Raw genomic sequence first — 124,846 nt, 5'->3', positions numbered from 1 at the left:
AAAAAAAAACCATTACAACCTTTTCTGAAAGTTACTTACATGAATTGCCAACTATTTCAATATGATCAACTACTTGTTTTTCTATGTAAAAAATTAAAATAGTTGTTCAGATATCATTTTTTTTGGGTATATAATATATAACGTCAATTTCACATATACTATAATGTATATTGTTTAGTTTTTTCTCAGTCAGTTTTGGCATTCTATTAGGTTAATTAAATATCAGTGACCCATTTTGGATTTGTCCACAAGACTTGGTGGTAGAGGTTCCATACTTCCATATTCCGGTGCTCTCAAACTAACGTATATATAAAATAATGATTTTGTCATTTCACTCATTTTATTATAAGTCACTTTCAAATTATGTTCAATAGAAAAATTTATAAAAAATAAAATTATAAAAATGAAAAATAATTTCAAAAATTTGCAAAAGAAGAGTGACATCAATTTTAGGAGTGGGAAAATCACTCCATTAATTATTGACTATCAATAAAGTAAGATGAAAATAATTAACTACTAAACAATTGAAACCAGCCAATTCACCCAATTAGTCTCTCCTACCTTATAGCATCATTTTATTCACACTAATTTAAAATGCTTCATAACAGCAAGCCAACTTGGAAAATTTCATCCCTATAGCACAAAAAGAGAATATATTTGAATAAACTTCAAATTAATTAATTAATTAAGAAAAAGTAGAGGGGCTTGATCAACATGAGAGGCTTATTTGGTGGAAGAAGTCCACCAACAAAAGATATAAATATTAAGTAGACATAGCGGAATAAAACCACCTTTGTAATTGTTTTCTGAAATAATTGTCATAAAAGCAGAAAAGATGGGGTCCAATAACTAGGACAAACGTCCAACACAAAATTCAGATTATTGGTAGTATAATGTTAGTTGATGACTTTAATCACCTTAAATAATTTGCTTTAATTATAAGTATAAAAGATGGAGGTATTGCGTTCTTTAAGAAGATATGAAAAGAATAAATATCCTATGCAAAACATGTATTAGTATATATGCTTACATCATATCATTTCCCACTTCTCTTTATCACCTATTCTTTGATTTTTGTGTTAGAAAAATACTCTCTGAAGTTATATTGAACTTATAGTGTGTGTAATACACGTGATTAAAAAAAAAGTGCTAATATATATTTATATTATTTAAGAAGTGTTATATTTAATTTAACAATAAAATGTGATATTTAGATAAAAATATAATATTATTATCCAATTTATATTTATAAATAACAAATATTTTTTAAAATATGGTCAATATAAAGGAAGACTAAGAATTTACATTTTGCCACTTCCAGAGAAGAAAAAAGAAAAAAAGTTTTTTTTTCCCCTTCTTTTTGGTACATGTATAATGCATAGAGGGATAATATAATTACAAAGAAGCTGCATTTTGTATTACAAAAAGATGTTTCTATGAAAGAGATCATATTTATCTAATAATTAATGTGACAATCTTAGGTAGAGAACAATACGTATGAAGCCATTAAAATATTAAATTATTGGTGGCTGGTGGTCAGAGATAAAATAATCTTGGTATGGTTTTAAACTTTTAATTAATTACGGTTGATGGTTGATAAATTATCTTATATAATATTAAGAATAGCAGCCCCCTTTCCATCTAGATGTTTGCTTGCATTCCTCATAAACAACTATAAACGTGCCTTAGGCATGAATATATCTGATATTTTAATAAAAAATATTATTTGTACATCAAAATTAACTACTAAAATCAGTCACTAATGTATTTATGTATAAATATATATGTAATTTAATTTATTTTCAATATATATTTATATTTTATTATATATTTTATACTAATAACTGACTTTGATGATTAATTTTAATATACTATAGTATAATCCTATTTTAATAAAGGAGAAAATCCAAGTGGTACTGTATCATACCAAGTCTTCTATATTTGAAAAGTTTAAGTTGTAACCGCCACAAAATAACATATTTTATTACAAACATTGCATGAAAGACGGCATTTTTTTACTTGACTTTTCTTTAAACAATTATATTAGGTTATCATTAAAATTAGTCATTAAAATTAATTATTAAAATATAAAATATATATTAAAAATAAATTAAATTATATATAAATATATAATAATTAATTTTAATGATATTTTTATTCTTTAAGTTATTAAATATTCCATTATTATTAGTAGCCTTTTGGGTTTGCCTTGTGCGTGCTTTGCATGCATTATATTATAAAAAGAAAATAATTTCTTAAACATTTATATGATCACAAGTCATTATATATCAACGCCTTTGTTTACTATCTTGATATTTTAATATAATTTTATTTTACACTCAAAGTTTTATATTATATACTTTATTAGTCTTCAATTAACACCCACTTTCAAATATTAAAATAAAAGCATCACTCAAAAGAAAAGAACTTGTTTTCTCAAATAGAAGCAACAGTATTTGTTTACAAGCTTATTATAAAAGGAGGAGAAATCCAAAAACAAATCCTTGCAATTCACCTTCCAAAGAGAGAAAGAGAGAGATATAATATGGAAAAGAAGAATGTCTATGATGCTTCAACATGGGATGATGGTGTTGAAAATAATAATGGGCATTCATCAAAACACAAGAGGCTCAAGTTATTTGGGTTTGAACTAATAAACCCAAAGGATCATTCAGAAGATGAAAGTGTGAATTCTTCAAATTCAGCTTCATTATTATTGGAGGGAGATCATGATGAGAAAAATAATAATAATAAAAAATTAGAGTGTCAATATTGTTACAAGGAATTCGCAAATTCACAAGCACTAGGAGGACACCAAAATGCACACAAAAAAGAGAGAATGAAGAAGAAGAAGTTGCAGCTTCAAAAAACTAATGCTACCACAATCAACCACTACCTTCTACAGCAAGCAAGCTCCAATATCAATAATATTATTGATAATTGGTTATATAATCCTTCTTCCTTTATTAGTAATAATTCTGAATCTCAGATTAGCTTTAATAATAATGATCAAGATGATGATGATGGTCTTATTCATGTTTCAAAGTATTCTCATGATCAACAAGAAAATTATTGTATGTTCAATTTCTCCCATGCTAGTTCGAATCATCATCAGGGACATGTCAAAAGTTTGGATCTTCAGCTAGGCCTCAGCTTGGAGTCAAATACAAGAACTTTTTTATGGAGAACATAGATTTACTTTAGTCTTGTTAATTAAGAATATTATGTAGATAAACTAATTTGTTGTTGGTTTTCTTTTTTTTTTATTATTTTAATCTAGGAATTCATCTCACAGAAGATATGAAGAGAAAGGAAGGAATATTCAGTTATTCATTGTAGTTGGTGTGAATTGTGATCCATTCAAAAACCAGTATTGAATATTTTGACCGGTAACCAAATATGTATGTATAATAAAAAACGTTTGAGAAATAATAGAAAATTAGTCAAAAGCTAAGGAATTTTAGTTATTCATTTTAGTTAGTATGATCCATTCAGAAACCAATTATTGAATATTATGATCTATTCATCTGTGACCATATATGTATAACGTATACATAATTCTTCTGAGTAACTGGGAGTCTGGAACATGATTTTTTGTAGTAATTTTTCGTGATTTTAAAGAAAAAAAAATCCTCTAAAATAAGGAGAGGATGAAATAATAAATATATAAAAAAATAATTATTATTAAATTTGTAATTTCTATTCTGTGAGAGTTTATTAGTTTGATTTAAGAATAATTAAACTTTTATTTTTTTTGTTTTATTAATTTTTTCACTTTACAAAAACTTGATCCATTATATAAAAGTTATGATTATTTTGCTTAGGTGGACGAACAAGATTATTGAGTCATTTCTCATTGTTGTCATCGTATGAGGCCAAGTTAGACTTGTGTCATCAAGTTTTTTGGGCTCAAAACTAGAAAGAAAAAGGGGGTTATTATTATTTTATTTGTTTTATTATTAACTTTTGGTAGAGAGTGATTAATAATTATTGTGTAACTGGGAAGAAAAATCACCTAGGTTAATTTAAGGTTAGGAGGATAAAGTGTGCATTTTATTGTCGGAGAGTATTTACCGAGATGGAGAAGATTGTTATTTTTAGAATGTTGGCGGATATTGGTTTCTTCTGCTTTTGATTAGAGACAAGAGAGTTAATTTAGATGTCGATTAATTAGGTCCAAGTCGAATTGCCAGCTAATGAACCCTTCAATGTTTATATAGGCTATACATATATATGGTTAATTGAGTCTACTCAAAGAACCAATATCCTTCCTTAATGAATATAAAAATACTATAAATGCAAAAACTCATTCATCAAATAAATATTTTGGTAGGATAATTCACTTGACTGTAATTTAAAATTACATAAATATACTAAACAAAAATAGATTATATGTTTATTCTAAATATATCATATAAATTGAATTAGTGTAACTCGGTTTAATTTATACATTTACATGTAAATCGAATCACACTAATTTTATTTAACATGAGAACTAGCAAATTGAAATAGGATAACTCGATTTATTAAAGAAAAATCATGGCAAATTTGGGTCTCTAGTAAATCAAATAAGCCACTTTTAAATTATAATATAATATGCTTCAAGGATAAATTGAATCATTCTTATTTGATTCACCAAAAATGCTTTCTTATATAAATTGAAACAAGCTAATTCGATTTGATGTTGGTTTTTTTATATAAGGATTCAAATTTATTTCATACGATTTACATTCACAATCTCCCACTCTCGTTAGAATCCGCGCCAAAGAGAATTTTGAGAGAACAAAGCAACAAAATTCAAAATCATGGTCATAGAGGACGACCCGAATCCGTATCTACCGATTGAATAAAGTTACTCATATTGCTGATAACATCAACGAAGAGGTGAGTACATGAAATTTCTTTTTTTTTTTCCATGTTAGATAAGAAATGTTCGCAATCCTTAGTAACTTAGAATTATTAGATTATAAATATTAGTTAGAGTATTGATTTAAAAATTTTTATTAGAACTTTTATATTAGAAATGTTCGTATTAGTAGTTATTTAGAATTGTTTTTTATGGTTATCAGTGGCTAAGAGAAGGGGTTGAATCTTAGCCCCTTTTTGTTGAGTAAAATTTGTTGTCCTTTTAAAATGTTTCAGGAGATATTTCTGCCTTTTTGTCTAGTCACTGGTAAAAATGACGATTTTAAAACAAACTGAAACTTTGGGGACCATTTTGTAGCAAAAAAAAGTTAGGGACGATTCCGATTTTCGACCTCTACGTTGGGACTAAAATCGAACTTAACCCAATAATATTCTTTCGAGTCGATCTCTAAGAAAGAACACCAAACTTATTTAAATTTGAAAATTGATCATTATAATGGACATCTAATATGAAATTTTCAAATTGACTATCAAGTATCAAAAGTTGAATAAAAAATTATTGTGGGGTCAAATTTAATAATTTAGTGGGGGCAAATAAATATTATTATTATATACTACTCAATAAAATTTCAAATTGTAGTGGGGCGCTTGCCCCCACACCCACATGAGTGGATCCGTCCCTGACAACAATGATAGAATTTCACTATAATCTTCATGATTATATACACCAATTCTCCCTAGGAACTACCCTTCCTATCCGGGACAAGTCCAGAATCTATCCCCAATCCTGAACTTGACTTGGTCACCTACCAAGCTTTCAACTGCTAAGTGCTAACCCAACTTGCAAGGGGATTTCCACAGAATCATGAAATACAACACAGATGTACAAAGGACCTCTAGAACATCTATGGCTTTTTCTTTTAATTTTCTATACTCTGCCTTTTTACACTCTATGACTTTTTCTTACAAACCTCACTGTTTTCCTTTTTCCATGAGACTCAAGACAGACAAAACTAAACAGAAAAATTACAAAATGAAGAACATTGAAGGAGAAGAACTTCTATTAGCTTGGGTAGCTATGAGAACTCTGTGCTTTCACTCTTTTCTCCTTGCTTCAAGCCCTGGTTGTTCTCCCTTATTTATAGAAGGGGAAGCCTCCAAGGTTGAAACTATTGAACCGAGCCAACTTCTTCTTCTTCATGCAAAAACCGGTTCATCCAGAGAGAGGAGAGAGAAAACTGAATGCTATAACCAAAATGCAATTACCTCTGTGTCTTTCCTTCTCACCAAGCTTTATCAATCCGGGCCTTTCATCTTGACTTGCTCCCCAAGAAGGATTCCTAGCCCTTGATGAGTTCTTGATGCTTGACAGCTCCTCCTACTCTTATCTTCTGCCTCATCCTCCACGTAGTTACAGTAGCTACCTCCTGTGCTGGTTGAGCAAAAGTAGAGACGAGCCATACTTCCAAGGGATATTCTTCCTCTGACCGAAATGGATATCTTCCATTTTTGGGTATGGAAGGCTTGAGACTTCTTCACCACACCTTACCTTTTGTGACAAAGTTCTCAGCCACACCATACTATAGATCTTCTTTTTCTTACCGCCATCATCACAATTGCCTCTTCCTTGCAACTAGCTTCTCTGATAGCTTGCTTCATCCCTTCTTTCCTGCTAGACAAGACCGAAAAAGAGAGGAGAGAGAACAAAAAAATGCTTGCAATATAATTAAAGAAGAAAATGAAAATGAGTTGTGTTTACATTACCCATGCATAGCCTCTGCTTCCTTCTTCTGATTACTTGCTTCTACCATCTTCTTCTCTGACAGTGAGGTGACAGAATGCAAAGAGAGAGAAGAGAGAGAATGTTTTCAAAGAAAATAAAGAAGGAAATAAAATCAATTACACTTAATAAAAACCCACTTCCCTCTTTCATAGTAACGTGTGAAGCAATAATAGCAATCACATTAATTTCAAACTTTCTCTCTCATATTACCAATGTCTGCATTAACTACATTTAATCAAATTTTGAATTCTATTAAATGAAGAGAGTGGAATCCGTTGAAAGCATATAACCATTTCATAAAAAATTAGATTCTATCAAGTTAAATGAGTAGCTTAAACATTGGCCCCAATTCTTTTTTTAATTTCGGACCAACCATCTTGTTGGGCTTAAAAAAATTTTCCTGGCCCAACAAGCATAACAATTAAGCCATAATTCATATAACAATTTTGCACAAGGCTAAATTTTCTTTAATGATCCATTTGGGCTTGTGATTTGGGTCAATTTTGTTTTCTTTTATTTCAAAGTACACTCACTTATATTAATTTTGCACATGGCTTGATTGATAACAAGTGGGGCTCATATTGCCTTTTGACCCAATATGAAATTTGCACACTAATAAACACATTAAACAACCTATTGGAAGCAAATAACAATTTAATAATTTAATAATGTTTGATCATCAAATTAGATATTAGTTTTTCAAACTCAACAATCTCCCCCTTGATGACAAACATTATTAAAGCTGAATTGAAAAGGATTAGGATTAGAAAATTTCTTTGATGATTTGGCCGAATCCTCCCCCTTTCAATTGTTCAAAATGCTCCCCCTTAATGTGTGCCTAATTAACACAATATTCAAGCAAGCAAAAACTGTGTACAAGCTCCAAAGGATTCCCAAAAGATAAAAATTTCAAGAATTTGGATCTTTTAAGACCGAGCCATATTTTCACAAGAAAATGCTTTTCAAACACCTTAATTCACCATAGTCCAGTCAGCACACTTGCATGTGAGCAAATAAATTTATCAATGATAATCAAAGCTCAAGTCAAAATTAATCCACTAATACAAAGTGCTTAAAACAAAGCCAAACCAGAGCATAAAACAGAGCAAAACAGGGCAACAAATCAATGAAACATAACAGTTTCAATTCAGCCCTTTTTCTCTTCTCCCCCTTTTGTCATCAAGGAGGGACCCTGCAAAAAAATAGAAAAAGAGCAATACAGTCCATAATAATTCAAGTATAAAACAAAACAACATCAAAATTAAGTTTGGTACAGTTATCCAAGACAGATGAAATTAGTTCCACTGAGTCAATTACACAGAGAGCAAAATAACAGAGCATTCAGCAACAGCAGCAACAGGGAGCAAATTTGGGTATCAGAATTTTCTTTATTAGATTCCAGAACATCATCTTCTTTCTCGAAAGGAGCCATGTCCTCATCAACTGAATCCAAATGCTTTAAGAGCAAGTTTACCCTTTCATGAAATTTCAGCCAAGCCTTTTCATTTTGCATGCAAGCTTTCTAGCTTCTTTGCTAGATTTTACCATTTGCTTAGACATGGTAGCAAACTCCAAGAGAACTTCTTTACCTTTAGCATGTTGCGGTACACCACCACCTTTGATTGTGGACACTATATTCTCAACAGGCTCATTACTCAAATCAACATTAAAATGCTCAATCAAGCAAGTCAAAAACATACCATATGACAAGTTACTCCTTTTATCACTTTTCACACAGTCCCACATATGATGAATCATAAAGTAAGCTAAAGATATGGGGATGGAGTTCAAAACAACATAAAGAACACGGGTGTCACAAACAGCTACCCTCTGATATGATTTGCTTTTAGGAGTAAAAGAACTGTTATTAATGCTAGGAACAAACCTTCTCTTTTAAAGCAAAATTATTAATGAAAACGGTTTTTAAAATTTAATTTGAATTTTTTAAAACTATGAAAACTGAAAAGACAAGTCATGAGGAATGATAAAATATTAAAACTGTCATGACTTGAAATGGAATGGAGTGATGATATGTTGAAAAATTAATTTCAAAAAATTAAAAGAGTTTTATGATTTAAAAATAATGAGCCTATATCATGTGAACAAAGTTTGTCTTACATAAGCTCAAAAGGTTTACAGCATGCTGGGCAATAGGGCACAGTTCTCCATGTTTAATCCACAAATTTTCTGGGCTTTATACAAGTCTTCCTTTGAAGATTTCATCACTTGCCCAATTTTGTCTCCCTGCTATCTACGAGACAAAAACCAACAGAATCAGAAAAATCACATATTATCAACAGAATTTAATTCTAACATTCCTAAACTGTTTCTTAAAGAGCAGAATCTGTCTTCACACAAGGGTTTAGTAAAAATGTCTGCAAGCTGTTCATCGAATTTTACAAATTGAATATCAATAGTTTTCTTTTGTACATGTTCTCTAATAAAATGATATATCACTTTAATGTGCTTGGTTCTAGAGTGCAGAACAAGATTTTTGGAAATGTTTATTGCACTCGTATTGTCACAAAATAAGGGTATGCTATTGATTTTCAATTTGTAATCCTCCAACTGAGTTTTCAACCAAATTAATTGTGAACAACACGCAGAGGCAGATATATATTCAGCTTCGGCTGTGGATAGAGCAACTGTGGCTTATTTCTTGCTTGACCACATGTTAAGTGAGCTTCCAAGGAAGCAACACATTCCGAAGGTGCTCCTTCTATCCACCCGATCTCCCGCATAATCTGCATCACAAAACTCTACTGCACAAAAGTCATTAGTTCTAGGATACCATAAGCCATAATCACAAGTTCCCTTAATGTATCTAATGATTCTTTTTACGGTTGAAAAATGAGATTCTTTTGGGTGAGATTGAAATCTTGAACATACGCCCACACTTTGAACAATATCCGGTCTAGAGGATGTAAGATACATGAGTGAGCCAATCATTCCTCTATACTGTGTTTCATCCACATCTTTACCGTTCTCATCTTTTTCAAGTTTAGTATTTGGATGCATTGGAGTTCCCATAGGTTTGGAATTTTGTAGGCCAAATTTCTTGATTAATTCTTTAGCATATTTTCCTTGGTGAATAAAAATGCCACTAGGAGTTTGTTTAATTTGGAGATCAAGAAAGAATGTTAGTTCTCCCATTAAGCTCATTTCAAACTCACTAGTCATGAGTTTTCCAAACTCTTCACACAAGGATTCATTGGCCGATCTAAACACTATATCATCCACATAAATTTGAACAAGAAGAATATCATCATTTGATACTTTTATAAATAAAGTTGTATTGGTGGTTCCCCTTTGAAATTGATTTTCTAATAAGAAGGCACTAAGACTTTCATACCAAGCTCTTAGAGCTTGCCTTAGGCCATAAAGAGCCTTTGAAAGCTTAAAAACATGATTTGAAAATTCCTTTCTTTCAAAACCAGGGAGTTGGGCCACAAATACTTCTCTATCTATAAATCCATTAAGGAAAGCACATTTAACATCCATTTGGAACATTTTAAACCCCATGTGGGCAGCATAGGCAAGAAGTGTAAATCATGTTGCTTGTATGCGAAGTTTGTATTCGTAGGTTTTGATGAATGACAAACCAACAAACGACATGAAAGACAAACCAACAAACAACTTGAATGAAAAAGCATGTTGAAAGATCAACCAACATTCAACGTTGAGGAATGAAGAGTTGAAAGCAACACAACAACAACAAGAAACTCAAGTCCACAACATTTGAAGACAAGTATAGTGTCTTAGGACTTAGGTAACTTCTTGTTAAGAACCAATTGCTAAATCTCTCAACACACACTCACAAAATGTTTTGATGCACATCTTGCAATTCGATGCTAGCCAAATGGTTTAAAAACTTGTTTTCAAAGGTACAAAAGCATAGGAATTGACTCCAACAAGTTTGAGATCAATCCTAAGCATTTTGAAGTGATTTTAAGCCATTCTTTAAGGTTTGCATCGATGCACACTCATCTTGCATCGATGCAAAGCATGCGACGACTTGTTGCATCGATGCAAAGATGTTTGCATCGATGCAACCTAGCTGAAAATTCAAATTTCAGCTTCAAAGACACATTTGCATCGATGCAAATGATTCAAAAACATAAAAAACGGCTAGTTTTGACAAAACGACTCCATCCCATTAACTCCCCAACGTTTCTAAGGTTTGGGGAGTCTATAAATAGATGGATTGAAGCCTTATTTCATATATGTGAGTATTTGCAAACTATCTTGTTCATATTCTTTCATTCTACACATTTTTTAAGGTGTTATAATACACAATTTGAGAGAGCAATATCAATTGGTTCAATAGTGCTAAACTTGTAATCATACACTCTTCTAGAGAGTACTCATTTCATCTCAACAATTCTTTGAGAATTGTTTTCTTGTAACACTTTGTAAATTGGAGTGTGATCTCCAAGGTTGAGTCAAGAGTTATAAACACTATAGTCGGTGAGGATACCAAAGAAGTATACTAAGTACTCAAGGCAAATCTTAGAGGAGGTATCTCTAAGTGGAGTGGGTTAGTATACGAGTGGTGATCATATACCGTGAGGTGTTAGAAACTAAGGACTCGGATTGTAAAAGGTTTTGCGCGAGCACCTTGAAGCTTGGCAATAGTGGAACTTCTCAATAGCGATTGAGAAAGAAAGTGGACGTAGGACAAGGATTGTGCCGAACCACTCTAAATAGCGTTTGCATCTCTCCAAACTCATCTCTTCAATATTATTGTCTTTTACCTTTGAGCAAATAAATTGTGATCGAAAAGTAGCTTCGTAAGTACTTAAGGAATAGCTTAAGTCCGATTGGTGAAAAGCTTGATCAATTTATTTGAGTTGGTGTCTATTGGAAAGTAAAAGCTCCTTATAAATGCTTAGCAATTGAGTTAAGCTCTTGGAAAAATACTAGTACAATAACACTTTTGTATATTGTCTTTAACTTTCGCAAAAAGATTCATTGTTGTTGCAATACTCAATTCACCCCCCCTCTTGAGTAATTGTGCATAGGTTCTACAAGAAGCAACCTAATTACTTCCATTCTTGCTACCAGGGCAAAAGACTCATCAAAATCTATACCCTCCTCTTGATCGTAACCTTGGGCCACTAATCTAGCCTTGTTACGAACAACACTACCATCCTCACCCAATTTATTTTTAAAAATCCACTTAGTACCCGTTACCTTCTTACCATTTGGATTAGGTACAAGTGTCCATACCTCATTCTTTTCAAATTGAGCAAGCTCCTCTTCCATGGCTTTGATCCAAGAGGAGTATTCAAGAGCTTGTTTCACATTGTGAGGCTCCATTTGGGACAAGAAAACAACATTGCTTTGCTCGGCTTGCTTCTTGGATGAGGATCTTGTGGTTACTCCTTGGGAAGGATCACCTATGATGAAATCATGAGGATAACCTCTCATAGACTTCCACTCTCTTAGTTTTCGGAGTAAGGTTGAGCTTTGATGAGCTTCGACAGATTGTTCTGTTCCAGATTCTCTTACTGGCTCAGGAGACAAAACAAAAATGTCTCCTCCATCCTGATGAGACAAATTTGGTCGGACAAATTCTTCATTTGGGATAGTAGTTGGGATTTCTTGACTTGATTGATGGTTCATATCAGCTTCACTTCCTGTATCATCATCTAAAAGAGCATTGGGAATTGAATTAGTATCATTAAAAGAAACGTGTATAGATTCCTCTATGGTTCTATGTTCCTTGAGGTAAATTCTAAATGCTTTGCTAGTGGTAGAGTATCTAACAAACATTCCTTCATAGGATTTTGGATCAAATTTGCCCAGATTTTCTTTATTGTTAAGTACAAAGCATTTGCATCCAAAAATGTGGAAATACTTAAGATTTGGTGGGGTTCCCTTCCATAGCTCATAAGGTGTTTTCTTTAAACCCTTTCTAATGATGGTCCTATTCAAAATATAACAGGCTGTATTTACAGCTTCAGCCTACAAAAATTTTGGAACATCATTTTCACAAAGCATAGCCCTAATCATCTCTTGAAGGCTTCTATTCCTTCTTTCAACTACCCCATTTTGTTGAGGGGTTCTAGGACATGAAAAGTTATGTGCAATTCCAAAATCATCACAAAAATTTTCAAAGTCTTGATTTTCAAATTCTTTTCCATGATCACTTCTCAAGTGGGCAATTTTCAAATCTTTTTCATTTTGAATTCTTTTATAAAGGGTTGAAAAAGTATGGAAAGCATCATTCTTATGAGTAATAAAAAGTACCCAACCGAATCTAGAGTAATCATCTACCACTACCAAGCCATAATGTTTACCTCCTAAGCTTTGAGTTCTTGTGGGACCAAAAAGATCAATGTGCAACATTTCTAATGGCCTCTTGGTAGAAATTCCATCTTTTAGTTTAAAAGAGGTTTTTACTTGTTTGCCTAATTGACAAGCATCACAAGTAATATCCTTATCAAATTTAATGTTTGGAATTCCTCTAACCAAGTTTTTCTTAACAAGCTTAGAAATTTGGTACATGCTTGCATGACCCAATTTCTTATGCCATAGCCATTTTCAGATTCAAGTGAGGTAAAACATGTTACTTTTTGATCTTTCAAATCCTCAAGAGTCAATTCATACATATTGTTACACCTTTTAGCTTCAAAAAAAATATTCCCAATTTTTTCACAAATAACTAAACAAACCAATTTTCTAAAAATAACTTCATATCCAAGATCACATAATTGGATAATGCTTAGTAAATTGTGTTTCAGCCCATCAACAAGTAAAACATCATTTATAAAAGGAGAAAAGCTTTTACCAATTTTACCTATTGCCACTATCTTTCTTTTGCCATTATCACCGAAAGTGACAAACACTCCATTATATTCATCAAGCTTAATGAAGAAGGTTGCCTTTCCGGTCATATGCCTAGAGCATCCACTATCCATGTACCACATATTGTCCTTTCTCTTGGATGCTAGGAACACCTACAAAATAAGCTCAAGTGACCTTAGATATCCAAATCTTTTTGGATCCTTTCACGTTAAACCATCTTCTTTGTCCCAATCCATTGTAGTCAAACAAAATTTTACAAACTTTGTTACAAATCATTCTTTCACCAAAGAAGCATTGAATAGGAAAGTGGCCATTCCGGTTGCATAATCTACAAAATCTATGAGAGGCTGTTTTCACAAAGCTTGTTGGGTTTTGAAATCTTACATCATTTGAAGATGATGCTATATTTGCAAAATAAGGTATTTCAACCGATTTTGATGCTTGATGGAAACCCAACCCAGTTTTGTCATAACGAGGTTTTTGACTTGCCAATTTTTTATTTAAATTTTCTGAACTTTGTGTAAACTTGGCTAAGTCTTCTTTAAGCCTTTTTATCTCTTTATGTAGCCACTCATTTTCTTCAAAATAATTCAGATTAGCAGTTACGAAATGGTGATATTCACAGCTTTTGAGTTGAGCTTTTAACTGCTTATTTTCTTCAACAAGTTCAACAGCAGTTTCAGCATCTCTCAACTTATCTTTTAGAAAACCATTTTCTGCTTTAAGAATTTCAATTTGAGACTCAAAATTTTGGTTTTCTAGCAAGAAGCATCTAATTTTTTCAAAAAGATGATCAATCATGAGATAAAGATCTTCAGTGTCAGGGTTATGAAATACTACCTGTTCAACGTGATCTGCCATGAGACATGGTTGAGACTTGGTTTCTGATTCTTCATCATCTTCTAAGTCGTTTTCCAAGTCCTCCCAAGAAGCCATCAGTCCTTTCCTTTTTCCCTTCTTCGGCTTCTCCTCATTCTTCAACTTAGGACAATCTGATTTGAAATTCCCAAACTCTTTGCAGTTGTAACAGATCACTTTGCTGAAATCTTTCTTTTGTTTCCTTGAGCTGCTTCCCTTGCTTCTTTCCTTGAGTTTCACCATTTTCCTAAATTTTTTGGCAAATAAAACAAATTCATTTTCAGAGGAGTTATCACTGGATTCATCATCCAAAGGGTTAGAAACAGATGTGAAAGCTATTCCTTTTCTTTTAGAATCTTTTTTCAAATAAGTGTTTTCAAAAGCAAGTAAATTTCCTCTCAAGTCATCATATGTCATAGAATCAAGACCACTACTCTCAGATATTATCAATGCCTTTGTTTCCCACTCTTTTGTGGACATCTCAAGACTCTTCTCACAAGCACAGATTCAGGATACTTAATCCTCATAGCATCCAAGCCAACAATGATGATGTTGAATCTTTCAAATATTTCATCTATTAATTCTACTTCCTTCATTGAGAATATTTCATATTCTCTATTCAGCATATCTATCCTGGTCTTCTTCACTATAGTGGTTCCTTCATGAGTGACTTGAAGTTTGTCCCATATTTTCTTTGCCGTTATGCATCGTGATACCCATCGGTATTCCTCGAAGCTGATTGCACAGTTGAGCAAGTTGATAGCCTTGGCATTGAGCTCCACCTTCTTTCTGTCTTTTTCGGTCCAACTGGCTTCGGGTTTAAGAGAGACTACTCCTTCAGCACTTGTGGTGGTTGGAAATTGAGGACCCTCCAAGATGATCTTCCAGAGTCTGTAATCTAATGCTTGCACAAAAATCTTCATTCTTTCCTTCCAATAGGTGTAGTTCTTCCCATTGAAAAGAAGAGGTCTGTTACTTGACTATCCTTCTGTCAGATTGTAGGACACCAGATTTGAGCCACTGTTCTCTGCCATCTGGATCTTTTCTCCAAGCTGCAAAGCTTGATCTCTTTGAGACCAAGCTCTGATACCAATTGATGGTTATCAGTGGCTAAGAGAAGGGGGGTTGAATCTTAGCCCATTTTTGCTGAATAAAACTTGTTGCCCTTTTAAAATGCTTCAGGAGATATTTCTGCTTTTTTGTCTTGTCACTGGTCAAGAGACTTTTTTTTGTCTCGTAACCAATAAGGAGATATTTTTCAATTTTGTATCCTTCGAACAGAATCATAATTTGAGTAGAGTAGAGAGATAAAATCACACCCAGAAGTATCCTAGTTCAGCTGCTAAGTGCAGTGCACCCTACATCCAGTCTCCATCACAACAACGATAGAATTTCACTATAATATTCATGATTACATACACCAATTCTCCCCAGGAACTACCCTTCCTATCTGAGACAAGTCTAGAATCTATCCCCAATCCTGAACTTGACTTGGTCACCTACCAAGCTTTCAACTGCTAAGTGTTAACCCAACTTGCAAGGAGATTCCCACAGAATCATGAAACATAACACAGATGTACAAAGGACCTCTAGGACATCTATGGCTTTTTCTTTTAATTTTGTATACTCTACCTTTTTCCGCTCTATGGTTTTTTCTTACAAACCTCACTGTTTACTTTTTTCCATGAGACTCAAGACAGACAAAACTAAACAGAAAAATTACAAAATGAAAAACATTGAAGGAGAAAAATTTCTGTTAGCTTGGGTAGCTATGAGAACTCTATGCTTTCACTCTTTTCTCCTTAATTCAAGCCCTGCCTGTTCTCCCTTATTTATAGAAGGGGAAGCCTCCAAGGTTAAAACTGTTGAACCGAGCTAACTTCTTCTTCTTCATGCAAAAACTGATTTGGCCAGAGAGAGGAGAGAGGAAATCGAATGCTATAACCAACATGCAATTACCTCTGTGTCTTCCCTTCTCACCAAGCTTCATCAATCCGGGCCTTCTATCTTGACTTGCTTCCCAAGAAGGATTCCTAGCCCTTGATGAGTTCTTGATGCTTGACAGCTCCCCCTGCTCTTATCTTCTGCCTCATCCTCTACGTAGCTACAGTAGCTACCTCCTGTGGTGGTTGAGCAAAAGTAGAGACGAGCCATGCTTCCAAGGGATCTTCTTCCTCTGACCGAAATGGATCTCTTTCATTTTTGGGTATGGAAGGCTTGAGACTTCTTCACCACACCTTACCTTTTGTGGCAAATATCTCAGCCACACCATACTGTAGATTTTCTTTTTCTTACCGCCATCATCACAATGGCCTCTTCCTTGCAACTAGCTTCTCTGATAGCTTGCTTCATCCCTCCTTTCCTGCTAGACAAGACCGAAAGAGAGAGGAGAGAGAACAGAGAAAAACTTGCAATGTAATTAAAGAAGAAAATGAAAATGAGTTGTGTTTATATTACCCATGCCTAGCCCCTGCTTCCTTCTTCTGATTACTTGCTTCTACCATTTTCTTCTCTAACAGTGAGGTGACCGAATGCAAAGAAAGAGAAGAGAGAGAATGCTTTCAAAGAAAATAAAGAAGGAAATAAAATCAATTACACTTAATAAAAACCCACTTCCCTCTTTCATAGAAACGTGTGAAGCAATAATAGCAATCACATCAATTTCAAACTTTCTCTCTCATGTTACCAATGTCTGCATTAACTACATTTAATCAAATTTTGAATTCCATTAAATGAAGAGAGTGGAATCCGTTGAAAGCATATAACCATTTCATAAAAAATTGAATTCCATCAAGTTAAATGAGTAACTTAAACATTGGCCCCAATTCCTTTTTTAATTTCGGACCAACCATCTTGTTGGGCTTAAAAAAATTTCCTGACCCAACAAGCATAACAATTTAGCCATAATTCATATAACAATTTTGCATAAGGCTGAATTTTCTTTAATGATCTATTTGGACTTGTGATTTGGGCCAATTTGGTTTTCTTTTATTTTAAAGTACACCCACTTATATTAATTTTGTACATGGCTTGATTAATAACAAGTGGGACTCATATTGCCTTTTGACCTAATATGAAATCTGCACACTAACAAACACATTAAACAACCTATTAGAAGCAAATAACAATTTAATAATTTAATAATATTTGATCATCAAATTAAATATTAGTTTTCCAAACTCAACAGTTTTGAATTAGAATTTTTAAGTAGAAATGTTAGTGATAGGTGAAAGTCGATTTTGTGGGAATTTGATTTCTAGGGATAAGGCTAGAGTAGCATGTATGGTGAAAACGCCAAAGTTAGATTTTGCATATATGATAAAATTGGGCTTTAATATTTTAGGATAAGATTGTCATCACTTTTGATAAGAAGTACTTAATAAATTATAAGATTATGAATTTGACTATTATTTATTTATTTTTCAACGGAAAAGAATAATATAATTTTTTTAGTATAGTTATTTGTTGAATACGTAAAGTTTATTATGAATTTTTAGTAATTTTTTTACTGTTATGTAGCCGACCTGATGTATTACCAATATGAGAAGACAACATGGTATGCTTCTGGACGATCAAATCATACCATACCTGCAGATTGCCAAATTACACCATCTTGCGAAACTCAACGACCATTGGTTTAGACTGGATGAACTGCTAGTTAGCAATTTTGTGAAGAGATAGTGTCTAAGACGCATACGTTTCATATGCTTTTTGGAGAATGCATTATTACGTTACAGGATGTGATGTACCAGTTAGACCTTCCAATTGATGGTGACTATGTGAGTGAATGCCTAACAGGCTTCGAAGAGCTGCTCGGTGTGCTACTTCCTGCGAACTGCATTGACAAGTTCACTGTGAAGTGCATGTGGTTCCAAGAGACATTCAGTGAGCCTCCTTCAGATGCAGATGAGGAATTCGTGAGGAAATATAAAAGGGCGTACATTATAATATTGTTATCGACTCAGTTGTTTGGTAACAAGTCTATGGACATGTCTTCACATTCGGTGATTGCCTTATGTAGCTAGGCTGAATGACTTCATGGTTATATCGATGCATGTGTCGTGTTGTGTTGCCAACAAGAACGTCGTTAAATTGGCTAGTCCATTGTAGCTACTTCAGTCATGGATCTCTTGGCATTTTTCTACTTTCAGAATTGTTGGGTTTGACGCAGCCGAGGTTGTGCAGAGAGTTCATCCTGATATACTAGATCTACGACATATAATGTTGTGAAAGCGATAACTGCATTGATATACTTTGCTGTGATAGAGTGGCATTAGGTGAACAGAGTACTACCACAGATTAGGGGAGTACAACATCGACCTCGTGTAGCACTTAACATAAATTTCTTGATATCAAAAGATGGTAGAGGCGATGATCGTTGGTTTTTCAGTACCAGTCAGTCTTGGCACCTTCATTAGGCCAACAAAGTTCAGCATTTACTCCAATTTGATATCATCATGAATCCAGGCCCATAAAAGGATTTCTTGCAGTGGTGTTATCAGTATGGGTAGAGATTTTTGTCACTAGAATTCTTCCTCATTAATCCTAGGGCAGTTGGAATTCTGGAAGATGTAGCCCTTAGAGATAAAGGACAAGTACCTCCTATGGCACATGTGCACACCTAAAACTGCAACACCTAGAACCATCTTGGCAATTCATTGTATGACTCTTTATAATTTCTATAAATTTGTGCAAGTGTCTTTTACTTAGCCAACTAAATTTTTCTATAACTCGGTCTAAAACTATAATTTGTCTCTGTTGCATTCTGTAGTACCTTAATCGACACACCCACATCAGCTTTGACCATAAAAAAGATGAATGCACACATGACATGATAACCAAGCTTTCTGTGGTCACTAGAAATCTTTGTGGATAGATATGTATGAGGTCAATTATACCTTTTGACCTCCCAAATATCTTTTCGCTAGCAAAGAGTGATCTGAATAATCAACTGCAAACTTTTTCAAATTTTGTACACTTTTTATAGTACTTGATGTGATTTGACTCCAACATTCTATAATCAACTCCACAACGAATACTATAAGTCTTGACACTTAAAACAATTTCTTCTTTACCCTGAAACTGTTGACTAACTTGAAAATCAATTGGAGTTGATGTATCATGTGCATCTCTGCTTCCAAATTCGGATTCTACGTCTGAAAAATCCTGCTAAGTCATGGGTTTTGTGTTTAAAGTCGAAAAATGTGGCGGATATTTCTGAGTTCCAGAATTCGATGGTCCACCCTGACCAACTGGAATACTTCTCCCTAAATCATCATTGCTATCCTCATCTATTATGGCGGGCTCCACATCAACATCTTACAGTATATCTTTCATGGGATCTGGTTCTCCACCCCTCGCTGAAGCTGATATCATCTCAGGAGAAGTAGCCATTGCAATCACAAACTCATCAAAAGAACGATTATCACCAATTTTTCTATCATTTACGTAGTTTATATCAACTGCGGAGGACAGAGATGCCACCAACACGACTTCAAGTGCAATTACATTGACAGATGTAGAGGCTACAACAGGCATTAAACTAGCTAGAGGTTCCTGACATCGCTTTATATTGAAGGTTCTAATACAATCCTCCTGAACTAGCGAATATATTTTTAAACTTGGCCAACAATTCATGAGTTTTCACCTTAAAAAATTGACGACGATAGTGAAACAAAACTTGCAAATCTTCATCGCTCTCTATTACAAAAGAATCGTACTTCAGACCATCTTGCACAACAGAAATCAGAATCCAATAAAATAATTTCTCTACCCGTTTGAGGCCATGGACTCCCAATTTCTAACTATGGTATATTTTGCAGCTGAACAAAATTTGTGGATGATTTGATAAAGACACTCATTGAATTCTTATCAATAAATTTTATTCCTCTCACATTTTTTTTAATCGTCTCTTTGTAGTGTACAAAAATTAAGAAACTATCATTACTAACTATTGTGAATACTACTCCGATCAAGAGCAAACATTCTGATTGTATTTATAGGACATTTTCGTAGCTAAATCGAATTAAATAATTTTAAATTAATTTAAATTAGGTACATAAGTAATTCAAATCATTCAATTTATCTTTAGAGCTATAAAATCCTATAAATCAAACTCACCTATTTTGATTTAGTGTGAATCAAACATTTTCGCGTCACTTCTCTAATAAATCGAACTAGTCTACTTTAATTTTCTAATAACATGCTAAATCAGATTGTCATAATTTGATTTATGTATAAAGAGTTAAGTCGAATTACTGGTAAAAGTATTAAAAGATATACATATAATTTATTTCTATTTAAGATATTTATATAATTTTAGACACTATTCATTTTATTTCGGTGAAATATTCCAAAAAAAAAGTTTGCATTGTGATAATCTGGTAGTTCATATACTTGTGTAGATTACATTTTTTTCTGGATCAGGATCGGAGAAAATAACAAATAATCCATGTGATAGGTAATGATACTAATAATGAATGGCAGGGTGGAGTGGTGGACAACAAAAGATGAAGCATTTATGCACATATAGTGGAGCCCAAAAATCTTTGACAGGATAATTATTTGGGATTTGTATGTATATATTTGGCCTTATGCGTTAGTCCTGTAGCATTATTGTCCACGTTTTTTAAATTCATTTGAATGATCCCTCTATATACTATATATAGTCTATGCCCATTGCTGGACCAATTATGTCCTTTCATTTATTGGAAAAGATTAATACAGAAAAGGAATAACAACAATTAGAAAAGCAAACACACTACAAATTAGGATCAAATTAGATATATTTAGAGATGACAAAAAAAATTCGAACTGCGGCTACTTGTAAAAAAAAAAATTAGATATCCATTAAATATTTACAAAGACGGAAGAATAATTCATTCATGAAAGATCTAGGCTGCGTTTGTTTTTGAGAACAGGATAGGACATGATATTGAGAACAAGACAGGATAAGATACTGATAGACAGAGACACAAAATTTTGTGTTCTTATATTCTGTTTGGTAATAAACTAGAACAAATTATGAAAATTTAATTTATTGTTATTTTTCTTCATTCAAAAAATTTGAGATGAAAAATATAATAATAAAAAATATAATTATAAAAAATTAACAAGAATAATGAAAGAAAAAATGAAAAATAAATTGTGTCGCTTGTTAGTGTCTTTGTGTCTTTCCTGTCAAGATGGACACAAAATACACTAATTCAATATCTCTAGACACATTGTCTCTATCCATGTCTCTCTTGTCAAACACGATTTTGTGTCTCTGTATCCTTGTCTTAGTGTCCTGTCTCTGTAAACAAACGCAACCCTAGAATTCTCAAGACTCGTTGAGTCCACTCTTTTATAATTTATGGGACTAAGTATTTTTAGCAAAATATCAAAAAAAATAATTGATACAAAAATAATCAGCGTTGGTTTAATTACTTGAAATAATCTTGACGAGTGAAGTTGTGATGAGACAATAGGTGTGCTTGAGTCAAATTTCAAACTAGGCAGCTAAACAAATCTTATATAAGTAGTACATAGTATAAATAATTAATAAAAGTTGCACGTGCTTCTTTTATTTTTTGCTGTGTATAGTTGGGTTATTAATAATTAGACATACACATATGAGTTTAGAGTTTGGCCAATGGAACACTCATTGAATAATAAGCTTAGTCATGTTCATATAAAAGACACTCACATACAGCAAACTCCATTTATTTCATGACATTGACACCTTTTTTTTTTTTTTTTATCATATCAAAGAATTTAATTGGAATAGTCAAAGTGCTACCCTAAAGAAGTTTAACTTTATTAATATATAGTATATAGTATATAGTCGTCAGTAATTAAATCGTTTATGTGAATATGTTCTTCCTTATATAATTAATTAACGGCGTGAAATTTGTGCTTTTTTTCTAAAACGTGGATATTTATATTTTTCTGTACAATTACACGTGATTATTACAGCTAGGCTAGGTCCTTATTTTCTTTAAATTCATTCCAAATTTAAAAGTTATAATAATGTCATTATAAAGATGGAAATTGTTACGCGTCATAAAGAAAAAACTAATGGTGCGGAAAAGGTTCCTTGGAAGAAATAAATAATGAAACGTGAATATTACTGTACATTGATTGACGAGTGATTCCGAAATTGAAAAATTATAAATAACAAGTAATTGTTGACTAAAAGTTTGACCAAAATAATCTCCTAACTACTGTATTTATTTTGCAACCTACTTGAAAGAATGTTATTTAAATTAAAATGTGTGACTATGTTTGGCTTTAAAACACAAAAAATTATTGGTTCGTACCATGATAGCTGGAGAAGAACAATGCTTGATAGGCCCACACAAAAAAGTACCTTGTTTATTTATTAGAGACGGTATCCTTACAATAATAATGTAGGATCAGTTATGGCCTTACGGAGAGAGGCTCATTTTTTTTTTATATGCAAATTGTGTGTGTTGTGTATGGGTATGGAAGTAGAGTGGTATTAGACATGAATGTGGGATAATTTTTTTTAAATTATGAAATGAAGAAATCGAACTGTCCGATTTCTTCGTTAAAAAAATTATGAACTCCGATTTGTGTGGGAGAGAAAATCGGAGGGTCCGATTTGTACTTTTAAATTTTTTTATTTTAAAAACAAAAATTGGATGATCCGATTTTATTATTAATTTTTTTTAATTGTTTAAAATATAAATCGGACGGTCCGATTTGTGTAATGCAATTTTTTTAATTTTTTAAACACAAATCGGAGGGTCCGATTTGTTTTTGATACCACAACTGCGTAAAGCACCCATACACTCCATAACTATGTCCTGCATCATTCCTTCTTCCATATCTAAATTAAAAAGTGTACAGTCACCAAAAAAAAAATTAAAAAATGTACGGAGAGATGGATGGTCTCAATTTTTTTTTGTAAAGTATTATTTTTTATTATTTGATATGTTTTTGGTTCCACTTAAAAAATATAAGATAAGAGATTATATTTTATAAAAAAATTAAGAATAAAATTGAGAAGATTTATTGTTGTTATTGATTTTTTGGGTAATAACCTAATTAGCTAGGTTAATTATTGAAGATACACCGTTAATAAATTTGTGTTTTTTTTACTGTGTTTGTTTATTGGTATAAGACATTAAAATAAAGATATTAATTAAGATATAAAATGGTATTTAGTAAATGAGATATGAAGAGAAATAATGGGATATTGAATTAGTATATTTTGTATTTATTATGATAGAAAAGACACAAACATACTAACAAAAAATATAATTTATTTTTTATTTTTTATTATTATTGTTAATTTTTTATAATTATATTTTTATCCAAATTTTTTGAATGAAAAAAATGAAAATAAATTAGACTTTTATAATTTGTTCTAATTTATCACCAAATAAAATATAAAAATACTAATTTTTATTTTTTTATTTTTTATTTTTTATTCTCAATATTTTATCTTATCTTATTATTTTTCAGAACCAAATGCTATATTTAGTTGAGATATTGGACCACTAAAAAAAATTTTGAAATTAAAAAAAAATAAATATAAAGAGACAATCTCATTTGAATTATAGCTCGTTCGTCCCGTTGCACCAAATATATTAATGTTAATAACTCAAATTCACATCACATGCTTATGATACTGATGAATTAAAGTGCAGTAATTTTTCTTAGTTTTATATTGTACGAGATGTCTCTGATACGGTTTGAAGGGTGGATCGGGAACCCGCGGACAGTGCTGGAGCCGGGTCGCTTGATTGGAGCAATGGGGGGGGGGGGTACCTGCAAAGACACTCCGACGCTCAAGTCAGAATGGATCTAAGAGGTAGAAAGTGTGTGGAATGAATGAATACCTGGGGGGACCTGGGTCCTCTTATTTATAGGTGACGGTGAATATCTTATCTTATCTTTATTTGGTTAGGATAAGAGAGATATTAGGGTTAGAGGCTTTGAAGGGCCGGTGTTTGGGCCTCCGTGTCAAAGCGGGTTGTCCTCGGGTAACCGGGTATGCGGGGGTCCGTGGGTCGGATCCGTAACAGTTGCCCCCGCAGCGGGAGAGCGAGCGAGGTCGGTCTGTCGCTGGGAGACGTTTGTTATGGGCTCGATTATTCTCGGGTGCCCGTCTGGTTTCGTTGAGATGAGGTCGGTGCCTCGGTCTCCGTGTTGTGGAAGATTCGTCTGACCGTTTAGGTCTGACGTGACTCTTCCGTATCAGTCGCGTCTGTTGCGTTCTTCGAGGCGTTACCTTTTTTCGAGGGGGTATTTATTGCAGGTTGTGCTTTTTCTTTTTTGCCCTTGTGTTTGCTTTGCTTTCTAAGGGTTTTTTCGTCGTTGTACTTCTTTCAAAAACCGTTTTGGTTTTCCTCCTTTAGTTCCCTCGTTCTGCTTTTACTTCTCTTATTGCTTCTCTTTTCTAGTTGCAGCGTTTCCCATTCTTCATTTTCGCTTTCTTTGGTTTTGGTTGGTCTTCTTCTGCGGCGTCTTTCTTTGGGGTTGTCTTCCTTCGATTTATCAGGTTAGCATTTCTCTTGTTTTTTGCTTTCTTCTGCTTTATTTTCTGCAGCATTTTGTTTTTGTTTTTGCTAAGTGTAGCTGTTTTAGAGTAGTTTTGTGGTGTTTGTATGGTGGTTTAGATAGTTCTGTTGGGTTCCTAGAGTAGGGTTGGGGCGAGTGCCATCGTATAATTGGTGGTGTGCGGTGGCGGTATTTTTGGTTTTTTACCCGCCGCCGTTTTCTGCCGTAAGGTTTGGCTGACGGTGGTGCTCGTCGATATTTTAGGTATGGCTCGCCGACGGATGGAGGGTGTGAGGGCTCCGGTGGCCCCGGCGGGGGGTGTCCCTGACCTTTTTTCCTGGGTCACCAGTGATGTTTGGGGGACGCCGTCGCGGATGACGGAGGCGGACCTCCAACGGCTCCGTGATGAAGGGGCTGTTTGTGGGGGTGGCGATGCCGAACGCCACTACGAGCTTGCCCTCTCTGGGGTTGACGAGAGGGTTTGCTATACCAACCTCGACTCTCCGTCAGTGCCGGATTGGATGTGGGTGTATGAGGCGATGTTCACCCGGCTTGGTGTTCGGCTTCCCTTTTCTCCTTTTGTTCAGCATTTGTTAAATCGGTGCTCCGTGGCGCCGTCCCAGCTACATCCGAACAGCTGGGCGGCAATACGATCTTTTGAGCTCGTTTGTGATTATTTAGAGTTGCCTGCCTCGGTAAACGTTTTTCTTTTCCTTTTCTTGTGCACTCTTCCGACTAAGGAGGGGAAGCATAAAAAGGGGTATGTGTCTTTCCGAGCTCAGCCCCATCGTCGGATCTTCGGTTTGTATGAAGACTCCTTCCACGGTTTTAAGAGTGGTTATTTTAAGGTTCGTCCCGCGGGGGGACATCACCCCTTTTGGTTGACGCTGGAGGGTGAGCGTCGGTTCCCCACTTACTGGAACTTTAAGGCTGGTCCGTCTGTGTTTACTCGTGTTTCGAAGGAGTTCTTGTCTTCGGAGGAGCGGGATATCGCTCTTGTCTTGTGGCAGTTATTTGGGGAGCGTCCTCTTAATCCTCGGGACGTGATGGGCGATCCGGTTGCTTGCCGGTCGTATGTTGGTGTGTGTTGCGTGTGCTTGTTCTTTATTATTTTTTTTTATGTTTTGTTTCCCGTTTTCGTAACTTGGATTTTTTGTCTCTTGTTTCCTTTGCAGTTGAGATGGCTGGTGGTTTGACATCCTTGGCGCGTCTGAAGGCGGCGATGGCCCAGGAAGAGGGGTCGTCGTCCCCGGCTACTCCTGTTTCTAATCCTGCCGTGGAATCTCAGCCAGTTTCTCAGGAGGTGATTTCCTCGGGTGCGCGGGCTGATGCTCAAGTTTCCCCCGGCCCTGCAAACTCTCCTGAAGTCGTCGTGGTGACGGCTGCTGAGGCTTCTCGGAAGAGGAAAAGGCCTGAGGACCCGAGCAGTGAAACTTTTGAGGATGAGGGTCTTGTGCCCAGTGTGATGGATCGACGTTTCGATGCCCCGGGTTTTATTGATCAGCACTTGATGCCTGGAACGGAGCCGTTTTTTGATGGCTGCGACGTTTCGTTCCAGGACAAGTCGGTGTATCGTGCCCTCCTCCGATCTGCCGTTGTTGTTCGGAAGGCTGAGCCTGTGATGGCTCAGGTCGGTTTGCTGGACAAGAAGCTTCGTCATTCTCATGCTGAGGTAGCCAAGTTAAAGGGGGAACTTGAGGCTGCCGAGGCTGCGAGGGAGAGGGCTGTGAAGTCTTCTGAGGAGGCTGGGTCAGAGATCCTTCGACTTGCCGAGGTTGAAACTTCGCTTCTCTCTCAGTTGGCAGAGGAGCGGCAGCGGGCTTCCGATGTAGGTTCTCAGGCCGCCATGCTTCTTGCCGAGTCGGAGGCTCTAAAGGCCGAGGTTGCTGCCTTGAGGAGGGAGAAGACGGAGTTGCTAGCTGATGCGAAGGACGCAATTGCGGCTACCGAGGAAACGATGAGGGCTCAAGCTTCAGTGCTGGCTCCTGGTGTGGATGTGTCCGTGATGGGGGCCTTCAAGACAGTTCGTGATGGCCAGATCGTTGACCTCGAGTAGTTTTTACTTTTTATCTCTTTGGATTTTTTCTTGTGCTTTTGGATATTTTCGGATGGCCGGGGGCCGTGTATTTTGATTTTGGAACACTTTATTCTCGTTTTAGTGGTACTTGTCGGCCGTTCGGGCCTTTTGTATGTTCCGTTTTGTTGTTTTTGGGCCGTCCGGGCCAATTATGCATTCCGTTTTAGACTATTTCGTGTGTATTTCGTTTGTTTTCCCGGACCGTCGTTTGGTCGGGTTCTTTTGTGGATATCCGCGTTTTTGGGCCTGGGGGGTGATCAGTCCCCCAGTTGCGGCCGTGTCTTTGTTCCGTTTTTGGGATACTAAAGAAAATAGAAATAGCCGTTCTAATGGAATTTTTATTGATGGGCCTCGTTAAAACCCTCCGTTGGTGGCGGGAAAGAGTACCCGAGTTTAAAACTTAGATGGGAAATAAAATCTTAGAATTTGTAAACTGGTAGGAGAAGTACGAAAACAGAAATGAGGACGAGGGTGCGTCCTTTGTAGGTTGGTCTAGGCGTAGTATCGTCGCAAGTTGGCGGCGTTCCACGTTCTTGGGACTTCGTCGCCGTTGAGCCGTTCGAGTTTGTACGCTCCTTTTCCGATTACAGCCTTGACTCTATATGGTCCTTCCCAGTTGGGGGTGAGCTTCCCTTCTCCTGGGGTCGGGGGACCGATATCGTTTCGTCGTAAGACGAGGTCGTCGGCCGCGAATTCTCGCCAGATGACTCCGTGGTTGTATCTCAGGCTGATTCTTTGCTTGAGGGCTAGCTCCCTGAGATGAGTTATGCTTCTGGTTTCGTCAATGAGGTCTCGTTCTGCTTCTTCGTCGTTACCTCCTACCGTTTTCCTGGGGCTTGGGTCTCCGATTTCTACCGGGATGACCGCCTCGACGCCGTATGTTAGTCGGAAAGGTGTTTCTCCTGTTGTCGTTTGGGGTGTGGTTCGGTATGACCATAGGACCGATCCGAGTTCGTCGGCCCATAGCCCTTTGGCTTCGTCGAGCCGCTTTTTAAGTCCTTTGACGATTATTTTGTTTGCGGATTCCACCTGTCCGTTTGTCTGGGGATGTTCTACCGAGCTGAAACGGTGGGATACGCGCAGCCCCTCTAAAAATTCTCTGAATTTTTTGTCGGTGAATTGGGTTCCGTTGTCCGAGATGACGATCTCGGGGATCCCTAATCGGGTGACGATCTGACGCCAGAGGAATTTTCGGCATTGGGTTGCCGTTATGGTGGACAGAGGTTCGGCTTCGATCCATTTAGTGTAGTAGTCTACGGCGACGATGAGGTATCTGAGTTGGCCAGGTGCCGTAGGGAAGGGTCCGACGAGGTCGATGCCCCAAGTGCCGAATGGCCGCTCTGCCGATATAGTGCTGAGCTGGTGTGGTGCGGCTTGGTGGATATTGGCGTGTCTTTGGCATTTATCGCAGTTTTTAACTATTTGCATGGAATCTCGGATGACCGTGGGCCAGAAGTAGCCTGCTCTGATGATTTTTTGGGCTAAGGTCTTGCCTCCGACGTGGTGACCGCAGCAGCCTTCGTGGATTTCTCGGAGTATGTACTCCGTGTTCTCGGGTTCGATGCATTTGAGCAGGGGTTGCGAGAATCCGCGTTTGTATAGCTGTCCTGCGACAATGGTATAGTTGGCGGCTTCCCTCTTTATTCGCTTTTCCTCTTTGGGATCTGGTGGTAGTGTTCCATCGAGGAGGTATTGCAGGATCGGGTAGGTCCAAGATCCCTGGTTCGAAATTGTTAGGTGAGCATTGGTTGTTGTTGACACGGAGGGTGTCTTAACGACTTCCTGGATTAACGATTTGTTACCGTGTCCGGGTTTGGTACTGGCCAGTTTGGAGAGTAGATCTGCTCTGGCATTTCGTTCCCTAGGGACGTGCCGTATGGTGACGTGTTCGAATCCTTCTCTTAGTTTGTTTACCCTAGCGAGGTATTGTTGGAGTAGGGGGTCTCGTGTTTGGTAGTCTCCGTTAATCTGGGAACTGACTACTTGTGAATCGGTATTTACTTCTAGGACCTTTGCTCCGACTTCCTGGGCTAAGGATAGGCCTGCCAAGAGGGCCTCGTATTCTGCTTGGTTGTTTGATACTGGAAATTCGTATCGTACTGACTGTTCGATCGTGATTCCGTCTTGATTTTCGAGTATGACTCCGGCGCCTCCGTAGGTGGAGTTTGATGAGCCGTCGACATGTAGTTTCCATGATTCGGGGGTGAGCTTTCCCGGGGTCATCTCGGCGATGAAGTCGGCCATAGCTTGTGCTTTGATCGCATTCCGGGGTTCGAATTTGATCTGGAATTGAGATAGTTCAATGGACCACGCTAGCATTCTTCCAGCTAGGTCGGGTTTCTGTAACACCTGTTTGACCGCTTGGTCGGTTCGAACCGTCACGGGATGAGCTTGGAAGTATTGTCGTAGGCGTCGGGAGGCCGTAAGGAGTGTGAAAGCTAGCTTTTCTAAGCGTGAGTAGCGGGCTTCCGCGTCCTGTAGGACTTTGCTTATGAAGTATATGGGTTTTTGTTCCTTTTTCTCGTTTTCACGGACGAGTGCTGCTGCGAGTGCCTCTTCCGTTATGGAGAGGTATAGGTAAAGTGTTTCCCCCGTCTGGGGTTTGGCGAGGATTGGTGGTTCCGCTAGGACCTTTTTGAAGTGTTGAAATGCTTCTTCACATTCCGTCTCCCACTTGAAGGGGGCTTCTTTTTTCATTAGTTTGAAGAAGGGGGTCGCTTTTTGGGCCGAAGCCCCGAGAAATCGTGACAACGCCGTTAGTCGGCCGGTAAGCCTTTGGATGTCTTTGAGGTTTTTGGGGCTCGTCATCTCGAGGATGGCGCGACATTTTTCTGGGTTTGCTTCAACTCCGCGTTGCGTAATCATGAAGCCGAGAAACTTTCCTGCCTCCATTCCGAAGGCGCATTTTGCCGGGTTGAGTCGCATCTGGTGCTTTCGTAGGGTGTTCATTATGACTTTGAGGTCGTCGGTTAGTTGTTCGCCGGATTCGGTCTTGGCGAGCATGTCGTCTATGTAGACTTCTAATTTGTTACCGGATAAGTCTCGGAATATCTTGTTAACTAGTCTTTGATAGGTTGCTCCAGCGTTTTTTAGGCCGAAGGGCATTACTGTGTAACAGTACGTCCCGTCTGGGGTGATGAACGCTGTTTTCTCTTCGTCTGGTCGGTGCATCGGAATCTGGTTGTATCCGGAGTATGCGTCCATGAAGCTGAGGTATCGGTGACCGGATGCAGCGTCTACCAATCCGTCGATGTTTGGTAGGGGGAAGGCGTCTTTCGGGCAAGCTTTGTTGAGGTCCGTGTAGTCGACGCACATTCGCCACTTCCCATTAGATTTTTTCACCAGTACGACGTTGGCTAGCCAAGTCGTGTAGGGGAGTTCTCGGATAAAGTTGGCCTCGAGTAGGGCTTTAACTTGTTTTTTGACCTCGGTGGCTCGGTCCGGTGACATTTTTCTTCTCCTTTGTGCTATTGGTTTAGCTTTGGGATCCACGGCTAGACGGTGAGACATTAGGTCGGGGCTTATTCCCGGCATGTCGGCCGGTGTGAATGCAAACAGGTCCCTATTTTGTTTCAGGAGTTGAGAGAGCTCCTCTTTGAGGTCGTATGGGAGGTTCCTGTTAATGAAGGTGTACTCATCCTTGGTTGGCCCTATTTGTAATTTTTCCATATCCCCTTCTGGTTCCGGCCTGGGTTGGCCGTCTTGTCGGGCATCCAGATCGGCTAGGAATACACCGGCCGCATCTCGTGATTTCTTCCTTAGGGCTAGGCTGGTGTTGTCGCATTCGGCTGCGACTTCTCGGTCTCCGTGAATGGTGCCGACGGAGCCGTCGTCGGTTCTGAATTTCATAAGGAGGTATTTGGTAAAGATAACTGCGGAGAAGTCGTTGATTGTTTTCCTTCCGAGAATCACGTTATAGGCTGTGGAGTCCTTTAGGACTACGAATTCAGATAGAATTGTCTTCTTTTGGCTGCTCGTTCCTATGGTGATGGGGAGTGTGATTGAGCCGTCTGGTTTGAGGAAGTTGTCTCCGAGTCCCGTGACGCCGTGGCGGTGTGTTTGGAGGTTGTCGTTGCGGAGTCCGAGTTTATCGAAGGCTCCCCGAAAAAGGATGTTTGAGTCTGCCCCGGTGTCTACCAGTATTCTTCGTACAAGTCCTGTTCCGATTCTAGCTGAGATGACGAAAGGAGCGTCCTCGGCTGAGGTGCCGTGTTGGCAGTCCTCTGGTAAGAACGTTATCGTATTGTCGTCCGCGGAGGTTGGGACTTGGTTCCTTACCGCCATTATCTTGAGGTCTTTCTTCATTGTTAGTTTTGACTTGCTTGATATGTCTTTGCCTGTGATGACGTTTACTATGATGGTTGGATCTTCTTCTGGGTTTTCCCTCGGGGGTTGCTTTTGGGTTCTCGGGTTACGTCCTTCCCTCTCCGACGATCTGTCTCTCTCCGTGCGTCTCGGTTCTCTGATGATTTTGGCGAATTCTGGGAGTTTGCCGTCTCGTATGGCTTGTTCAATGGCGTCTTTAAGGTCGAAACAATCTTGTGTTCTGTGACCGTAACCTCGGTGGTATTCGCAGTAAAGGGTCTTGTTGCCTCCTGTCCTTTCTTTGAGTTGCCGTGCTTTCGGAATGATGCCTCGATCTGCTATTTGGTGGTATACCTCGGTAATTGGTGCTGTCAGGGGCGTGTAGTTTGAGAATTTGCCTATTCTCGGTGGTCGGCTGGTCGGCCTGGGGTGGTCCCGTTGATTCTCTTTGAGTGTGGGGTTTTGGTGAGAAGCCGAGTTGCCGCGCTGGGCGTTGCCGTGCTGCCGTTTGTTGGCGGCAACGACCTGACTGACTTCTTCGTCGTTGATGTAATCTTTGGCGACGTTCTGGATCTCATGCATGGTCCATACCGGTCTGGTGGTGAGGTGTTTGCGAAAATCTTCGTTCATTAGCCCATTGGTCAGGCAAAGGCTTGCGACGGAATCTGTGAGTCCGTCGACCGTTAGGCATTCGTCGTTGAAGCGGTCGAGGTATTTCCTTGTGGATTCTTCTTGTTTTTGCGTGACCCCTAGTAAGCTGATGGGGTGTTTGGCTTTGGTGATCCTGGTAGTGAACTGGGCCATGAACTTTCGTGTAATATCGTGGAAGCTGGCTATGGATCCGTACGGGAGGGCGTTGAACCATTTGATCGCTGGCCCGGCGAGGGTTACCGGGAAGGCTCTGCATCGGACCGCGTCGGTCGCTCCCTCTAGGTTCATTCTGGCCTCAAAAGCTGTTAGATGCTCTTGGGGATCTTTAGTTCCGTCGTACTTCATGTCGGTAGGTTTGTCGAAGCCTTTGGGGAGTTTTGCCCTTAGGATTCTTTCCGTGAAGGGTGTAGCTCCCATTATTGTATGGTCGTTTCTTGTGCGTTTAGTATTTCGGTCCCTCCGATCTTCGTCCGAGTAATGTTGATAACTCAGATCTCGAGAAGCGCTACGGGTGTGTTTCTTGTTGTATCGCCGTTCTGGCGATTTCTCGTGTCTGTGGTCGCGTGATGAGCTGCGACCGTCTCTTCGGTCGTGTCGTCGGGTTGGCGACCTACCGCGGTGAGATCTTGATCTGGAGGTTGCATGGCTTCCGTGCTCGTTGTTGTGTTTTCCTTTATTGGTTATCTTGCCTTCAAGTTCTTGGACTCGGAGGCAGAGATCTTGGATGATCTGTGCCGCTTTGTCGCTGGCTTTCTCAGGGTGTCGTTGGTCCGTGATGTCGCGATTGTTCGCGTTTTGGATAGCGCTTGCTATTCTTGCTTGGTTCGGGACTTCACGGTGTTCGGGGGTTGGATTAATCGGTTGAGAATCATCCTGGCTTGAGGGGGTTTCCACTAGGACGTCCCCCATTGGGCCCAGCTTATGCAGATTCCCCACAGACGGCGCCAATGTACGAGATGTCTCTGGTACGGTTTGAAGGGTGGATCGGGAACCCGCGGACAGTGCTGGAGCCGGGTCGCTTGATTGGAGCAATGGGGGGGGGTACCTGCAAAGACACTCCGACGCTCAAGTCAGAATGGATCTAAGAGGTAGAAAGTGTGTGGAATGAATGAATACCTGGGGGGACCTGGGTCCTCTTATTTATAGGTGACGGTGAATATCTTATCTTATCTTTATTTGGTTAGGATAAGAGAGATATTAGGGTTAGAGGCTTTGAAGGGCCGGTGTTTGGGCCTCCGTGTCAAAGCGGGTTGTCCTCGGGTAACCGGGTATGCGGGGGTCCGTGGGTCGGATCCGTAACATATATAAAAATAAAACGAAAATTTAGGTGAGTTGTAAAAGTCACTATATATAAGTAAGAACATATTATTATTATTATTATTATTATTATTATTATTATTATTATTATAAAAGAAGGCATCCAATCCAATGAGATATAGAGACCGACATTTACTAAATATGAATAATTGATCAGAGGAGTAAGCGGTGACATGAAAATGTCAATGTGGAGGTAGAGGTCAGTGTCAATTAATTGAAGCAAAGAGGATATCATCCAGATAACATATTGTATAAAAATGGAAAATAATAATTCCATTCCCATTTTTAATAATTATATTTTTTATATATTTGTATAAATTTATAGAAAAAAAGTTGATATTAATAAAATAGAATAACATTATCATTTTCCTATCCCATACATCCTTAACTATATTTTTTTATATAAGGTAAATTACATTATTGCACTTTATTTAATTTAATGCATATCTTTTTAGGTCTAATTAAGGAAATAATAATTTTTAGGTCTAATAATAATAACTTCTGGCATAGAATCCTAACTTAAAAAAAAAATACTCCTATAAAGATGCATAAAATATTTTTTAAAAAAAATATTTTTTAATAATTAAAATTTAATATATATAATCATTTAAATTGTGTTATTTTTGTCAAAATTAGGTCAGACAAATTAATTTGACCGAAAAATAGTAAATCAAATTTTGAATCGATCTAAATTAATATTATTTTTTATAAAAAATGACTATAATATTCTTATTATATAAAATAACTAAAATACTCTTATTATTATTATTATTATTATTATTATTATTATTATTATTATTATTATTATTATATTAATTTTGAAAATTCTAAATTCTAACTCTTTTCTTCTTTGTCGTTGTAGGATTAGAATTTAAAGTTTTCAATATATATATATATATAATAGGAATATTTTAGTTATGTTTTACAATAGAGACATTGTAATGATTTTTTATAAAAATATTAATTTATATTGGTTTAAAATTTAATTTATTAATTTTTTTGTTAAACTAATTTGTTCGGTCTAATTTTAATAAAAATAATATAATTTAATTAATTATATGTGTTAAATTTTAATTTTTAAAAAATATCTTTAAAAAAAGACATTTTAACATTTTTATCTGGTTCCAAAAAAAAAAAAAAAACCACTTCTGGCATGGAATGCATGCATGCATTGCATTACAGTATTAGAAAGTTCCCTTTTTTTTTTGGTACAGTACAGAGAAAGTTGCTATACTGTTGTTAACAAATAAAAAGTAGTTAATAAGAAAATGCTATAATAAGTTACTTTAGGATAAAGGGTTCGCGCTTAGGTTTCACTTGCTTTTGGTGTGACTGAAATGCATGCTTAATTTAAAAATATAAACAATTGAGTTTGAATAAGATGCCATTTTGATAGGTGTTCTGTCCTTTTCGATTTATTTCGCATCTCTTATTTTTGGAGAAAATCTTTTTTTCTTTTTGGAAGAATATAATCACCTTTGAATATTTGATTTGAGACCCACAAAATTAGAATAAAATCGCAGAAGCCATCGATATATGTAACCCTCTACAAGAACTTCACTAATTTAATATATATTTTTCATTGTTGGAAATGCACATGTCAGACATCAAGTGAGTAACACTGATCTCACACGTTCTATTTTAGATTATAAATTTTCCAAATGATACACTTACGGTTAATTAGGTTAGTTATTCTTTACACAAAACATTACTTGTTTTAAACTTTTTAATACATTTAAAAGATCTACAATTACTCAGTTAAATTTATTCACTACTACTTTAACTAGTTAATGCCCTCGTTTAGTCATGCATCTACCTTAGTTCCTAATTAAAGCATAATTAATTCCATTAATTGTTTTAAATTTAACTTTAATGTAAAAAAAATCCGACATATAATAGAAAATTAATTTAAAAAACTCAAAATTATCTTATTTTATATTTTTATTAATTATTATTTATTAGATGTGTAATAAATATGTAATTATAAATATTATATATAAAATTATGAACATTAAATCAAATAAAATAATTTTTAAAGAGTCCCGCTAGAGTACTAGAGATAATAAACATCTTCTCAAAAGTTTAAACTGATTTTCAGGTTCACCAAAGATCGAACTCTTTACCTTTCGGATCTAGAGTTCTGATACCATGTCATGATACCACTCATCTCAAAAGCTTCAGCCGATAGAAAAAGATAACACTAATGATTATATCTCTAATACTCTCTAAACCTCCATTATACACATTGTACAAATATTCTATTGGCTCATCGTATTTTCCCATTTTTAAATTATTGTGTTTCTACAGTAACCGAATGTGAAAATTGTGAGGCAAAAAATCTCGAATCCTTGACGAAAATAGGAAGACTACAAAAAAAGAGGTGTTTCATGAAATCCAATTTACTATTAGAAGCATGATTTTTGAAGCATAGCATACATACAAATATATCTATCGTTTTTTAACAAATTTCCATATCTACAATTCTACTTGGCCACACATGGACTCTCCAAGACACGTTCTGCTCTTCTTTTTCTTCTTCCTTGTTCCCACATGCTTCTCCAATGAATGTTTGTGTTCGAACCAAACCTCTTCTAATTCTTATTATTATTCATCATCATCATCATCATCATCACTGCAAGATGAGATTGTAGAGCTTGCAAACAGGGCAAGCTTGTTGAAGTGGATGAAGAGAATAAGGAGGGAAATCCATGAACACCCTGAGGTTGCATATGAAGAGTTCAACACAAGTGCTCTCATAAGACATGAGCTTGATCAACTTGGTGTCTCTTACCAGTGGCCTGTGGCCAACACTGGTGTTGTTGCAAAGATTGGTTCTGGGGATCCTCCTTTTGTTGCTCTCCGAGCTGACATGGATGCTTTGCCTATTCAGGTTCCCTGCTTTTAACTATTATTATTGCTTCAAATTCTCTCTTTTACTCCAACTTCAATTTTATTTCTATATGGCCTTTCTTGATGTAAATGCAACTTAGAATTTGAGAACTACATCCTTTGGAAGATATTTGTTGGTGTCATGAAGTTTTAATTAGAATTGTTTTCAGAGAAAAATCATTGAAGTCAATTAGGTACAATCACGCGCACTTGTTCTCCATTTTTTAAATTTCTTTTTCTTTCCCACAATTCCAATTTGAGATCTCCACGGCTCTACCAGAGTTTTCAATTTGCTATATTAACTGAAATGGGTCACATTAACATCAATTTTGAACTTTCCTTTCTATGCTTTGTACAAGTCTTCAATTCAATTAATGTATCACTATCCTCAAACCAACTTGAATTGGTGGAGTGGTCAACTTACTGATCCACTTAAGCAAGTGTGAGTTGGGGATTCTATCACAATCCTCATACTATATTCCATTTTATTCCTTTTTGTTCAGATTTCGTACCTCAGATTTTAATTTTATTGTTTAAGCTAAAATGAGACTAAAAGTTTAGTTTTAAATGGGTAAAGTGAATGGTATATTGAAACAGGAACTGGTTGATTGGGACCATAAGAGCAAAGTTGATGGCAAAATGCATGCTTGCGCGCACGATGCACATGTAGCTATGCTCCTTGGAGCTGCAAAAATATTGCAAGAAATGAAGGAGAAGTTGCTGGTAATGAAAGTAGAAGTTGAAAACGATAAACATTAGGAAATGTGTTATTGACTTTGTAAAACATATGCAGGCCACTGTGATCCTAATATTCCAACCAGCTGAGGAAAGAGGCACAGGAGCAAGGGACATTATCGCCGAAAAGGTGCTGGAAGATGTAGCAGCTGTTTTTGGCCTGCACCTGGTGCCGGAGTATCCCTTAGGAGTTGTGGCGTCGCGGCCGGGAGAGTTCTTGGCCGGTTGCGGAAGCTTCAAAGCTAACATAAACGGAAGAGACGGAGCTTGCCTCGATCCTGTTTTGGCTGCTTCAACATCAGTGATTAGCTTGCAAAACATCGTTTCAAGGGAGACAGATCCTTTAGATTCTCAGGTAGATCTTCAAACACTCAATTATTCAAACCATTCTTTCTTTGATTTGAAAAAATTATTGTCATGGCAGGTGATTTCCGTGGCCATGGTGAATGCAGGATCTTCCCTGGACATAATCCCCGATTCAGCCACCATTGGAGGCACTTACAGAGCATTCAGCAGAAAGAGTTTCTATTGGCTAAAGAAAAGGATCGAAGAGGTAACTACCACATTCTTGTTCATAGAGCTGGAAGTAGAGATCTCAATTTTTTTTTTAATTTTTTGGTAAAGTATTATATCTCACCTTACACTCTTTAAGTGACACTAAAAAAATATGCTGAAAATTCAATTGCAGTCAACTTCACGTGAAATAGATAACAAAGAGCCTTTAAATAAAAATGTAGTCAAATCATTTAACAAAGAGATGACATTTTACAGAATAATTGAGAGAATGCACTCTCGAGTTGGCTGCATGATTAATTTACAAAATTAGCCTTGTTCAGGTAATCATAGCGCAGGCAGAAGTACACAGGTGCAGCGCGGAGGTTATTTTCAACGGCGATGAGCATCCAACAATCCCTCCGACGAGAAACGACGAGAGAATATATGAAGTGGTTAGGGAAGTTTCAGGCATGATTGTAGGAAAGGAGAAGACAGAAGTAGCACCGGTGTTCACCGGAAGTGAAGATTTCGCGTTTTACTTGGAGAAGGTACCTGGAGCTTTCGTTCTAGTTGGAATGAGAAATGATGAGAGTGGATCCATTCACCCTGCTCATAGTCCTTACTATGTCGTCGACGAAGACGCGCTTCCGATTGGTGCTGCATTGCATGCAGCATTTGCTCTCTCCTTCCATTCCTATTCAACAAATTCTTACATTTGATTCCATTCATTCTTACAGTGGCAGGGGAGGACTACTTTTGCTTTTCTATTTGTATAGTATTTTAGTAAAATTCACTCCATTTATCAATGAATTAAATGATAGAAAAGTCTACGGCCAGTAATTTTATTGAATTTTAGCCAGCATATAATCAGTAGATAAATGTGAGTCATTAGATGAAATTTCACATCAATCTCACATCATTAAATCATCATTAATGGTTATTTGATGACTACTAATAACAAAAGTTACTGATCCCCTAACATTACTCTTAAATGATTACTTTCATGTAAATTTGCTTATGAAAGAAATGGAAAAAATGAAAAATCAGATTCAGAGTTAGGTATCATTATTTAAAGTTTTAAAGGAGTATCAGTTATAAAGAATTATTATACATATATTCCATGTATAATAGATTAAAATTAAGATGATTTAGTTCAGCATCTCAAAGTAGCAATATTGACCACATAAAGTTATGGGAAAGTTGTGTACTGTCAGCATACTTTTACTTATTCCAAAAAGAGTCTAGGCATAAAATTAAATCTTTGAAGTTGACTTATAACTAGAATTGATTTGTTCAGTTTCTACATTGAAAATAGAAATGAGTTGGTAAAGTTTTTTGTATTGGCCAATTTGGTGATTTTAGAATTTAATTGTTGTACACAATTCAATAGCCAAAAGTAAAATTCTGATCGTCTTTGCTATTTTTATCACCAGTTATTAACAATATTTACAACAAAACATTTGCTTTCATATAAATCTTTTTTCTCACTTGTTGGGTATATATATATATATATATATATATATATATATATGTTAGTTATATTTATTTTTGAGAGATATTAAAAGGCTAGTTCGTAAAATTTATTTTTTTGACTATTAATTAGTCACTAATATTTAAAAATATATTATTAAATTGCTATACTAAAAAATTAAATTAATAACTAAAAATAATAAATTTTTCTGATCTTTGAGCAATTTTTTTATTCTTATATCCTACATTAAATTAACACATTTTTTTTTATCATGAATTGACTATGCTGCATGTGTGATTTATATGAAATGGATCTTACTTTTTTCATAATAATAAAAAATGTGTGTTAATAATAATCTAGTTAATTAATATATGTGTTAGGTTGCTTAGCCAAAACAATAAAACAAAAATAAAAGTCTTGATGGTGAGTAGTGGGAATCGAGTTAATTATATTTGTGCTTCTATTTAGGGCAATTTACGTTAGTAAATTGTTTGATCTCCAATATTACGCAAATGCATTGTTTCCAAATTCAATACGCAAATGCGTTGTTTCAATATTACGTTAGTAGCGGTTTACAGGTGTGCATAAACCGCTATAACCAGCCGCGGTTTATGTGTGTGAGTGTGTGAGTGTAAACCGCTACTGCCAGCAGCGGTTTACGTGCGTGTGTGTGTGAGTGTAAACCGCTACTGCCAGTAGCGGTTTACGTGTGTGTGTGTGTGTGTGTAAACCACTACTGCCAGTAGCGGTTTATGTGTGTTGCGTTGCCTATATAAACCGTGGTTGTAGCCGCGGATTATGCATTTAGATGGTTTGTGGAGTTTTTTAGAGAGAGAAAATTCTAGAGAGAGGTCAGAGCAAGTTGTGAGCGGGTCCGAGGTATCTCAGCGGCGACTTCTGGCCAGTTATCATGGCAGGCAGGACCCTGTACCGACTGAACGGTGTTGCGCATATTGCCGGTTCTATTGGTGACGAGGTTAGTTAACATTTATTTTTTTCTAGGCTTTGCATATGTTAGTCAGAAAAATGGTAGGTTAGGTAGACGAACTAGAATTTATAGATTATTCCCTCTAGTTTGAAATTAGGCTTCGCATGCTAGGATGTTAGTTCACTGGTTAGGGAAAGGGATAGCTGACGTTAGTGAATTATTTTAGTTTGGTTAGGGTATTTGTATGATATGAAGTTTTAAATTTTAAAGCTTTATAGTATTTTAACATTTCTGGCTGTTATTTATTAAAGTATGGATGTTGTTATTTTTCCTATCGTGACTAGAAAATTTTTTTATTTTTTATTTAGGAGAATCTGTTGATGGTTTAATATATTTGTATCCGGTTAGTTATGGCAAATTTTTTAAGGATAGGAGAATTTAATTGGACTCTGTATATCTTTCTTGTTCTGTGCAGCCCACTAGGTGTATATACAGTGTGAGACGGCAACAGAATATACCCTTGCATGATAGGATCATCCCGTATTTAGAGAGGGCTGGATTGTACCATTTGGCCAGGCTAAACAGCGAATGGTTCTGGTTGGATGAGCCACTGGTTAGTGCGTTCGTTGAGAGGTGGCGTCCTGAGACGCATACGTTCCACCTGCCTTTCGGAGAATGCACAGTGACATTGCAGGACGTGGCATTTCAGCTAGGGCTTCCTGTGGATGGGGAGGCTGTGAGTGGTTGCCTTGGTGAGTTTGAGACATACATGGAGGGTGGCCGACCATCTTGGGAGTGGTTTGAGGACCTATTTGGTGAGCGGCCTCCACCGAATAAGGTCAAGCAGATGACAGTAAACTTTACATGGTTTCGCGATAGGTTTAGGGTGCTACCAGCAGATGCGAGCGAGGAGACTGTCCGCATCTACGCACGGGCCTACATCATGATGTTGTTATCGACTCAGTTATTTGGGGACAAGAGTGCGAACCGGGTACATATACGGTGGTTGCCATTTGTGGCAAACCTTGATGACATGGGGAGGTATAGCTGGGGGTCGGCCGCTCTGGCATGGCTGTACCGATGCATGTGTCGGGTAGCGAACAGAAATGTGACTAATCTTGCGGGCCCGCTCCAGTTGCTACAGAGTTGGATATTCTGGCGGTTTTCGTCTTTGAGGCCGGAAGGGTTTGAGGCTTTCTCTTTCCCGCTGGCATCCAGGTATGTGTTATGTTTTTTTACTGTTAACAAATTTCTTTGGCGTTTTTATGGTAGTTTGTGTCTCATATGACTTAAATTTAGGTGGTCTGCCTACTTACCTCCTAACGATGGAAAGGAGCAGAGAGTCATAAGGTATCGGCTTGCATTGGATCGATTGACCGCTTGTGATGTAAGTTTTATAGTAGTTAGAGTTTTTATTTTTGCTTTGCTATCTAAATGTGACTAGATATATACTTGTTCTTGTAATGTATGATGAGTTTTGAAATTTCAGATTGTATGGGAGCCCTACTCCGCACTTGATGTACTTGCCGTTGTCCATCCAGAGATACTTACAGAGGAGCATAGTCGCCTATGGCGAGCGGTGACCAGTTTGATATACTTTGCGGTCATCGAGTGGCATCAGGTTGACAGGGTTGTTCCACAGCTGGGTGGAGTACAACATATCCCCGAGGACGCTTTGAACGTAGACTGGCTGCATGCTAAGGACGGGAGGGGAGGGGACAGGTGGTTCCCCCATTACTATTAGGTCTGGCATTTGCACTGGGGGAACCGAGTTGATGCAGTCATTTCCATTGATCGAGTGGCAGATCCTGGCCCATCTGCTGATTACCTAGATTGGTGGTTCCGCGAGGCTCAGCGGTTTCTTAGTCTGGGGGCTGCATTCGCGGATCACAGAGGCACCCAGATACCTCCAGAGGCGTTTCAGAGAGGATCCTCCCAGGTCCCACGCAGATCACAGCTACCTGATATGCCGGATAACCGTCGTGTGGAGAGACGCCGTCGTGTTGGTACTAGGGACACTGGGAGAGAGTGGCGATGGTTACATGATGCGGGGAGGGTACTCTTGTGTTGCAGAACCGGAACCTCCATGGGCTGAACGTCCACCTCTTGGAATATCATCATCACTATCCCCACCAATATCGACATGCTCCTCATCTAAATCATCGTCAAACAGTGTATTCTCAACTCGATCCGGTCCGGCATCGCATTCAAAATCAGGAACAACATGACCAATATATGCATGAACAGCCCCAGCACGTTCGGGCTCCGCATTCGGAACGGCCACTGCTACCACAGGCATCGATGTTGATGCACCACCAGCTGGGGTCGACTGAGGATTAGGTGCCGATGCTCCAGAGCTATCCACACCATCTTCCAACTTTGCAAACAGCTCAGTTATCCTCACCTCTAGAAAACTACGCCTGCAGTGAAACAAGACCTGCAAGTCTTCATCCGACCCGATCACGAAGGTCTCATATCTCACACCAGTTGAGATAACGTCAATGGGAATCTTGTTTTTTACCCACTTCGTCCCACACGTACCGAGCTTTCGTAATATGCTTTGCTTAATCTCGGGCCAACGTATTCGACGATCGGATAAAAACACTAAGCGGTTCTCTATCTGTGAATTTTACACCGTGCCTTTTGCTCTTTTGAATTTTTCCAGAGCAGTGAACCAGAGCCACAAAACTATCCTCCCCCTCCATTTGTGAATAACACTCTACCTCTCCACATTTGGCCCCTCTATGGTTTATATAGGCAGCCCCATTCAGCCCATCACACGTAAACTGCTACTGGCAGTAGCGGTTTACACACACACACGTAAACCGCTACTGCCGGTAGCGGTTTACACTCACACACACGCACGTAAACCGCTGCTGGCAGCAGCGGTTTACACTCACACACTCACACACATAAACCGCGGCTGGTTATAGCGGTTTATGCACACCTATAAACCGCTACTGCCAGTAGCGGTTTACATAAAATAGTGAAACAATGCATTTGCATATTGAATTTGAAAACAATGTATTTGCGTAATATTGGGGGTCAAACAATTTAGATGCGTAAATTGCCCTTCTATTTATATATCTGGTCAAGTTATAGTAAAAATCAGAATTTTATGTAAAATTAATAAAACAAATTAAAAACACAAAACCTGAAATTATATTTTTATTTAAATCGCAAAATCTTCTAATTTAATAAATAATTTTAAAATTAAATAACCGTATTCTAAATCGTAATATGAAAATTTCTTAAAATCGATATTCTAGCTACCTGCGTCATATGAAGATCTTATATATATCTCATTTGATTGAGAAAATTGTGTTAAAATATGTTAATGACTAATGAGAAGCAGACATGTGATATTGAAATGATATGATGATAAGAATGGATGCATGGCAGATGAAATAATCAAGGAAAGAGATATCTACAGTACGGTCGGATATTGAAATTCATGATATAGATGTATGTATGTTTGTATGTGAGGTCGGTTCGTGGTCCTAATAGTAATATTGTTGAATTTTTTAATATTTTCATTCATGGAATAAATCGTGGTATGCCTAAATTTGAGCAATATATGGACCCATCGGTGGTACGGTGAACGAAGAGATATATTAGGAATATAATTATTTAATAAATTTTAAAAGTCAAAAAAGTATAAAATAAATACTAAAAAATAAAATGTATGTAAAAATTAAATAAATTTAAAATAAATTTTTGTTTAAATAAATATTAAAAATATAAGTATTTAAAATTTTTTTTATTATCAATATAGATTTTTAGAATGAGAAATTCTCTGCATACAAGCGTTTTTTTATACAAGTCTTTATAAGTTATTTCTATTAACGTACTTCGAACTATTACTGCACATCTTCACTGCACTTTTTTTTTCTTCTTACTACACGTCCTCTTCCTCTTCTTCTTCTTTTCTTTCGTTTCTTACCTTCTCTTTCTCCTTCTTCATTTACGTGTTTTTCTCTCTATTTTCTTTCTTTGTTATTTTCGATTTTCATTGTTTTTTTACATCAAGCTCTGAAATCGTTTTTGAAGAAGAAGAAGTAGCAGAAGATGAGGAGGAGAAAGATAAAGAGTTCTGAATTATGTATAAGGTGTACTTCAACGAATTTTGGGTGTATTTCTTAAATCCTTTGGGTGTAGTTTTGTAATCTTTTGGGTGTATTTCTATAATCCTTTTGGTGTATTTCTATAATTATTTGGGTGAATTCCTGTAATCGTTTGAGTGTATTTCTGTAATCCTTTGGATGTATTTCTATAATTGTTTGAGTGTATTTCTGAGGTTCCATTATCTTCAAATTTGGCAAGAAACTCGTTTTCATGGAGGAAGAAGAAGAAGAGTCGTTCATAATGCATAGTGAGTAGCGTGCTTTAGAAACAGGAAGTGATTGAATAACGTGTATTTATTTACTCTTAAATATAAAAGTGTAATACGTATATTTTATTGGACTTGTACCAATTTATAAAATTTATAAGCCAAAAAAATTTATATGTGTAACAGCCCTCTTTTAGAATAAGTGGTTGGTGACAAAATGTTTCTAAGTTGAATAAATACAAATACTACCTGAATCGGTATTCTTGGCCCTTTCAAAGCATGCGGAGGACTTTTTTGTAGCTTATATATGGACATACATATTGATATTATTATTAGTACATACATAACATTAAATTTGTTTTATTTTCAGGTACATATGTCTTCGTGTGTGTGCCACTAATAATCTACATGCATGCTTACTTGATGCCTTCACAATTCCACCTGTCATTTCCTGCCTGCCTGCGCTAAATAATACTCATCCACATAAATCAATTTTCTAATTAAGAGTATCTTCAGAATTTAATTAATTTTTTAAATTTTTATTGTCTAATATTTTTAAGACACTCATTAGTTGATTCTTAGTAATAATACAAATTTTTACATAATAACAAAAAAGAAAGGGTGTGATTGTAATTGTAACTGTGAGAACTAGCTAGCACTATAAAAACCATATTAGTAGTAGTTAGCTGCAAGACACATTTCAAGTTGCATAAAATTCATAATAATGGAGAAGAAAATGATAGCTTCTCTACAATTTCTTCTTTCTATCATGCTTGTGATGTTGCTCTTCTGCATGGCAAAGGTAAAGAGTATAGTAGTAATCAAGTAGTGCTCTAAAACATTGATGAGTTGAGGAATCCAAATAAATAATCTTTAAGTTGCCCTTTATTTATTTTTTTATTTTAATTTAATTTACATGCATCAGGTGTCATGTGCTGATCCTGAAGCCAAGATCCATGACCATGTCACTGGCTCTGAGGTTTGTATGACATGTCATTCATCTCATGTTTAATTTGTGTTCTAATAAGTTCTAACTTCTAACCAATAAAGTACTTAATTAATTGTTAATTTGTGTTCTAACAAATAATGATTTAATTTTTCAGGTAGTGAAAGGACCCACTAGAAGGCTTTTACCATTTGTGGGTATGATATATATTCTTCTGTACATATTAGCTATGTTTAATTTAAGCAATATAGACCAACTTATTAATCGGATAAACGAATCATATAGAATATTATTGTGATTTAAATAAATTGTTGGTGGTGAATGAATAATGAATGAAAATGAAGATTGTGGAGCAAAGTGTGAGGCTAGGTGCAGTGCACACTCAAGGAAGAAGATATGCACAAGAGCATGTGGAACATGCTGTTCAAGGTGCAAGTGTGTTCCACCAGGGACTTATGGCAACAGAGAAGTGTGTGGAAGGTGTTACACTGACATGGTTACTCATGGCAACAAACCCAAGTGCCCCTAGAATCTAAGCTGTCCAACCCTCTTCTCTTACTATTCTTATTATAATATTGTTATATCTATATATATCTATTTTCCCTCTGGACTTAGTATTTCATAAATTGTAATTATCTATCTACTGTGTTTTATCATATCTATGTATGTTCTGCTATCTGTAGTGCACAATGATAATGCTGGATTGCTGGTATAAATGGTTTCATGAATAAATAAAGAAGTATGGATTTTATTTCCAACCTATAGAGGAAGTTTTAAAGTTTTTTTTTTTAACTTTAAGTCGTTATATTTAGATTTATAACGCTTTAAAATTATTTTAATATTATTTTATTGTTAGTAATTTTAATATTATTTTATTGTTAGTGATCTGTTAATAAAATTGACGATAGAATAGGACAAGATTAAAATAAATTTAAAATGTTAGAAATCTAAATAGAATGAAAATGTAAGAGATAAAAATAATATATTATTCGTAAAAAATTATTTATCAAATAAAATAAAAATAAAATTTAATAGAATAAATTTTATTTTAAATTCAAAATTTTTATTTATGTTTGTAAAATGAATAATAGATAAATTTTTGGAAAGGAGAAAAAAATTTGTATATATATAAAAAATATTAATTATATTTTTTATTTTTAATATATTAAAATTTTTAATATTTAATTTAATTAAACGTTATTTTTAATTCTAAAATAAATTTTATTTTTATTTTTTGATTTTTTTATGATAGATAGATGATTATTTAATTAATTATTTAATTTATTTTTAATTAAAAATAAATTTATTTAGAATAAAAATAATATAATTAAAAATAATTTATTGGGATGTGATTAAAAAATAATTAAATAATTATTTGGGTAATTTACGTAAATAAATTGTTACACCTTTAAAATTATGTAAATGCATTATTTTCAAAATGAAGACGCAATGTTTCATGTATTTATAGAAATCGTTACTGGCAGTAGCGTAGAATCTGCTGCTGTCAGCCACGAATTATGTTGAAATGTGACAGCATGGAAACCGCTGTAGTTTATGTATGAGTTGTATTCTTTGCTGCTGATTTGTATTTGAGGTTCTAGCTAAATGAATTTTTTTTTATTTGTGTAACTTCATTGTCTTATGCCAAAAGCTAATGTAATGACTAAGATTTAAAGATAATTTTTTAACTACATATTAATTGGTAAAATTTTATATTCTTATAAATTATTTTTATAAATTAAAAAAAATAAAATTACTAATACTTATCAGAATAATTATACCTCTCTATTAACATAGATTTAATAAATATATAAAAATTTGTATTTTAAAATTTAAATTACAAAATTAATTTTATTTTAATTTTTTTAAATATTTAAATAAAATATAATTTTAACAAAAGACTTCTACATTTACAAAAAATATATATCTCTTTAAAAAATAATAGAAAAACGGCTGAATAGATTGTGCGACCGTTAATTTCACTCTATTCTTCTCGTGCGAGATATATTAGTTGTAATTTCAAGGTGTGTGTTTTTGTGTTATAATAATCATAATGAATTCGTTTCAATGAATCAACTTTTATTTTACTTGATTTAGTAATTTTTATAAGAATATTGTATCGTTTTTTTGAAATTATCTCAATCCTATTATTCTGTCAATCCTATTAATAGATTACTAATGACAGGATAATATTGAAACAATTTTAAAACGTCAATAACTTAAATAGGATGATTTAATTATTAAAGGATAATTTTAGAACTTAACTCAAATGTTAGAAGACAAAAATATTATTTTACTAAAAAATAACGCGTGTTTTTTATAAATACTTTGTAGACATGAGAATGAATAAAGCGTAATAATATTTGCATAGCTACAAAGTTGTTGGTTGTCTATTTTTTTAGTTTATTTATTATAATTTTCTCAGTTTAAAAAACTGTTAATTAGGGGCAAATATACATTTGTTTTTTAATAAAAATAGATGAAACTTAACTATTTATAAAAATAATTAGCCAGGTCAAAAATAATAAATAGTATAGTCTGAGTGAGAAAAAAGATTAATTATGGTTGAGAAATTTTTATGTATATAATTATTTTCACTACTTAACGAATTTCACCTTAAATATTAATTTCTATTATCCCATTGATTAAGTTTAAGTGAACATTTAATATATTAAAGAATACATATGTTAAATTTAATAATAAAAAAAACACGCCTTGTTTTGGCAAAACTTAAAAAGGTTATATTTAAAACTTTGCAAGAAACTAACATCAAAACGGTCTAAGACTCCATGGCCCAATGGATAAGGCGCTGGTCTACGGAACCAGAGATTCTGGGTTCGATCCCCAGTGGAGTCGTTGTTCTTTTTTAATATTTTTCTAAACAAACAGCTGAAATTCAGAAATTCTGAATTGGATTATGCATCACCTGAAAAGACTAAATAAATAAAAAATAATCAATAGCCGCAAAATTCTGCTGCTTTCTAGTATAAGTTTTACTTTTTACACCACAGTGTTTTCCTTCAATTGGCACCTTATTTGTATCCACAATACTATGTGAGTTACAATCAGTGATTAACAAAAACAAACGCTTCATAATTTACATTATTAAGGAAAGTATAGCAATACATGAAAGACTGCTTCCCACTACTTGCTAAACAGTAAACACAACAAAAATGGCGGAAATATTTGTCATTCCACAAAACTAGAATTGATCAATAGACACTTTTCTTTCCTCATAATGAATGACCAGTTGACCACAATATGGATCCCAATAAAGTCTTGCATTGATTAAACTCGTTGGATGGGAGTTCAAGGTTAACTTTGTAATTCCCAAGAAACTGGTAGGGATTCTTCAATAGGTGCTGCATGCATGTGTGGCATTTACTCTTGAGGCATGCAGCCATATGACACATTAAACTTTAAAGGAACTTCATTGGTGCTTGCTGTTTTAGATATTGAGTATCACATGGCCTTTGCATTATTATCATGCTACGACACTCTCTTTAATAGTTTCTGAATCTCTGACTTTGCTAGCACCTGCTACAAATACAAAAGTGACAATTTGGTCAAGATAGACACACCCCATTAGCAATTTGAATCTCTCTAAGAAGCTTGCATAGTAGCTGATCCATGATTCAAATGCATTTCTATAAAAGCTTTCTGGAGATAAATAAACTTTTACCGCTCTTTTTGAGTTTGTTACGGAAGCTTCTTTTCCTGCTAAATGCCGCCTCCTGCAGTAAAATTGAGAGCTATTACTGCAAATTTTTGGAATCCATCAAATGTCTTGTGCAATTCGAACTTATACACTGAATTATTTATAGTCCATCATTGGTTTTTATTGTCATACATGACCAGCATTAACTGTAGAAGTAATTGAAGATCCAAATTTAGCATTTGAAAATTATTATGTTTTTCTAAAAAGAAATCACATCTATGTGCGCTTGTCAAGGATTATGGTTTCAAAATTTACCACAGGTTGAGCAAGTTCTCCAGCTCGACGAACGGCACGAACAAGCTCCTTGTTGGATTCAGTATACATGCTAGTAACGAGTCCGAATTGACCAGCTCTAGCTGTACGACCAACCCTGTGCAGAAAGTCCACGGCAGAAGTAGCAAAATCTGCCTGAAATGAATGCACAACAACAAGAGTGAACACCAACATACAATAAATCATAACACCAACGAAAAATTAACATTAAAACAGAAAAAGACAATAAAAGCATGCAAGCCTCATAATAAAGCAAGGTTGTGAACATTTGATATTGGTTTTTAAATTTTTTTAATAGCTTGACTTGAATGATTTCTCCATTCCCATATTGTATCAGTCCCTTCTCACTCAAGGTCTTAAAAGCTCAAGTAAGTTTCCATTTCACTCGATCTTCTGTATTATTACTGTTATAGCACTATTATTTTTTGGGGTTCCTAAAGGAGTTTGGCCTCAAGCACAAAATAGATCTATTAACTCTGTTCACGTCTACAGTGGTTACTTACCTTTATTCACTTCTTTGACATACTTCACTCTATTCCATCACAAAAATGCTCCTTTTCATTACAAACTTACCACTTGCATTGAACAAAACCATTGCATAAAAACCATGAATTCAAAATGCAATTTTCCTTGCACCTTGTTTGTCATGCATAATCTAATCTCAAAATATGGACTATGAAAGGAAAGGATATCGATTGGTGTTTCATGAAGCAACTAACGAGTTGTCTTCATGAAAAAGGTTGTGAGGTTGCTTGGATGGAAAGCTTTATTTCCATCATATTAATATTATACGCGTTATATTGATTTTGTGCATATACCTCAATGCTTCCATTTGGTCATCCTACTGGAACTGATCTTGAATTCTCCTTATTTTGTATTGAAACCTAAGGCTAGAACTAACATAGTTTTCTGGCAATCCACAAATTAGAAAATAACTGAACATGAAACTTTAAACTATAGTAAAAGAAAAAGGTACCTGAATAACATGTAATACATTAGGAATATCCACACCACGAGCAGCTGCATCGGTGCATACAAGAACACCACCTTTCTCTTCAAATTCAACCAAGGCCTGCGCTCGCTCCTCCAATGTGCAATTCTTATGATAGCGTAAACACTCAATCCCACATCGGAGCAATATCTTTGCCACAGCTTCAACAGCCTCAACAGTGTTGGCAAACACCATTGTTCTCTGGATGCCACCAGCATTATCCAGATCTGTTGGCTTGAAGGGATGACGCACAGCCTTTATGAGTTGATCAACCTGCGACTCGACCGTAACTTCAACCCATCTTTGCTCCAACCTAAAATTTGAAAAGCCACAATAACGAATCTAAATAGAAATGCAAAAACAGGAACAATATTTAGCAGCAGGCCATGACAGCTTACATATTCCAAAATATCTCTAAATATACATCATATGATTCTCAACAGAGAAAGCATGACATTATAACACTTTGTGCCTTGATTGTGAAGCCAAAATTTTCTTTTCAAAAGAAGAAAAGTGATGACTTGATCATCTTATCTTAAATGCTAACTATAATGGTGTTAGTTAACAAACTTTACTATCCTGAGTACTTTGATGTACATGACATTATTTCAGCTGAGTAACAAAGAGGGGGCAAAAAAAAAATGTAATCACTAGAAATTTGAGGGGAAATTGAAGCACCTTGGATTGTGACAATGAAGATAGTTTCCGCTAACCCACGTAGCATCAGGAAACATATGTTTCAACATTGCTCCAGCTGTTTTCTTTCCATTAACAGGAAGTGTAGCTGCAACAAAAATATACTGTTTACTGCGCTTATAAGTTTTCCTGACCCTCCTCCAGTCTTTTTGTTTAACAGATTTAGCTTCATTATTAGTATCAACAATATCCTCATGAGTATCATCATCCTCTTCTGACATGGCCTCAGGAGGATGTTCCTCTTCATCTTCCAAAGCATCATCTGCTGACAAGGAAGATTCTGGTTTCTCTGGTAAATCTCCTTTTGATTCTTTTGCACGAGACAAGAGCTTTTCATCAAAGCGAAGCAAGTTTAGCAGGCGGATCACTTTATTCTGGAAGCTCCCACAAAGAAGCATATCAGCTTCATCGAAGACCTGCCAGTTAGAAATAGAAAACATACAGTTATAATTAAATTCAACTCATAGTTTACTAGAACAGAATAGGTATATAAAATCATAAAACAAGAAAGATACCACATATTTAACACCACGCATAAATTCCATGCGGCGGCTTCTATCAGTGTCTACATAATTCAGAAGGGCAGCAGGTGTTGTCACAATTATATCAGGCTCACGAATTGGCCATCCCTGCATCAAAAAGAGAAAATTTTCTCCGTATAATAAATCAGACTATTAAAACGTGTGTATAGAAACAACCAAGCATGTAGTGTATCAGAACACAAATTCCATATAACTACAACTTCATAAATTTATAACCTGAAATACAATCAAGCCATGTTCCACCAAATAGGATCAGCTAGATAGATCACAGACAACGCATAGTGTCTTATTGTGTACAATGTTAACACTCAAGTCATTAAAACTCTGAAGATTTAAAACTCAAGTCATTAATACAGCTTGACCTAAAACCCTAAAGGAACTACAACCTGAAATACAATATATTTAAAATTAACAAGCTAATGCATCACTACCTGTCTGCCACAAATTGCTGCCACGCTAACAATTGGTTCACCATTGTCTCCACATAGACTATTAGCCATCCTGACTACCTGCTCGCAAAGCTGTACATTTGGACAAAGAATGAGGAAAACATTCTTTTGGGGCAGAGGAACTTCTTGATCAGATACATTGTGTTGAGAATGTTCATGGGTGTCCCTTAGCTTATCAAATAGAGGAACTAGATAACTGTATGTTTTACCACTTCCGGTCTCTGCTGCAATAATCACATCCTTTCCAGAAAGAACAGATGGTATTGAAGAAGCCTGAACCCACAGAATTATTTATCAACAAAGCACACATCATAAGCAATAGCATGTAATGCAGATAAAACTAAATTGAAGCCCTAAAACTAGTTATCAGCTTGCAATACAGGCAGCATCCTAATTCACAGTTTGGTTTAAGACAGCATGAAGAGAGTAGGTGTAGATATAGGTTAGTTGGCATAGTTTCCTTATTGGTTTTCACTTTTCATTCTGTTATTTTCTGTTACTAATGACAGCAACTGTTATGTGTCTTTCCTCATTACTCTTCATAAAGCAAACCTTATATTGTATTATTAGACATAAAACTGATTAGTAATATGACTAATATCAGAGGAGTTTCAATTTATGCTCTCTCTCTTTTCTTGCACTACACAATTACACACTACTCTTCACTCTGCTGCCACGCCTAAGACAGAATATTGACATTGCAACTGAGTTTGGATTTCATTTTGTCATTAGCATTTTCACAAACACCTTAAGGACAAAAACAACAAAAAAAAAAGAGGCTTTTTTTCTAAATATATATACATAATGGGTCATTCAATCTCCTAGAAAATCACATAGGGCACCATAATTCGAAAAAGGGGCATCGTGATAAGTGTTAAAACTAGAAAAGGGACCTGAACGAGAGAGGGTCTACTGAGGCCAATGTTAGAGAGAGCACGAGAAAGGGTATCAGAGAGACCAAGTGAGCTCCACGAAACGTTATCCTCAGCAAAGAAAGTGTCTCTACCCTCTGAACTTTGCGCAGATAATGACGCTGCTGTTGCTGCTACAGAGGTTGAAGAAAAGAAGCGAGCTTTGAGGAGAGAAGTGGTGGTGGTGCGGAGAAGAAAAGTGGAAGCACGGTGGTTGAAGAATTGGAAGGGAGTTTGGGGATTGTGGAGATGGAGCATCAAATTCAAAGCGGAACGCGTTAGAATCATTGTGGTTCTCTCTTGCTCGCGGCAAAATGGAAGCTTTGTTTCGCTGCACTTCCAATTTCATAGGCATAGCTTCTCGTCTTCATGGTTTCGTTATTATGGTCATGTCTTTCATACCGTTGATTTGCATTGAAGTTTGATCTAACGGTTGAAAATAATTTCTGTTAAAAATTACAGCTATTAGACTATTATCCCACCTATGTTTTTTTTTTAATTCTTATCTATTATTTTTTTTTTTTTTTTTTTTTGGAATCAAAGGGAGCTCAACACACAGAGTGGAGCAATTAAAAGAGCTACATGAAAACAAATCCAATAAACCAACACCTAGTCATATTCGGTATGGCCATCAACAACCAAAGGGGTCATCACCACTCCATTCCTCAGAGTACCTAAACGACCTATTTATGATGTCTTCCACGCTGGAAGTATTATCATCTCTGAAAATCCTACCATTCCTTTCTAGTCAGGTTGTCCAGATAACCGCAAAGAACCTAATAAACCACCTCTTTCTGTCTACCTTCCTTACAGATAAATTCGTCCAGCTTTCAAAGTGATCCTTTAGTGTACCTGGAAAGCTCCACCTTCGTCCCAAGGCCAGCAGCCAAGCACACCACACCTGCCATGTGATCTCGCACTCGAGGAACAAATGAAAAGCAGTTTCCTCAGCCTTACCGCATAGCATACACCTATTGTCCTACTGAGTACTGAGCAATAACCCGGAATCTACATAGGCGATCCTTAGTATTCACCCTTCCAACCAAGACAAACCAAGTAAGCAGCTCAACCCTCGGAGGGACAATACCTTTCCAAATAGCACGAGTGAAACTATAGCTTGTGATTTCCTCCGGTAGAACTTCCGCCTGCAAAACTTGCCCAAATAACGCGGTTGAATAAACTCATGTTTTGTCAAATTTCCATACCACGCCATCCTCTTTTCCAATGGTGGGCTTGACCGACTGTAACAGCTCATGAAGCTGGTGTACTAAATCCAACTCCCATTGGAACAACTCTCTCCTCCACTGAAAGCTCCAGATCCACTCTAGCTCATCCCAAAACCCACAATCCCCTATAACAGCTTCATGAAGGGCCGAAACTGAGAAGAGTCTAGGAAACATATCTTTCAACACCCCAGGTGGCAACCAGCCATCCTCCCAGAACCGGATTTTTCTGCTATTACCGAGTTCCATAGCCAACCCGCTGATCATCTTTTCTCTCAGCTGCGGCTCACTAATTTGTAGCTGGAAAATATCCCGCCAAGGACCCCCTCTTATGGGAACTGGCTGGCCTCGCAGCATCACAGTGGGATTCATGTTGTTGCACGAGCAAACAACTTGCTTCCATAAAGGACAGTCTTTTTTTGAGAACCTCCACCACCACTTGAACAGCAAAGCTGTATTTCGAATCACCGCATCCCCAACTCCCAAACCACCTGCCTTTTTAGGAGCCATAACTATTTCCCACTTCACAAGCGGTAACCCGTTCCTCCCATCCTCTTTACTCCACAAGAATCGTCGCTGTAGGGAGATCAACTTTTCCGCCACTGCCTTCGGCATCTTATATAAGCTGAGGTAGTAAATAGGCAAGCTATTAAGAACCGACTTAATTAGGACCAGCTTACCCGCTTTGTTGAGCGTCTTTGCTTTCCACAAACCGAGCTTATCTTCAACCTTGTCAATCACCGGTTTCCATGTCTTTACCAGCCTCGGATTTGCTCCCAGGGGAATACCCAGATATCTGACTGGTAGTGATGCCTCCTTACACCCCAATAGCAAACACATCCTACGGACCCACATCCAATCACAATTGACCGGGATAAAGTTGGACTTTTCAAAATTATTGGTCAGCCCAGACATCAGTTCAAAACATCGGAGCAATCGCTGATAATTCCTTATGGTCTCCTCCTCAGGAGGGCAGAAGAGAATTGTGTCATCCGCAAACTGCAAGTGAGATAACTCGATGTGATCCCTCCCAAGTAGTAGTGGATATATACGACCATTCCTTACTGCCTTGCCAATCATTCTATGGAGAACATCCACAACTAAAACAAACAGAAATGGGGACAGCGGGTCTCCTTGTCGCAAGCCCCTTTCCATTTTGAAAGGCTTCGTAGGTGACCCATTAACAAGAACCGACATAGATGCAGAGCATACACACTCCTTAATCCACCCTCGCCATTTCTGACCGAAGCCCATCTTCTGCAGTACAATATCCAGAAAGCTCCACTTAACTCTATCATAAGCCTTTTGGAAATCCAGCTTTATTATCGCGGCACTCTTCTTCCGTGATTTCAGCCAGTGCACCGTTTCGCAGGCAATCAGCGTCCCATCATATATTTTTCTCCCCTTTACGAAGGCGCTCTGAGTCTCTCCTACCAACCCCGGCATCACCTTCCGCACCCTCCGAACCAATACTTTAGAAATTACCTTATAAACACAGCCCACCATACTAATCGGCCGGAGATCCTTAATTTCTCTGGCTCCAGTAAACTTTGGTGCCAGCGTCACCCAAGTTACATTCGAATCGCTAGGTAGCCTAGATGACTGGAAAAATCCTAACACTGCCGCAGTGAACTCCTTCCCTAATTCATCCCAGCACTTCTTGATGAAATTCATATTGTACCCATCACTACCTGGTGCCTTTGTTGACTCACAATCCCAAACAGCCGCCTTGACTTCATCAGGCGTTGGCATCGCCTCTAACTCTGTTGCCTCTTCCTCATTGATTTGCTGAACAAGCCCTTCCCGGAATCCAATCCTCGGAGAAGTCTCCAGGTGGTACAGCTCCTTATAGAAGTCCCGAATAGCAACCTTAATCCTTGCTTGGTTCCTGACCATCCTCCCATTTACCATTAAGGCATAAATCTGATTGGATCTTCGTCGCACTGAGGCTAAATTGTGAAAGTAGCGGGTGTTTTTATCCATGTCCTTTGCATGACGAGATCTTGACATCTGCTTCCAATGCAGCTCCTTTCTGATATACCATTTCTTACAGAAGCTCACTAGCGCCTTCCTCCTTGCTTCAATAGTCCCATCAGCCACTCCATTACTAACCATGTCATATGATTTTTTGATTTCATCCTCAAACTGTGTAATCCGTTGGTCTATGTCCCCAAATTTATCTCTATGCCATTGCCATCTGCTTAGCGGAGTTGTCAGAGCCTTTAACTTGTCCAGAAAATGTTCCTCTCCCAAGCTCCTCCACTCCTCCTTTACCATCCTCAAGAAGCCATCATGCGTAAACCATGATCCAAGCTCCGAAACAGTCTTGGCCCTCCTCTATACCGAGTACTGTCCATAACCATTGGACAATGGTCAGATAACCCTCTCGGCCCCCCTCTCAGCCTTGTTCCCAGAAACTCTTCTAACCACTCCAAACTAACCAGACCCCTATCAATGCGGCTACATGATTGGCCTCTGAACCAGGTGTAGGAGCGATCAGTGACTGCTAGATCCACTAACTCCATATCCTAGATCCAAGATGTAAACTCTATAGCCGATACCGGCAACGAGGTAGCGCCCTTCCTTTCTTCCAGATGAGTTATCTCGTTAAAATCTCCCATATAACAAAAAGGAACTTGACATAACCCAGATAAAAAGCTTAACTCTTCCCACGTGACCATCTTTTCCGCCCTATCATGCGGCCCATAAACTAGGCAAAAAGCATAGGAAAATTATTTTTCAGTATCACACCCTCCACACATAACCACCGAGCTCCTTTATAGCAGTTGTTCATTTGAAACATTGTTCCATCCCATAACAAAAGCAGTCCACCTGAAGCACCAACCGACCCAACAAACTCCCATTTAACCGCACCATCACCCCACAGTTGCCCTATATCAAACTTAGTCACCATTTCTTTCTTCGTCTCTATCAAACCTAGCATATGCACTTTAAACTTCTTTCGAAAACTATTTATCATGCTCAGTTTACCAACTCCGCCAGCCCCCTAATATTCCAGGAACTAAATATCATTGTAAAGCATTTATACACACCTTTTTTCGATTTTTCGGGCGACTCCTTCTTGCCTTTTCCTTCTTCTTTGCCAGCTTTTTCTTCTGAGCTATTGCCTCATTCTGTGCCTGAAGTATTGCCATAATGTCATCTTCTTCATCATACTGCATAGCTCCAGATTCCACTGCAAGCTTCCATGCTTCCCTATTTTCTTCCATTTCAGCTGTCCATCTTCTCTCGGACGATTCCGTGTCGGCTTCGCTTCCTTCATCATAACTAACCTTTCGCAAACTCTCCGAATCTCCCCCCTTACCCCCGGTCCCTACCTCTGCTGCTACATCTATACTCCCCTGAGCATCATGTATAGCCCTGCACCCTGTAGAACCCTCACAACAATCCGTCATGACACATGGCACATCTGACCCACTCCCCTTCCATGTCTGTGCCACAATTTGGGCTCCCTCCCTTGATTCACTCCCTTCCAACCGACAACACGACACAACATTTTGGCTGCCCTCACCAGCCACTAGAGATCCGGAACCCCCATCATGTCGGTTCGCTGCCAACCCATCCGCCACCGCCGGCGCCATCCCCGTACCAGATCCCCCCGTTCTGGTTTCCCGCTCATCTCTGCCCGGTGGCTCTCTTCCCTTCCCCTTCCTCGCATGGGACCTGCCCGATTCACATAGTGGCAGCCCCACGCACCCCAGACTCTCACCACTACCCCCAGCACAAGTCTCCGATCGGATCAGACTCCCTTCGCCAGCAGCGGCCATCTCTCCAGCATCATTCATCGCCGGGGAATACTGCAACCAACATCCAACCACAGCCGGTGGCCTCGCAAAGATCACAGCCTCCGCCTTGCAGTTCATGCTGGCCTCCCTCCCCCTCTTTGCACTCGGCAAATTCGCGCTGCCCTGCTCCACTACGCCAGCTTCACAGCACCGACATGGAGGAGCGCACTTCCTAGCCCTATCCAACAGCACATCCCCATCCATGTTTCCTCCAACCCGCCCGCTACTAGGTCCAAGGGAGATCTCCGTTCCTGACCCGGAATGAGGCATAGCGTGTGGGCCTCGAATGTTGGAGCCCAAACCTTCACCGTGTGGCTTGGTTAATTCATTATAGGTCATGGACCTTTGACCCAATTCACTTTGTTCCATAGCACACAAGCCCAAACGCACCTTACTTGTAATATCACCTATAGCAACCACCTGATCCTTCTCATAAGCCCAGGATTGTGTCCTTTCCGACGTGTCTTCTGCCACATCAGCCATTTCCCTTCTGAGATCAAAACCCGTATCTCTTTCCGTTACTGTGTTTGAATTTAAAAAACTGTTACTCCATTCATCAAAAATCTCATGATCATTTACAATTCTACCCTCCTCCACCTCTTTCGGCCTATTCAGCAGGGCCACCGTCTCATCCGTCGTGTCACACCCTCCCAGCTGCATGCAACTTTCATGACGATCGGCGTTACTGGCAGACTTCCCATACTGCCCTTTCTCAGCCTCAATTGCTAATCCATTCGAATACCCAATTGCACCGCTGCCCACCTCCTTAACAAATACCTCATACACAGACGAACCTACAGATAATCGGAGACTTTCTGAAATAGTTCCAAACCGCCATGTATCAATCAACATGCGTCTGGCTCGGAAGGACGTGCCCACAGCTATTCCATTATCACAAACTACTACCTCACCCCACTGCTCACCAATTGCACGGAACGTATCCTCCGTCCATACGTGTAGCGGAACACCATAACACTCAATCCACACTCTTCTCTTGTCATATCTATCATTCTCATTCCAACGGCATACCTTATGAAAGAACTGCCGTAGCCCATCTCCGCACCCTTCCAGTGCCTCCTCCGCGCTCTTTACACTATCAAATATTAAAACGGCCTTATAATTCCCCAATTCACAGATTCTAACAACGTGAGGCCATACCTTCCCGGCCATATCATTCAAAGACCTGAAGTCAATTAAACTCGTGGCACTCCCAATCACACTCCTCTGCAACCATTCCAAGTTAGTCGAATCTGCAGAAACTTTCAGCCCCTTTGGCCCCACTGTCGGCTGACTCTCCGTAGGAGCATGTGTAGGAGGATTCACTGCATGAGATGGAGGAATCCCAACTGTATGCTCCCTCCCTTCAGGATTGACCCCCACCTGCTGGTGTTGTATCCGTCCCCAGCCAAAGGATCGCTCTGTCTTTTAACCTCATCCCTCCTGAACTTAGCCTCCCCGACGAAGATCTCTTTCCCCCGTAACTTCATACGATTCATCTCTGCAATTGTCTTCATGGCTCCTCCCTTTGTAGTATACCGTATGAATGCAAACAGGTATAACATCCCATTTCTCGTCTTTCTTGCGAGATAGATGTCGTTGATCCTCCCCATCCATGCAAACAGTTCAAATAGCTCCCGCTTCGAGATATCCCCTGGTAAGCTGTCCACAAAGATGCTAAACGAATCCCGTTCCAGACAAACGTACTCCTCTCGATTCCAAACCCTTGGATCCTTTGCTTGACCGGAAGTTGGCCGATATTATACAAGTGATTTTTTTTATTCCTTCACACCATTCATCTAGATCACTCTGAAAACTTTCACTCGTTTTTTTTCACTATAAATATATATTTACATATTTAATTTATAAAAAGATAAATTAATAAGCATACTAATACTCATTAATTCACTAATTTAACCATAAAAATAATATAACAATAATATATTTGACAACAGTCAATACACTTAAAAATAAATTAATCTATGCTCCTAATTAAGTCTCGTTCATAATAATTATTTTTTTTATAGATTAGTAAATCAATGAATTTGGACACAATTCTTGTTCTGATATACTTCTTTTCTTTAAAAAAAAATTTGATTTTATTTTAAATTTGATAAGAGAAAAATGATCAATTTTAAAATACTTCCTCGGTTCCTCCACTTTTTATGACAACATCTTTCCCATCTTCTATCAATAAAGCAAATATAATAGAGATTGAGATGTTATTTCAATTTGGGAGTTACAACAAAGTTTTAGTCTTTGCTAAAACACCTTCCATTGAGTTATACAAAGTCAACAATTTTTCACATGGTAGGCCAAGCATTTTGTTGTGGATATTCAACACGGGCAGCAGTACACACAGATTTTACAGATGCACATGAATCAATAGCATCCTTTCTTTCTTTCTTTGAGCCTAAAAGTCTAAAACTAAAGTCTATATGCTCACTCCTAAATCCTACTTCCTTAGTAACAAAACAATGCACTATACTAATAAAATATTGCTGATTTGCTGTCTAATAATAACAGGTCTCTTCTTTTTAGGAAGAAAAAGAAAATAGTTGTTTGAAAGTAATAATAACAATTCCACCAAAAAGGAAAAGAATGTCCTCAATTAACATCATGTATATGAATGACCAAAGAAGAGAGAAGCCATAACAAATATACTTTGCAAAAACACTTCAATAATGTCACCAGTTCTTCTCCTATTCAGCATTCATATATTGTTGGTTCAGAAGGGCTCTTCTGCAACACCAACATGCCAAACCACATGTGGCACAATACCAATAAGATACCCTTTTGGCACTGCCTATGGTTGTGGCCACCCTGCATTCTCTAAGCACATGAAATGCAATCTTGGAACTCTTGAATACTACTCATCAACAAGAACCACCACCAGCAATAATAATGCCTACACAGTTTCCTCAATAGACTATGCAAGTAGCACAGTTATAATCATAGACCCTTTGATGTCAAATTGCACTGAGATGCAAAACTCTGGTAGCTTTACCTTAGGTGATGACACACCATTCACATTGGCCAAGGAGAACATCTTTGTCCTCCTTGGCTGCTCCACCACCTCTCCAATGTTCGATTCGAGGGAAGACTTCTGCGACACAGGATCCGGCTCCCGGGTTTGTAGAGGGATGTATTCATGCAGAGGAGTGACAGGGATTGGGCTGCCACAGAATGCACCAATATCAACATGTTGTGTATATGACTACCCTACTGGAATTGGGTTGGGATACAGTTTGGACCTTCCAAAGCTTCAATGCTCTTCTTATGCTTCTGTTTATGAGTTTGGAGATGAAGGGGACCCCATGAAGTGGAAGTTTGGGGTATCATTGAATTATAATGATTCTTATAATTATAGTGATGCCTGTAAAGATTGTGAAGCAAGTGGAGGCTTTTGTGGGTTTGCTAGTTTGGATGAATCATTCTCTTGTGTTTGCAACAATGGTGTTAACACCACCACCAATTGTTTTGGACAAGGTTAGTACTCTTCATAATAGGGTAGTTTCATTGCAAGTAGTTTTGAGAGTTACTTTAATGTTTAATCAATGAATCTAGATACAGAATTTTTTTTTTTAATGTATCAAAAACTAACAAAAAATAGTAGTAGTTCTTCACTATTTGTACTACTCCATGTGTGCAATTTCTTTACAATCCTTGTTTGCTTGATATTTAATTATTTCATTTGAATAGGAAATGCTTTAAGTGGGACAAGGGGACTGAAAATTCAAACCGTGTTGACTATTGGAGGTAAAGATTGATATTACTTGTCTTCCTATGAAGTATCAACTATTTTGTTTCTCTTTCTTCAGCTCTCTTTTATTCTATTTTTTTCCCTATAACATCAGAATTGTTCTCTCTTGTTGTAACTCATACTCATTCAAGTTAATTTACACTTGTCTGCAGAATGTATATGGAATAATTTGCATACACCATATAACTATAGATGTATGGGAATATGCACTCTTCTTAATTATCTTGTGTTCACTGAAGTTATTAATTGGTGTGGCTGGATGATGTTTCTGCAGGACTTGTAATGTCTTGGATGTTTTTACTCATCCAATGCAGATAGTGACAAAACAAATAAAGGGCTAGGGAATGAAGAAGAAACATGTCTTACCATTTTAATTAGTGCTTCATTTTGTTTATTTGACTCTAAAGCACAGATAGGGCCAAATATATGTAATTTATATCAAATTGAAATGGCAAGCAAGCATCTGTTTTTAATTCATAGTTGTTGGATTGAATAGAATATTTTAACTAGGAATGCTATATATATAACTTTTTGTGTATACTTTTCCCGTATATTTTTTATTTTTTGTATTAAAAATAATTGATAAGAAGTGAGGAAATAGTGAGGGCAAGTAAGTTATAAAGAATGGAATCTAGTGGCTAGCTCAATCAAATAAATACACGATTAATGATAAAAGAAATCCCGCTAGGGAGCCAATGAAATATTTGTACAATGTGTACAATGGGTTATGAGTTAAAAAATAAACCCATACTATCCAGAATAACCATCCGAGTATCAGGGATAATAAATAACATGAAACTACTCATCCCACTCATCCAAAAAACTTAAGCTGATTTTGGGGTTTAAAAAAGATTGAACTCTTGACCTTTCGGATCGAAAGCTCTAATATCATGTCATGAAACCATTCATCCTAAAAACTTAAATTGATAGGAGAAAGTAACACTAATGGTGATATCTCTAATATTGAATCGGACATCCCTAAACTTCCATTGTACACATTGTACAGATATTTTAATTTGAAAATTAAAATATTAGTGCACACTAAAAATTAAAGATAATAAAATGATTGTCAACATATAACGTGAAAGTTTGAAAAAAAAAAATCCTTTTCTTTTTTACCTTGGATCTTAGCTGTGAGTTGTGTCCCCTACCCCAAACTTGAAATATCCTAGCTTGTGAAGAACTTGAATGTGTTGAAAACTTGAAATAATATAGTACTAAAGTGTTCTGTCCCTTTGATAAATGTCAAATATAATGATGATTTTGACATAGGATTCATATGAGATTCACTTTACAGCAGTTTGATATTTGCATTCTAAGGTGACAACAGCAACATGCTCTTTAGATTCATGGGGTAAGACTAAATTAAACTTCATACACAACTATGATGATCATACATTGTTACTAAGACTGCATTTGATTTTAAAAATAGGATAAGATAAGACACTAAAAACAAGACACAAAAGACATATTTTTTTAGTAACAATTTAAATCAATCAATTGCCAAATTGTTAGTAACTTATCTATTCCTACTAAACAACCTTCTTAAGTAGTATCCATTTTAAGTTTTAATTTCGATGTAAACTCCAAGTAGATTTTTTTATTGGGTCAAGAATGAACAAGTAAAATACTATATATTTTTTGTCTTTATTAAAAAAAAACATAGACTTGCAGCTCAAAGTTCGGATCTAAGCAAATGTAGCCTGTCAAATGTCAATGGTAACCACCATATTATTTTATTTATTATTTCTGATGATTATGATTTATATAAAGTATTGTAAAAATATTCTTAAACGTTCTCTATATATTAAATCAAGTAGGAAAAAGAAAAGTTTTTTTTTAATAAATAATTTAAATATTTTATTTACGAATATAGGTAATTTGTAGTATATTTGTTAATTTTTCCAAGTCAAAAGTTACGAGGCAGTGTATGTGAGAGACTGTTTGGAAGCTTTTCCTCTAGTCCAAAACCGTTTTACTAACATTCAAAGTGCTTATCATGATTTGGTTTCTAAAATTTATGATATTTTGACTTGGAATTTGAGAGCTCATGTCAAGGTAACTCAGAGATCAGCCAACCATATTGCGGATGCTATGACAAAGTTTGCAGCAGTGAATAATATCCCCAAACTGAGTTGTTGGAGCCTTGAGATCAGTTTCATATCTTAGTTATAACTTATAAACTTAGCTGCTGGTACTTAGGGAGCCTTCCTCTCCCTTTTGTTTCCTTTGTTTTCTTTGTTTTCTTTTCTTTCTTGTCTAGTTACAAAAAAAAATTTATTTGCTAATTTTTATTTTTTTTATATATATCGTCTTACACTATAAACGAGATATATGTATTTTTTCAAATTTCATATATCTCGTTTACAAACGAGATAATGTCAAATAAAATCGTGTCTTATCTTATTTATAATGTAAATTAGGTATAAGCAATTTTAATTCATTTTCACTATAAACGAAAAATGTAAAAAAATAGAAATTGATAAATATGCTACAAATTACTTATATCCTTAAATAACATATTTAAATTATTTATTTAAAAGAAATCCAAAAGAAAATATTTTTAATATCTTGATTCATGAAGTGAAGTCAATGAAGGAAAATAATAGTCAGAGAATTGGCTTTCACATTGAAATCAAATTAAGAGAATCTTCTTTTCAGATATTCCTAAATCAAAATGTATATATTTGTGTGAAAACACAAGGGTGACTTATACTCAATTATATGTGAATGAAGTGATAAGAAAACTTAGCTGTCATTCCTTCTCCAAAGGTTGCTTTTTGCATTCTATATCTCCATACCCATTTTATTAAATGAGGATTGGTTGTTGACTCACTATAGTGTTGTTATCAATTTGAGGCTTGAATTTTAGTAGGTAAAGTTTGATCTTTTTTTTTTTTTCCCTTTCTTGCTTTTAGAATTCTCTGTTATATTTACTGTAGTTGCTCTTTTCAGATGATGATGGAGGAGCCTAGAATGGTGTTTATGTGTCTGCTGATTCTTGCAACCTTTCAACAAGTAGTAGTGTCAGATGAGCATCAACCACTCTCTAAAGTTGCCATTCATAATATAATATCTGAGCTTGATCAAAATGCTTATGTCAAAGCCAACCCTAATGTCCTTGGCTTGAAGGTATAATACCCTTTGATTCCACAACCTATTCGGAAATTATATTTTTTCAATGCATATCTTATGTTTGCTTAAAGTTCTAGCTGAGTCAGTATCTGCCTTTTTATCTTGCCTGTGATGAAAAACAAGGTTTGGTGCAAGAAATTGATGAAGTCTACTTTTTTTTTTTATAATTTTTATTTTAGGGACAAAATACAGAATGGGTTACACTGCAGTACTATAATCCAAAACCAACAATGGATGACTGGATTGGAGTATTTTCTCCAGCAAATTTCAGGTAGGTTTGTACATCATGGTACCTAGCAACATACATAATCATATGTTACATGATTCAAGAGCTAGTTACATTAACTGGAGTTCTCTTTTCTTACACAATTTCCAGTGCTTCTACCTGCCCTGCAGAAAATCAATTTACCAGTCCTCCATTGTTCTGTTCTTCCGCACCTATCAAGGTTTGCACAGAAACCTTATCCATTTTTTAGCCTAAAGAAGACCTAAAAAGATGTTTAACAATAACTTTTTTTTCTTTCCTTTTTATTTTTTATTTTTTCAGTATCAGTATGCAAATTTCTCCAGTCCCAATTATAAGAAATCAGGAAAAGGTTACTTGAAGCTTCAGTTGATTAATCAAAGATCAGATTTCTCATTTGCTCTTTTCACAGGTGGCTTGACAAATGTATTCTCCTAAACTCTACTACATTTTTTGTTTATTTGTTTTAATAAGATTAGTCAATTTTATCAAACTCGAAAGTTTGCCTAAACTTGTGGAGCCTAAGTAAACTTGAATCATGAAACTCAAATTGTAAACTTGCAAGTGTTTATGAGTTAACTCTAGAGTTGGATATCTTTGAATTAGTTCTTATTTGAAACAAGCTTACATACACCATGTTGAGTTCTACTGCAAATTTTATTGAGAAACAAGCCAAGAATGTAGTTTTCTTCCATGTATTCCATGTTTATATTTCTATAGTTCTTGGTTAATTTGATTTTATTTCATGCGGTTTATATTTGTCACTATACTTTTACTTATTTCAAGCAATTGTATGTATAAACTCTATGACTGAAGATCTTGTTCTGAACTTTATATTTCTTCCTTTCCTTTTGGAACAGCCAAAGCTTGTTACAGTATCAAACAAAGTATCATTCAGCAATCCAAATGCTCCAGTATATCCACGACTAGCACAAGGGAAAACATGGGATGAAGTAAGTTTAAACTCCTTCATATTAAAATCTCAAAAGTCATCTTCTTTTTCCAACTTGTGATACTATTCTTATGGAATATCTTATTGCAACTTGAAATGTCTCTTTTGAATAAATATATCAGTAAATGGGCCAATCTATGTGTGTGACATTCAAAATATCTTAGATTGTTAAAAGCTTACTTATGTTTTGAAGTTTTAACACATTCTTTACACAGATGACAGTAACATGGACTAGTGGATATGGGATTAATGAAGCTGAGGCTTTTGTTGAATGGGGACCAAAAGGAGGGAAATTCATCCAATCTCCTGCCGGGACACTGACTTTTGACCGCAATACCATGTGCGGTATGCAAATCTTTTGGTTGTGATTTTTACCTGTATTTTGACACTTGAGAGTTAGAAAATGGGTATTTTGGTCGACAAAACTGTGTTCATCATCAATAACATGGTTCACTGCAATAAGTATTATAATATTTGCCATTTTAAAAGAATGTTTAGAAATTACTAATGATTGTTAACATAAAATAATTGATAAAATTTAAAACAAAATGATTGTTTTTCATCTATACATATAGGTGCACCTGCAAGGACTGTTGGATGGCGTGACCCTGGGTTCATACACACTGGCTTTCTGAAGGAGTTGTGGCCTAACAAAGTGTATGTCATGTCTTGTATGAGCATAATGAAATTGTTTGAATGAGAATTGATCTTATTGACTTGCAGTGTTTCAGTTGTTGACTAAACAAAACCAAGCTAATTAAATATTTCTTTTATGGGAATAAGTTTTAAGTTACAGGAGAAATAGGATTACATGATGGGATTGGATAGGATGGTATTTCTTTAAAATTGATGCTATATATAATACAACAAAAAGTTCTTTTTCTACTAGGTGGGTTTAGCTGTGTGTATAAATAACTCTACTGTTTTCTGTGAACAGCAAAATGATCAGGAGAAAAAGTAATTATGATTTTGATATTTAATGATAGAATTCTCTTGGTTGGCCTTTGCCTATGTTAGTCTATCAAGTTATCCTCCATAAATATTCTCTTCAGTGTGTCTGTAATATCTTTATTATGATCTTGTCCATTCATCCACTGCAGCAGGTAGCTTATGCTCTACACTTAGTACTTTTGCAATCTACTAAAGCATTATTATTACTATTAGCAAAAATTTAGTATGAATGATCCACACTTGCAGGTACATATACAAGCTTGGGCATAAATTGTTTAATGGTACAATAATTTGGAGTGAACAATATCAGTTTAAGTCCCCGCCTTTTCCTGGCCAAAACTCCGTGCAACGTGTAGTCATATTTGGTGATATGGGCAAGGTAATTTTCTTTAATTCTAGTTTCTAATCATGTTCTGAAAATAAAATATGAAGTTATGAACAAATGTATATTACATATTTGCGTTAAGATTCAGATTGATATTATCTCTTGTACCACTTCTCTCTCCACTATTTCATCCAAAGAAAACTCCAATTATATAGGGATGATTTACACTTCTTTGGCTGATTTTGTTAGACTAGTGAAAGTAAGAATAATTGGCACTGTCAATATAATACAGCAAGAAAAGATATCATCATTCTTGCTTGATATTTGTATTATTATTACATAAACTTCTAATTTGATTACGCCACAAGCAGGCTGAAGCTGATGGCTCCAATGAGTACAACAATTTCCAACCTGGCTCACTCAACACTACTAAGCAAATTATTCAAGACTTAAACGACATAGATATTGTCTTCCACATTGGTGATTTATGCTATGCTAATGGATACCTTTCACAATGGGACCAGTTTACTGCACAGATTGAGCCAATTGCCTCAGCTGTACCTTATATGACAGCAAGGTAAGGTTTGTCATTATTATGAGTTGGTTGCATCCTTTTATCTTTTACACTTCTCATTTATCTTAGTTTCTTCTACTTTGTTCCTTTAGTGGAAACCATGAGCGCGACTGGCCAGGATCTGGATCGTTTTATGGGAGCATGGATTCAGGTGGTGAATGCGGTGTGCTTGCTCAGAGCATGTTTTATGTACCCGCTGAGAATCGTGAAAAATTCTGGTAAATATATCCGAAAAGAAATGATGAATCTTCTTTAGAGATCCTCCTACTTACTAAATGAATGAAGAATTTAATGTCTTTTAAGATTTCAAGACATGAACAGTATCCACAATTTACTTCATTTAGTATTTCAGAGAATGTTTAGGATGATTTCTAGGATGCCAGATCATTACTTTGTCTCAACTTTTTCATATATCATACTCAGGATGATTGTGGTAGGTTGTTGATTCACTCCTAACAGTTTTCTAGATATAGGTGTGTAGCAACTCTAGTTAAAATATCAAATTACCATAGCCATGTATTGCGTCAAATAAAACTTAATTAGCCTTCTCCAAGTCAAGTATCTGAATCAGGATTTTTCATAGGCATCGAAAATTATGCCAGCTCCTTGAACATTGCATTTCTTTGCCAGGTACTCCATAGACTACGGCATGTTCAGATTCTGCATAGCTCACACAGAACTTGATTGGAGAAAAGGGACAGAGCAATATGAGTTCATTGAGAAGTGCCTATCCACTGTTGACAGACAGAAACAGCCATGGCTGATATTTCTTGCACATAGGGTACTTGGTTATTCTTCCGCCGGGTTCTATGCAGCCGAAGGCTCGTTTGAAGAACCAATGGGGAGGGAAGACCTTCAAGTTCTATGGCAAAAGTATAAGGTTGATATAGCCTTCTATGGCCATGTCCATAACTATGAAAGAACATGCCCAATATACCAGGTATTCCATTAATTTCATAGATTTGTTGTGTCACTTTGTTCCATTAGCTCCGATTCGCAAGGATTCACCTTGTCCTTTTAGGCATGTTTGGTAACTTTCTATCTCAAAACAGATACAAAAAGAGAAAAAATTAAGGCGATATATTTTTTTTATTTAACTCTTGCTTCAGAATATCTGCACCAACAAAGAGAAAAACAATTACATAGGCAACTTGAATGGGACAATACATGTAGTAGTTGGAGGAGGAGGAGCATCCCTTGCTGAGTTTGCTCCCATTAACACGAAATGGAGCATCTTCAAAGACCATGACTTCGGATTTGTGAAACTCACAGCATTTGACCATTCAAACCTGTTGTTTGAGTACAAGAAGAGCAGTGATGGCCAAGTTTACGATTCTTTTAAGATATCAAGGGACTATAGAGATATCTTGGCTTGTAATGTTGATGGTTGTTCACCTACAACACTAGCATCTTGATCTAAATATCTAAACCCAAAGAAAGATGTTTATTTGCTTTCTTTCTTTTTTCCACTTCAATAATGTTCAATAAAATTCTCATGTTGATGTTACCCCATCTTCATATGAACTGTAATTATGTAAACAATGTAGAGCATATATATAAGTGGTATATATCTCTAATGTTGCTGTTCTAGTGTCTAACAAAGAGAAATACTAGAGTTATCAGAATTTTTAGCTATTGATCAAATTTATTCAGTCTAGTAATTTAACAACATATTTTAGTCTATATTTTTAAATATTAATAATTAATTGCTGACCAAAAATAATAAATTCTGATGGATATCTAGTATTTCTTGTCGAACAAATTTTCATGTCATGCACATGGCTTTTTCAATCAAGTTTATGAGTTCTTGATATCATTATGGTATAATGAAATATAACATTATGCCACTTTAATATGCATATTTTGATCCTGATGGACACCCACGTTAAGCTTAATCTTATAATCTCAACATTCAAATTATAATTGTTGTAAAATTTCGAAAATAATATTTTTTAAGATAAATTAAAGAAGTTGAAAAATATGAGAGCCGTGATCAAGCCCTATGACTAGGAGCTTTTGTTTCATAATAATTTGAGAATGTTACATCAATATTTTGAAAAATTAAAATTTTTAGAAATAAAAAATATGTTTCCAAAATTTAAGATTTAATTATATTTTTTAATATTAACTGAGGAATATGATATTTCTGAATATAATCAATGAAAAAACAGTTTTTTTTTTTTTCTCTTTACAATAATATATAGATAAAAATAAAACACCGCGTTTTTTAATTTTCCCCAGAGCTTTCAAGTTTCAAGTTCAAAGCTTTGAGTTAAGTGCAGCTCAACTTCTCTCTCTGTCTCTGTTCTCTCTCACACACAGGTAGCTCCTAATTTCTGAAGAAGGAATATGCAGGTACGAACCTTCAATCTCACATCTTCCTAATTTCTTCAAAACCCTAATTTTTCTCTTCAGCTTTCGATGCTTTTGTTCTCTTCTTAGGTTCATGCTCTCAAACAATTGTACAGATTTGTTTTTTCTCCCATTTTTTTCAAGCTCTATGTAATTAAAATAGAATCAAATTCTTGTAAATTTCGTTTTGAAATTAATTGCTGAAGTCTACGTTCGATGGTTCCTTTTTCAATTTTTGGGGGATTTTATGCAGGCAAGTGATAGGTTTAACATCAATTCCCAGCTTGAGCATCTCCAAGCTAAATATGTTGGAACTGGGCATGCCGATTTGAACAGATTGTGAGATTTCTTTGTTCCTTTAGGGGAAAAAAGACTTTTTTTTTTGTATTTTTTATTTATTTATTGTTCGAATGTGCAGTGAGTGGGCGGTGAATATTCAGCGTGATAGCTATGCTTCATATATTGGGCACTACCCTTTGCTTGCATACTTTGCTATTGCTGAAAATGAATCCATTGGAAGAGAACGCTACACCTTTATGCAGGTTATGCTTTGAGATCTTTTTCTTTTTATTTTTTCTATTTCAGTCACCTTATTAATTGCAAGATTCAATTATTATTATTTTGCCATTCCTTTTGATATATAGATTGTAGATTACAGTATGCTTGTGTTCCTGTATCTGCAATTTGGCTTGTTAAATCTATTGTCCTGTTTGATGATCAAGTTCTTATTTCTTGATGTATGCATGAGTGTTGTTTTAGTCAGATATGTCGAGGCCAGACAGGTTTTGAATAGGGCTCATGAGAATTATAGTTGTTACTGCTATATACATTTTGTTCTGATGGATATGAAGAATATCATACTACTTAATTCTTATTTTGGTAAAATATTATCTAGATTCTTCCATGGGAGTATTAGCCCCGCTCCCGACAAGCGACACTTTTCGCACTCTAGGTTCTTCCATTTGTGCTGCACATGGTCGTGGCCATTGTTTAACAATAGGTCTCTAGTTATAACTTCGAAGGATTATATGTTTATGTTGCTTGCTTTATATTTTGTTTTTATTTCATATTGGTTGGAACTTGGAAATTGGTTTCTCAAATTTAAAGTTCATAGGTGTTTATTGTGAAGCTACTAGTTTCTTTTCTCTTTGGTAATCTTCTTGATATGTAGAACTATATCGTAAACTTGATGTTAGAAGAAGTTGAAATGATTGAGTTGTGAAGTGAGAAAGGACATCTAGATGGGGGATGAGATGGAATACATCTAGTTTTCATTTCTTAAAAAGTTAGATCGTAAGAATATATATAAAGTAAGGATCTTGAATCACACTGTATGCCTCCAAAAGACTGTGCCAAGCAATTTGGGAAAGTTGGGCAGTTGGCACTTTGAATTTCAATTGCATATTTAATATTTTAATGTATGTTTAATTAGGCATATTTTATGCTTATTGTTACTATATAGTATGAGAGCTAGGAGTGAGAATTTTTCATGTGTGCTACATATTGTAGATGTAGAAGTTCTTACTCGTTTTATTGATGAATTCACTTTGTGTGCAGAAAATGCTTCTACCCTGTGGTCTCCCTCCGGAAAGAGAAGAAGATTGAGAATTTCCGTCTGGGGTACAAAGGGGAAAGGGCTAATCACAAAGTTTGTAGCCTTTGATAATTCATTGTACTGTTATTCTGATTGAAAACGTATGGTTGTTGTTAGAGACTTAGAGGTTACTGAATCATCTTCCTCTTTCTTGTAGATCCTTAAGATTTAGTTAAATGCAGCTTGGAATATTGGCTCTTGAAAGGTTGAGTTTAGCTTTTTTTTTTTTTTTGTTTGGCTTAAAGGATGGTCTTTATAAATTGTATGAGCTTGTGTATGCGTTTGGCATGAGAAAAGAAAAGGAATACTTATAAGACATAGGAGAATAGTAGAATCTAGAAGGTAAAGTGCAATAGGCACTTTTTTTTTTTAATTTAAATATGAGTAAAGTGAGCTTGAAGATTTCGATTTTAGATTAATTAGTTCTAAAAAAAAGAATTAATTAGGTCATTTACAATAATAAATAGTGGACATATATCTCCTTTTACTAATGGATAGTACGAAACGAAATAGGATTTTTTATGTATTTTGTTATTTATAGTGGTGTGTGTTTTATTGCTGTCATATGAACATAGAAATAAGGTAGTTTTGGATACGAAAGTATTTATTATTTTTTTAGTTTTCATCTAATATTTATCAACTGTTTTTTATTTATCACAAATTTTACAAAAATAGGTGAAGTTTTACTTCAAAAATTGTTATCTATATGACGATCTTTCATAAATTGACACATTACAATAGTTAACGGTACATATAAATATTACCGTTAACTGTTTGTTATCGTGGAGAACTAAATTAGTACTTTTTTCTTTAAGAACTAATTAATCGAAGTTGAAATTTTCAAAGACCTAATTGTCAGTTCATTCTTTAAATAAAAATTCTTTAATTATCAGTTTGGATTAAAAATTATTGTATTTTTGCATATTATCATGGAGTAGCTAGCAAAATAAACGACAAGTATTTTATACATATTTTTTGCATATTTATGCATTAGTTAAAGATAGACAACTCTAATGCTTTTATATTATTATTTCTTATGCTTCTATACAAGTAGATGTTAGTGCACTAAGTTTTTTCGAGTAAAGTTGAAGTTGAAGTTGAGCAAGCCTTAGTTCAAATTTTTAATTTTAATATCATCATTTTTTGGCTTGGTATTATCTTGCATAGACTCAGTTACCTGAAAAGCTTCAGTATGATACTGACAATCTGACATTGACATTGGCATATCTTGACAATGTGTATAAGTTTACACAATTTGAAAAGAAAATTAAATATAACATTATTAATAAAATACATGCAGCAATTCAAGTTTAGAATTTCACTTAAGTTAAAGAAAACGTTACCTACTGTCAAAGCTTACTAGTATTTTTCATTAGGCAGTTAATTTCAAATCATAACCACCAACTCATTCACATTTAAAACCGAAAAAGTCTAGGGGACTAGCAATTTTGTTAAATTTTTGCCAACATGTAACCAGCAAAGAAAAGTGAGTCATTGGATGAAATCTCACAACAATTTCACACCATTAAAACCATGATTGATGGCTATTTGATAGTTACAAATCACAAAAGTTGCTGGCCCCTAGCATTCCTCTTTAAAACCAAGAGTTTTTCTTTAAATTTGAGTTAGTTGTGTAATTAGCATGTTTTTGCTCATAGTTATCATGTTTTGCAAATTATTGAGCTTAAATTTTGACTTAGAATATTTATCATCCCCAATATTATTCAAAAGTTTCTTAATTTGTTAGTATAACAACTAAGTTCCAAAGACATAAATAAGATGAAAATAAAACAACTAATAGATAAGAATAAAGAGTCGTTTAATGATGAGTTGAATAGGATTCTATTAAGATAAGAGTGAAGACTCGTTTGATGATATGAGCTGAATAAAATTCTATTAAACTCAAAATAAAACAATTAGGCTAACAATAGAAGCATATACTATAGGATAATTGATTGTTTGGGTATTTTCTTATGTTAAAAAAAATTTCATTTCCTGAATTTTGAAAACAAAACTATCAAGTTACAGTCTATTATAAATATCAAACAAAGTACAAAATTATACAAATTTCATGAGTAAGATACTGTTTTTTAATTTGGATAAAGATTATCAATACAAAAGAAAAGCAAAATACAGAACATGAGATTAAAAATTTTAAGTTCTCCTAACATAACATAAGACATAAGAGACCTTTCAAAACATTAGCTGAATTCTGCTTTGGTTTCTAGTCTAGTCAAGTGTCTATTTCAATTTGTAACTAAGGCAAATGGATAATATACTTAATAAAGCAAATTACTTATTTTTTTACAATAGCAAAATAAAATTAAAATGGAGCATATATAGATCTTTGATGATATTTTTTTTTATTTATCATAGACAAACAAGTAAACATAAGTATCTCTATTCAATTCAAACAAATGATAAAACACAAAATCGGTTAAATTCTATAACATAAAAAAAAAAGTTAATAATTTTGGCAAAAGTTACATAATACATCTAAAAAAAATAGATTTATGGAGAACTCAGAAATGAATAAGAATTTATTGGAAGAGCCCGAATAATAATAAAAACAGAACAAAACTATCTAAGTATAACAAAAGCATATGTGTACAAAAGGATGAAGTTAATAAAAACAAAAATATACCAAAAAAAGAGAAAGAAAAAACACCGAAAAAATAAAAATGTTTAAAATAGGAGAAATTAGAAAACAAAAAACAGGCTGAAGAGAAAAATAGAATAATTTTATCTTTTTAAATTTTATTTGTTAATTCTTCTTTAATAAAATATATCTATTTAATTCTTTTTAATAATTTTAATATGATTGATCCCTTTTGATAATTAAAATTTCTTAACGGTCCTTCACACAAATTTTCCCAAAGATAAAAAAATCTCTGAGAAAAACAGTGAGTTGAGTCTCAAGACATTTGAGCTTAGGAAAAAGAAACCAGAGATAAAGCTTTGTTCTTTAGAATTTAGACCATGGCTTTCGCTACTGCTACGTGTCTTGCACCTTTCTTCCCTCCTCCTCCTCCTTCTTCTTCTTCTTCTTCTTCGTTCCCGTCTTTGCGTTCGTTATGCTTCTTCACAAGTGGCACCACACCCAGAAGCAACCAACGTTTCTCGTTTCCTTTTGCAAACGAAAAGTTCGCAACTTTACCACGTTCATCCCCTAATAGGCTCACCACCCGCTTTTCTGAGTACAAATTCCCCGACCCTATTCCAGAATTTGCAGATGCTGTGAGCTTTTTTCCCTTCCACTCTTTTGGGCTCGCTCAGTTTATTTTAATGGTAAATTTACTTCTTTTGTACCTGTTTTGGTTTGTGTTTGTTTCAGGAGACAGAGAAGTTCAGAAATCACCTTCTGCAGAAGCTTTCAAAGCCTTCAAAGAAAGACACGTATGGAGAATCGGTTGAAGAAGTTGTGGGAGTATGCACCGAGGTAGATTTTCCTGCTTCATGCCCCCCATTTTACTTTTCTCTAGCTAACTTGGTTCCTCACAAGATTTTTATTGATGGATATTTTGCTCTTTTGTTTGTGTTAAGTGCCGAGTTCTGTTTGTGTATATGGTATATGTTGTAATAGCTTAGTATTAGTATTGTGAAAGATCCCATTTTTGAAGGTTCTCCTATCCTTGACTATGGTGAAGATAGGCAGTGTTTGGCAGCTGGGCAGGACAAAGATCCAGAGACGGAAATTTGTATGTGTCTTGTCTCGGCTACCATAAACAGCCTTAGGGAATAGGAATAAGATTAAGGGTTCTGTTTTGTGTAAATAACTACATATGGGGTGTGAGACTACTACAGATAATCCAATTGTGGATGAGGTATGAGTCGGCCCGGTGTCTCGCAACCCATATGTTCACATGATCTGTTTCATAAGGTTAATGATTAATTGATTATAGCATATCACTCTGATTTTTCAGCATGCCAAACTTGTGACCCTGCTTTGTGGCATTTCTGGTTTCCTTTTTCTTTTTTTCTTCCCTTTTACCCCCCTTCATTCATTGATGAGTGCTGTGACCTCTGCATGTGAAGTAAGGTCTAAGGGAACACGTTGAATTTTGAAGTCAATTTTTTAATGCTTATGTTGGAGTCTTTTTTATGTTTATTTAGTCTGTGGAATTTCTGAATGTTATTTTTCCACTGGTGAGTGATGAGTGATGAGAGGTATATATTCAGGTTGACATGTGTACTGAGGTCGTAAGGAACTAATGAATTTAGAAGTGATTTGTAATGCCTGGTTAGATAAATCAATGTTTAGTAGTTTACTTTGTGGCATTTCTGTTTTTTTCTTTTCTTCACTGATGAGTGATGAGAGGGCTATACTTTTAGGACAATCGAGCCCCTATAAGTTGACTACAGGAGGATATTTTAACTACCAGGAAAAAGGAACAGATGAAGGAGCAGATGAAGTTTTATCCGTTTTTATGTCAAATGTTTCCATTTTCCATGTTATTTGTCCTTGGAATTAGGAAGTGTTGATAATAACTTGAATGCCTTTCATATTTGATTGTCAGTTTGTCACACAACATTGCAAATGCTAACTTGATGCACTCTTTGTGTTCATTGGCATGACATGAATCTGATAAGTGTTTGATTCGTTAAGGTAGTTCATTGTTGTGGATCTTCTTTGTATATCAGTGCTTTTATTCTTGTGCTTGAGTTAATTAGTGATATATGATATAAGTCAATGAGAGCTGTGACTTATGCAATAACACATTGAATGATTGAGTTGAACAGATTTTTAGCACGTTCTTACATTCTGAGTATGGAGGTCCGGGGACTCTCTTGGTCATTCCATTCATTGACATGGCTGATGCCGTAAGCGAAAGGGGGCTGCCGGGAGGACCACAAGCTGCACGTGCCGCTGTAAAATGGGCCCAAAGTAATGTTGACAAAGACTGGAGGGAATGGAATGGCGGTGATAGCAACTAAGAGGGTACCTCTTCATGTATGTTAATCAATTACTTAGTTCTCTAACAACTGAGTTTGAGATGCTTATGTTGTAGGAGCTAAATAAGCAGTTTTGATATTTTATTTTTCTCCCAGACTCAAGATGGACCTCAAAAAAACAAGACACTAGATAGTATTTGTGGAATGATTGTAGGGAAATTCTATGCAAGAGGGGCATGAAGCATTTGATATATCTATTAGGAAATATAGATACTTTAGACCAGGGAAAAAAAACGCTAGAAGAAGGGCTTGAACCTTCGACCTTGTGGTTAACAGCCACACGCTCTAACCAACTGAGCTACTCCAGCTATATGTACAAAGGTAATATTTTTTATCTTTTAAATTTTAAATCAGGCAGCATGGAGATAGATATACTTTGATCAACTGTACTACTACGCCACCATGGAAATAGAAGTGTTTCAAGATTACTTTACCCGCCCAAAACAAAGTTCGTAAAACCCATTTTAGCTTGTTATTAATTTAACAATAATAATATTATTCGGATATCAAATATTTTTTATATTCATATTAAAAATTGTTATTATTAATTAATTATGTATTTAGATTTTTTTTAATTAACAAAGTAAAGAGAATAAATATTAGTTATTTTTTTTTTTACCAAAAATATGAGACTCGAACCCGCAACCTCTTAAGGAGACTATCTCATTTGAGCTATTACTGATTGGCGAAAAATTTGGAAAGATATGTAACTCGAACTGGCAACTTCTTAATTGAGTATGAAGAGTCTATGCCATTTGAGCTATAACTCATTGGCAAATAAATATTAGTTATTAAGAACATATTAATGTTAAAATGATATTTATTATAAAAGGCATATGCCCAATGAGATTGATTTAACAGAAGTTTAAATGGAAGACCAAATTTTCTGAAACTAGGTAACTAGCAATATCACCTATGAGTATATTAGTAAATAAAATTAAATGTGTAAATATATTAAGTGAAAAAATATATTGTTTCCTATGCTAATTTTGTATATATAAATAATATAACACATCAACCACACATGTAAAAAATCCTACGTTATTCTTGAAAAATATTATATGTTTAACCTTCCTAATAAAAAGGAACGGATATCCACCATTAAAGGTAGAACTACTCAAAAAAATGGTTATTAACTCTACATCTACATGTATAAAATATCTTGACACTCTGGGAATACTTCGAAGCAAATCTACTAAAAACCTGCTTAAACTCTTACTAACTTAAGTATCGGAGTCCCTTACAGATACCACCCTCCTTACGAGAAATTCGGACGACTTCATCCCTGCTGGAAAAGATGCCGGACACAACTTTTAAAAGAGCTTAGACCTCACGTTCAGATCCAAATCACCGTTTTGGATAATCAAAACACCATATATAAATGTCATTTGCATTTTTTTTCATAAAACATTGATAGGGCACGCCGTCGTGTTCTCCATTATCATGATGCCAAAAAGGCGTGACATATAGAATTATTTTATTCAGCATTGAACATCGCATAGAGATATCAATTCAGCGCATGGTTATTGGTTAAACGAGATATAATTACGTGGTGGTGGATGACATTCAATAATGTTACTACTTACTAGCACATAATGTTGAAATAGGACAACTAATACATCTCTGAAAAAATTTGTGATGGACTTATCAGATCGAAATAATGTTACTAACACATGATCCATTCTTCATTTAGGGACTCATAACCCTACTGTTACAATTTTTCAAGGACAGGCGTATACTTTTTTCCTCTTCAGAAACATAAACCATCGCAAAATTTTCTGAAAGACTTTATTTTCCAAGTCTGTCGCAAAATTCCTCAAAGATCTACCTATCTTATTACTTCACGTAATATAATCATGCCATTTTCTCGCTGAAGCTCAAAGCAAGAAAGCTCTGACATTTGCGAAAGCAATAAGCAGTATACACCCAAGAGACCAACACAACATCGGCAGCAGGATGGTGATTAACTATGCATGATCATATCAAAGGTTTTAAAAGCACAAATAATTACAATCAGCCATGTTTAACGATGAACGTCGATTGCATTAACGAATACTCTTCGATGCACGCAATAACTTAAAATTACAAGACACACATTAGGGCTAGAAATGTACATTGCAATTTGCAGTATAACTGAACAAGAATCGGGTACGAAACACAGGAAGAATCAAGTTTCTGTCCTTCCATATTCCCAAGAATGTTAATGAGCATCTTTCAGTCCCACATATTCTATTGAAAAGGCTAATGCTAATAGTTACCAACTTACCATCAAAATCAGAATGATTCAAGTGATAAGGTGGACTAATTTAAAGAGCGCTGGCACTACTCTGCAATTTGTAGATATGTCAGCTACAAACGCAAGACATAACCAGAATCTAGCATGATTGAATTAATCTACACACGTTCTTCCTGTACTTGGCCATCTGTATACCAGAGAAAGTTTTCAAAATTGAATGCAGGTATATACTTGGAGCTGAAGTAATCTACGAATTAGAGAAGGACTCACCAGCGAGATTGATTGCCAAATTTGCTTGCGCATCAGCTTCAGAGTTCAAGTTCTTCACAAGGGAAACAAAATTATTTCCATAAATTAAAGAATAATTCTTATCCATGCACTGACATGATAAAAGATGCTATTCTGGAAACACAGAAATATCTAAAAGGAAACAAGTGATTTATTAGATAAATGATTACTAAAAGGGGAACCGGAATTTCATCAACACTCAACAAACTGAATTCAGGACATGGCTAACCTTAATGTCCTTTCTGGAGTAATATTAAGCATCCAGAAAATAATAGCCATTACGTTATTAAATAAAATAAATAAATAAATAAGATAAACATAAAAAAACAACCAAAATATCAATGTTCATCTTATAGAATTCAGTAAAACGAATCTTAATCACTAAGGAGACAATACCATTGGTTTTTCAGTTAAGAAATAATAGCCTGGGTTGAAGTGTTGAACAGCTTCCTATAATTCATTTGTGTTTTACACAAATACGTCTTTTTGTAGGGAAATTGGCACCCTTAGGAGGCTACAAAAAGCATTACATTATTGGATTGTTAAATAAATCAATTTTACAGTAAACGTCTATTTCCTTTGTTGATGTTTTTATAGGGATTTTCTCTTTATTGATCACTTTACAAGACCAAGGAGTTCTACAAAAAGCCCAAAAACATTACAGACATACCAATAGCTAAGTCAATAGTACCTACCCTTAAAACATGGCTGATCTGGAAGAGAGAAAATTGATCCTTGAGTTCTTTTGCCACCTTATACAATGTAGACAAGTTTTCATTCTTGACCTTCCATGAACCATCAATCTGTTTGATTCAATAGCATGAGATTATTGGGAGGGGAAGAAAAACTACAAATTATAGAAATTGGTAACCATTTAGTTGCAAATGAAACTAGGATAAAGATAAAGATAAAGAAGAGCATAGATGAAATCATATACTTTTCTTCTACTTAGACTCTAGAGGATATTTTCAAATTAAAATTCAGGTTTCCCACCATGTCATTAACCCATAATTTGCTTTAAAAATAACTGACTTCAGCACCCAGTGGGTTATTTCATTATCAAGTCCCAAAGTAAAAGATTTGTAGTTTACTAGTGTCAGTATTTTGATAATATCAGTCACCAGTGTGGTGATGCATCATGCCTGCATATCCTATAACTTGGTAAGACGCAAGTATGCAATGTTTATAAGCATGCTAAAATTTAAGGGCTACAAGAATTGATGGGTTGAAATTAAAGTTACGATGATTGCTAACAAAAGCAAAGGTTATTGTTCTTTGGTTAACCAAAGATCCAAAAGCCTGGTGAGCAGGATGATGAAAGGTCAGCTCAAATCAAAGTAACTGTAAGCCAAACACCACATCAAGTCTTTCTCAAGGAAGCTGGGTGTGCCACAAGGTTACAAGGCCATTGGTGAAGACAGTTTTTTTTATTATTATTATTTTGGTACTAAGACAGTCTTTAAACAGACAACAAGAGGTCTTCAAGATCAGAACATAAATGTTGAAATACAGAGAAGAAAAGGAGCCGTTAGATGCAAACTATAAGGAAACAACAAAAATAGCTCATGTGTACCAGAATAAACAAACTGATGTAAGCATAAAAGATGGCCAACCTGCATGCAAACAAGCTTGGAGTCGCCCTGGATACGGATAGAAGAAAATCCCTTTTTAAGAGCATATCTCATTCCTAATATCATTGCACGATATTCAGCAGCATTGCATGTTGCTATACCCACACCTTCGCGCAACCTACAAATCTTTAAAGTAATAAACTAATAATAGCTAATGGGATTAAGGGTTGTAAAACATGATACATATATAAACAGCAACATCAAATGTATACCACACTTCCATCAGTAGAACGCAAAATAGCCCCAGCACCGGCTTTTCCAGGATTTCCTTTTGATGCACCATCAAACTCAAGAAGGCAAGTCTGATACAAAGGGATAGATGACTATAAAGATTTTCTTTTTATTTTTACTTTTTCTATAAGCAAAAAAGAGATTTAAAAGCATCACATAATCAAATGAATCCTAAGTTAATAAGAAAATTTCACTCAGAACATCAATATTCAATAGGACTACTTGAGATCACCCTATAAAACTTGAATTTGCATTTTCTTTCTCCCCTTTCTAATAAAGGAGTTAGCAATCTATTCGAGTTTAACCAATGAATAGTGCTTCTGATGAAACTGGTATAGAGGGAAAGTGATGAAAGAGGTGTCACTGTGTTATTGAACTGATCTTGGTCAATGTGGCTCAAACTCTCCAAGAGCTAACTGTTCCCTAATTTGGAAGGATTTTCCAACTCTCCGAGAGCTAACTGTACTCAACCAACTGAACAATCTCTAAGGCTCTAACTACTCTTATAGCAGATATTTATTCCCCCAATGCATTCCTGACTACCATCCTTAGTTTATTAAATTATTGCTGGATTTACAACTTGGGCTGTTGGCCCATCATCCCTCGCTCTTCTCCTCATATAGACTTTCAAATAAGGGCCTGTCACTTATCAACATCTCATGCTGCCCAGTGCATCGTGGACAGACGAGAAATTATTGTCTTGGTCAAATGTGGGTTATAACGTTGCAAAGTGGCAAAAAAACTATGCATAAAATGATGTGAAGGAAATAGTGTAACTTGTGTATCACTTGATATTTTATATATAAAATGCAACTACTTTCAACTATTTATAAGCCAACTGAACTAACATGGTGTCATGTGCATTTTAGTCAATATTTTACTAAAAACCCTAAGAGCATCACCATTCAATCATTCCCTTAAATACCTTTTTTTTCCAAATAAAAGGAAAGTGACATGTCATTGTGGATGTAACTTTGTAGACTGTCACTCAATAGTTTAATTATTATAATCCCTCATGGCTTAAGCATGGTAGTTATTGTTGAAATAACAGTAGCACCAAGCAACCAAAAAAAAAAGGATTCATGCGCATCAGTATATTATCTTTTGTTGCTTACATTTCCATAAGGTTCTGCAGCTGCTGCAATATGATCTAACTTGACTTGCTTTCTGAAGGGATCTTCGGAGATGGAGGCCATTCCAGTTACCTTTTGCTACGCAATAATGAAATGTCTTAAATAGATTTAAAAAAGTGCCAAAAAAGAGTTTGAACTCTGCATCCAGTTAGGAAACACACAGAATTTTAAAATTTAAAAAAAAAAGAAAAAGTGATAGATGATGCCAGTACAAGTGTAGTATCTGGTACAGAAAGTCCAGTGTACGTTTTTTATTACATTACTACCAAACAATAATTCAAGCCTTTATATAAGTTAAACTTCTGCCAGCATACGTAGCACATTATTATTCGTCTTTACTACCATATATTTACACAGATGCATATGATTAATACCATGTGACAGAAAATGGGTGACAATTATTATAAATTTCCAGCTAACTAAGAACCAATGCAGCAAAATGTAACCTCATGTTAGAGGGACAGATAAAAGAGTACAGTGTAGAGACATGTAATGGGTGTCATAGAGATAACATAATTCAGATATCTATAATAACAATGATATCCAAACTTTTCTCAATATGAAAGTTGCTCAAGAATTGATAATTTTAACACATTTAAAATTTACAACATATTTGACATAAATAACATTTTTAGGCATGTAGTTATTATATTTGGCTTCTTGATAACCATGTACTTCCAAATTGTAGGAAACTTACCACATTATCTAGTTCAAGCATCTCTACAGATCTCTTTTTCGATACATCGTTACTTGAAGTGGCCCTTTCAATAGAAGCAGGATCCTGAGACATATAATCCATGATTAGCTTAATGAATAAACCTCATACTTATGTAAATGGTATTTAGAGGGTACATACTATGTAGGGAGAAAGCATAAGCTTTTATGAAGAAAACAGCAATGTGTCAGCCATAAATCTAGATGATATGTTTACAGAAGGAAAAAGTTAACACAACATACAACTTCCCACTACCTAGATGATATATAAGAATACATGATAAAATGGGGATTTCTAATCTCTATCAAAAAGTAACAGAGCCTATCAATGAAAAAGAAAGAATTTTAAGCCATACAGGAAAATATTATCTTGCAAGAGTATAGAAGCGTGCAGGCCATACAGGAAATACTCCCATGTCCCATAAGAGTCATCTATACCCTTCTAATATGAATGTAATAGATATTTTACACAACCTTGGAGCAAATTCGACTATCAACTCAAATTACTCTGAATCAAAACTTGGCCAAGACCTTCAATTCAAAATTAATGTTAAGGATGCGATATAAGCTTGGGTGGGATCAAAGATGATAAATAATATGGACAAGAGAAAAAATAGTATCGGTAGAACTTAGAAGTGGATATAAATTTTAATAGAATGGAATACCTTCAACTAACAGCTATACTAACTTTCTTCGCATGCTATGTTGGTCAGGCAAGAAGTAACAGATTTGACAAAATGAAAATAATATTGAACACAATGGAAAAGTTACATACCTTGAAAGGGCAAGGAACAAGCATGCCAAACAAATCCTCTGTCAAATCAGCATCTCTAATTGTGTACAAGGCATTCTTGAGTCCACGCGAAACAAGATAATTCTGAGTGTCCTTCGACAAAGAATATCCCTTGTACACACTAACAGGAGGATCACATACCTGAAAGGCAAGACAATAACACAATGGGAAAAGTCAATACCTCATTCTCAATAGCCTTTGAATATTCCTTCTACATTTCACTATTGTCATGGGAAACAAGAACCACAAACAAAACAACCACATAAATAGCCACTAGTGTCCTGTCCAATAAAACAGATAAATTAACACCACCACCCATTGTAATCATGCTAGAAGGTTACAAGCAGAGGAGAGAATAATTATCTAAAAAGGGGAAACAACAAAAAGTAATTCGAATAGTAGCAACAATAGAAACTAGTTGTTAGAAACATGAATAAGAGAGCATTATAGATAATATAGGGTTCCAAAAGAGAATAATTACAGAGGATCCAACTTGAGACTGGCAATCAACGAGTGTATTATATACTCCAACAACGTCCCCTTTTCGGACCACAAAGAAGGCGTCCTTCTCCTCGTGCTCCATAACCGACGCCACAGGTTCAGGCTCCACCACCTTCTTCTTGCGGCCTTTCTTGGCGGAGGAGGAGGAGGAGTAGCAGCAGCGAGAGGGAAACCTAGCGAGCACGAATTGAGAGCGGGGAGAGAGAGTAGGAGGAAGAGTTAGCTTAATGGGGAAGTTGCAGAGGGAACGGCGGCTGGATAGGAAGCGAGCGAGGATGGCGGCAGTGTAGGATGAGAGGTTGGAGAAGCAGTTCATGACACAGCTGCAGGGTTAGTTGCAACCGATTCCTTTCCCCTGCGAAGCGGTGGTTACTGGTTAGAGTCAGGGAGAATGTGCCCGATGCTGAGACTGTAGCTAGCTGAGCTGAGGTCTCAGACCTGGGGTTTTTGTTTTTGGCGGCTTTTTGGTCTCAATTATGATGGGCTCGGCTCAAATTGTTTTTTTTTATTTTAATATAAACCCAATTAATGAACACAGAAGGTGTCGTGGTGTAGTTGGTTATCATGTCAGTCTAACACACTGAAGGTCTCTGGTTCGAGTCCGGGCGACGCCAGTTTTTTTATTGGCTCCCAAATTGGGCTCTCTCCTATATTCAACGAACTGGCTGTAGTTTTTTTAAAACAATAATTAAATTCTAACTATGTTGTAGAAAGCAATTTTCATTCTCTTTTCGGTATTCACATGTCCATTACCCAATAAGGCACCACTGGCACTCTTTTTTCCCATGTCTGTGCACTAATTGGTACATGCCCACATCCACATCTTACCATTAGCTTACAACCCTTTTTTCATCACTAAATTCTGTCATGCATATATCTTCGTCGGCTAGTAAATCACACACGATTGCACATTCAATTTTTGCATATGATGGTCCATGTTTTTCTTTGGATGCGTTTAATGCTTTGATTTGTGCCTCAGTATTCTACAAAGAGATAGACGGACAAATCTTATTTGATTGTAGAAACAAAAACACACACATAAAAATTTGTATTTCATGATGCACGAGACACAGATTTTATGTCTTTCAGATGAAAAAAATTACATAATTTTGCTATTTCTATATGTCTTTGTTTTTTATCCAGAGTTATCATATATAAGTTAAAAACATTTTTAAGTTATGTCCACTGTAATTAAACCCGAAACAAAAACACAAGAAAAAAAAATTGTCTCTGTTTTTTATCTTTATTATATTGTTATAAAATCACTTCTACTAGAAATTTATATTAATAGGAGAAGGTACATATTATATTTTTAATATATCTCTTTAAATAAAATTTTTTTTTGAATTTATTCAAATTTTTGCATTGATTATTTTTATTTTTTATTTGTTTTATGCTACTTTTTTTAAGGTCCAAACAATAATCAAATTTTAAACTTTTCAATTATAAAAATTCATATACTATATCATAAAATTATTTTATATAAAAAGTTAAACTCATAAAAAGAAGAATAATGGAAATAATTATATCTCTAAAAGTACCACATATCAAATACACCCTTTAATCTTTCTCTTTTTTAATTTTTATTAGAGAAAATTTTATTCTCTCTTGAGAGATGCTAAAATAACACTCTCATCTCCTCTATTTGTAAAATATACATTCTCTTTTTTTATAAATTTTAAAAAACCTTCTCTTTAATCCATTTTAAAATTTTTGTGTTAATTTTATCTATTTTTTAAGAAAAAATAAATTATTTTTTATAAAAATACCTTTTAGCAAAAATTTTATTTTTTTGTCATTAAATTTTGCTTACCAAAATACTCTTTAATAATTTTTTTATTGATTAAATTATATTTTTACCAAAATATTTTTAAAAAAATTAATAGTTAATATTTTTTCTAAGATACATTTCAATCATTTTTTAATTATTAAATTATGATTTTACCAAAATTTTCGTTAACAATTATAATTATATTTTACTATTAATTTTTTTATCAATATATATTATTTTAAAATTAAATACAAAAATTTTGGTAAGATTATTTTTCAATATCAATATATATTAATTAATTGTTATACATATTAATAGTGGTAAGATTTTTTTATTTAATGTTAAAATAATATATATTGATATCAGAAAATTGATAGTAAAATATAAAAATAATTATTAATAAAATTTTGGTAACTTCATAATTTAATAATTAAAAAAATTATTGAAGGGTAGTTTAGAAAAAAATAATTTAATTATTAGTAGTAGGTTTGATTGCACATGCTGAGTTGTATAGTTAGTTAGAGCAGCTATAGCATTCTGTTAGAAGTAGTGTTTGTATAAATAGCAAATTATAGCTTTGTATTCTTTGAGTCTCATCATTATATAAGTTCAATTCTCAATTCCTTCTTGGCTTCTCTGTTCTTGTTCTTCTCCATGCTCACATGCAAATTTTACATGGTGCGGTGAGCGTGGATGGAGAACGTTGAGATCCTGATTGAAGGATGAAAAATTTGCTCTCTAATTCACAATTCGTCGATGTGATTAGAGAAGGATGATGAGTCCAGCTTCACAGTTGAAGCGCTCGTTCGCTGTTCTTGGCTCGTGAATTTTTTTTTCCGTCTTTTTCCTTTGTTTGATTTGAACTCACGCAATTTCTTCTCCCTTTTCTTCATACCTATTTGAAATCTCAGCATCCGCTCTTCTTTTTCATCTATTTCTTTTCTTCTTCTTTCTTGAACTCACACCGTAGAGTTTGATGAGAGCTTCGTTATCTAACTGTCTTCTCGTTAAGGAGAGATAACGAGTTTCTGATCAACGAGATCAAGAGAGAAAGATTACAACCGCTTCTGGTATCTTCGCAGCAATGGAAGGAAAATCAAATTCAAGTGAAGGATCCACAGGAGGTGGTCCTACGATGGACATGCAGCAATTCACAGCGTTCTTCAGTCAAGTGGCACAGATCCAGAGCCATATCAACAAGATAAATCCGAATCAAGATCTCTCAAGCCCCTATTACATACTTCCTTCTGAAAATCCAGGTATACCTATTACCAATGTAATCCTTACTGGTTCAAATTACAGTGCGTGGAGAAAAGCTATGACTAATGCTCTTACATCCAAAAATAAAATTGAATTTATTGATGGCACTATCCTGAAACCTGAGAAAATTGATCCTAATTTCAAGGCATGGCAACAATGCAATATCTATGTAGTTGCTTGGATTAATCTTTTCCTTAGTCCAGAAATCTATCAGAGTGTTCTTTGGAACAACATAGGTTACGAATTATGGAATGACCTTAAGCATCGCTACTATCAGGGTGATAGGTTTCGAGTAGCTGAATTGAATCAGGAGATTTATGCATTAAAACAAGGGGATTTGTCTGTTACAGTTTATTTTGCCCAACTGAAAAATCTTTGGAAAGAGATTGATGACTTTAGAAGTATACCCGGTTGCGATTATGTTAAATGTGAATGTGGCTTAGGCATTGTTAGGCAACACAGAAAAGAGGACAGAGTTACCAAGTTTTTGCGTGGTCTTGGAGAGCAATATTTCACTGTTAAGTCACATGTTATGTTAATGGATGATTTGCCTAGTGTGAATAGAATTCTGTCAATGATCACTCAGCAAGAAAGGCAGCTGTTCAGCTTTGATAATGCCTTAGATGCTAAGATTCTGGCAGCCTCTTCTCAGCCTGACAACAAAGGTATAAATTCATCTAAAAAGGGGCAAAATCGCATCAAATTGCAGTGCACTCGTTGTAAAAAATCAGGACACATTGTGGATAACTACTATAAGAAGCATGGTTATCCACCTAACTTCAAACCCCGGTTTGAGAAAAAGTCTCCTATCCTCAATTGTATAACTGCAGCAGACAATCCTGAAGATGAAAATGATGACTTCAGTGTTCCACAATTGGTTAGAGGTGAACCAACCATTAATGAATTCACTCCAGAGCAACGAGAAGCTCTTTTAGCCCTGCTCAGCAAACAAGATGTACCTCATTCTCATAGTGTCAACCAGATTTCAGCCAAAGCAAATCCTTCTCTTTATACAGGTAGAATGGTAAACATTTTACAATTTGATTCTCATGTCAAAGCTCTAAATATTTCAATCAATAAACACAAGCCATGGGTACTTGACATTGGAGCTACTGACCATGTATCATATACCCTGGCAGATTTTCAAAATTACTTTAAAGTTGTTCTAGTTATTGTCAAATTACCTAATAGAGCACTCACTACTAGCTGCATCATGGGTACCATTATGTTTTCTGACAATCTTTTTCTCACTAATGCATTGTTTATTCCTACTTTTAACTTCAAACTCATATTATTTTCGAAACTTACTGCATCTTTACATTGCAAAATGAGTTTTATTGACAAGGTTTGTGAGATACAGGATCTGCACACTTTGAAGATGATTGGTACAGCTAGCAATGTTGATGGTTTGTACATTCTGCACAAAGAAGTCAAAGCTATCCCTCACATCACAGCAACTTGCCACAGCCAATTTTCTCAGTCTTTATGGCATGTTAAATTAGGGCATCCATCTCATGATAGGCTTGTTGCATTGCAAAAGAATTTTGAGTTTATTAATTGTACAAAATATACAGAACCGTGTCATTCTTGCCATCTTGGCAAACAAAAGCGATTACCCTTTTCTGTTAGTTCTAATACTGCAGCTAATGTACTTGACCTCATTCATGTTGATATTTGGGGACCTGTTTCTGTTCCCTCTTTTACTGGGAAGCGTTATTTTCTTACTATAGTGGATGATTTTTCTCGATTTACTTGGATTTTGTTCATGAAAACTAAAGCTGAGGCTTCTTCATTGGTTAAAGATTTTGTCATTTTTGCTAAAACTCAATTTGATGCAGTGGTTAAAACAATTCGCACAGATAATGGGCCTGAGTTTTTAATGCCTGCATTCTATAGCTCTAATGGTATATCTCACCAAAGAACTTGTGTGGAAACTCCACAGTAGAATGGCATTGTTGAGCGCAAACATCAACACATTCTTGCTATGGCTAGAACTCTCTTGTTTCATGCTCATTTACCAAAATCTTTTTGGAATTACAGTGTTGGACATGCGGTCTATTTAATTAATCGACTGCCGATACCCTTTTTGCAAAACAAGTCTCCATATCAAGTTCTTTATAAGACTTTGCCAAATCTTTCCCTTCTCAGAGTCTTTGGTTGTTTAGCATATGCTGGCAACCTTGCACGATAATGAGGCAAGCTGGATCCAAGAGCAAGAAAGTGCTTACATCTTGGATTCAGGGAGGGCACAAAAGGATACCTGCTCTTTGATTTGCAAACTCGAGAGATTTTTTTTATCTCGGGATGTCCAATTTTATGAGAATTACTTTCCTTACTTTCACTCCACTAATACCAACAATGACAATTTTTCAGCTTCCTCTCATTCATCTCATGTTGCATCTCATCCCTTTGATTATGAATTTTTGGAAAGGAGTCAGATACAAGTTTTAAACACTGATGATGCAGCCACTCAACCAAGCTTGCATCACCCAAATCTCAGCCAGCAGGAAGATAATGCTTCTTCTGAATTAAATGAAACTGATGAAATTCTCCCCTATCCTAAAATTCATGATCATTTGGAAACCACATCTGCATCACATGAAGGATTTTCAACTCATAATTCTGCTGCTCTGCCTGAATCATCCATTATGCCTGAAGTTGCTGATGTAAGGAGATCAACTAGGCAAACTAAACCACCTGCATACTTGCAGGACTATGAGTGTCAAACCATCAACACTGTTTCACCCTCATCGCAGCTTACAGCTCAAAGGTATCCTCTCTCTAATGTCTTGTCTTATACTAGGCTTTTCCCCATACATTTTGTATTTTCTGTTGCTATTCAAAATTTAGAGCCTAAAACCTATAAGGATGCAATCACTCAAACTTGTTGGCAAGAGGCAATAAGAGCTGAACTGACTGCCTTGGAAAAAAATAAAACATGGAAGCTAACTTCTTTACCAATTGGAAAGAGAGCAATTGGATGTAAATGGGTCTTTCGTACCAAATACCATCCAAATGGTACAGTGGAGAGGCATAAGGCAAGACTTGTTGCCAAAGGATTCACACAAGTGGCTGGTGTTGACTATCGAGATACCTTCAGTCCTGTAGTAAAGCTAGAGACTTTGAGAGTGGTACTTGCTGTTGTAGCAGTAAAAGGGTGGCACCTTAAACAAATTGATGTCAACACATCATTTTTACATGGTAAACTTGATGAGGAGGTCTATATGAAGGTGCCTCTAGGTTTAGAAGCCTCGCCTGGTCAAGTTTGCAAGCTTGAAAAGTCCTTGTATGGATTGAAACAAGCGAGTAGGTAGTGGAATTGCAAGCTCAAATCTGTTTTACTCGAGCTAAAATTCACTCAATGTAAATCAGATTACAGCCTCTTCACCAAGACTACTTCACTTGGATTCACAGCAATTCTCGTGTATGTCGATGATTTAGTATTGGCAGGTGATGATCTAAATGAAATTAACTCAGTTAAAGATGTTCTTCATGAGAGATTTCGGATCAAAGAGATGGGAGACTTGAAGTACTTCCTTGGTTTAGAAATGGCAAGATCCAAGACATAAATTGCTTTGTACCAGAGAAAATATGTTATTGATTTACTCAAGGAAACAAGATTTGAAGGGTGCAAACCTGCCACCACTCCCATCGATTATGGAGCAAAGCTCAGTAAAACTGCTGGAAAATTGCTCACTGATTCTAGTCAGTATAGAAGAATTGTGGGCAAGCTCTTATATCTAGCAAATACTAGGCCTGATATAAGCTATGCCATTGGGAAGCTAAGCCAGTTTTTGGACTGCGCCACTACTGAGCATTTGAAGGCAGCACATAGAGTGCTGCGTTATGTAAAAGGTTTCCCTGCTGCAGGCTTCTTCTTTTCTGCAGAATCTGATTTCCAACTTACTGGTTTCTCTGACTCTGACTGGGCTGGTTGTGTTGACTCTCGAAGATCCATCTCGGCATATTGTTTTTATTTGGGACTATCATTGGTTACTTGGAAGAGTAAGAAACAGCTTACAGTTGCAGCCTCCTCCTCAGAAGCAGAGTATAGAGCTTTAGCTCTGGCCACCAGAGAAGCCCAATGGCTGAGCTATGTTCTTCAAGATCTTGGTGTTCCAATCACAAAGCCTATTAATTTATACTGTGATAGCAATTCAGCTATTTACATTACAACTAATTCTGTGTTTCATGAACGTACCAAGCATATCGAAGCTGATTGCCATATAGTCCGTGACAAATTGCAAGAAAAGTTGATTCATCTTCTTCCCATTTTCACCAATAATCAAGCTGCCGATATTCTTACTAAACCTCTTGCTCCTGGGCCTTTCAATGCAGGTTATTCTAAGCTTGGATTGTTGGATCTCTTTTCTCCCAATGCTCCAAGCTTACGGGAGGGTGTTACTTGATATTTATTCTATTAGTTAAAATTTGTTAATATAAGCTATTATTTCTTTTTTATATAGAAAGTTGTTAGTAGTAGGTTTGATTGCACATGCTGAGTTGTATAGTTAGTTAGAGCAGCTATAACATTCTGTTAGAAATAGTGTTTGTATAAATAGCAAATTATAACTTTGTATTCTTTAAATCGATCTCATCATTATACAAGTTCAATTCTCAATTCCTTCTTGACTTCTCTGTTCTTATTCTTCTCTATGCTTACATGCAAATTTTACATAATTTATATAAATAACCGTTTTAATATCTGATTTTTTATATACAACAGTAGAAACTTCTATGAATCTTGTTGCAAAAGCTCGCTTTTAATTTCAGGATTTCTAAAAGTTTGGATTTCTTATAATATACGGTTTCCTTATCCATATCTAGATTTGTTATTATATGACATGCTTAATGTTTTATAGGGTACAAGAAAACACCGAGCTATTTATTAATACAATTTGCTTGGAGAATATATTATTGTAAGCTATTTCAGTTTAGTTTAACTGGTTTTGATGAGAAATTAAGGCAAAAGTCTTCTTACCATGGACAAACCGATTTGTCATCAGTTGCAGCCACATTATTGTGGATCTTTTCAAATTTTTTTCTTATTCATATTTTAATTTATTTGTTTTCTTTTCTTTGTACGTTGAAAATTTGAATGCATGGGGTCAGTTCATTTATTTAATATTTATGTTACAATTAACAACTATATGCCCACTGTGCCAATGCCACATAAAAAAGAAGGAAAAGATTGAAATGGACATTGAAAAAATAATAATATCATCATCAGTATTTTATGTATATTGATCGATATTTTTTCAGTAAACACAATATACATAACTTTATAGTAGACTCGTCACTACTTGTTTAGCACGATGTTGAAGAAAAACCATGAACAATTAAAATACAAAGTTTATTAGTTTTTATTATTTCAATAAAATCACGTTGAATTTTAGACCATTGGTATGGAGATAAAAAAAATCAATAAATTTAAAATAATTTTAAAAAAACTTACTATAAACAAAAACCGTTTCTCCAATTTATCAAAATGGTCTAACTTACGTGGCTGGAGGTACAAGTACAAGTACAATATAATAATCAATTAACTATTTAAATTAAAATCAATAAAAGAAACACGAATAATAGTGAAAAAATAGATTGGTAAAGAACTTAAAATTTAGGTTAAGTAAGGTATAGATCGAAATTTTTTTTCATTTTCAATCTTTTTTTGCATACAAAATCGTGTTTAAAGTTTAAAATTAAATTTTAAAATTGTCATTTTTACTTAAATATTAAAATTTTGGACCAAATCACCCATAACAAAAAGATTATAAAATTAAAAAAAAAAAGAGAGAAAGAGAGTGTTTCTGCTCTATAAAGGAGGACGGAAAGAAAAAGAAGGGGAAAGAAAAAAAAGAAGAAGTTGTTCACGATTCACCTCTGCCTACGTTTCTGCCGCCACCTCTGTATGATTTTGGTCCCTAAAGTAAGGATAATTTTAAAATCATGTTAAATTTTAGAGACAATTTTGTATGTATAAAAAGATTGGGGAGGAAAAAAATTTTCGACCTATATCCTGAGAACTAAAATCGTATTTAACCCCTAAATTTATTCTAAGAGAAAAATTAGTATTAGATTTATCTTAATTTTTAGACATCAAACAAACTTCAACTAACAGTGCACATAAGTGGTGGGTTATGCCTCTATATAGCTACCACGAACAAATAAATTGGGAGGAAAAACTTTTAGGTAACCTATGACCCTAGCCACTTTGAAAGGGGAGAAAAAAAGGGATTAGATAACATATAACAAAGACAGTTTAGTAGTGAATTTAGACTATTTAACTTATATATATATATATATATATATATTAAGCCAATTATTCCAACGGCCAAAATCTCAAGCTTCTTGAATTATTTTTATCATATTCTTAAATAAATTGATAATATTTTTGTCGATAATAAAATTTATAATATTTTTTGTCAACTACAAAATAATTCGAATATATTTTGAATAGTTTACCATATATATTATTAAGCCAACTATTCAAACGACCAAAATCTCAACCATGTTGAACATAATCATAATGTAGGTTTGACATTAATTCAATGGCCTATTAGTCTTTGAGAAAATATATATACTACCTAGCCCGATATTGATATAATATTAGACAGAATTCATAAAATTAATAATCCAATTTTTATGGATATTGAATTAGTTTGACAAAATTATTTAACAAATTATCTATCAAATATGTTTAAAATGAGTAATTAATTGAATAATGTTGTCGAACATTTTAAGTGGTTTTACTGAAGCAACTAATCTTTATGAATATAAAGTTAGTTTGTATTTTTTTATAGTTAAAATATTTGTTAGATATATAAAAAAAAATAATAGTTTGCTCGAATTAATCCTTATGCTTCTTCCACATGATCAAACATTCAAAAACCCAATTCTTAATGTGGATTAATTGAGGATTTGTGTTTCAATCTATATGTTGACCGACCAAAGTTTGAAAAAAGCATGTAGATATATAATAATGGGGTTTCTTTTTGTGAGAGCCTCCTAACTTTGATAGGAATTGCGCCCTTAAATCAAACTCAATTGTACTTATCACAATCCATGCCACTTTTAAGTTTCTTTTCTTCAATTCATTTCAAATAACATGAAAAAGGAAAAAGAAACATAAACCAAAAATGTGAAAAGAACAAGAAAGTGTTGAAAAAAGATGCAATGCCTTGGCTCTTCATATCTATGAAACTAGATAATACAAGGATCAAATAGCCAATAGGGAAAAAGGCTAAGAAAATAAACTATATAGTACTGAAAATTATTTAGCTACTTTGCATTTTTTTTTTCTTTTAAAGTAATCAATTATGAATTATCACTAGATAAATTCATATGCTATAAACTACAAAGAAAGAAAACAACCACATATGATTTTTTTTTTTTTGGGTGAACATATCCCTATTTCCGGGCATGGGCTGTCTTAGTCAAACAGAAGCAAAGTCTTTTTCAATTTTCTCATTGTGACTAACACAAAAACCAGAAGAAGAAAAAAATGATGTCATCTTGATGCAATTCTATACAAATAAAAGTGGATTTTTGCCCTTTTTTAAATAAAAATTACTATATATCATTAAATATAGGCATAATGAATGATGTTAATACTTAATATTTTGACAAAAGAACCCATCTACCAAATTAAAAAGATGAATTCTATGATACTTTTTATTGTGATATTTAAATTATCTAATTTGTTTTTATAAATAAAAAATAAAATACGTAAAATAAAAATAAAATATTTAAAATTTATTAAATATTATCTATTTATTTTTTTTTTAGTAAAATTGGGTACAATGTTATAAACACCACAACATTCACCAATTAGTAATACCAAGGGATTTGCTAGTGATAGGTTATCAATTGCATATTCTAGCTAGCCAAGCTAGGTTAGTTTATTTGTAATCTCAATTATTGAAAGCAATTAAAGTTAAGGCCAGGGCTATTTAATAAAGTTTTATATATGTGAATTTTGAGTATATATTATTAAATAATGGTAACTAGCTAATTGTGTTATTATTTTTATCTAAATTCACTTGACCATTTCTAAGTACTCTATAATTCGATTTAACTTCGACTTCATTTAGATTTTACTAATACAGGGTACTGTTCCATGGGTACTAGCTACTAGTAGTACACTAGTCCTCGTAACAAAATTATGGAATTATTTAGTTCAATTATATTGAAGTTTTCCTTTTTAGGTTCGAATGAAAGACAACTAGTTTCTAACCATATATGTTTGGCAAAGCCAAATTGATTGACCAATAATAACCACCTAACGCTTAACAGAACGTGAGAAATGCATAAAATTAGTCGCACATAAAAAAATAAAAAAATAAAAAATTTATTAATTTAATACTTTAATATTTGTGTTAAGGAAAAGTATATGGAACCAAAAGGTAATCAGCCAAAAAGTAAACAAAACCGTTTAATTAGAATCACTTTTTGAATAATATGTTTAAAAACTGCTCCTAGGATCACGGAATACAAACCAAAATCCAATTTTTCATGGAACCCAAACACATTTTGGCTGGTTTTTTGCTGATATGTTTTTGGTTCTCTAGTTGTTCTCTTGTGTTAAATATAATATTTTTTCAATTTATATTCTATTATTTATTTTTTTTTTAAATTTTGGTGATCGAAAACTCTATGATAGCCACTTTTTTTATAAATAAATAAATCATCCACATACATATATGCCATCTTTAAAAGTCATACAAGATTGCATTTATATTGGTTATCTGATTATTTAATTTAAGTGCTTTTTTTTTAATTGTGATTATTTATGCTAAGTTAAGAGAGTAGTAAACTAGTAAAGACAATTCAAACTTATTTATTATAATTATTAATTGCTTATTCATGTCTAATTGTCAAATTAGTATTTTCCAGCTATCTTTAATTTGAAGGCACTTATTATATGATTGATGTGGAAATGCACAGCTCAGAGCACCACTATGCACCTCCCACTATATTTGTGGGAGTCAAATTTTTAATGTTTGGTTTCAAGGAAGAAGACAATTCAACCCAACCAATAAAGTATATAGCATTATTCTGTGTCTATAATAGTATGCAAGTCTTCAGGTCAATTTGCAATTTAGATGAACACAATACTCGAAAAGTAATGTTTTTTTTTTTTGGCATTTATTCAAAGAAAAAACTATCATTTGTACCCATGAACTTTGCGAACGCTGACAAAAGTATCCATAGAAGAAGAAAAGTGACTTTGTACCCATGAAAGGCTAGATCCGTCTGTCGATAGTACCTGAACGTCAATAAAACGCTAGCTCCGTTAACTTAAAGGCCAACATGGCACGTTAAGTGCTTACCTGGCTTTGAATCAGCAGTCTGATGTGTCCAGCATGTTGTTACCGTTATAACATCACTCAATTCCCTAATTTATCGTCAACTGTTTTCCTAATTTCAATTTGAAAACCCTAGAATGTCTAGGAGAAGCAGAGGTTCGAATGGAAGCATCAGCAAAGAAGGAACTTCGTCTTCCAAGAGGGGTGGAGAGAAGACTTTGTCTGGGAGATGCTTTTGTGGACAGGGTGTGGTATTGCTACAATCTAGAACCTTAACAAATCTTGGGAGATGGTTCGTAAGGTGTCCTCTATGGAAGGTAAGTTTTTTTGTTTTTGTGGTTCTGTTCAAATTAACTTATTTGTGAACGATTCTTATTCCTCCCTTTTATGCTACAGACGATGGATTGCAAGTATTTTGTATGGGTGGATGAGATTAACGAAGGATGGGAGGGACTGGCAAGAGCCCTTGTTAGAAAAAATTAAGATAGCTCCTGTGGTAACCATGAGGTCAATGTCACTGGGTAAAGAAGAGAGATTCAAGAGAATAGTGTGAAGATCTTGTTAAAGATAGGGAAGCTCCAGGGTGAAATTAGAACTATTAGATCATGGATTATAACAATTTTTTTGAGTTTATTGATTTGTGTAGGCCTGAATCTACTCCAATTAATCAATATGTAACTGTACGTATGGTGTATGTTGTCCTGGGGTCTTTTTGTGCAGCTATTTGGTTTTCAATGATGATGAACTTCAAAGCTGTTTGGTTTCGATGATGATGAACTTCAAAACTCTGTTAATATATTCAGCTGTTGTGAAAAAAGTCAAGTTGTGTTATGACCATTAATGTCCATGATTGTTAATGTATTTGATATCTGTGATATTGGAGTTAACACAATTTTGACAAAAAAGACATATAAATGTCGTGATTTGACAAATCTAGCCAAAAACCTGGTATTGTATACTAAATAGCGAAATTGTAACCTGGAAATGGAACTAAATATTCATTTCATAAGCTATAATAAACTTTGACATAATTTTAACACAAGCATTTAGCAACAAAAGCCTCAAAACAAGTGTATGAGTCTGATGTAGCAATAGCAAATCAAATGTACCTAATAGTACCAATACAAACCATGAACATGAAAGCATCAGGTTGTGAAATATAAGCACTAGGCATAAGTTACAAAAAAACCATAGTATCAGAGTTGATAGAGCTTTCATTACAGTAAGTCCTTGATCAAAAAATAAAGTCACACTATAAACTCCTATTTGTTGGGTGTGGAGTTGCTGCTACCACTAGAAACCCCGTTGTTGTTGCCACTTGAAGATGCTTCTGTTGGTGGACGGAACCCAGGTGCTGGCCATCTGCCTGCTGTTTGAATTGTGGATAGTGGAGTTGGCATGAATCAAATAAATCTTGTAGTCGTCCCTCGACTTGCACCATGCATTGTTTGTCTGGTAACCTTTGGAGGAGGTTGGTTAGTTGGTGATGTAGGCCTAACAATAGAAGGTTGTGGTGTGGTAGGCGTTATGGGAGTAGGTTGTGGTGGGGCAGGTCTGAGGGGAGAAGGTTGGGACGGTGGTGGCCTCTTAACGTTTCTCCTCCTAATTGGTCTCTTGGACATGGTTGGATTCATGATAGGTCTAGGTGGCACATATGCAGTTGAGAAGTTAGCAGATTCTTCAGATACAGGAACTGTGTTTGGTGTAACTGGAACTGATAGATTTGGGCTGGCATCTGCTTGGGCCTTTTCTGTACCATGGGTCTCCTCTGTAATTTGGACTTTAGTTTGTACCCCTTCCAGTTGAAGAATTCTTTTAGGACCTTTTGCCTTCTTTGGAGTTGGAGTCCTCCTAACACAAACTTTCCTCTTCCTCCTTGATGGAGTAACATTAACTTCACCAGGTGCTTCTACAACAGCTTCTTCATTCGTATATATAACGTCTGCTTGGCTAATGGGCTTGTGTATAACTCAATCTTATACCCATTCTCCACAGCAGCTTCATACATCTTAACAACATCCATGTCAAGTCGCAGAAGCCTCAAACCACCCTCAATTTTCATTCCAGGCTGCCGCCAGTAGAAATCGGATATGATTGGATACCCAATGTCTTTCAGTAGGTCACTAATGAAGAAGCCATTCAGAGTATCCACGTTAACTCTCTCCACCTCAGTAATTTCACCTTCTGCATAACACAACTTGCCATCCAACCCCCTTTCAAGTCTACCTCTATGGTGTATTACTAACGTGATATGTGTCGTGGTAGCCATTTCTGTCAATAACAAAAAAAAATTTCATATCTTCTAATATTACCCAACACCCAAATGAATGAATCATAAAAAATTGAATGAACCATCAACAAATATAATCAGTTTATATCATTACCCAACACCCAATTTTTTTTAACATTAAAACATGAATAAAACATAAAAAAATGAATAGTCCATATCAATACACCTACTATTGTATATGTTCAAGAACACATGAGTAAGCAACTCAGCAACTCACTAAACAAAACATGGTATGCACTGCTACAAATTTCACCAAAAATATGATTAAGAGCTAAAATTTGTACATATTAACCAACCAAATTCACCAATTTGGTGTTCAACAAGGACATTCAACTAGCGCATAACCAAAGTTTAATCACAATCATCATCAAGAAGTTCAGAAAACTGCATATTTGTAAATTAAAATGCCTAATGAAAATAAAACTTAAGCCCTATGCTGATTAGACATAAAGTTTAAATCAAAAACTCCATTCAGGCGATATATCGAGCATGTGGTGTGTAGCAAATTCAGACAGCATGTTTAGTTCGATGTAGGCATCAAACAACCCAGAAAATTCAGCCACAACAAACAAATTCAATCCAAAACACAGAAATCATCTAACTTAACCTAACCAGATCACTAAAACAGAATGAAAAAACAATAAAAATAAAGAAAAGAAAGACAGGAAAGTAAGGGAAGGGAATGGAACATGCGTTGATGAGAGGGAAGGACGAAGAAAGTGGACGAGGCAAATGAGTGGTGGTCGCAGACTCGCAGCGGCACAAAAGTTCGCCGCCGTTGGTTGCTCGCTGGACTGGAAGATGCGAAGCAGGGGCTGTTCGCGCAGAAACAGGGTGACTTCGCGCAAAGGAGGGAAGAAATGGGAAAATGGAGAAGAAAAGGGAAGAAGGATTGGGCAATGCTGGTCGCCAGTGGTCGTTTCGTGCGGACGGAGGCGGTGGGACGGATTGGTGGGTGGCGTAGGGTTCAGTCCGTGGTTCACGTCTCTCTCTCTGCTAGGGCATGCAGAGAGGTGGTGAGAAAGAAGATGGAATGGCGCGGAGTGCTTCTAACGTTTATCTCTCACTCTTCTCTCTCACTCTTAAAAAAATAAAAATTAAAAATCAAAAGCCAGGTAAGCACTTAACGTGCCATGTTGGCCTTTAAGTTAACGGAGCTAACGTTTTATTGACGTTCAGGTACTATCGACAGACGGATCCAGTCTTTCATAAGTACAAAGTCACTTTTTTTCTTCTATGGATACTTTTGTCAGCGTTTGCAAAGTTCATGGGTACAAATGGTAGTTTTTCCTATTTCAAAAGGAAATTAAAACTTATATAAGTGTATTATTTGATGACCAATATTTACAACTACTTCTAGAGAGCCATCAGGTCCACATCAGCAAGACATTGATGTTAAGATGCAGGAAATTTTAATTTTGTACCACATGTATGTATGAGTGTTTTAATTTTAAATTCTAAACTCAATAATCTATTTAGATCAACGGTTAAAATAATTGGACGGTGTTTTCAATATACTTGAAACTCTTCCTCTATATATATATATATATATATATATATATTAGATTTGCTTTGATGGTCTTTGTTTGTTTTATTATTGTTTGTTCTTTTTTATAGCTTGCTAGTATATTGGTTTATCTTTGATAATAATGTAAAAAAGAATGACTAATATTCATATAGAAAAATTTTCTCTTTATGGATCGAATTCTGATAAATGATCTAAAAAAATATCTAGTCATTTATTTATTTATTTATTGATATTATTTGCATTTTGATTAAGGTCTCTAAGAATGACAGACACAGTAATTTTTTCAATTAATTTTTTAGGGAGTGGTTGAATAATAACAATAATGCCCTGTTAGAGTAGCCACTAGCCAGAGCATATTTCAGTTTCGTTGCGTCTATAAACTCAACATACAAAGCTGTACACAAATATTACCTATTGGGAAGGTACAACCTAGTGCTTCACATTGCTTATTGCTCTATATCTAAGGGTGGTAAACGGATCTAAACTCGTCGGGTCGATCTACGTAATCCATCAAAAAAAGCAAGTTAAGCTAGAAAATTGGGATCGTCAAATAGCATAAGTCCACCTAACCCGCACCGCTTAAATCGCGGATTTTGGCGGGGCGAACTTCTTCGTCGGACTTAGTATTTTTTTAGTAAGGGGTATTTTTAACCAACGTCCGGGTACTCTTGGTACATGGAAGACATCTTCCGTGGTTAAAATTGTCGTTTGATTCTTATACGAGTATATTTGTCAGCGTCTATATCTTTCATTGGTACAAATGATAATTTATTCTTTGTTTATACTTTTAGAAATTATAATAATTAAAAGTAAAAAACAGAAGAGATTTTTTTATACTTTTATATATATTATTTAATAGTTAAAAAAAAGATATTTGGCGGACTTAACCTGCTGGCCCGTCAGCCCGCCGTTAAACAGAACGGGTTGAAATTTTGGGACCGCCTTACTAGACAGGACGGAACGAACCAACCCGCCAAAGAACAGACTTCTGACGGGACAGGGCGGGCTTCCCTGCTTGCCACCCCTATCCATACCCAACCTATGCTACATCCATGTCTAAGAGTAACACTACTAAGTAAGAATAATGCTATGTCATTTATTTAATCAACGAAAGACAAGGAAAAATACGAAAATAACTTTTTTTTAAACTTTATTTTCTTATTCTTCTAAATTTAAAAGCAATCATGGAAGTCTTCTAAAAATTGTAATGCAAGAGAATTAGCAGAATTTATTTTTTATCAATAATTAGTTAATAATATTTTAAAATGTAAATTATAAGTATGTTATTAAATTACTAAATTAAAAGAATTAGATTAATAACTATAAATGTTGATAAAAAATAATAAATTTTACTGAATTTTAAATCTTACTTATCTATTATATCTTTATATCTTTTGCATTTGAAGTATAAATAATAAATAAATTCATTTCATATCGAATTAAAAGAAAGATCGAATTTTAGATTTTTTTTTTTTAATTTTGACTATAAAAACTCTGACTAAGTATTATGTATGTTATAAAACTAATTTTTTTAAACTTTTAAATTATTAAAAGATACATAAATAATTATATATGCAACCAATTAATTATAGGGATTCAATTAGAAAAAAAAAAAAAAAAACACGCTTGCAGTGTGCAAATTAATTTTTAGACAAACAAAATATGAACTTGTATGTGATTGGATTTTATTTGGGCACTTGGCGCTTAGGAAACTACATGCAAAAGACAAACAAATACTATATACGAAAATGTTATGATGGCCCACACAAAGGGAACAAGGCTGAAAGCGAAATGGTAATCCAATTGCATTTTTGGGGTGATAAGTTGATAATAAAAAAGTATACAGAAATAACGTTTTTTTTTTTGAAACAATTTAAATAATAGATTAGAAAAAAAGTTAATTTTAATTTTAAAAATTAAATTTTAAATTAATTAAATATAATTTTTGTTTTAAATAGTTAATAAACCTAAAATATAGTCCATTATTCAAATTGTTCGCATCTCTTATTATCTAACTAGCAGGATTGTTAATAATAGATATTCAAAGGTCCCAAATTTAATTAATCATCACCAATATTTAATATCAAATATGGTTCACTAGCTAGTTTCCTAGCTAGCTTCATTTATCAATTCAGCGTGTTATATAAAACAAATTCAAGAATATTTTCGTACTAGCTAGCTAGCTAGTGTAACTCATGGACATTTTGAATTTTTAAATCATTTGTGCGTTTCATCCAATAACTCTAACTGTTAAAAATATTATCTATTATTTTATATATCAATGAAATTGATCAACCAACGTTCAGTTATCATTAATTATTATAATTATGCTAAATTTATCATGTCTCTTTAAAATATATATTAGCTAAACTCTTATTATAATTATGCTTAATATATAAAATAATATGGTTATGCATGATTATTAAGTAAAAACATTGTAAACTTAAGTAATTATTACATGTCATTAATGAATAATTTTTTTAACAGTTCACCATAGTTTTATTTGCGATTTGCCCTCTGTAATTTAATTTTGCGATGTGTTGTCTGTTGAAACATGTTTGATCATGCAATGTGTTAATTAGTAACTTGTCACTTATCATGGTTATTTGCACTTAATAATAAGCAATGTATAATAGCTTTATGCGCCCTTCAATAATTCAATCTCTTGACAATGAAAAAACAAATCATTTACGTTGAGACTGAAGGGAAAAAAAAAAAAAAAACAGATTAAAAAAAAAGTCCGTACACACAAATATAATATAGAATCAGCCATTTTTAATGTCATAAATTGCGAAAATCGCTCTATGGCTTGTGACAAATTAGTAGGCAGTGAAATTTAAAATTGACTGAAACATTGAGCTCAGCTGATTTCTCTAAATCAGAATCGGATCATTTTTTATATACTAAAATCACAGCTCAGGAGGTTACAATCATCATAGTTTACGTGGATGATTTGGTCTTGACAAGCAATGATCTTGCTAAGATTGATTCAATCGAGCAGCTACTTGATCAAAAATTTAAAATTAAAGATTTGGGGAACTTGAAGTACTTTCTAGGCATGGAAGTGACCCGCTCATTAAAAGGGATCCATCTTTGTCAACGCAAGTATGTCTTAGACATCCTCAAAGACTTCGGCTTCTTAGAATGCAAGCCAGCTAGCACTTCAATGGATTACACTTCTGCATCAAAATTGTCAAGGGAAAGCGGCAATGCATTAGAGGATCAAGCCCCATACAGACAACTAGTTGGCAGGCTCTTGTACCTGACCAACACAAGGCCATATTTAGCTTATGCAATGGGAAGACTTAGTCAGTTTATTGATTGTCCCATAGATGTACACCTGCAAGATGCTCACAGGGTGCTGCGGTACTTAAAAGGATGTCCCTCAATTGGTCTGTTCTTCCTGCCTACCAATGATCTTAAACTCACAGGATTCTCGAATGCAGATTGAGCAATGTGTGCAGATTCCAGAAAATCCATCACTAGCCATTGCTTCTACATTGGAAAGCCACTCATTAGTTGGAAAAGCAAGAAACAGAACACTGTTGCGAGGTCGTCCTCAGAAACTGTGTACAGAGTTCTAGCCCTGGCAACATGCCAAACTCAATGGCTATCTTACATCATGAATGATTTGGGCATGCCACTGACAGAGCCCATCACACTTTTTTGCGACAATAGATCAGCCATCCACATAGCCACTAATCTTATCTTCCACGAGAGAACTAAGCACATCGAGGTTGATTGACACACTACTCGAAACCAACATCTCTCAGGTCTCACACACCTCATGCCGGTTTCTTCATCGAACCAGTTGGCTGACTTCCTTACCAAGGCCTTAGCCCCTGGTCCCTTCTCAAGCAACATTTTTAAACTAGGCCTTTTGGATATTCATAGTCCTAGTTTGAGGGAGGCTGTAACCTGATATAACAGACTTAGAATTAGTTAGTAAATTGCTGCTGTTAATATTAGTCAGTTAGAGTTGCCAGCTAGCAAAGTTAGTTGGTAGATTAAGTTAATTAGCTCTTCCGTAACTATATAAAGATAAGCATGTAATGCAAAAACAGATGATGAATGAAAACAACTTTCATCTTCGCCAAAATTCCTCTTTCTCATCTTCTCCAATTCTCTCCTTCTGCATATTCTAATAATTCTCCAAAATTCCAATTCACTAACAGCTTCTTCTTCGCTTGCACCTTCCTCCTCTGTTCATCTCTCTCTCTCACTCCCTTCTCTAACTTCTTCACCCTTCACCTTTGGACTTACTTGACAGAGATTGATGAGAGCCCAAATCTCTCCAACTACGAAATTTCACAATAATAAAATTTGTTAATTGTATAATATTGCAGACATAATATATGATACCCAGTCATTTTTATTTATTTTTGGATAATGTTATGTAACCAATAACTTTCTTAAACAATATGAACAACCACCAATCAAATCAAAATACATTACATATCCAAATTACCTACATAAATTTTAATATTAAAATAATCATCTGCATACCTAGTAAAATGAACATCCAATATATCAATTATTCACGTTGTTTAATATTTTCATTATTTACTTATATTTTTTTTGTTCATTTTCTTTTTAAATATAGTATGCGTGATGCTTTATTTTTCCTCGATAAAATTGATGTTCAATAGTGTTGTATTCCATTTCCGTTATTTCAATTCCAATGACCAACCGTGAATCCAAACAGTGAGAAAATGACTTGTCTCAAATTCCATCTAATCCAAACAATATCTTCATCTTCATCTTTCTATCAATACTGCTCAAATAGTTTCATTAGGGTGATTTATGGAAGCCCAATCATCTCATGCCACCACATCTCAGTTTGATATCTACTACTGTTACTGTCCCCACGCTTCTATTTATCAAATCAAATACGCACTTATTATATATACTTATTTGAAAAAAAATGTATAATTGATGAATTCATATTTTAAGTGAAACAGGCAGAGGCTGAAGCTTCAAAACAAACCAAACCAAACACAACAACACATACATCTCTTTCACCAACCCCGCTCCTCCACTCACTCATCACACTCTGTCTTTATTTCTCACACACTCCTTTTAAAGTCCATCACTCTCTCTCCGCCGACTCAACCATCCACATGGCCGCAGCAAACTGAATTAACTACACATACATGCCTCTTTCCACCTGCTCCGATTGCCACCATGACCTCCTCTGCTGCGAGGACTCCTCCGGAATCCTCTCCACACAACACTCGCCGGAATCACCCTCGTCATCGTCTTCTTCATCTTCTTCATTGTCGTCGTCGTGGACGGAGGAATCCATCGCGTGTTTCATGGAGCACGAACGCAACTTCGTCCCCGGATTGGAGTACCTCTCCAGGTTTCAGTCTCGCTCCCTCGACGCCAACGCAAGAGAACAATCCGTTGCATGGATCCTCAAGGTAGTTACAACTGAAAATCACTTCTCTCGTTCCGTTCCTTCCAAAATTGCCTCATTTTACATTAATGCCACTGCCGTAACTAACTACTGCGTTTCTCTAGTAACTTCTAGATCTTCGATTTTCCCTGCATCCATTACTTAATTATTATTACGTGTTTCGCAGGTTCACTCGTACTATGGCTTTCAGCCTCTGACGGCATACCTCTCCGTTAATTACTTGGATCGGTTTTTGGATTCTCGCCACCTGCCGGTCAGCACTCTCATCTCTCCGCACCTTTAATTTACGTTTCGTCAAATCAAATCATATTGTCACGTGCGTGGCAAGAAATTTTCTAACGCAGTAATTACACATACAACTTTTCAAATGCCAAAACTTCTTATTAATTGCATGGTGAAAACTCATGTACTCTCTTTTCATCTCAAGTTAATAATTAAAAGATATTAAACGATAAGGTGGAAACTCAAATGCAGTCGACATTACGTGAAGTTGATATCTGAGAGTGAATAAATGATTTAATTGATTTAGCTAATTTTTCATCTAACGGTTATCAGGTATCAACTTTTGATGAAGTCTATTTTACCTGAGTTTTTAACAAAATGATAATATAATTAAATTTATAAAATAATTTAATAATTTTTAATTATTAATTGTATATAAAATTAATTACTCTTGATTTTTAACTTTTTCTTGTGTTAAGTTTCTTGTGTTTTTCATTTCATTGTCTACCAAAATAAAAAGGAAAAAGTATTTCATTATAGCAACCCATGGTATGACTATCCGTGATAACATCGGCAAGAGTCAATAATATGTTGCTACTTGATTACTTAATTGCTTAACAAACTTTAGATTGGGCTACAGTAGTGTGCAAATACCTACTCCCTTTATTATCTTGTTTGTTACGTATTCATATTTAAGACCTAATTATTGTGTCTAGGACTCTAATTGGTTTTGGATCGTTTTCAGTTGAATCCAAAAGCAGCGCAGCTACTATAACATTAACTCGTCAATTATTGATTAAATAAAGCACTTGTTTATATTCGACAAATGATAAAATAGTCTTGAATTTTATAAATATATATATGTAAAAGTACCTTTTTCGCTATAATTGTGTACGAATAATATATATACTATTAGCAAGTCAATTCTTCACGTAAAAACAAATATCAAGTAGCTAGCTAATATTTTTAGTAAAAAATAAAATTGGTTAATTTTTAAAAACAAAAAAACATATTAATTACCTAATATTTCATCACTTTTAATAAAAAATACAAAAACATATATACACAGAATACATATATAATTCATTTTTTCATAATGTATGCGTATTTGGAACCGATTATATTATGTGTCAAAATTAGCCACTAAAATTAATTACTAATATAAAATATATATTAAAATATAAATATATATTAAAAATAATTAAATTATATCTATATTTATACATAAATATATTAGTGACTAATTTTAATAATAGATAAATGTTTGGTAATCAAAGAAAATCAGTAAAAAATAGCCAAAATTTGCCTTATTTAGCATTAAATAAGGCAAGTTTTGACTGTTTTTTTGTATACCTAGCATTACCCATTGGAAAAGTTTAGGGGGTCAACTTTATTAAATTCTGGTCATGTAACTAGCAAAGAAAAATGAGCTATTGGATGAAATCTCACACCATTAAAACCATCATTGATGACTATTTAATGGCTACAAATCACAAAAATTGCTCACCTAGCATTCCTCTTGCCCATTAATATACTACTGGCATTTTTTATTTGTAAAAGTATACTGTTGTAGATTTTTGGATACTCATGGAAAATGACAGGTCGGGCAAGCTTCTAGTATATACTCTCTAACCTGGCACGTGCATGGCTGATGTGTGAATACTATTTAAGACATATAGAAGCTATGAAATAATGGTTTATTATACAGTGATCATGAATGAAGATAATGATAATTACTTAATTATTAGCATTTCGGTTATGTTGACACTTGATTACAGCAAACAAGTGGGTGGACTCTTCAGCTTCTATCAGTTGCTTGTTTGTCTTTAGCGGCAAAGATGGAGGAACCTCTTGTTCCCTCTCTCTTGGACCTTCAGGTATATGAGGAATCCTTTCAAAGTTCAAATAGATAATTAATAAGAAACTATGTTGATTTGGCATGTGTAATTATTTAAACAGGTGGAAGGAGCCAAATACGTATTTGAGCCGCGAACCATACGTAGGATGGAGCTACTTGTTCTTAGTGTGTTGGATTGGAGGCTGAGATCAGTTACCCCACTTAGCTTCCTTGGTTTCTTTGCGTGCAAAGTTGATTCAGCTGGAACTTTTACTCCCTTCCTCATTTCTCGAGCTACGGAAATCATCTTGTCTAATATCCAAGGTAGGTCATGAAATTAAAATGCATATATTTTCAAAGAGCCCTTCCTTCAATTTGTTGGACATTATGGTAGTTAACTGTTGTTGAGGTAGCTGGACGTCATAGACAATAAATGAATCACACCGTTGAAACTTGACATAATCAAATACTAGTGGAAAGTAATGAAATTAAAGCATGCATTGTTAGTTGCTCAATGTGATTATTAATAATTATTTTTTGTTATAAACTTATAATTTAATTTTTGGTGGACAGAGGCTAGCTTTCTTGCATACAGGCCATCATGTATTGCTGCCGCAGCAATACTCTGTGCAGCTAATGAAATTCCTAATTGCTCTCTTGTTAAGCCTGAGAATGCTGAATCATGGTGCCAGGGACTAAGAAAAGTAAGCATGTACTATGCTAAATAATTAATAGATATAGATATACAAGTTATCAATATTATTATAGATATCAGATCAGGTTCCAAATAAGATATATATATGCATGTGGTCGTTGCAGGAAAAAATTATAGGGTGCTACCAGTTGATGCAAGAACTTATTGTGATTCACAGTAATCGGAGAATAAATCCCCCTAAGTATTTGCCACAGATGCGAGTAACAACTAGGACCCGAATGAGGTCGAGTACTACTACTGTTGCATCATCATTCCCCTCGCCCTCTTCTTCATTATCCTTGTCTTACAATAAAAGGAGAAAATTAAATGACTGTTTGTGGGTGAATGAAGATGAAAAGGGGAACTCCGTGTGAAAATGAGGGGGTGGGGGAAGAATAAATAATGAGGGAGGGAGAAACAAAAAAGAAAAGGAAGGAAATAAGGTGGTGGTCCATGCTGTCTATGTAGAAACCTCAAAATTTTTTACAAGGTTTTTTTTTTGTGATTAAAAATTGACTCATGAGTGATGGTGTAGATTACTATAAAGTGTATATTGTATATGTATGATGTGAGTTTGATGGGTTTGGAGCTTGGAGAATTTATAATTTATAATAATTATTATTTCAAGTTGGTTGGCATTGCCATTCATTAATGGCTTTGCAGATTCCCTTGGGGAAGGGAAGATTTTGTAACATAAATAGAATTTGCTCTGAGTGAGAATTGAGAAAGGGAAATGCTGTGAACGTAACTAGCTACTGAGTACTGATAGATTCATTTATGGCTTGGTCTTGCAATGCAAGTGTGGATGCATGGAAAGAAAGAAAGAGGGGGTTGGAGATTGGACGAATATTCAAAGGTTGCATTGATTATTGGTGAAATAGATGAAGATAGTGGAGCCAGGTACGTAAAGTTACATAAATATATAACTTAAGGGATTGAATTTGAAGCTTTGAAGGTTGGGGGGTAGCTGTTCATCATTATTCATGTCATCATATTAGTCAAGCTTCTCATCTTTGCCAACATGCATCATTGTTTCTTCTACAGTCAACACTACTCAGCAACAGTTTGGAGTTGGCTACATTTTGTGGACTTTACTGTGGCACGTGTGCAGATGGTGCTGTTTTCACGTGCCAATTACGTGTGTGTGAGTGTGATATATTTTTATTAATTTTTTTTTTTACATTTTTTCTTTATTTCTTCTTTGGCCTCGGGGTATGGCCTAACTATACAGGACTCCATTGGCTGGTGTCCACGCGTGTGATGGGAAATACGTGTTTATAGGTTTAAACTTTGGATTTCTTTTATTTGTTTGAGAGAGAGAGAGGGATCATGAGAGAACCCTCTTTTTCATAGTGGCCTAAATTTGGCTTATAAAAATGAGAGAAAAAGGTCTTTGGGGCCTTTTATTTGTGTGTGCTTTGTATTGAATTCATTAATAAATGACTTTATTAATTTCATATTTTGGTCATATGTCCTCTTAATCTTAAAGTCTTATCATGTGATTTTATGTGCTGCTCTCTCTGACCCCTAAATAATTCAAAACTGAACATAATGTAATATATATCCATGCAAATCCTAACTTACACCCTGAATTATTAGACTTGTGACCTTATTAGTCCACTCAAAAATGTATTGTATATTTGTGTATATATTCATCTGGTTGTTCCTTTCAAAGCTCTCATGTGATTCATTTTGTAGTTTTGCCTTTGTTCTTATTACTCAAATGAATGAATGGGGAAAACAAAAGAAAAGAAAATTGCATGTAAGATTGTGCTGTGTGGAATCTAGTGAAGAGTAGGGGGTGCAATGCTTGGTCCCTCAAGTCATAAAAGATTACCAATCAGTGACTATGACTCCTCTGATCTTAAGAGCCTCGTGACCTTCTCTCCAGGCTGTGCTATTATGGTATTCTATATATACAAACCATCTTGAATTAGCCCCCCAACAATCTCTTCCATTATATTTCTGGATCCAAACATGTGGATATCATTATTTACCATGTTTCTTTTTCACATTAGACAATTAAATGATCCATAATGAAGTGGAACATGCATGGGGTAGCAACAATTAACAATGGCCATCTAAAGAGGGGGCTTTGAAACCAATATATAGGAACATATAACCCGGTCTTTTAATTACTCTCTATATATATCTTCTATCTTTTGAGAAGCAACTATTATTTTCAATAATTATTATTATGCTAACAAATAGTACAAATTAAAGCTAGAAGTGCCAAGCTCAAAAAGAGAGAGAAAAAAACAAGAGCAAAAGCTGGAAAAAGCATACAGATCTCAGAAAAGATACTTTAATCAAGAATTTTTTTTCTCTAATAATAATATCTATGTAGTCTCTTCAAATAGTGAAATGTCCAGCTCTATAAGACGTTGTCATTTAGCCCCCTATCTCCGACATAAGGTATATTATTTTTGCATCCAGTAGCACTAACATACCACCACCATGTCTTTTTTGTTTTTTCATTTTTCTTAGAAAAAGTAATAAACATGCATGTTAATAAGTGTTAACCATTTGTCATGAAATCTTATCATCCTTCTATACGTTTGCATGACAACCACATGACAGCTTATATTATTGGCACAAATTTCCATTTTCTCCATCACATCCCATAAGCTTGTGTCTAAAGTCTAATTAATCTATGTTCATCAAACCATATATATTCCACTTCCCAGAGGAGGGAACATGCTCACTACTAGAAAATTAGTTATTATAAACGGATATTTTTGACAAATTTTATTTCAAAAAATATAGATAGAACTTTTGAGAAGTTTTTTTGTTAAAAACTAAAAAAAAAAATAAATTAGCATAAATTACAAACAGAAAATAAAATTCATCGACAATCCTATCGAAAAAATTAATTTTTTTTCGTGAAAAGTAGTTACTGATGGAAAATTTGTCTGTAATTAAATAAATAAAAACGCTGCATTTTATTAAATTATTACAGATAAAAAATCTATCTATAATTTAAAATATTCCATCGGAAATATTGAGCTAAACCTAAGGTTGTCCGAGCTCCATTTACAGCACACAAATCAAACGAGCTAAACCTAGTATTCCCCTCTCCGTCGACGAGCTTCTTCTTCTTCTTTCCTCACCCACAATGCCACCGCCGGCCACCCTAACCGCCGCAGCTACCTTCTCCTTCTTCTCCTCTTTTTTAAACACTAAACCAGTAAAACACAGACCCTGTCTCTCTCGTTCTTTCTCGTTTGCAGAACAAAGCAAGTTCAAGCTCCACCACCGCCGCGCCTCTCTCTCTCTCCTTTTATCCCCCTCAATTCTGGCTCGCATATCTTCTCAGCGCTACAGCCATCATCTCCTCCAGTCAATGCCGCGGTTACCTTTGTGCAAGCCTTAGCTCCGTGACGACCAAAATTGGTTCCACCGTCAGCTGCAGTTTCACCTCTCTCTTTTTCCCTGTTCGAACTGTAGAGACCTGGGCATCCTTCTTTTCCTCTGTCATGTTTTGATTGTCTCTGTTTTCAGGTTTTGGTTTTAAAATTCTTTTAATTTCTGTTGAGTTCAATTAATTTTGTTTAGTTAGTTTGATTTTAGTAATTAGTTTAGTTAGATTTGTTTTCTGATTAGTGGATTTTCAGGTTGTTAAAATAGGATTAGATTAGGTTTTGATTATGAATAGTTGAGAAATGTTTAGATTGTTAATTTGGATTGCTGAATATTGCTGAACATTGTTAATATGAGCTTGATGAATGCTATAGTTGTCTAGAACAAAAATTTAATTCAGTTAATGGCTTCTTCTCTGGTAATGCTTCTTCTTGGTAGTTTTGCGTTTGGAGTATTAGCAGAATTTTCATTTCTCTTATTTGATTATTTGATTTGTGTTTGTGATTTTGTGACTGTGTGTGTCCCATGAATTTGTGACCGTGTGCGTCCCATGATTTTGTGTTTTGAATTATATTGACTTGCTTGTTTATAGTACTTTTCTTTTAGTTTGATAATACGATAAATTTGTTTATTTTTTGAAATATTATAAATATTCGAATACAAATTAGATAAAAATTTGTATTAAATTTATATTTATTTTGTATGAAAACAGGTTTATTTTGCAATGGAAAAATCTAAAAAAAAATTCTATTTTATCTTACTGACGGATTTACAGACGGATTTGCTGTCTGTATTCAGAGGTAGAGATAGTTTTCCAAGGTTTCAATTACAGACGAAAAATTTGTCGAAAAATCCGTCTCTAATTACCGACGAAAAATCCATCGAAAAGTTCGATGTTTCAGAGAAATGGAGAGAAGAATTTACCGAAAAAAAATCTGTCGGTAACTAGTAAAAATCTGTCGGTAAATTACCGATGGAAAAAAATTCGTCGGTAAATAATTTTCAACGAAACTTTTACAGAAAGACAAAATCTGTCAATAATTTTGTTTATAACCAAAAATCTGTCTATAATAAAGACTAGATCTAGCTGTATTAAATAATTTTTTAATTGAGTAAAGAAAATTATAGCAACTTATAATAGATTTGTGACAACAATCCTATAGCTCAGTATCTCTTTATTTCTCCCATTGCTTTAATTGGATATTAGCATGAACTGTATGTGTATAAAAATAAAATAAAATAAAATAATTAATTTAAATTTTGGGAAATTGGTAATTATTATACATATTTTTATCCTTCTTAATTATGATATACACAAGAATTCTTCTGTGCCATAAAAATATCTAAGTCATCCGAGTCATAATCTCTTTTCATATGGGGTTACTTTTTCTAACCCAAATTAGATGTCTTATTCCCACACTTGGCAATTTTTTCAGAGACGTGCCAATTAATTAAAGGTAGCTGCATCTCCAATCAATCAATTTAATTGCATATCCCTCATTAGACCGACACTACGGGACGTGATCCAAAAATTTGAATCAAGTGCTAATTAAATCTAATTGATCATTGATATTTATACACAATACATATAAAGAAACATAATTGTTACTCACGGTTCATGTGCGACAAAAAATTTAGACATTAATTAATTAAATAAAAGCTTGCTTTTAAATTATAAGGTTAATAGGACGGATATTAAGACAAACACGGGAGCGGAAAGAATCCAATAATTTGCTAATCAGTCAAATTAGAGAGATAAAAGTTAATCAATTCAAATAGTTTAAATTTATCTTATTTATTATAAGATATATTAAATAAAATAAAAAATAATAAACTTTGATAAATTTTGACTAATATTTTTTTGTTTGTCAATCAATAATATTTAAAAAATAATAAAAATTAGTTCAAATAATTTAAAGTGACTTTATTTAATATTAATTAATTATTATTAAAATAATATATAATTTTAAATATAATAAATATATAATTATAAATATCATACGTATAAAATTATAAATATTTTAATATTATCTCTCTAACATTGCTGTTTACCAATTAATACATAAATTTAATATAACAAACATAATAAAATCGATGACCCGTTCCTAACCAATTTGTAAAAGTGACACAAATTTGTATGTTTGCGATGCAAACAAACCTTAGAACACGGTAGCTAGCTAAGTAAGCAGATGAGATTTATAGCTCGTTTCATGAAATGTTTACATATTATATATACTATTATTTTTCCCTTAATTGCTAGATAAGTAAAGGGTTTATTATTATCATGATGATTTGATGACGTAAGTATATATGATTTATGGGTTTAGCTAGGGACCCTTTTGAATAATATATATTTTTTATATATGAATGGTGCGAGGCTACCAAACCCGGTGATTTATTATTAGGACTTGGATGGAAATGCTTATATTAGTCATTATTATTTTTAAATTTTATGTACCTAATTCACAGAAGATTTAATTTATCGGGGTGGGCAATTGAGTTTTTCATTGTGCTACTTATTTTTATGTCAAGTACAAGTTTTTATTGATTGACTAGTAAGGTAAATAATAATAATAATAATAATAATAATAATAACAACATATAGATTCTAAGGCCATTAGCTTTCTCATGATGAGCCTAAAATACTAGCTACTAGCTAGCTAGTACACATGGGAGTTTGGGCTTTCTTCATTATCAATATTGAAGACCTTAGCTTGTTATGGGGTGGCTTATGATTTACTTATTATTATGGCATACATAAGGAATATAATAATCATGTCAATAATTATTATTGAAAACTCTACAAGTAGTTATACTATAATCAACATTGTGTATATTAGAGCATGGCATTGGGGACCAATTGTGCACTACCAAGTTTCCTTTATTTTTGTCTTAAATGTATATAGTAATCCATTACATTTATTTGCTTTCCTTATCTTGCACTAAAGAAAAATATAACCCTCCCCCACGAAGCTCCTTTTTTTTTTTTTTTTTGTGTAAACAAAATGAACTTTAAAGTGGGAATATTTAGGAATCCTAAGTATACAACAAAAAAGCCAACCATACTTTTCTCCTCTCAAAAAATTGGTAGGGCTTTTGGGTATATATATATATATATATAGCTCTTTATCCTCTCTTATAGTCAGGGAATTTATTCCAACTTTTGGTGGCCATGTGTAAAGGAGGAAGAGATTATTGCATTTTTTTAAAATTCATTTAATGTGTCTTTTAGCGGAAAAAAAGATATAACCATCTATTTCAATTATATAATAATAATAGTAATAATAATACTAATAATATACAAATTAAATATAAAATTATTAATTGGTTAAAAATATTTTTAAGTATTAAAAAAAGCTATAATAACGTGCAAAGATTCTCCCTAAAGAAAAACCACGCCCTGATGGAAAATTATTTGGTCTTTTGGTTGTAAAATTTAAGCATATACTTGGTGGGTATGGGTGTCTGAAAAAATAAAGTTCCATTTATGTCCCTTGAGGGTTTAAAAATAAAGCGAGAATGATAGTGAGTTCTCATGAGATATATGGTTATTTTGCTGAGGATTCTGATGCTGAATACAAGACACAGCACTACTACTCTAAAGTCATGCAGACACTCATGTCCCATTCAATTGGATTTTTATTTTTTAGAAAGAATAAAAGACAGATAATAAAAATAAAAAGGTACGTTAGGGAAAAGCAACAAATGAAAAAAGTGAACGCTGGTTATTATTATTAGACAATATAAATTAGGGAGCCACTTAGACGCAGACTCCTAAAATGTCTTTTCTTAAAGATATTTTGCAGTAATTAAAATTTAACATATATAATTGATTGAATTATGTTATTTTTGTCAAAATTAGGTTAGACAAGTTGATTTAATAAAAAAAATGGTGAATCAAATTTTAAATTGGCCTGGTCTAAATTAATATTATTTTTTTATAAAAAAAATAAGTACAATATCTTTATTATAGAAAATGATTAAAATACTCTTATTATTATTATTATTATTATTATTATTATTATTATTATTAATTTTAAAAATTCTAAATTCTAACTCTACGATAGAAAAATAAATGACTAAAATTTAGGATTCTCAAAATTAATATATATAATAGAAGTATTTTAGTCATTTTCTATAAAAAATAATATTAATTTAGACCAGCTCAAGATTTAATTTACTATTTTTTGGTCAGATTAATTTATCTAGTCTAATTTTAACAAAAATAACACAATTTAATCAATTATATATGTTAAATTTTAATTATTAAAAAACATCTTTATAAAAAAGCGTTTTTAGTGTCTTTATCTGAATCACTCCCTATAAATTATGGTAACCGAACCTTCGTATCATATCATATTTACACGTAAAACTCTCTTTGTATATATATTGTATGTTATCATTGATTCTTGCTAGTTAATTTGATTCATAGCACTTGTAATTAACTATAGGCTTACATGCAACATACAATTATACTCTTCTCTGTTCCCTTTTATTGTCGCTTTGAAAAATTCCGATAAAGCATAATAGAATTAATATGCTCTCTAATTTGTTATATATGGGTTTTTTTTTTTTTTTTGTGAAATTAAAAGTATTGGATCTTTTTAGAGTTTTATCATAATGAGAACCACTCAGATAAAGACATGCAAAACGTTTTTTTTTTTAAATATTTTTTAATAATTAAAATTTAACATATTTTTTTGATGGTATGGGGGGATTAAACCCCAGCAAAGGAAAGAAAACAAACAGAAACAAAAAGAAAGGACTTAAGATCCCCTAAGCCTAACGGTTCCTATGCAGTCGCATAGCAAAGCATAATTGATATCCGGAGGGGAGCTGTCAAAGATGTGCAGACCAAGGGGGAGATCATGCCCCTTCTTAGCTAATTGATCAGCCACCGTGTTTGCTTCACGAAAGACATGTATCCAAGAGACTTTTTTAAGGCGTTCAGTTAGAACTCGGACGTCCTGGATCAGAGGAGCACAATGGTGGCCCGGGGAGCTTCCGTTCTTGATGAAATTGATAGCAGCAACTGAGTCGGATTCAACCATCAGGTTTTGGTATCCATGAGTGATGGCAATGGTCAGCCCATGAACAATCGCCCATAGCTCCGCGTGCATAATCGAGCAATTACCTAGATTTCCTGCGAAGCCTTTTAGAAATCTTCCAGCAGAATCTCTGAAAACTCCTCCACAAGCAGCATTACTTCTATGAGCAAACCAGGACCCGTCCACATTTAATTTGATATACTCTCCATTCGGTCTCACCCATCTAACAATACTCCCGCTGGTATCTTGATTATTTTTTGGTTTCAGGTTGCTAGTCGCCACCTTCAAGAATTCTTTGGTTCGCGCTTGGATTTGGTAGCTACCACTAGCAGCATCGACAATCTCTCCATTGAAGACTAGTTTGTTCCTGAAAAACCATAAAGATGAGATTGCAACTCCAAAGAGGCAAGACCAATAGCTATTCGCAGTCAGGTTCAGAATAAGCCAATCATGGAGGCTGGTGTTGAAGAAGGAGTTGATGCCATTCGTCGGTATAAGTCGTTGCCACACTCTTCTAGCATAGGAGCAGTCCCTAAGGAGATGGAGAATTGATTCTTCATGCTGTCTGCATCTGGGGCAAGCATTGTCCATGGTTAAATGCCTGCGGCTTCTTTCTACATTGGTGAGGATTGCATTGTGTATTACAAGCCAGAGAAAAGTTCTCACACGCTCAGGGCCCTTCCACGTCCAAACTAACCGAAATATCTTGTTGGGAGTAGCTTGAGTGTCCCTAAGATTCTGATAAGCTATTTTGATGCTGAATTGACCATCTGAGGATAGCCCCCACACTATGTGATAAGCTTCCTTCCAAGGGGATGGTGGGGAGATGGTTGCGATCCTTTTGACAATGTCCTCCGGTAAAACTTCTTGGAGCTTTCTGATATCCCACTGCCCTGAAACATCAAGGAAATCTGTTAGCATATCGGAAGAGTTAGTAATGTTACTAACCTGGTTTATAGTCGCACTTAGGCTTCCTACATCCGGGATCCAGTAGTGATCCCAGAAGCGAATAAGGGAACCATCTCCCACTCTCCAAATGCAATTTGCTTGAACATTTTCCCAGGAGGAGCATATGCCCTTCCAAAGGTTGGAACTGTTTCGCCTCCTTTCCACTTTTGGTATGATATCCGAACCACTTCCATACTTTGATCTTAGAACTCTAGCCCAAAGAGCCTCCTTTTGTGCAATCAGACCCCATCCGGCCTTCATCATGAAAGCTTGATTCACTTGGCTTGCATGTCTAATACCCAGTCCCCCACCACTTTTTGGTTCACAAACATTCTTCCAACTAATGAGATGGATTTTCTTTGTTTGCTCTGTATTCCCCCAGAGGAAGTTTCTGCAAATACGGTCAATCATATTACAAGTAGAGGAAGGTAAAACAGCAGATTGCATATTATATAAAGGCATAGAGGAGAGGACAGATTTCACCAGGGTTACTCTTCCCGCAAGGGAGAGGGAGGAAGCTTTCCAAGCATTGAGCCTTGCTTGAAGCTTGTTGATGATGCCTTCAAAGGTGTGTTTGGAGACTTTTGAATGCAGGATAGGAACGCCTAGGTATTTGCCCAAGTCATCCGTTCTGGCAAATTGCAAAACATTACTCAGTTCTGCTCGCACTGTATGTCCCACATTTTTGGAGAAGAAGACCCTAGTTCTCTCTCTACTAATGCTTTGACCCGAGCTACCACAGAAAGCCTTAAGACACTTATTGATGACATTTGCTTGATCAATATTAGCTTCTGCAAACAGAATAATATCGTCTGCAAAGCATAGGTGTGAAATTGGGGGACCGTTCTTCTTGAGTCGAATTGGTTTTCAAAAATCATGATCCACTGCAGCGCTAATGAGTTGGGATAGCCTCTCAATGCACAACACAAAAATGTAAGGGGAGATGGGGTTCCCCTGTCTAATACCTCTGGAAGGTGTGAATTCTTCCAATTCTTCCCCATTCCACAGGACCCTCATCTTGGGAGTTGAGATACAGGAGAGAATAAGGTTCACAAGATTCTGGGGAAGCCCAATATCTGCCAGGGTCTCCTCAACAAAGCACCACTTTAGTCTGTCATACACCTTCTCCAAGTCAATCTTGATAGCCATCCATCCTTTTTTCCCCTTCTTTTGCCTCATAGAATGGATGACCTCTTGGGTAATGATGATGTTGTCAGAGCTTTGTCTACCGGGGACAAAGCTGCACTGGTTAGGCATCACTAACTTGTCCATCACTTTCCTTAATCTGTTTGCGAGAATTTTAGTAATCACCTTGTAGGAAACATTGCAGAGGCTTATGGGCCTCAGTTGTTTTAAATTTGATACAGGTTCCACTTTCGGGATCAGAGTGATTAAAGTCTCATTTATCTCTTTGATCTTACTCGGGTCTTCGAAAAAGCTCTTGGTCAAATCACACACATCATTGCCGACTTTGTTCCACTGACTTTGATAAAAGATAGCTTGAAGCCCGTCTCTGCCAGGAGCCTTCCAACTTCCCATACCAAAAACAGCATATCTTACTTCCTCGTTGGTCACATTTTGGGCCAGAAGGTTATAGTCAGAGCGATTTAGAGCAGGAAAGTTATTCTTCAGGATGAAAGGAGTGTAGGTAGAATCGTCGGAGTAAAGATTGCAGAAGAAGGTGGTTGCCATATCCTCCAGAGCAGTCCTATCTGTTATCCAGTCCCCGTTGTTATTTTGCAATGAGGTAATCTTGTTTTTTCGTCTTCTAATCATTGTGGAGCCATGGAAGAATTTGGTATTCCGATCCCCAAACTCGATCCATTTGGTTCTAGCTTTTTGGAACCATAAGATTTCCTCCTGGATGAGAATGTTTTCGTATTCCAACCACAACTCTTTTTGCAGTTTCTCTAAGTAGTAGTTTTGAGAATATCCTAACCTATTGGCAATACCTTGGAGCCTGCGGAGGATTCTGTTTTTCCGTTTGAAGATATCACCAAAGACTGAGCTATTCCACTCCTTGATTTGGTTCTTGAACTCAGCGATTCCCTGGCCCCAAGAATTCTTGACATTCCAATTGGCTTCAACAAAGTTTCCAAAGTCTGGATGAGTAATCCAGGCAGCAAGAAATCGAAAAGGCCTTCTCCCTTTATTCTGTGTAGCAGCATTGGAAAGTTGTAAACAAATAGGTGAATGATCTGATTTGAGCATAGGAAGGTGTTTAACATACGCCTCAGGGAAGGCAAGTTGCCACTCCAGGTTACTCAACCCCCTGTCCAATCTCTCCGCAAGGTTACCTCTCTTCCAAGTGAAAGGCCAACCTGAGTAGCCCAAATCGACTAGGCCACAATTTGAAACACATTCTTGAAACTCCCTACAAGCACTTTGATTATTGTTGGTCGCCCCACCACGTTTTTCATAGTTATGTAACATAGCATTAAAATCCCCCAATAGGCACCAAGGTAGATTCACATTCCTGGCATATGTTTCAATAGAATTCCACAGGGCTTTTCTGGTCACCCTTTGGGGGCTACCATAAACAGCAGTGAGGAGCCAGGGGTTTGAGTTCTTACCAGAGACTTTAAGGTGGATGTATTGCCTGTCCTGATCCACCACATCAACGTTCCAAACAGCAGAATCCCAAAGACACCATATACCTCCAGAGTGACCCATAGCATCCACAACAAAGGATTTGTCAAACCCCATCTTATCTCGAATTTGTTTACCTCGTGGTCCACTAACATGTGTTTCCAACAAAATGAAGAAATTTGCATCATATTCCTGCCGCAGGTCCCGAATGATTGACGGGAAGGCTTTACTACCAGCACCCCTACAATTTCAGCTGATGATATTCATAATCAGAGATGTAAAGGGGAAGGGGCCATCAAACCCAGACTTACTTACGGGCAGACGCCCTTGGTTCCGGACCACTACGGCCCTTGGAGGACGATTCCTCCTTACTTGCTCTGCTACCCGCTTCTATCATCAACACATCTGGTTGCTTCACATGATTCCTTCTGGGCTCACCACTCTCAGAGCGATCACCGGCTAAGTAGTGGTTAGTCTCAGAGTTGTACAGCACATTTTCTCGGACGACGTGATGGTCCAGACTCATACAGGCACTCTTTGAGAAATTGAAGGCTTCCCATTTCTCTTGCTCCATCTTCTTCATATAATCTCTAACCACCAGCTCCATGCTTTCGAGGTCAGGGTCAGATTCTTTCCCTTTGGTAGCTTTTGGTTGTGGTTCCAGCCCTTTAGGGTCGGGAGAGTCAGTTACCGGGTTACTTTCCTTTTTCCTTGCGTGGTTCAATTTTCCACCCGAATCGGATAGACCTTTGGAGAGGGGTGTGGCTTTCTTGTGGCTTTGTGGGTTTTTCCCAGCCCCATTTCTCAGCACTCTTTTTTGGACCGGTGTTTTGGCCACATCAGTTTGGGCTTGGGAGTGTTGCAGCCCATCAACTTCTAATTCCTTTAGTCCATTTTCGCCATGATCTACGCTTCTCTGGGCTTCCTCCGAAGTTTTCTCATGCAATACCATGAAGCGAGATCCATCAGGATCTTTCCTTCTTGGAGACTTGTCTCTCTCCTCATTATTTTTGGTAATCTGCCTTTGATTACCTTGAGATTCTTTCGTTCCTATTTGATTTCTCTTTTTATTAGAGTATCTTTTCACCATCATCCAAGGCTCAAAGTCAGGGATATTTTGGCCGTTGCCATGGGGAACATTAATGTGCTGATTCTGTGGAGCCGCAAACTTTCTATTTTGGTCATCACCATGCTCAACCGTACTATCCACCGGTGGATTGCTTCCGGCGACGGCGCCATCCATAGGATTTCCATTGGTTGAGAGGTTCTCCGAGCACTGCTCTGATCTATGCCCATACCTGCCACATGAGAAACAAATTTGATATAGACCTTCATATTCCAGATGTAATTCACATCCAAGCACCGAGATACGTGGGACAAGTTGTTTTGCCAAGTCGATCTCCACACAGATACGGGCAAATTTTCCCCTCGAGTGGATAGACGTGGTTCGATCGATTTTGAGCATATGCCCAATGGCCGAGCCTACCCTCCAAAGGAACCGGTGGTTGTAGAGTTCGATAGGGAGATTCGGGATACGAATCTAGGCAGCGATTTTCCTAGCTTCTGTATGTCCTGATAAAAAGAACGGTCTCCATCTCTGAACAATCAGATAATGCCCAGCCACCATCCAAGGCCCTTCCATAAGTGCATGAGTGTAGTCCTCCTCATCTGAAAAGTGAACCAAAAAATAGTCACGATTCATATCAATGACATGAATCTTACCTTTACCTTCCCAGTCTCTCCGTAGGCGTTGCTCCATAAAGGCGAAAGTCACACGCTTCCCCAATACTTTGACCATAAGAGCATTCTTCCATGGTTTGCACCACTCCTCAAATTCTTCTTTTGACACTGGAATCTCAGGACATGGATTGAAAGGTGTTTCACCATTTACCCCGTCTTCGTCATCTTTGTACCACTTGTCCTCCGGGTTGGGTTCATCGTCCTCCATAAGGGATTCGGGTTCATGATCATTCCCTAAACCAGGGCCGGTCAGAAGAGAATCCTTATAAGAACATTTTTGGATTGGTGTGCTCCTCTCCTCCATTGGTATAACTTCCATGCAATCAGGAGGGTGATTAAGATTCACCTCTCCTCGTGTTTTGACTTTCTTAGTACTTCTCTGTACTAGATCGTCTTTCTGAGTAGAAACCCTAGCAGAGTGTTGTTTAGATATCTTTTTTAATTAAAATTTAACATATATAATCGATTAAATTGTATTATTTTTGTCTAAATTAAACCAGACAAATTAATTTAATCAAAAAAATAATAAATCAAATCTTGAACCGGTCTAGACTAATATTATTTTTATAAAAAATAACTATAATACTTTTATTATAGAAAATGACTAAAATACTCATATATATATTAATTTTGAAAACTCTAAATCCTAACCTTATGGCGGCAGAGAAGTAAATGGATATAATTTAGGATGTTCAAAATTAATATATATAATAGGAGTATTTTAATTATTTTCTATAATAGAGATATTGTGGTCATTTTTTATAAAAATAATATTAATTTAGATCAGTTCAAGATTTGATTCATTATTTTCTTAGTCAAATTAATTTATCTGGCATAATTTTGACAAAAATAACATAATTTAATTAATTATATGAGTTAAATTTTTATTACTAAAAAATATCTTTTAAAAAAGACATTTTAGACGTCTTTATCTGAGTGGTTATTATCACAATATGAAAGTAAATTATAAAATAAAAAATTACCGAGTGAAATTTTTATTTTTAAATTAAAATTAATAGTTTCAATTTATATAAAATTAGTGTAAAAAACGAATATGCATGCATGCAAGTTTTTTCGGTTTTTAAGATATTGGTGTAATATTATTCTCTATTTATATATATTGTTGTGTTTTTATCTAATAAACAACTTAAATTTTTAAAATACATAATTTTATGTTAACCGTTTTAAAAATATATTTTTAGCTTAAGACAACTAGATCTATGTGTAAATGTAATTTATGCTTTATGTTTAAGAGAGATTACTGTGTGAGAGAAAAAGATATATATTAAATATATAATTAGTGTTTGAATTCGCAAATTAAAAAATATTGTAAAAAAAATAATTATTTTGTACTTTTATTTAATAGTTTATGATCTTGCTGAGATTGGCCGGTGTATAACTCGACCGCCGGTAAATACTTGTAAGCTCTCCGTTAATATGAGGTATACGTCGGCAATGAGAGAATAAGGGGGTGGGTACCTGCAAAAGACACTCCGACGCTCAAGTCAGTAAGTGTTTAAGAGGTATAAGAATAATTCTATGAATATAGAATGTAAGACATGAAATAGAAGTTATTATGTGTTGTGTGTAATAATTCTATGAATATAGAATATATCTAGAATGTCTCTAGAATGTATAGTGTATATAGAGATTGGTGCCTTTTATAGGCATAAAGTTGATGAATAGAATTGATGGTATAACCATTGATCATTAAGTCAGAATAATTGTCATTAAGTCGGTAATGAAGGTGTTAGCTACAGAATGAATGATAATTAAGGCCGAGTTATAACTCATAATGCACAATAAAGACCGAGTTATAACTCATAATGCACAATAAAGACCGAGTTATAAGGTGACGGATCATAGCCCCCAAGCTTTGTCTGCCGATCATATGATCCGGCTAAACTTAGAAAATAAAATGATTTATAACTCGGTTAAAAGATAAGTGAATAATGATATGGTGAGCCCCCAAGCTTAGTCGGGTTATTATGTCGGCGCTTATTCAAAAAATAATTGAATGATAAGAGTCATTCAATCAAGATAGTTGTGTGGGGGATACTTTTCCGCTTAAGAACAATTTTAGCATTTGATTGTATGTGAACTGAAAAGTTCAAAAATAGATATCCATTGACGGAATCGATTGTATGATCCGAGGATATAATAATGGTTAATTGTCTTGGAAATTTTTTCGACCCACAACAACTTATTGATAAATTTCTCTCTCAAAGCAATTAGTTATTGAATATTTACAATTTACAATGAAGATGTAACATGAATAAGATAAATTGAGAAAATGAATAGGTATAAAGTCGCAACATATATTGTAAAAGTAAAATAGTTCAAAGTAAAAAAAATATACCTTGAAGTTGAAATTGTAGAGAAGAAGACGACATATATGAATGTCATACATGCCAAATGTAAATATCTGAATTTTGTTTTGTAGGACATGCTTTAATTTGATAATAAAAAAATAAAATAATTAGTCATTTAATGATATAATAAATTTTGTTTAGTTATGAGGTATATTTTTTGTGCAAAAATAATAAATTTGCATATTTGTAATTATTTTTTGCTTAACTTTTTGCACTAATCATATAGCTAGTAACATAAAATTTAATAGCATAAAGTGAATAGTATGACAGTTATATACAATTGATATACAATTAATTTTGGATGGAATCCAATTTTAAAATTTGAACTCATCATTACTATTATTTAATTGTATAAATGAAATCACTAAGCAATAATGAAATAAAAACGTAATTGACATGGTTGTTATATGTCATTATTGTATAGGACATATATTGAGGTTTGAATATAACTAATAAATCAATAAATATTAGTTATACAAAATATAAATGCAAATGTATGTTGAATAAAATATATAAT

At 35.2% G+C, this 124,846-nt stretch overlaps 12 protein-coding genes, 3 non-coding genes and 1 pseudogene across 20 annotated transcripts; 12 read left to right on the top strand and 4 right to left on the bottom strand.

Moving 5' to 3' along the window:
* The first annotated feature begins 2,523 nt into the window (after window positions 1–2,523).
* Window positions 2,524–3,439, top strand: LOC107634709 (uncharacterized). Its single transcript, XM_016338135.3, has one exon. It carries the CDS (start codon window positions 2,546–2,548, stop codon window positions 3,191–3,193), a length of 648 nt encoding a protein of 215 aa, XP_016193621.1. The 5' UTR covers window positions 2,524–2,545; the 3' UTR covers window positions 3,194–3,439.
* Window positions 3,440–35,599: 32,160 nt separating this feature from the next.
* LOC107631435 (IAA-amino acid hydrolase ILR1-like 6) lies at window positions 35,600–38,120 on the top strand. Its single transcript, XM_016334878.3, has 5 exons — window positions 35,600–36,066; window positions 36,663–36,788; window positions 36,859–37,155; window positions 37,225–37,353; window positions 37,637–38,120. The coding sequence occupies exons 1-5, from the start codon at window positions 35,674–35,676 to the stop codon at window positions 38,012–38,014; spliced, it is 1,323 nt and encodes a 440-aa protein (XP_016190364.1). The 5' UTR covers window positions 35,600–35,673; the 3' UTR covers window positions 38,015–38,120.
* Window positions 38,121–39,676: 1,556 nt separating this feature from the next.
* LOC110269531 (serine/threonine-protein phosphatase 7 long form homolog) lies at window positions 39,677–41,438 on the top strand. Its single transcript, XM_021117445.2, has 4 exons — window positions 39,677–39,742; window positions 40,170–40,912; window positions 40,994–41,081; window positions 41,184–41,438. Exons 1-4 carry the CDS (start codon window positions 39,677–39,679, stop codon window positions 41,436–41,438), a joined length of 1,152 nt encoding a protein of 383 aa, XP_020973104.1.
* A 3,044-nt stretch (window positions 41,439–44,482) lies between these two features.
* LOC107634710 (peamaclein) lies at window positions 44,483–45,728 on the top strand. The gene is made up of 4 exons (XM_016338136.3): window positions 44,483–44,826; window positions 44,950–45,003; window positions 45,128–45,167; window positions 45,315–45,728. Exons 1-4 carry the CDS (start codon window positions 44,749–44,751, stop codon window positions 45,497–45,499), a joined length of 357 nt encoding a protein of 118 aa, XP_016193622.1. The 5' UTR covers window positions 44,483–44,748; the 3' UTR covers window positions 45,500–45,728.
* A 2,025-nt stretch (window positions 45,729–47,753) lies between these two features.
* On the top strand, window positions 47,754–47,826 carry TRNAR-ACG (transfer RNA arginine (anticodon ACG)). The gene has a single exon. It is a non-coding gene; the product is annotated as a tRNA-Arg (tRNA).
* A 92-nt stretch (window positions 47,827–47,918) lies between these two features.
* EMB3108 (DEA(D/H)-box RNA helicase family protein) lies at window positions 47,919–52,941 on the bottom strand. Its single transcript, XM_016334879.3, has 8 exons — window positions 52,533–52,941; window positions 51,622–51,912; window positions 51,164–51,277; window positions 50,631–51,064; window positions 49,938–50,265; window positions 48,944–49,096; window positions 48,653–48,704; window positions 47,919–48,507 (listed from the first exon to the last, which is right to left on the bottom strand). The coding sequence occupies exons 1-8, from the start codon at window positions 52,836–52,838 to the stop codon at window positions 48,455–48,457; spliced, it is 1,731 nt and encodes a 576-aa protein (XP_016190365.1). The 5' UTR covers window positions 52,839–52,941; the 3' UTR covers window positions 47,919–48,454.
* A 7,239-nt stretch (window positions 52,942–60,180) lies between these two features.
* On the top strand, window positions 60,181–61,809 carry LOC107634711 (uncharacterized). 2 transcript variants are annotated; one of them, XM_016338139.3, is made up of 3 exons: window positions 60,181–61,065; window positions 61,279–61,335; window positions 61,614–61,809. In XM_016338139.3, the coding sequence occupies exons 1-3, from the start codon at window positions 60,261–60,263 to the stop codon at window positions 61,655–61,657; spliced, it is 906 nt and encodes a 301-aa protein (XP_016193625.1). In that variant the 5' UTR covers window positions 60,181–60,260; the 3' UTR covers window positions 61,658–61,809. The 2 variants fall into 2 exon arrangements, with proteins under 2 accessions (XP_016193625.1, XP_016193623.1); XM_016338137.3 differs by having other exon boundaries at window positions 60,188–61,065; window positions 61,492–61,809.
* A 2,121-nt stretch (window positions 61,810–63,930) lies between these two features.
* Window positions 63,931–69,097, top strand: LOC107631437 (Purple acid phosphatases superfamily protein). 2 transcript variants are annotated; one of them, XM_016334881.2, is made up of 13 exons: window positions 63,931–64,214; window positions 64,295–64,471; window positions 64,654–64,745; window positions 64,851–64,920; window positions 65,022–65,144; window positions 65,579–65,671; window positions 65,886–66,015; window positions 66,246–66,327; window positions 66,868–67,000; window positions 67,318–67,523; window positions 67,613–67,738; window positions 68,151–68,460; window positions 68,630–69,097. In XM_016334881.2, exons 2-13 carry the CDS (start codon window positions 64,295–64,297, stop codon window positions 68,933–68,935), a joined length of 1,848 nt encoding a protein of 615 aa, XP_016190367.1. In that variant the 5' UTR covers window positions 63,931–64,214; the 3' UTR covers window positions 68,936–69,097. The 2 variants fall into 2 exon arrangements, with proteins under 2 accessions (XP_016190367.1, XP_020975336.1); XM_021119677.2 differs by having other exon boundaries at window positions 63,962–64,111.
* A 642-nt stretch (window positions 69,098–69,739) lies between these two features.
* Window positions 69,740–71,782, top strand: LOC107631438 (uncharacterized protein At4g14342). 2 transcript variants are annotated; one of them, XM_016334882.3, is made up of 4 exons: window positions 69,740–69,875; window positions 70,126–70,211; window positions 70,291–70,414; window positions 71,430–71,782. In XM_016334882.3, exons 1-4 carry the CDS (start codon window positions 69,870–69,872, stop codon window positions 71,475–71,477), a joined length of 264 nt encoding a protein of 87 aa, XP_016190368.1. In that variant the 5' UTR covers window positions 69,740–69,869; the 3' UTR covers window positions 71,478–71,782. The 2 variants fall into 2 exon arrangements, with proteins under 2 accessions (XP_016190368.1, XP_016190369.1); XM_016334883.3 differs by lacking the exon at window positions 69,740–69,875 and having other exon boundaries at window positions 70,120–70,211.
* A 2,547-nt stretch (window positions 71,783–74,329) lies between these two features.
* LOC107631439 (protein PLASTID REDOX INSENSITIVE 2, chloroplastic) lies at window positions 74,330–76,867 on the top strand. 2 transcript variants are annotated; one of them, XM_088507660.1, is made up of 4 exons: window positions 74,330–74,703; window positions 74,801–74,905; window positions 76,207–76,417; window positions 76,516–76,867. In XM_088507660.1, the coding sequence occupies exons 1-3, from the start codon at window positions 74,446–74,448 to the stop codon at window positions 76,399–76,401; spliced, it is 558 nt and encodes a 185-aa protein (XP_088363786.1). In that variant the 5' UTR covers window positions 74,330–74,445; the 3' UTR covers window positions 76,402–76,417; window positions 76,516–76,867. The 2 variants fall into 2 exon arrangements, with proteins under 2 accessions (XP_088363786.1, XP_088363785.1); XM_088507659.1 differs by having other exon boundaries at window positions 74,331–74,703; window positions 76,207–76,867.
* On the bottom strand, window positions 76,654–76,727 carry TRNAN-GUU (transfer RNA asparagine (anticodon GUU)). The gene has a single exon. It is a non-coding gene; the product is annotated as a tRNA-Asn (tRNA).
* Window positions 76,868–78,439: 1,572 nt separating the features above from the next.
* LOC107631440 (uncharacterized) lies at window positions 78,440–84,413 on the bottom strand. Its single transcript, XM_016334885.3, has 9 exons — window positions 83,927–84,413; window positions 83,428–83,586; window positions 82,636–82,719; window positions 81,921–82,016; window positions 80,787–80,876; window positions 80,557–80,700; window positions 79,639–79,746; window positions 78,926–78,977; window positions 78,440–78,842 (listed from the first exon to the last, which is right to left on the bottom strand). The coding sequence occupies exons 1-9, from the start codon at window positions 84,260–84,262 to the stop codon at window positions 78,814–78,816; spliced, it is 1,098 nt and encodes a 365-aa protein (XP_016190371.1). The 5' UTR covers window positions 84,263–84,413; the 3' UTR covers window positions 78,440–78,813.
* Window positions 84,414–84,486: 73 nt separating this feature from the next.
* On the top strand, window positions 84,487–84,560 carry TRNAV-AAC (transfer RNA valine (anticodon AAC)). Its single transcript has one exon. It is a non-coding gene; the product is annotated as a tRNA-Val (tRNA).
* Window positions 84,561–86,801: 2,241 nt separating this feature from the next.
* LOC148572590 (uncharacterized) lies at window positions 86,802–87,820 on the top strand. Its single transcript, XM_088507617.1, has 2 exons — window positions 86,802–87,766; window positions 87,808–87,820. The coding sequence occupies exons 1-2, from the start codon at window positions 86,802–86,804 to the stop codon at window positions 87,818–87,820; spliced, it is 978 nt and encodes a 325-aa protein (XP_088363743.1).
* A 17,196-nt stretch (window positions 87,821–105,016) lies between these two features.
* LOC107631441 (cyclin-D1-1) lies at window positions 105,017–109,729 on the top strand. Of its 2 annotated transcripts, XR_015907563.1 has the most exons (7): window positions 105,035–105,523; window positions 105,686–105,772; window positions 107,520–107,618; window positions 107,701–107,902; window positions 108,152–108,282; window positions 108,398–109,172; window positions 109,317–109,729. XR_015907563.1 is itself a non-coding variant. In XM_016334886.3 (6 exons), exons 1-6 carry the CDS (start codon window positions 105,254–105,256, stop codon window positions 108,644–108,646), a joined length of 1,038 nt encoding a protein of 345 aa, XP_016190372.2. In that variant the 5' UTR covers window positions 105,017–105,253; the 3' UTR covers window positions 108,647–109,729. The 2 variants fall into 2 exon arrangements, 1 of the variants encoding a protein (XP_016190372.2); XM_016334886.3 differs by having other exon boundaries at window positions 105,017–105,523; window positions 108,398–109,729.
* Window positions 109,730–120,524: 10,795 nt separating this feature from the next.
* LOC148572589 (uncharacterized) lies at window positions 120,525–124,367 on the bottom strand (annotated as a pseudogene).
* Window positions 124,368–124,846: the final 479 nt, after the last annotated feature.

Source organism: Arachis ipaensis, chromosome B3, assembly GCF_059453495.1.
Source record: "Arachis ipaensis isolate K30076 ecotype BB chromosome B3, ASM5945349v1, whole genome shotgun sequence".
In the NCBI taxonomy this organism is placed as follows: domain Eukaryota; kingdom Viridiplantae; phylum Streptophyta; class Magnoliopsida; order Fabales; family Fabaceae; genus Arachis; species Arachis ipaensis.
This window is presented reverse-complemented; position numbering and strand designations above follow the sequence as displayed.

Coding starts and splice junctions, on each gene's coding strand:
- LOC107634709 (XM_016338135.3), top strand. CDS start 2,546: ATGGAAAAGAAGAATGTCTATGATGCTTCAACATGGGATGATGGTGTT.
- LOC107631435 (XM_016334878.3), top strand. CDS start 35,674: ATGGACTCTCCAAGACACGTTCTGCTCTTCTTTTTCTTCTTCCTTGTT. Junction 37,156..37,224: donor CAGATCCTTTAGATTCTCAG/GTAGATCTTCAA, acceptor TTGTCATGGCAG/GTGATTTCCGTGGCCATGGT. Junction 37,354..37,636: donor TAAAGAAAAGGATCGAAGAG/GTAACTACCACA, acceptor AGCCTTGTTCAG/GTAATCATAGCGCAGGCAGA.
- LOC110269531 (XM_021117445.2), top strand. CDS start 39,677: ATGGCAGGCAGGACCCTGTACCGACTGAACGGTGTTGCGCATATTGCC. Junction 40,913..40,993: donor TCTTTCCCGCTGGCATCCAG/GTATGTGTTATG, acceptor ACTTAAATTTAG/GTGGTCTGCCTACTTACCTC. Junction 41,082..41,183: donor ATCGATTGACCGCTTGTGAT/GTAAGTTTTATA, acceptor TTGAAATTTCAG/ATTGTATGGGAGCCCTACTC.
- LOC107634710 (XM_016338136.3), top strand. CDS start 44,749: ATGGAGAAGAAAATGATAGCTTCTCTACAATTTCTTCTTTCTATCATG. Junction 44,827..44,949: donor TGCTCTTCTGCATGGCAAAG/GTAAAGAGTATA, acceptor TACATGCATCAG/GTGTCATGTGCTGATCCTGA. Junction 45,168..45,314: donor AAGGCTTTTACCATTTGTGG/GTATGATATATA, acceptor ATGAAAATGAAG/ATTGTGGAGCAAAGTGTGAG.
- EMB3108 (XM_016334879.3), bottom strand. CDS start 52,838: ATGATTCTAACGCGTTCCGCTTTGAATTTGATGCTCCATCTCCACAAT. Junction 51,913..52,532: donor GTAGACCCTCTCTCGTTCAG/GTCCCTTTTCTA, acceptor CTGTGGGTTCAG/GCTTCTTCAATACCATCTGT. Junction 51,065..51,163: donor TGCGTGGTGTTAAATATGTG/GTATCTTTCTTG, acceptor TCTAACTGGCAG/GTCTTCGATGAAGCTGATAT.
- LOC107634711 (XM_016338137.3), top strand. CDS start 60,261: ATGTCACCAGTTCTTCTCCTATTCAGCATTCATATATTGTTGGTTCAG. Junction 61,066..61,278: donor CACCAATTGTTTTGGACAAG/GTTAGTACTCTT, acceptor TCATTTGAATAG/GAAATGCTTTAAGTGGGACA. Junction 61,336..61,491: donor AACCGTGTTGACTATTGGAG/GTAAAGATTGAT, acceptor ACTTGTCTGCAG/AATGTATATGGAATAATTTG.
- LOC107631437 (XM_016334881.2), top strand. CDS start 64,295: ATGATGATGGAGGAGCCTAGAATGGTGTTTATGTGTCTGCTGATTCTT. Junction 64,746..64,850: donor TTTTCTCCAGCAAATTTCAG/GTAGGTTTGTAC, acceptor CACAATTTCCAG/TGCTTCTACCTGCCCTGCAG. Junction 67,524..67,612: donor GTACCTTATATGACAGCAAG/GTAAGGTTTGTC, acceptor TTGTTCCTTTAG/TGGAAACCATGAGCGCGACT.
- LOC107631438 (XM_016334882.3), top strand. Junction 70,212..70,290: donor CATGCCGATTTGAACAGATT/GTGAGATTTCTT, acceptor TCGAATGTGCAG/TGAGTGGGCGGTGAATATTC. Junction 70,415..71,429: donor AACGCTACACCTTTATGCAG/GTTATGCTTTGA, acceptor CTTTGTGTGCAG/AAAATGCTTCTACCCTGTGG.
- LOC107631439 (XM_088507660.1), top strand. CDS start 74,446: ATGGCTTTCGCTACTGCTACGTGTCTTGCACCTTTCTTCCCTCCTCCT. Junction 74,704..74,800: donor TTCCAGAATTTGCAGATGCT/GTGAGCTTTTTT, acceptor TGTTTGTTTCAG/GAGACAGAGAAGTTCAGAAA. Junction 74,906..76,206: donor TTGTGGGAGTATGCACCGAG/GTAGATTTTCCT, acceptor TGAGTTGAACAG/ATTTTTAGCACGTTCTTACA.
- LOC107631440 (XM_016334885.3), bottom strand. CDS start 84,262: ATGAACTGCTTCTCCAACCTCTCATCCTACACTGCCGCCATCCTCGCT. Junction 78,978..79,638: donor AGATCAGCCATGTTTTAAGG/GTAGGTACTATT, acceptor TCCCTTGTGAAG/AACTTGAACTCTGAAGCTGA. Junction 78,843..78,925: donor TTTGGCAATCAATCTCGCTG/GTGAGTCCTTCT, acceptor TCTGGTATACAG/ATGGCCAAGTACAGGAAGAA.
- LOC148572590 (XM_088507617.1), top strand. CDS start 86,802: ATGGAAGGAAAATCAAATTCAAGTGAAGGATCCACAGGAGGTGGTCCT.
- LOC107631441 (XM_016334886.3), top strand. CDS start 105,254: ATGCCTCTTTCCACCTGCTCCGATTGCCACCATGACCTCCTCTGCTGC. Junction 107,619..107,700: donor CCTCTCTCTTGGACCTTCAG/GTATATGAGGAA, acceptor TTATTTAAACAG/GTGGAAGGAGCCAAATACGT. Junction 108,283..108,397: donor GGTGCCAGGGACTAAGAAAA/GTAAGCATGTAC, acceptor TGGTCGTTGCAG/GAAAAAATTATAGGGTGCTA.